This window comes from Saccopteryx leptura, chromosome 11 (assembly GCF_036850995.1).
Source record: "Saccopteryx leptura isolate mSacLep1 chromosome 11, mSacLep1_pri_phased_curated, whole genome shotgun sequence".
NCBI classification, from domain to species: Eukaryota; Metazoa; Chordata; class Mammalia; order Chiroptera; family Emballonuridae; genus Saccopteryx; species Saccopteryx leptura.
Genome location: NC_089513.1, coordinates 13,270,472 through 13,402,464, shown reverse-complemented (window position 1 = coordinate 13,402,464; position 131,993 = coordinate 13,270,472). Strand labels below are relative to the sequence as shown.

At 43.5% G+C, this 131,993-nt stretch overlaps 2 protein-coding genes and 1 pseudogene across 3 annotated transcripts; 1 reads left to right on the top strand and 2 right to left on the bottom strand.

Moving 5' to 3' along the window:
* The first annotated feature begins 29,141 nt into the window (after positions 1–29,141).
* Positions 29,142–85,798, top strand: MALT1 (MALT1 paracaspase). Of its 2 annotated transcripts, XM_066352230.1 has the most exons (17): positions 29,142–29,568; positions 36,844–37,010; positions 44,466–44,587; positions 52,542–52,701; positions 54,201–54,379; positions 54,935–55,031; positions 55,680–55,712; positions 59,289–59,315; positions 59,969–60,001; positions 65,293–65,496; positions 66,966–67,143; positions 68,480–68,554; positions 68,891–69,018; positions 71,493–71,642; positions 73,530–73,687; positions 74,847–74,972; positions 83,812–85,798. In XM_066352230.1, the coding sequence occupies exons 1-17, from the start codon at positions 29,294–29,296 to the stop codon at positions 84,250–84,252; spliced, it is 2,553 nt and encodes an 850-aa protein (XP_066208327.1). In that variant the 5' UTR covers positions 29,142–29,293; the 3' UTR covers positions 84,253–85,798. The 2 variants fall into 2 exon arrangements, with proteins under 2 accessions (XP_066208327.1, XP_066208328.1); XM_066352231.1 differs by lacking the exon at positions 55,680–55,712.
* A 64-nt stretch (positions 85,799–85,862) lies between these two features.
* On the bottom strand, positions 85,863–99,911 carry LOC136382874 (transcription initiation factor TFIID subunit 9-like; annotated as a pseudogene).
* Positions 99,912–109,973: 10,062 nt separating this feature from the next.
* On the bottom strand, positions 109,974–112,576 carry LOC136383163 (interleukin-17 receptor D-like). Its single transcript, XM_066352753.1, is given in 6 exon segments — positions 109,974–110,559; positions 110,561–110,693; positions 110,696–110,940; positions 110,942–110,996; positions 110,999–112,411; positions 112,450–112,576. Coding segments are annotated over 6 exon segments (2,169 nt in total). The 3' UTR covers positions 109,974–110,363.
* Between the last annotated feature and the right edge of the window lie 19,417 nt (positions 112,577–131,993).

Genomic DNA, 131,993 nt, shown 5'->3' with positions numbered 1-131,993 from the left:
CACATCTATGAAATGTAACGGCGCAGAAATGACCAAATCCTGGTGACTGTAGGTATCTGTTGGTTTTATTTAAAGCTGGAGGCTCTTCAGAGGATCTTTTTAGATAAGAAGAAATAACTTAAAGTTGAGAGTGAAGAAAGGAGGAAGGTGAGGTGATAAAAAAGAAACAAATATTAGAGCACAGCAGCAGGATAGGGCAGAGACAAAAGGGAACAATCCCAGGACAGTGATGAACACAAGGGGCTCTTAAACAGAGTTGCCTGGGAGTCCCTGAATCGAAACGTTGACAATCGTTATGAAACTTAATTTTGTTCTGCACAAACAGTTTGAAAGATGGACTCTTTCAACTCCTTGCTTACACCTCCGAGTGAACTAAAGTTAAGGAGAGAGGACTTTTTATATAATATGAAATGGACTTGCCTGTATTTGTGTCATGATTCACCTCATTTGCCTGCAGCCTAGAATTTCTGTTTTGATCTTAGGTTTAGGAGAGCGGGAACGGAAGAGAATTATTCCTGGGATCAAACTCAATTAGGCTGGGACGCTATTCTGAATTTTCTGTGATTATTCGAAGGAGAGGATAGAAGGAGATGGAAGGAGATGGAAGGAGATGGAAGGAGGGAAGTTGTGGAAAAGAGAAAAGAGGCATATATTTGTGCCCCTCTAGTTGTGCTAAAACATACACGAGTTTGTGATTTAAAGACCTAAAAATGGTTAGCATCATTCCCAGTAAGTAACATGAAATATAAGAAAGTTTGTTTTAAGCAATCTCTTTTTCTGAAGCTATAGGAGAAGAAAAACAAACCTAATTTGTGAAGAGCTGGAAATGTATGTTTGAATTAGATCTTTTTTTAACCCCTTCTCCTGAAAGGCTTTTGTTGGGCTCTGTTATTTTCTTGGCCTCTCGAATGAAAGGGTGCTGCGCAATTCACCGGCCACTCTAGGCTTGCAGAGGACTGGCACCTGACTCAGTTCCCAACTGATCTGAATATTTAAAGCAGATTTATTAGGTTCTTAAGCTGCTCTTTGCTCCCAAAACTTGGGCTTGGATCGGTATGTGAGGGGTTTATCTGCTCATTTTATTCCTCCTGGCACAGAAGGTCCCCAAACGTTCGTGTTTAGTGGTACACACAGTAAATGCCCTTCCCAGGAGAGCACATTCTTGGCTGAGGCTTGGTACCAATCACATGTCAGGTCAGATCAGATTTTCTGCCAGGGTCCTTGGGCCAAGCTGGAGCTGGGCAGGTCTCTCCTGCTTCAGGGAGCAGCCAACGTTGGAGGGGGGGTCCCCCAGCATCAACTCACTTTCCTTCTCTCAACAGTTCATCCCCATCCAGGGTCCTGGGGTTCTTGACTTTTGTGCACTGTGTTTGCTAAATGGACATGACCTGAATTAGGTATCTGTAACCTTCATGCAACTTCCCATATTTTAAAGGGCTGCCAGTCACTCAGGTAGGTCGACTCAACCGGCTATTTTTGGTCTCAAGTACAGTGGCAAAAAAAAAAAAAAAGTTATTAAAGTAATTAAGACTTTCATGGTGCTTTTCACCCCAGGTAACAGATTTTTATAAAATCCTTCATGAGAACGTGATATTTTTAAATATTTGCAAAATAACAATTTAAAAAGTCAGTTTTATGAAAGGAACTTGTCCAGACATATGAATGTTGTTTGGAATTTGGATTTCATTTTGCCCCAGAGTATCCACACTATAAATGGTATTTAGGCTCACACAACACCTTAGAGAAGTATTTAGTTCATCACGTTTCTGAAGGGCCGTATTTCAGCCACCTAAAACTACAACTATCGAAACCACATTAAAATTCCATTTAACTACATAGGATAGTCTAAGTATGTGGGGGGAGATTCAAACTTCCATGGAAAAATTCAACAGTTTATTTAGTTTCAGTTTTTAAAAATAGCCATAAAAACAGTATTACAACTTTCAGAACAGAAGCAAAATTCCAATTTTTCACAAATGTGTATGCTGAACCCCAGGCTCCATTTCCCAAATACCAAGTCAAATTAATAAGTTGAACAGTATGTGGAAATTTAAATTGTTAAAACGATTTGCAGTCCTGGCTGGCGGCATAGTAGACAGAGAGACATCCTAGAGCAGTGGTCCCCAATCTTTTTTGGGCCACGGACCGGTTTAATATCAGAAAATGTTTTTACGGACTGGCCTTTAGGGTGGGGTGGATAAATGCACAAAATAAAATTATGCGACCGGCGTAAAAACTGTGATATTTTTAAGGCCCTGGCTGGTTGGCTCAGTGGTAGAGCGTCGGCCTGGTGTGCAGAAGTCCCAGGTTCGATTCCCGGCCAGGGCACACAGGAGAGGCGCCCATCTGCTTCTCCACCCCCCCCCCCTTCCTCTCTGTCTCTCTCTTCCCCTCCCGCAGCCGAGGCTCCATTGGAGCAAAGATGGCCCGAGCGCTGGGGATGGCTCCTTGGCCTCTGCCCCAGGCGCTAGAGTGGTTCTGGTCGGGAGAGAGCGAGGCCCCGGATGGGCAGAGCATCGCCCCCTGGTGGGCAGAGCGTAGCCCCTGGTGGGTGTGCCAAGGTGGATCCCGGTCGGGCGCATGCGGGAGTCTGTCTGACTGTCTCTCCCCGTTTCTAGCTTCAGAAAAATACAAAAAAAAAACCCCAAAACTGTGATATTTTTAAATATAATTGTCAAACTTACAAGACAAGCATCAAGAATGAGTCTTAGACAGATGTAACAGAGGGAATCTGGTCATTTTTTTTAAAATAAAACATCATTCAGACTTAAAAATAAATAAAACGGATATAATGTAAGTTATTTATTCTTTCTCTGTGGACCGGTACCAAATGGCCCATGGACCAGTACCAGTTCGCGGCCCGGGAGTTGGGGACCACTGTCCTAGAGCACTGACATCTCTAGCTTGTTCTGAGGTCTCTCCCCAAGGCCACCAGTTCTGGCCCTGGTCAGGGCATGTATGAGAAACAGTCAATGGGTGTAGAACTAAATGGAATAACGAGTGGATGCTTCTCTCCCCCTCTCTCTTCCTCTCTCAAAAAAACATGTACAGTATTTTTATATGTTATATGTGTTAAGTATTTTATAAATTTTCCTTTTTCAAGGCTTTTCTTCTGGTTGTAAAAGCAATGCACACGTATTACTGAAAATTGCATACTCATTACAGAAAATGTTTACTATTTTGACTTTGAAAGTTTCAAATCTTCTACCATCCCTAGCTAGCCCCTATCTTGGTATATTTCTCCCTATTTTCCGTTTGCACATGCGCAGACATACAGTTTTCTTTTCTCCTCATTATTTTTCTTTTTTCACTTATCCTGAACCTCTCATTAAGAATCCTTCAAGAAAGTTTCCATACTATTCTGTCATTTGACTGTGTTATACTGTTTGTGGCCAGTGTGCTACTGTTAGATATTTTGATTGCTTTTGTATTTTGTTTTTATAAATAATGAGGTGAAACACATTCTTGTAAATAAGCCTTTGGGCACATCACTCTTGTCTAAGGACAAGATGTTAAAAGTGACAGTGGGTGAAAGGTTATGAATATTTTAGGGTTTTGAAATATACTGCCAGACAGAACTCCAGCAGCTGTACTGCCTGTGTGTCTACCAGCACATGTGAGCCCGCCCATCTTACGAGAGCTTTGGTGCTGAGCACTGTCACTGAAAATGTTTTTGCCAACTTGAGAAGCAAAATTGGTATTTTAATGCACATTTCTGTGATTAGTAATGAGGATAAATATACTGCTCACAAAAATTAGGGGCTATTTAAAAATGAAGATGAAGCAATAAAATATCCCCTAAGTTTTGTGAGCAGTATATTATTTTCTAGGTTTATTGGCTCTTTTGCTTTTATGAATTGTCTTTTCAATTTTTTTTTTTTTTGGCCAGTGTTGCTTTTGAGTGTTTTCCTTCTGCACGCGTGAAAGCACTTCATACGTAACATGCTGCAGGAAGGTTCTATCTTCCCATTGTGGTTTGCCCTTTTATATGTGAAGTTTTGAAATACAGAAATTATGAATTTTTACGTAACAGAAATTGTATCTGGGGAAAGGGGAGATGTTGTTTGATGGGTACAAAGCTTCAGTTTTGCAAGATGAAAGAGTTCTGGAGATCTATTCACAGCAATGTGTGTATACTTAACACGACTCAACTACACACTTAAGAATAGTGAACATGGCAAGTATTATGTTAATTTTATCACCATTAAAAAAAAAACCAACCTTTTTCTTTTGGGGTTTTCCTTTGTGAATAAAGCCCCCCCACCTGCACTTATTCACTGTGCATTCACGGCAGAGTAGAGAGTATAAAGCTGGGTTCAGATCAAGCCCGCTCCCTCTTTTTCATGGAACTTGGTCTGTGCTAATGAACTGAATCAATTTGTGCCTTTTCCTTAACCCAAGTATCTAAGAGTCTCAGGTTCCCGCCTGCTTTAGGGACTTCCACTCTTTGCAGGTAAGAAATTGCTACATGGCCCTGGCCAGTGGTACAGTGCATAGAGCTTCCTCATGAAGCACTGAGGTCGCTAGTTCCATCCTGAGGACACCAGCTTGACCCCAAGGTCGACAGTTTGAGCCCCAGTCGGGGTACATATGAGAAGCAATCAATGGCGGCACAACTAAGTGGAATAATGGGGTGATGCTTCTCTCTCTTTTCCTATCTATCTATCTATCTATCTATCTATCTATCTATCTATCATCTATCTATCTATCTATCATCTATCTATCTCCTCTTTAAAATGAATAAATAAAATTAAAGGGAGTTAAATTTTTTTTTAAATGGAATGAAATGTGAGTTAGGACCTTGGCCGTGATGAAATGAGGAAGCTGGAAAATCTCCCCCTGAAGCAACTATCAAGATGGACAGTACAGACCAGCAGCCGTTCTAGTGCTCTGGGAATCAATCTGAGAAGCATTCGTGACTGAAGAACTTCTCAACCTTGGGTACTAACAATGGGTCTTTATGGCCTTCCTGCCTAGAACTGCTCCCAAGTCCTGACCCAGCTCTGATGTCGCAGGGGTTCTGCCAGGGCAGGCTGTGAGCACTGCCATCTTCACTGTCATTGTCAGAGGCTCACTGGCATTTCAAACAGTGAACACCACCTCTGCCCAGCAGGGTTATCTATAGAAGTAACTCTTAGCTGATGAACAGAGAAGGCCAACAGCTCTTCTAGCCTGAGGATGGGATTGAGGTTAGGACAAGCATCTGACTGTCTGAGGCTGCACGCATGTGCAGTACAGACCAAGAGAGACTCAGCTACCCATCCACACATTCCCAGCAAGCACGGAGGAAACAGGAATGGCCCAGCAGAAAGTTAATATCAGAGCAGAGTTGAAAATGGCTATAACTTGAATGCGTTCCCCTACCCACACACAGATAACATAGGCAGAGGGTAAAAGTTTTACTGGTTCAACGTATTTGAGCATGACCTCTGTCCAATCATCACCTGACCATGAGGCTATGCAGACACAGGGGTGACCGCTAGGAAGCCAAACTTTAAACTTTTAAAAGAAAAATGAACAGGAATATGTGTCCACATACTTTGGGGGAGACATATTTCTCAGTCCAAGTTACAAAACAAACAGCAACAACAACCTGAGGGTGGGGGGATAATTGGAATTCAGAATAACCACAATATATTATCTAAAATGTCAGGTTTTCAACAAAAAAAATTATGAGACATATAAATAAATAGGAGAGTTTACAGTGTACTTTTATGCTGAAAAAAAAAAATCAGGCAGCAAACTCTCTGAATGTCCCCAATGTTACCCTGATACCAAAGCCAGACAATGACATCATAAGGAAATAAAACTAAAGATCAGAATCTTTCATGAATATAAATGCAAAAACTCTTAACAAAGTTTTACCAAACTGAAAATCAACAGTATATGAAAAAGGTCATATACCATGATCAACTGGGGTTTATTCTAGTAATGCAAGGATAGTTTAACATCTGAAACTCAATTAATGTAATACACTGTTACTAGGCAAAAACCACATGCTCATCCACTAGAGGCAGTACAAACATTTGACAAAATACAGCATCCATTCATGATAAATACTGTCAACAAATGAAGACTAGAAGGGAATTTCCTCAACTTGATAAAGAGCATACAGTATTATGAAACAAAACAAAAAACCCCAGTGAATATTCTACTCAAAGGCCAAATTCTTTTTTCCCTAATATTAGGAAAATAGCAAGGACATTGACTCTTTTCAAACATACAGGAGCTTCTAGGCAGGGCAATAAAGAAAAAGCATTAAAGCATCCAGATTGGAAAGGAAAAAGTAAAAGTATCTTCATTTGCAGATGTTTAGATCTATACATAGTCAATCCCCAGAAATCAACTATAAAAATGGTAGCACAGTCACAAGATGTAAATCAATATAAAAAATCAATTGTATTTCTACATAATAGTCTCAATAAGAATAAAGTACTTAGAAATAAATTTAAAAGAAGATGTACATGCTGAAAATATTGAAAAGAGAAATTAAAGATAATTAAGTAAATGGAGAGGCAGCCTATTGTTTATGGGTTGGAAGACTCAGTATTGTCAAATGGAAATTATCTCCAAATTGATCTACAGATGCAACACAACCCCTATCAAAATCCCAGCAGAGTTCTTATAAAAATGAAGCATATGGAAACGCAATGGAATTAGAATAGTCAAAACAATTTTGAAAAAGAACAACAAAGTTGAAATACTTATACTACCTGATTCAAAACTTAATAAAAAGCCACAATAATCAAGAAGTGAGATATTGGCACACTATCATACACAGGAATAGAATCTATATAAATAGCAGAATTGAGAATCCAGAAATAAACCCTTACATTTATATCAATTTTTCTATTGAGATATGTCAATATCTCAATATCTTTTTGGCAAAGATAATTCAGCAAAGGAAAGGATTGTCTTTGCAACAAACTGATGATTTTATTTGGGGGACAATTCGATATCCATATGCAAAAAACCCTGAACTTTGACACCTCATACCATACACAAAAATTAACACAAAAACAAGACATAAATACAAGTACTACAATGAAAAACTTCTCGAGGAAAACACAGTAGAAAATATTATTTAAATTTTCTTGAATATATATCCCGATGTGGGATTGCAGGATCATATGATAGTTTTATTTTTAATTTATTGAAGAATCTTCATACTGTTTTTCATAGTGGCTGCACCATTTTACATTCTCAACAATGGTGTACAAGGATTCCAATTTTCTACAACTTTGCCAACACTTGTTATCTTTTGTTTTACTGATAACAGCAGTCCTCAGAGGTATGCGGTGATATCTCACTGTGGTTTTGATTTGCATTTCCCTGATGATTAGTAATGTTGAGCATCTTTTTGTGTACCTGTTAACCATTTGGATATCCTTTTGGAGAAATGTCTCTTCAAGCCCTTTGCCCATTTTTTTAATTGGCTTGGTTTTGTGTGTATGGGGGGGGGTTGTTTTGGTTTTGCTATTGAGTTTTAGGAATTCCTTCTATATTTTTTATTTATTTTATTTTTTAGTGAGAGAGAAACAGTAAGACAGATGGGGACAGATAGGAAGGGAGAGAGATGAGAAGTATCAACTTGTAGTTGCTGTACTTGAGTTGTTCATTGATTGCTTTTTCCTATGTGCCTTGACCCAGGGCTCCTGCTGAGCCAGTGACCACTTGCTCAAGCCCGTGACTTTTGGGCTCAAGCCATTGACCATGGGGTCATGTCTATGATCCCATGCTTGAGTTGGCAACTTCAGGGTTTTGAACATAGGCCCTCAGCCTCTCAAGTCAACGCTCTATCCACTGTGCTACCACCTGGTCAGGCCCTTTTATATTTTTTAAATTAACCTCTTGTCAGACATATGGTTTACAAATATTCCCCCTCATTCTTAGGCTGTCTTTTCACTCTGTTGTTTCCTTTGCTGTGCAGAAGCTTTTTAGTTTCATGTCATCTCCCTTGTATATTTTTGCTTTTGTTGCCTGTGTTTTTGATGTCACATCCAAAAAATCATTGCCAAGATCAACATCAAGAATCTGCCTCTATTTTTCTTCTAGGAGCTTTACAGTTTCAGATCTTATGTTAAAATTTAATCCATTTGGAGTTACTTCTTGTGTATGGTGTAAGGTAAGGCTTTATCAGGCGTATGGATTTCATTCTTTTGCATGTAGATATCCAGTTTTTCTAACGCCATTTATTAAAGAGACTATCTTCTCTCCACTGAATGTCCTTGTAAAAGATTAGTTGACCATATGATGGGTCTCTTTCTGGGCTTTCTAGTCTGTTCCATTAGGCTCTCTATTCTGTTCTATATGTCTATTTTTATGCCAGTACCATAGTGTGTTGATAACTATAGCTTTGTAATATGGTTTGAAACCAGGAAGTGTGATGCCTACAACTTTGTTCTTTTTTCTCAAGATTGCTCTGGCTGTCTGGAGTCTTTTGCATATAAATTTTAGGATTGTTTTCCTGTTTCTGTAAAAAATTTCTTCAAGATTTTCATAAGGGTTGCATTGAATTTGCAGATTGCTTTGGGTAGCACGGACATTTTAACAATGTTAATTCTAATCCATGAACCCAGGATATCTTTCCATGTATTTGTGTCTGCCTTAATTTATTTCACCAGTACTTTGTAGTTTCAGTGTAAAGCCTTTCACCTCCTTAGATAAGTTTATTCCTGAGTATTTTATGCTCTTTGTTGCTTTTGTAAATAGCATTGTTTTCTGAATTTCCTTTTTGAATAGTTCATTGTTGGTATATAGAAACTCAACTTTGTGTGTTGATTTCCTGCAATTTTTTTTTTTTTTTGTATTTTTCTGAAGCTGGAAATGGGGAGAGACAGTCAGACAGACTCCCGCATGCGCCCGACCGGGATCCACCCGGCATGCCCACCAGGGGCTTCGCTCTGCCCACCAGGGGGCGATGCTCTGCCCCTCCGGGGCGTCGCTCTGCTGCGGCCAGAGCCACTCTAGCGCCTGGGGCAGAGGCCAAGGAGCCATCCCCAGCGCCCGGGCCATCTTTGCTCCAATGGAGCCTTGGCTGCGGGAGGGGAAGAGAGAGACAGAGAGGAAGGAGGGGGTGGGGGTGGAGAAGCAAATGGGCGCTTCTCCTATGTGCCCTGGCCGGGAATCAAACCAGGGTCCCCCACACACCAGGCCGACGCTCTACCGCTGAGCCAACCAGCCAGGGCCTGATTTCCTGCAATTTGACTAGACTTATTAATAAATTCATTAATTATTTGTGTGTGTGTGTGTCATCTTCAGGGTTTCTACGTGACATCTGCAAGCAGATAATTTTACCTCTTCCTCTGCAATCTGGATGCCTTTTATCTGATCTTTATCTTGAGTTAAAAAGGATAAGACCCACTTGATAAACTTGTGACTTTGAATAATTACTTTGGATTTCAATTCCCATGTGACCTAGTGAATAAATCCTGCTGAACATGATATTCCTCATGACAGATACCCTGAGAGCCAAAAGTCTAAGACAGAATTATCACCAGCCACCGCGTGTGACACTTGTTCCTTTGACAGTTGTTCTTATGCTGTTCCCTTATGTAACAAGACAGCATATGAGCCCGTCCTCCAACAAATGTAAAGGTGGCAGGGGAACTCTGTGAAGGTCAGGGGACAGGGCTCCTGGACTCCCTTATTACTTGTTACCTGCTAATCAGTGAGCCTTGAAGACTTTGATGCCCAAGATTCTGCATTAACAACATTAATTTCAAAACCATCGTTAAGGTTACCTGCTCTTAAATCAGAACTTTTGGCAAAATACTATTTCTTGTTTCTACCATTTACTTTTATAGGTCCTTGGTCAATTCAGAGACCAATCAATTCTGCCTGCTTGATAAATTATCAGGAAATGTGTGACTTCCTTGCTGGGGCAAAACTAACTCACCACTTTCCGAAGCACAGTCAACCCCCAGTTACCCTCTCTTCTTTTCTTGCATTCTGAAAACCTACTCAAGCTTCATGCCGCTTTTTTTTGGTGTAAAAGATTCATGTGTCTGAGTTCTGGGCTCAGTTTTGCTGGGCCCGCAAACTTCCATCTATGCTGTAGACCACCCCCAAGGGCCTGTGACAACACTGTTAGGACATGGCCTTCTTTCTCTTTATATTCCACATTCCTGGTTCTCAGAAGGTGTCCAAACCTGTCTTCCTGAGGACAAAAGCAGAGCTTTATTCCCGAGTGGAACACTATTGCCCAGACCTGCAAACATGGTTACACGTAATAGTAACAATAGAACAACCCATTAACATGTGGAAGGGTTCCACAGGCTCCTCTGTATCCAGTTACTGTACAAATGTTCAGTTATGACTCCATTTTCTCTGCCCCGGTCCCCCACCCCCCAGAAATGGGGACCCCAGGGACAGCCTAGTGACCTCCTCTTTCCGGATTCACCACCTTCGCCACCACTTCCCCCCACCGCAGGCACCATTGAGGCTGCACCATCAGACCAATCTCAGAGAAACACTTTTTCGTCTCTCCTTTGCTTCTACATCTTCTGCGATTCCCCCATCATTAATACAATAAAACTGAACCAGCTCAGCCTGACATTCCTAAGTCCTCCAAGGTCCTGTGATGAAAGCCAACCCAAAAGGCAATTCAGAGGGAAATGCTGATCTCATTTCTCTGTCACTATGCCCTCAGCCAACCCAGGTTCCTCAATCAGTCTCAGTTCTATTGTCACCTCGGTCCATGACGGATCAGACTTGAATCAATGACCACGAGTGTCGGCGGCATATCTCATCAGCACCTCAGAGACTTCCCAAAGGGAATATATCTTACTAGAAAGCCCGGCAATCATACGAATGACCGCTGTTCTAGATATTATAAATTGTAATTAAAATGATTTGTGCAAAGGTGTCTGCTAATTCAAACTGAATTACCCAGGGCAGGCGGCGAGGACGCCCCTTTGCTTACTGCCCCACGGGGTTTCCCCCTTCTACTTGCTTAATTGCTTAAAGTAGAGTGCAATGAAGGAAACCACTGGTGGTACATTTCTTAAGAGCCACCGCTAGCTCAATAAATAAAGGTGATTTAAATAATAAAATGTTAATTCACATGTCAAAGATCTCTTTGTACACAACATTTTTTGTGTAGATCTTTCCATCATTTTTAAGCTCGCCTTGCAGAGGACCATCAATTATTTTTAATTTTACATCCATTCTTTCACGAACTCTTGAACAGGCAACATAAAGTTGACCGTGTCCAAATGCAGGCTCAGGTAAAAAAAAAATGCCAACATGCTTAAGCGTTTGGCCCTGAGATTTATTGATGGTCATAGAGCAAAGGCAAGTTTTACAGGAAATTGTCTACGTCTCAATTGAAACAGCAACCCTGTTTGAGATGGAGCCAAATCAATTCTTGGAATGACATGTATTTCACCTTTAGAGGAGCCAGTCAAAGACTTAGCTATTATGACACTATTTTTCAGTTGGAGAACCTCTAGTCTTGTACCATTGCAAAGACCCCTTCTGGTGTTAAGATTTCTTAACAGCATAATAATTGCTCCAATCTTTAACCTCAATTTGTGAGGTGGCATGCCAGAAGGTGGGACTATTTGAATGCCGTGGCAACTTCACCCCATTGGCTAGTACAGTTACGCAAGCAACCAATAAGCTATCGGCGACAAACAGACACTTAAGCCGCATATAATAAAGATGCTGGGATTAGGCTGGACCATCTGAGAGCTCATTTCCAACACCACAGTACTCTGCCCCTCCCCGTAGGTGTTCAGTCTCTCCATCAGGCCCCTGTCTTGGTTCCCCACCCCTGGACACTCTCTGTGGACCTCTCCTGCTGTGTCTTTCCTGGTACCTGTCTTCCTTCCCCTTCAGGGCTCAGCTGAAGGGGCCCCTTTTCCTGGCAGCTGCTACATTCCCATACCCCCCTTCACTGAACACGTTTTGCTCATTTGTTGTGGCACTTTGAGTTCCCTGAATTCTTTATATCAGTGACGATCGTGGTGGTAGGGTTTTCAGAGACGACCAGGCAGGAAGACTGTGCCAGGGCTGTCCTCACCTCCTCCCAGGACATCCGCTCTAGTCAAGAGGAGGAGGAGAAGTCCGACGATTGTACTCGGTCACTGCCTCTGACTGCTCCGTCCCTACAGTTTTCTCAGCCACACTTATCATGTCCTCGGGGCTGGAAGCCTGTCTTTTCATTTATGACTTATTTACCAGAATAAGATGATACTCTATATATTCTGTAATTTGTTTTGTAATTTTTCATTTGGAATATTTCCATATAAATAAATATCTAGATCTAGGTCAATGGTATTTCATTGTATAAATATAATTTATTTCACCTATTTACCATTTCCCTGTTCCCCTACCCCTTAATCACATTGGTCATTTTCATCTTTTATTATTTTTATTATTATTGTTATTTTCATCATTGTCCCTGGCACTTAACACTCTCCTTCCCCTCTTGTCTGGACAATTCCCAAAGAATCCCTACCTTTATCAATACTATCTCTTATAGGTTGTTGTACACAGGATTTTTATACAAAGCAGATTAACTATTAAAAGTTATTTTATGACTTTGCTTGTTTTTAAATGAACTTCCTTCATTCACTAGCTGTCTTATAAGATTGTTGCAACAAAATGTTTTTAATATTTTAATTAAATAGGTGGAATTAGTATTACTTAACTACATTTCTGTAATTTAAAAAGAGGTCAAGTATCTTTTCATATATTCAAAAACAATTTGAATTATTTTTGTCTATGAACTGCCTATTCATGTTTTTTGCTCATCTTTTTTTGATAGTCTTTTTTAATTGACCTGTAAGAGTACTTTTATTTAAGAAAAATACTCTTTGTCCTTAATATACTTACCAGTTTGTCACTTGAATTTTTATTTTATCTATGATATTTTTCTATAGGGAAAATCTTAATTTATATGTAGACAAATTTACCAATATTTTATTTTCAGAAAGCCCTTAGTACTCTGAATGTGAAGTCATTTGCCTGAATTCTTTTCTTGTATTTTTAGTTTCACTTTATAAAATATTATCTAAATCTGAGGCTCTGGCTGCTCGGCTCAGTGGTAGAGCATCAGCCCAACTTGTGGAAGTCCCAGGTTCGATTCCCGGTCAGGGCACACAGGAGAAGCGCCCATCTGCTTCTCTCCCCTGCCCCTCTCTATTCTCTCTCTCTCTCTCTTCCCCTCCTGCAACCAAGGCTCCATTGGAGCAAAGTTGGCCCCGGGCACTGAGGATGGCTCCAAGGCCTCCACCTCAGGCACTAGAATGGCTCCGGTTGCAACAGAGAAATGGCCCTAATGGGCAGAGCATCGCCCCCTAGTGAGCATGCCAGGTGGATCTTGGTTGAGCGCATGTGGGAGTCTGTCTCTCTGCCTCCCTATTTCTCACTTCAAAAAGTACAAAAATAATAATAATAATAAATTTGCCCACTGAATCACAATGTCACCTTCATTAGAATTTAAATTCTCATTTCTTTTAGGTCTCTTTTATAATTCTGTATTCTTTTCCACTGATCTGCCTATTCATGAGCTGATGTAAAACTGTTTTAGTACTTATGGCTTTTAAATTTTATTTTGATAAGGCTGGTCTCTCCTCATTACTCTTAATTTTCAAGAACTTCTTAGTTGCTGTTTACTTTTCTATATGAACTTTATAATCATCTTGTCTGATCCCTGTCCAGCAAACTCCTGTTGGTGACATGGTCAGATCTGGATTTGAAGAAGAGCATTCAGGATACTGGGTAAAGCATAAGCATGCCTGAGGGAAGGCCAGTGAGAAATGCTTTGTCAGGAGTTCACAGAAGAGACGAGGGTAATTTGGACAAGGATGGCTGTAGTAGAAGCGTGAAAGAAGTAGGATCAAGTGAAATGAAAAATAAAAACTGCATGATGTGGTGATAAATGTGATTTGTCAATTTAGAAAGAGATGGTGGTTTTCTAGTCTTACCTGGAGCAATCCTGGAATATAGTCTAGTTCTAGAAAGGCTCCAATCTAGATCAATCCAAGCATGCTGAGTTACTCTGGGAGTTTCCCTAAAAAAATCAAAACAGACTTGGAAAGTGAGTTGGGACTCTTTTGTACCAAGATACCCCAAAGTGAATTACATCCCCGACCATGTTCTGTATCAGGAAAACCAAACCAGCTTTTAAAGCACTTCATAGGAGCCTGGCTGGGTAGTTTACTTGGTTAGAGCATTGGCCCAATATGGCAAATTCAATCCCTGGTCAGGTCACATACAATCAATCAGTGAGTGCATGGATAAATGGAACAACAAAACAATGTTTATTTCTCTCTCTCTTTCTCTTTCCTTTCCTCTTTCTCTCTAAAGCCAAGAAATAAACAAATTTAGAATAAAAACCAAAAAGCCACAAAGCACTTCATAGGCTGTGGGGATGTACCCATGACCTCAGACCTCAGGGTTCTAAAAGGCAATAATGTATTCTGAGACAATCTGTCACATGGCATTTGGGGCCTGCAGAGCCAATTTGTGATTAGTGACGAAAAATATGACAGTTCAGTTTTCTTTGGTCCTCAAAATGTCTCCAGTCCTCAAAATGTTCCTCCAACAGAATTGCCATAGGATCTACTTCTAGGTACATAAACCAAAAGAATTGAAAGTGGGAACTCAGCAGGATTCTTGTGTACCAGTGTTCATGGCAGCACTGTGCACAACAGCCTGATGGTGGAAACAGCCAGATGTCCACCATCAGGGGACTGGAGAAACAAAATGTGCTATGTGCACACATGGAATACTATTCAGCTTTAAAACAGAAGGAGATTCTGACACACGCTGCAGCATGGATGCACCTAGAAAGCATTATGCTAAATAAAATAAGTCAGTCACAAAAGGACAACTACTCTATGATTCCACTTATGTAAGTGGAACCATAAAGACAGAAAGTAGAATAGCAGTTAGCAGAGGCTGGGGGGGAGGGGAAAATGGGGAATTATTTAATGGCTGTAGGGTTTCTGTTTGGGAGTGATGAAAATCTCCTGGTAATAGGTCCTGGTGATGATTGCACAACATTGAGAACATGAAGCCACTGAATGATACACTTAAAATGGTTAAAATGGCCAATTTTATGTATATTTTACCAGATTTTAAAAGAATATATTTTTAACTTTTCTTACAAAAGAATGTGTCATGACAGAAGTACCTCCCCTCACTTCGATGACAGATTAGTATCATGTGGTTATGATTCTAACTCCTATTAGCTCTCTGAGATCCAGGTAATACAGAGTAGGCAATACTCTCTCACACCCCAAACAATGCAAAATATTTTGGGAAACAAACTATATAACCTGCATCTCCGGAAATCCCCTCCCAAGTGGCTAACCACAAAGAAAGGAAACATACCAGTGTGAAACCAAAAGTTTACAGTCAAAATGTAGAGTTCATTTTATTTCATTCTGTCCCAGATGAACGCAGTGGAAGCGTGCTCTCACATTGGGCACATTTGATACAATTGGGGCACACAAGCTTTCTTTGCCTCAGTATTTCTCTCCTCCTTTTTTATAGGGATATTCTTGTCTCCAAGTGTCATTTAAAGCAAATAGGTCAACCCTGGCAGGTTAGCTCGGTTGGTTAGACCACCGTCCCAAAGCTCAGAGGTTGCCGGTTCGGTCCCTGGTCAGAGCTCTCTCCTTTCCTCTTTCTAAAATCATAAAATAAACAAACATTAAAAAAGTATTTTTTTAAAAAAAGCAAATAGGTCTAAGGTATTCAATTAAACAGAAGCTATTTAAAACTCATTTGACGAATCACCTGAATATTAAGTCACCAGAATTAAGCAGTGTCCTTTAAGGAACTCTGAGGACAGCTAGAGATGAAACTGAGTTACTATTGGTGGAGCTGATGTTACAAATGACCACTGAGCTAAAGATGACCGAGCTGCCCCTTACTACATCCATGCCACCCAAAAAAAATATTGTTCCAGAGGACAGACACCCTTAAGTGGAATCTGTCATAAGACACAGGAACATCTAAATGAACAGATAATCCATAGAGCGAATAGTAACATGATATCCAGAAAAAAAATTATACTTTCTCAGAATTGATTAATATTGTGCAAGTCGGTAGATTTAAATTATAGTGATCAAATTCTTTGGCAAAATTCCACACAAAAGTGAGTTTTTCTAAATACAATCATCATGTGATTAAAGAATGTGCAAAGGTTCGGATGTTGTTCAGTGATAGTAAAGGAAAGGCACGAATAAAGGGAATGCTTCCCAAGTCAAGAGGGAATAGCCCTTCCAAGTCATTGCTGTCTATGGTGAAGATGTGGGAGCTTTGGGATCTGCAGGTTTGTGGATATCAATGAGCTTGGGGAAATGACAAGGAATATAAACAGGATTTTAAAATGAAATTTTTAGTGGAAGCACCTGAAATAGCCACCACATTCCATGGAGGTACAAGAATACTGACATGCAGGACTTACAAAGCAGATGGCATAATAAAAAAGAACAATAACCACTACACATCTATTAGAATGCCCAAAATTCTGAATACTGACAGTACCAGATGTTGGCCTGGTTGTGGAGCAGGACTCTTGTTTATTGCTGGTGGGAATGCAAAAGGGTACGGCCACTTTGGGAAACAGTTTGGCAGTTTCTTACAAACCTAAACACACTTTTACAATATAATCTAGCAATCCTCCTCCTTTATATTTACCCAAAGAAGTTGAAAACTTATGTCCACACAAAAACTTACACAGGGATATTATAGCAGCTTTATTCACAATTGCCAAAACTTGGGAGCAACCAAGATATTCTTCAGTGGGTGAATGGATAAATAAATGGTACATCTAGACAATGGAATATTCAGTGCTAAAAAGAAACAAGCTGTCAAGCCATGAAAAGAGGAGGAGGAATCTTAAATGCATATTACCATGTGAAAGAAGCCAGTGTGAAAAGGCCACATACTGTGTGATTCCAATTCTATGGCACTCTGGGAAAGGCAAAACCATGGAGACAATAAAAAGATCAGCAGTTGCCAGACAGTGAAAATACTGTGTATTATATTATAATGATGACCTGACAAGTCGGTGGCACAGTGGATAGAGCGTTGGACTGGGATGCGGAAGAACCCAGGTTCGAGACCCCGAGGTCACCAGCTTGAGCATGGGCTCATCTGGCTTGAGCAAAAAAAAGCTCACCAGCTTAGACCCAAGGTCGCTGGCTCAAGTAAGGGGTTACTCAGTCTGTTGAAGGCCGCAGTCAAGGCACATATGAAAAAGCAATCAATGAACAACTAAGGAGTCCCAACGAAAAACGGATGATTGATGCTTCTCATCTCTCTCCATTCCTGTCTGTCTGTCCCTATCTATCCCTCTCTCTGAGTCTCTCTCTGTCCCTGCAAAATAAATAAATAAATAAATAAATAAATAAAATATATATTATAATGATGGATGCATGCCATTAAGATTTGTTTTAAACCCATTAAGTGTCCAACACCAAGAGTGATTTTTTTTCTTTTTTAGTGATGGAGAGAGACAGACAGGAAGGGAGAGAGTTGAGAAGCATCAACTCATAGTTGCTTCACTTTAATTAGTTCATTGATTGCTTCTCATCTGTGCCTTGACAGGGTGGGGGGTGCAGGAGGGTACTCAAGCTGAGTCAGTGACCCTTGCTCAAGCCGGTGACTTTGGGCTTCAAGCTAGAGAACTTTGGGCTCAAGACAGCAACCATGGGATCATCTTGATGATCCCACACTTAGGCCAGCAACCCTGCACTCAAGCTGGTGAGCCCGCGCTCAAGCCAGTGACCTCGAGGTTTCGAACCCTGTCCTCTGCATCCCAGATAGATGCTCTATCACCTGTGCCACCACCAATCAGACCCAAGACTGAATGTTAAGGTTAATTATGGACTCTTGGTGATTATGGCGTGACAGTTCATCGACTGTAACAAGTGTATCATTCTGGTGAGTGACGTTTTAATGGGGGAAGCTGTACATGTATGTGTGAGGACAAGAGATATATAAGAAATCTACGTATCTTCCTCCCTATTTTGTTGTACACCCAAAACTGCTTTTTAAAAATAAAGTCTAAAAAAATAGTATAGCCCTGGCCGGTTGGCTCAGCGGTAGAGCGTCGGCCTAGCGTGCGGAGGACCCAGGTTCGATTCCTGGCCAGGGCACACAGGAGAAGCGCCCATTTGCTTCTCCACCCCTCCGCCGCGCTTTCCTCTCTGTCTCTCTCTTCCCCTCCCGCAGCCAAGGCTCCATTGGAGCAAAGATGGCCCGGGCACTGGGGATGGCTCTGTGGCCTCTGCCTCAGGCGCTAGAGTGGCTCTGGTCGCAACATGGCGACACCCAGGATGGGCAGAGCATTGCCCCCTGGTGGGCAGAGCGTCGCCCCATGGTGGGCGTGCCGGGTGGATCCCGGTCGGGCGCATGCAGGAGTCTGTCTGACTGTCTCTCCCTGTTTCCAGCTTCAGAAAAATGAAGAAAAAAAAATAGTATAAATTGATTGTTTATCCACTTGGAAAATAAAATAATTTTTTTTTAAACCCTACTGGGTGTTTTGCTAGTTAAAGCATGCACAGAAAGATGTTGTGAAGCTGGACCCAACACCTAGAGGCACAAATTGGCTTAAGCAATGAAGGGGTCAGAATACGCCATCCCAAAATATGTCACTTTGGCAAGATGATTATTTTAAGCTGAAGACATTTAAGATTCAACCTATGGGGGGGAGGGGGAGTCTTCTGGGAGTTTCCCTAATCTGATCAATAGCAGTAACTTCTGGGAAATACAGCTGCCATAAATTCCTCTTCAAGGTGGATCTACTCCCAAAAGGGAGAACATGAGTAAAATCTACCCCAAACCCCTTCTTCCCTGAAGAAGATTGAAGACCACTCGTATAACTGTATACCATAGACAAACATTATCACAAACATTCTTATCTCCCATCTGTTCTTTTTTTAAAAACAAACAAACAAAAACCATTTGCTATCATCTTTTTAATTGAATTTATTGGGTGACATTGGTTAATAAAATTATATACTATATCATCTGTTTATTGTACTGTGTGTTCACCACCCAAAGTCAAGTCTCCTTCCACCTCCAGTTACCCTCCCATTTGCCATCTTAAAGAAACCTCTTTGTCCTCCCCTTAAATTAATATATAATCCTTCAGCTCTAAATTTTAAGAAGCCACCTTTGATGGTTCCCACATGCATAAGAAATAAACAGTCTTCTGTTAATCTCCCTTTCGTTAGCATAATTCACAGGCCCCAGGTGCTGAACATAAAAGGGCAGAGGAAAAGTGTTTTTCCCCCTTCCCTAGAGCAAAAAGGGCGATTTGTGGCCACAGCCAATTGAACTGCAGGAAAGGTAGATGTCAGCCTCGGGACTGACCACAGCCAGAAACTGGAACACCCCCAGCCCTTTCTCCATCTTTCATTTCTGCTTCTCTCCGTGAACCAGTCACTTTTTCCTGCTACAGACTGGCTTCTTCTGCACAGCAGGTGGAGATGTGGCCACCCAACGGCTCAGGCTCCTACCTCTTGGCTTTGCCACCTGAGGTAACCTGAGACCCTCTGCACCTGGCTGAAGGTAAGAAACCTCCAGCACTGGCCAAGCATGGGGAACATGCCTACCTCCAGCCGATCACTGGGTTCCCGTAGCAGACTGGTAAGAAGCTGGGGGGTTCCCACTGAACCACACATCAAGAAGCAGGATTTCTGAGAAGACACTGCTACTCTAGGCAGACAAAACTGTTCCCGTCCACTGCCCCGTCCTTCCAAACAGCATTGTGTGTGTGTGTGGGGGGGGGGGGGGGGGGCTCAGAAACACAGTCGGGCCTGCCCACGGCTCCTGCATCCTTATCTCTTGGATGTCCTGCATCCCCGGATTTCTCTGCTAACACTGGGTTGGCAGGAGCGGGTGGGGAGCAGTAGCACCCCACCTGGAATCACAGCCGGTCCTCTGCAGCCGTTCTGGGGCTTGTCAGCGCTCAGCTCCCAGAGGGCTAGACCGCTTTCTATTCCACGTTGCTGTAGTCAGTTTCTGGAACAACGTGGGCCGGTGCTGAGGTTCCCACAGTCTCTACCGCAGAGCGGCTAAGGTTCTTTCCCCACTCTGTGCTCCTTGATTCAGGGTGATGTCTTAAAAACCCACACTTCTAACAAAACTGTGCCATGGCCTCTTTAGTGGGGCTCCTAGATTATCAAATAAATGATCAAATAATGGTTGTGGAGCGTAGCCGAAGATCAGCCCTTGCCACCTCTGTCTTCATTGGCCCCTTGGGCTGGTTTCCCTTCTGCTGAGACCTGGCCCACACTGTTACCCATAAAGGAGGTAAGAAAAGCGACTCTATACTGTGCAGTCTGTGTGTCACGCCCTTCAAAGTTTTAGGGAGATAAATTTAGACATAAAACAGGAAGTAATTCTCTATGTGGCTTTGAGTGATCTAAAAGTTACTGCCTCAAGATATTTGAAAGCTGAAGTGTGGAGAACAGTTCTCCAACATCAGCATGGATCAGAACCACCGGAGGGGCTTGTTAAGCCCCTATTGTTGGGCTCATCCCCAGAGCTTCTGATTCAGAAGCTTGGGGGTGGGCCTGAGAATCTGCATTTCAAAGAAAACCCCTGATGCTGTTGGTCCAAGATCCACATTTTGAAAGCTGCTATAGTAAAGGTTCCGGGAGAGAAAGAAACCCTCTCTGGGCCACAGGGCTCTCACGCAGCTGGAGGTGTTGGGCTAAGTCAGCTCAGCCACTCTCTTGGGCTGCCATGCCATGAGATGGTGTTAAAGAGCTGACTCCATGAGCACTTGTGTCGCACCAACCTTGTTATTATTATCAAATAATTATTGATTGCTCACCTTATAAAGACAACATAAAAGTTTCCAATAGCATCAGAACTCTGATCTTTTTTTTTTTTTTTTAGATTTTATTTATTCTTTTTTACAGAGAGAGGCAAGAAATAGAAGGTGGGGAAGAGTAGGAAGCATCAACTCCCATATGTGCCTTGACCGGGCAAGCCCAGGCAGGGTCTCGAACCAGCGATCTCAGTGTTCCAGGTAAACCCTTTATCCACTGCCCCACCACAGGCCAGGCCAGAACTCTGATCCATATACAGCAAAACCTCATGAAACAAAACTCATTAGGGTCACTTATTTAAAAACTTAAAATTGTATAATATTTTAAATAAATGTTCTCTAAAAAAATAAAAATAAATAAAAAATAAATTTTAAAAAAGCCTGACCTGTGATGGTGCAGTGGATAAAGCGTCAACCTGGAACACTGAGGTTGCCAGTTCGAATCCCTGGGCTTGCCTGGTCAAGGCACATAGGGGAGTTGATGCTTCCTGCTCCTCCCTCCTTCTCTCTCTCTCTCTCCTCTCTTTCTAGAAATGAATAAATAAAATCTAAAATAAATTAAATAAATAAATAAATAAATGTTCTTTTGCTCATAATTTCCACTAGCAGCCTACAAAAATGTTTCAAAGGAAAGTTTTCATGGAGGTTCCTTTACAAACAACTTTAATTAATAATTAGCATATAACTAAGGTGTTCAAAGGTTTTACGTGTAATTTAAACTGTTGAGTCAACACATGCACCTTACTTTTTCCTTTTTCCTTTCCCCTCAACAAATAAATCTTGCTTGCATTTTTACAGAATACTGGGCCCATCCTCCTGAAATAACTATGCTTGTTCTCAACATCTAATTTTAGCATATAATTACTGTGTTACGATTTTGAGTTGTTGGTCATTTAAATATTACACCTCTGCTCACACAAATAAATCTTATTTACATGTTAATTTGCTTAACTCAAATTACTCCACAACCCTGGAGCAGCAGACATCCTCGCGGCTGTCCTGATCATATGTTCTCTACCTTTTGGGACATAATGCCCTTCCAGTCAAACCTCAGAATGGAAGGAGAATTCGAAACCACCAAATGTGACCTCAGGGTACTACACCAAGGAATTCCCAAACTCTAAATGGACAGCCCAAGGAATGAATCAATTTTTGGCTCCCAAGACCTAGCAGAAGCATCTCCTAGGGCCTCTCCATCAGAAACCCCAGGAAATCAAGAACGCATCATCCTTGGAAGCATGGAGTAGAATCAGAGCTATTATATTTGACTATCTTTGCACCTGGATGTGCTCACTTGTAAAGGTTAATGTCATCGTTTACTGGGAATAGTCATAGTTGTCACATTTTTAAAAATATTAAATTATACCCTTATTACCCAGAAAATAACCATGCCTTCACTGGTTGGATTCCTTCCACCCTCTGAGTCCACCATTCCTGACCCTAGAAGGTTATTTCTCTTTGCTCCTAGCCCATCTGTAGGCCCTTTGATAAAAGTCACTAGAAAACTAGAGAACTACATACACCAATATTATAGAAATTCTAAGGTCCAACATTTTGCTTTGCCACTTTTTCCCATTTATATAATTCATCTCCTCTACAAGATCATAGGATCCTAGAAAACATGGGTCTTGTTTTATATTTTGTCCCCTGTCAGCTTTGTCTGAAGGGATAGCCAGAACCTGGAATCCTGAGTCCCCTGTCAATGTCTGCTTGGTTCCCAAGGGTGTGTCTGTGGAAGAGGGGCATGTTATGCAGGGGATATTGCAGACAAATGCACTCTCTTTACCACTGGGTAAGTCATTAGCCAAAATCCTATGATAGAATCCTACCTTGAAGAAAGGACACAGACTTAATAGGGTCCACAACTTTCACTCAAGGCCTAGAGCAGAGGTGGCCTCCTCTGCTCTCTCCATGTTTCCTGTCTCTCAAGTGCCACCTGCTCCCACATTGCCTTTCAGTTGCATGTCTAAATCCCCACCCCACCTCTGGTCTAGTTGGCCTTGGTCCCAAATACCTAGGGCTGGAATGCCAAACAAGATGGCAGGATGCAGCAGGATGGGATAAGCAGACTGAGTCAGCACTTATGCAAAAGAAGAGAAATACAAATACCAAGGAAGATAAAAGGGACAAGAGGTTGGCTGGAGGTATGTCGGGAGCAGTCAAAGGATGGTGTGTGCCCTTGATCTCGCTAATCTTATACAGGTAAACCGGCTCATCTTCAGGCACCAGCTCTGTGGTTCTTTGACTGGGATGCTCTGAATAGCTCTGGCTCTTCAGAATCCTGCCTGAGCAGGTCAGCTCTGAGCCCTCCCAGGAAGAGAGAGGAATCCAGTGGGGATGACAGATTGGGTGGGAAGCAGTGCCCACAGTAGAAGCTGGGAGCTGAATACCTAGAAGAATAAAGAACCTCTCTCCCTAAAGAGTGAGCCTGAGAGACAGATCTTTAGCCCTTTCTCCTGGGCCCTCTACTGGTCTTCTTTGCTTCACCCACTTTTAGCCTTATGACTCTGTAGAGAATCAAGTGGCCCTAGAGAATTTGGCCCTTTGAGTGTCATCAGACGTTCCCTTCCCGCTATGCCCTTGATTTCATCATTGACATCGAGGAGTTCTTGTTCTCCAAAGGTGGAACGCAAGGCAGAGATCCTAGGCTCTCCATAGAGCAGCGATTTTCAACCTTTTCTTTTTTTTCAGGACCACACATAAGGTAATTACTAAGGGACAAAAGGTTATGAGGGGAATAAGAGGTCGAAAACTCACTTCCCTAGAGCCGCAGTTGGAAAACGGTGGCTCGCGAGCCCCATGCGGCTCTTTGGCCCCTTAAGTGTGGCTCTTCTACAAAATACCACGTGCAGGTGCGTAGTTTAATAACAATGTACCTACCTATATAGTTTAAGTTTAAAAAATTTGGCTCCCAAAAAGAAATTTCAATCATTGTACTGTTGATATTTGGCTCTGTTGACTAATGAGTTTGCCGACCACTGGCCTAGAGTAATGGTTCTCACCTTGACTACATACTAGAATCAGACGGGGAATTGAAAAGAAAAAAAATTTCCCAGTAACCAGGCAGTAGCCCCAAGCCAATTAAATAAGAACCTTGGGTGTGAGACCCAGATATCAGTGTATTTTAAAACTTCCTAAATTTTCCCCTGTGCAGACAAGGCTGAGCAGCCTGCCCTCTGTAAGCCTGGCTGCACAGGAGAATCATTTGAAGGACTTGAAAACCTGCTGTTGCTTGTGGCCTACCCCAGGCCAGTTAACATCAGACTGCTAGGGATGTGGCCCAGGTATTAGTATGTTTATAAGGTTCCTTGAGTGATGTTTTTGTGTGTATGTGGCAAACTATAGATAACATAAAATTTACCATTTTAGCCATTTTTAAGTATATAATTCAGTGGCATTTAAGTACATTCACAATGTTGTGCAACTATTGCCATGATTCATTTCCAGAACTTTTTCATCACTCCAACCAGAAACTTCATATTCATGAAACACTAACCCCCTACTCCTCCTTTCTAACAGCTCCTGGTAACAACCTCAATTCTACTCTCTGTCTCCATGAATTTGACTCTTTTAGCTAATGCATGTAAGTAGAACCATACAGTGCTTGTCCTTTTGTGATTGGCATTTTTCAGTGATTTCTGGGTCTATCCACATGTTAGTATGTGTCTTTTCCTTTCTTTTCAAAACTGAGTAATGTTCCATTGTGTGTATATACCACCTTTTGCTTATTCGTTCAACTGTTAGTGGATATTTGGGCTGTTTCCACTTTGAGCTATTATGAATAATGCTGTTAATGAATATTGGTGTACAAGGATTTGTTTGAGTCCCTGCTTCCAGTTCTTTTGGGTATATACCCAAGGCAGATTGCTGGATTATACAGTCATTCTATGTTTAACTTTTTAAGGAACTGTCATACCCTCATGTGATTTTTATGCATAGCCAAAGATAAGGAACACTGGCGTGGCCAGCATCCTGTGACATTCTAAAAGAGGACTACTGATTGGTAGCTGCCAAATATTATTGAGTGAATTTCTTCATCAATTGCATCGTAGCCCAATGCAATTGATATTGTCACAAAGTCAAAAGACGATTGGGTGGATTAGTGTCATTAGTGCCCTTTTGAAAATCCCAACAAAGTGTCTCATGGCAATGAGAAATATCACCTCAACTCGAGTGCCTCCCTTCCATTGACACGTGTCCCCTGTGATTTGTTAGCACTGATCATGTCAGTATCAGAGTTTCTGAATGATTTGCTTTGTAGATAATTAGACCTGGTTCAAGACTCTTTCTATCCCAATGCCATATCCATCACAATACACCTCGTATTATTCTATTGTACACTAGTGCTCAACTATATCACCTTGAATAGCAAAGAGAGTATGTTAAGCATATGAAAGTCTTCCATCGCAGAAGGCTAAACTGTCTGCTGAAAGTCCCCTGGGAGCTCCTTTGTGAAGAATATTTTCTCCTGCTGTTCCACCAGTACTTTCTCCTCAGTATTTTCACACTTTATTCTTGCTGCCAATGGATTACTCGCCACTCCCTCCCCTTGTCAGAAGCAAAAAGTGGATTTAGTCAACTTTGTACTCAAAGCACTGTAAAGAAAACTGACAAAGACTGAAATGTAGTCGGGTATCTTAACTAGCTCGTCTATCTGGGTTAACCCATGCCTTTCATTGTCTGTGACTTGGCTAGTTTTGCAACCCTGAGATACAGAAGGTGTGAAAAACAGATACTAATATAAATAATACTTAGTTATAAGTAAATTCTTTCAGTAGAAGTTTAACTGCTAGCCATCTCTCATTGCAGAAGAAGCCAGTTTTACATCTATCAAGCTAATCATTTCAGCATCCTCTTGGGCTTACATATTTATCTTGTTTTAGATTCTCCTTTGAAGTGGTTGTAACACCTTTCTGGTTCCCTTGTTCACTAATGTGTTAAATAAAATCTTTGACACATGTTCATAGTACATTTGTTGTGAGTCATGATTTTAACTTTCTTTAAAAAAACAAAAAAAACAAAACCATCCTATCTAAAATCTGGAACACCAACATCATCAAATGCTGGCCAGGTTGTGAAGCAACAGGAATTTTCCTTCATTTATGGTGGGAATACAAAATGGTACAGCCACCTTGAAAGACAGTTTGACACTTTCTTACAAAGCTAAACATACTTTTACCATACAATCCAGCAATTTTGCTCCTTAGTATTTATTCAAAGGAGTTAAAACTTATGTCCATACAAAATCCTGCACACACAAATGTTTACAGTAGCTTTATTCATAATTGGCAAAACTTGGAAGCAACCAAGATGTCCTTCAGTGGGTGAATGGATAAACTGTGATACATCCAGACAATGAAATATTATTCAATGCTAAAAATAAATGCACTGTCAAGCCATGAAAAGAGCCGGAGGAACCTTAAATACATATTAGTGAAAGAAGCGAATCACAAAAGGCTGTATGATTCCAAAGATAAGACGTTCTGAAAAAGGCAAAAATATGGAGACAATAAAAAGACTGGGGTTTGCAAAGGGTTGGGAGAGAGGAGGGATGAACAGACAGGGACAGAGGATTTTTAGGGCAGTAAAGACACTCTGCATGATCCCATAATGATACATGTCACCATCCTTTCGTCTAAACCAGCAATTTTCAACCAGTGTGCTGCAAGAATTTTTAAAGCATGCAACACCTGATTATTTAGTCAGGGACATTGACCTCTTTTCCCTTATATTGTAAAAAATATTTTTTGTTAATTACAACAGCCAACATAACAATAGCAGTTCAATATGAATCAAAATTATAGCTATTTTTTTTGTTAGATCGGTAAAAAATGTGTACTTTTGGTGCGCTGGAGAATTTTAATAATTAGTTTATGTGTGCCTTGAGATGAAAAAGGTTGAAAATCATTAGTCTAAATTCATAGGACGTGCACCACCACAAGTGATCCCTGATGTAAATATGAACGTAGGGCATTAAGATGGATCAGTGTAGCTTCATCAGCTGTAACAAATACGCCATATCTCTCTAGAGGGGGATGCTGATGACTGTGTGTATGTGAGTGCAGAGGGTGTAGGGGAAATCGCTGTACCTTCCCCCAAATTCTGCTGTTAACCTAAAACTCTTAAAAAAAATAAAGCCTAATAAAAATAAAACAAAATTAAAACCATCATTTAACAGTATTTGGCACATAGCCTGGCACAAGGTAGGCATCCAATAAATCTTTTTTAATGACTGACTGACTGAATAAAAGAATAAATTTAGACAGGTAAATGTATTCCTTGCCATGCATGATTTATTGTGAAGGAAAAGTATGAAATGCTAGTGATATGCTTAGGTACTATTAAAAGTTGGAATCCAAATGGGAAAATTGCCTTGATCCTTTGAGGAATGCCAGCAAAAAAGGGGCTGTACAGAATGTGGGCATTTTAGTGGCTGACAATGGGCTCAGTGGCCTCCACGCAAAGGCTGAGTCAGAAGTCATGAAGTGTGTGGGACATGGAATAGGGTGGTAGACAAGGAAATGCCATTTAATTCACAAGACTCCTGTTTCCTTTCCCTCTGTGTACAGATCCTAAGACCTGCAGGCTTTCTTCTGAGCTGAGTCATTGAAAACCTATCCAGATATGCGCTAATACATTGTTTTGGCTTTTTTTATTTAGTGTACTATCTAGGGACAAATTGCATAAAGGAAAAATAAATCTGTATGTCAGTTTCCAGATTTGTGAGTGTTTTGAAGATGACATCAATGGATTTCCATAGAATGAAACCACAAGCTTCCTGCCAATTGTCTGGATTTATAAAGATCTATGTCACTTTCAAATAAATAATGAGGAAGAACTCCCAAGTCTATAGATGTGCATGAACTTTTAAGGGACATAAGAAAGCCAGATATCCAGTCTGTTTTTCTCCTGTCTTTATACATACATAATGGCTGGTATATAGAAAAGGAAGCTGAATTACCATTTATTATGTTGTTCCCAAAATTAACGTGTCAATTTTGAGAGTACTAATACACACTGCATTACTTCTCCCAGACCAAGGCAAACTTGTGCATTCACGACGATAATAGCTATCATTTATTATCTACTCTGTGCCAAGCAGAATTATGTCTTTACATACACCAACTCTTTTAATTCTGGTAACAACTCTCTATATATTATATTTTCAGTCCCATTTTAACAGAGGAGGAAGAGAATTACAGTAACTTATTCAAGGTCTTAAAACTAGAAGCAAGCAGATCTTTATGGATCCAAAGGTCGTGCACTTAGCCATTATACTGCATTCTGAACTTTGAATTTACAGTGATGAAAAAGTGTAGCAATTACTTGTGCTAAAATTTGGTGGATACTGTATATAAAGCAACTACCTTGCCAACAGGTAGTGAGAATTTGGGTGTACAAATTATTGCTACAGAAAGTCCTGCTGTCCTGTGATGAAAAAGCTAATGCACCAGAAATTGGGCCAGGAAGCCTTGTGTCTGGGAGCTACCTGATCACACTTTGTAAGTTGCTGCTTTTGTCCAAAACGACCCTGAAGTTTTCCGTGACGACCGTGAATGCTGCCGTCATTGGGAGAGCGAGTTTAGGTGCGGTCAGCGTTTGTTTATTTTACCTATGCTGGACGGTTCCAGAATAGCGCAATCTCTATAATGTTGCCTGCTTTGATTTATGAAAATTATGGGTGGCAGTCTGGCTTGGAAGGAAACCAGGCGATTCCTCGTAAAACAAACAAACAAAACAAAAAGAAAAAAAAAAACACAAAAAACAGTAATTTCCAAGATCTTTTAAATACACTATAGCTGTTTTTCTTCGTGTGAATTTTTTTTCTTTTGTCTAGGCACAGATTTAATGGCAATTTCCATTAAGTATCCAGACGTCCAGCACCACTTCTCTTAACAATGCCACACACATCAATCCCGAAAAGAAGGAAGCCTCCGCTGAGGTTGCCCAATGCGGGTGCTGGTGGCGTCGCCGGGCACACGCAAGTCACTGAGTCAGCGGAGCGCAGCCCCTGCAGGACGCGGCCGGGGCCGGCGATGGAGAGCCGAACACTCCCTTCCTTGACGTGAAGCAATCCTCCTCCCACGGTATCGGGAAGCCCCGACGCCGCAGGCTGCCTCGTCGCAGCGGAGCCGCCCGGGCGTAGTTCCTCCACCGCTTCCTCCTCCAGCGGCAGCCACCAGACCCTTCCTGCTCCGCCAGAACTCCACCTCCCTGGGTTTGAAGCGCGCGCCTCTGCAGGGCAGGGCGAAGGAGGCGCGCGATGGCGCGCACGCGCAGGGGCGGCCCCGCCCCCGCCTACGCCCCGCCCCCTCGGCAGGGCTGGCGCGGCCGGTCCACCCGGCTCCCCCCAGCAAACCTGTCTCCGCGGGGCGGGGAGCGGAGCTTCCTCCTGCGGGTGCGGAGCCGCGCAGCCCGATTCGTCCTTCCGCCCCTGCCTCCGCGGCGCCGGGGCGAGCGGAAGGTGCTGTGGGGCCGACGCCCGCGATGCGGCCGGCAGGAGCGGCGGCGGTCGCGGCGTCGCCGGCACGGGACATGCCGCTGTGTGGGGACCCGCAGCAGGCCCTGTCGCCCCCGGCCTCGCAGCTGCCTCTGGTTGCGCCGTCGGGGCAGCCGCTCCCGGCTCCGGGCAGCGCGACCCTCAACCGTCTTCCGGAGCCGCTGCTGCGGAGGCTCAGCGGGAGCTTGGACCGAGCTCCCGAGGGCCGCGGCTGGAGGAGGCTGGCGGAGGTGGCGGGGAGCCGGGGGCGCCTGCGGCTCAGGTGAGGCTGCACGGGGCGCCGGGCTGGGGGCGCCGGCTGGTGCTGGGGAGCGACGTGGCCGCGCGGGACTGTGCGGGGTCGGCCGGCGTGGATGGAGCGCCCAGGGAAGGACGTGGGGAGGATTCGGTAACCTTCCAGAGAGTTTTAACCCAGAAAAGTGCTGGGAATGCGAGAGATTGGAGATTGGACCCCGGGAGATTGTTCCCTGCGCTGAAAGAGAGAAATGGGGGGATGTTGAAAGAAGGGAGGCTCTCCAGAGACCATTCTGATAGGGCAGTAATTCCAAAGGTCTCTAAATGCAAACTAATGGCATATGAACACAGACCTGGGAGACCTAAGAAGAAAGTGCAGTAAAGAAATGAGAGGGAAGGGTTCGGGGTGCAGGAGTTCATCATGAAGGTTGTTATGTAGGGAGAGAAGGGTGGTGGGAAAGACTGAAACTGAACTCACCTTCTTCCTCCATCAAAGCAGCTCGCTTTTTGTCTTCACCAGGAACATTAAACTATAAGTGAAACTGTCTTCTTATTACCAGGCTTGGAACTGCTGTCCTAGCGGTTCTTGAACTTTTGGTCTCAGGACTCCTTTTAAACTCTTAAGAATTATTAAGGACCCCAGAGTTTTTCATGTGAGTTCTATATATTACATACATATGTATTGATATTTGCCATGTTAGAAAGCAAAACTAAGACATCTCTAAAGTATTAACTTATTTTAAAAAAACAAACCCATTCCTTGTTAACAGAAATAACACGTTTCTGTAGAAAAAGAAACTTTTCCAAAACAAAAAAAATGAGTCAAGTGGCATGGTTTCACATTTTGCAGATCTCTTCATGTCTTGCCTCGACTGCAGAGTGGGTGCTTTTATGAGCTTCTGCATTCAGCCTGTTGCACTATCGCAGGTCATGTGGCAGCGTGTGCTCCAATGAACACTCCTCGAGACAGTAAATGAAAAAGATAAATAACATCTTAGTGGTATTTTGAAAAATCATTTTGACCTTGTGGATCCTGTGGAAAGGTCTCAGGACCTGCACAGAGGGTTCCCAGACCACACTCAGAACCACTGCTCTAAGCCATTGTTATGATTTTCTTCTGCCTTTGAGCCTCTTAGCAGTTTTTTTTTTTTTAACTTCTCATATGACTAAACTTTGTCTTGTAATTATTTGTGTGCTGCTTTAGAAACTACTTGAGAACAGGAATCATTACTTAAGATCCTATAGATCAGGGATCCCCAAACTATAGCCCCGGAGGGCCATTTATCCAGCCCCCGCTGCACTTCCGGAAGGGGCACCTCTTTCATTGATGGTCAGTGAGAGGAGCACATTGACCATCTCATTAGCCAAAAGCAGGCCTATAGTTCCCATTGAAATACTGGTCAGTTTGTTGATTTAAATTTACTTGTTCTTTATTTTAAATATTGTATATGTTCCCATTTTGGTTTTTTACTTTAAAATAAGGTATGTGCAGTGTGCATAGGGATTTGTTCATAGTTTTTTTTTATAGTCTGGCTCTCCAACAGTCTGAGGGACAGTGAACTGACCCCCTGTGTAAAAAGTTTGGGGACCCCTGCACTAGATCATGCAGAGAACCTATCTTGGACATTTTAGAAATACTATTTGAACTGAGAGAGGAGATGATTTATTGAAAATTACAGTTACTAAGTGCCTATTATTTGCTAAAAGTTCCAGAAAATGAAAAGATGACAACTAATTAGGTCCTATTCATCAGAGCTTAGTAATGGACTGTCATTCTAGAACATTCACAGATAACATACTAAATGCTATGTTGGGTGAGGATAACAACAAATTTTTATCATTTATTAAGCACTTAGTAGACACCAAATGTACTAAGTGTTTGCATGCATTTTCTACTTTAACACTCACAACAGCTTTGAGTTTCAGACATTTGAGGTTAAACCAGAGTAGTGAGGATTTGGGATTATTCGGCCATATAGAAGAGTAACAGTAAGAAATGAAATCAAGAAGTGCTAAGCTGGTAAAGTTGAACAGACAGATGGCATATTTTTTTTTCTGTTCTGGGAAAATGCATTGTGTTTTTGGCTATGCAAAGAAAATTCAAAATGGTCCATAGATTTCTGAGTTTCTAGACTTAACACTAAGGGAGAAAGTTGTCTTCTTTGGGGGTCAGATCACCAGGTCTGTGATTGGTTCATTTGTGATACTATCTAGTACTCTGGTTGGGGGGGGGCAGCTCTGGCTTTTCTTGAAAAGGGCTCCTATTCTGTGATGAAGGAGAGGAGAAGGCTCCCTGAAGGAGCGTGGCTGAGGGAATCTAAAAGTAGTGTACATCTGACGTCAGCTGTTCGGTTTTCGTCCCCACGCCGTCAGTCAGGTTTTGTTAAAGGCTACAGAATGATGTTAGCTTTCTTTGGGAAAAGTAACAGAAAACTTTGAGGTCCCATGTCTGGTGAAGGTAGTATAGAGGAAAAGACAGTTGGGCCTGATCAGGCTGTGACGCAGTGGATAGAGCGTCAGACTGGGACGTGGAGGACTCAGGTTCGAAACCTGCTGGCTTGAGCACAGGCTCATCCAGCTTGAGTGTGTGTGGGCTTACCAGCTTGAGCGTGGGGTTGCTGGCTTGAGCATGGGATCATAGACATGATCCCATGGTCGCTGGCTTGAGCCCAAAGGTCGCTAGCTTGAAGCCCAAGGTCGCTGGCTTGAGCAAGGGGTCGCTCGCTCTGCTGTAGCCCCCCAATTAAGGCACATATGAGAAAGCAGTCAATGGACAACTAAGGTACCACAATGAAGAATTGATGTTTCTCATCTCTCTCCCTTCCTGTCTGTCTGTCCCTATTTGTCCCTCTCTCTGACTCTCAATGTCTCTGTCAAAACAAAACAAAACACAGTTGACTAGCAAAGGGGTGAGAGGCAGCAAAGGGCATGCATTTATGCAATCTGGAAATTAAGGGTGGAAAGTCTGACAAGAGACAGATGGAGTTTCACCAGACTTCCAGGATGCTGAAGGATAGTTCAGAGTAGGTTAGTTGTGGTGAGGAGAGTCGGGCAGCTTGAAGGTTGGAGAATTGGGAAACTATTGAAGTCAGAATTAAACTGATCTAACAAAAGGTTAGCACTGGGAATTCTGGGGCTAGAGACTGACAACTGAGGGGGCAAGGTAAGCTGATGATGCTTACTCTCTTTAAGAAAAAAAAAAAAGATGCTTACTCTCTTTTTTTTTACAATACATTTTTAAATAAAATATGTATTTCCGATGGCATTAGGCGACCCCTGTGTTTTGGTCGTTCGACCCCCCCGGGGTCATGACCCAAGGTTGAGAACCGCTGCAGTAGAGGGTCCTAAATGTGTTCTCCAGAGTCAAACCTAGGAACACTATCTAGTGTGAGACTCCACATGGGTAACAGTTCCCAGGAAAGTGTGAAGTGCTTTCATCCGAGTCACTGCATTCACTTCCCTAAAATCTCAAGTTGCCTTTTCTGTTTCTTTTCACTTTTTCTTTCTTTCTGATTTTATATATTCTTCCTCAAACTGAGTGAGAGTAAATAAACCTCAAGAGTCTATTCTGAATTGTCCATCAGGTATTAGGAATCATCATAAATGTTTTCAGATGGTTATTGATGACTCAGAAGAAATCCTTGCATATAATAATTTCCCACAACCATGCACCTATGGGGAGGCCCTAAATACAAACTCAGCCCTAATTCCATTCCAGGCTGAACTACTGTTGAACACTTTTTGCTGTCCGTGTAGATAGACATAGGTTCCGAGTGTCTTGCCTAAGCGACATAAATTGTGGTGGCATAGAACATGGGAGGCCCACAGATGACAGAGGTTTCTGGAGGCTCTAAGGGCTGCCTGAAATCCTTGAAGAAGGGGGCTTAGCAACCGGGCTATGGAAATGGACCAAGGAAGACAGTCAGGCCCTGCACACCTGCTGTGAAGAAGGTGCAGCCCTCAGTGCAGCCAGTCCTGCCGTGGGGGGCTCTGTGATAGGAACCAGAGTGTGTGAAAGGCTGAACAACAGCCTTCCTCCTGTCCCTATCTCCTCAGTGTCTCTCTGCCAGGATTGCCCCAGGGATCAGGGCTCTGGCTTTCTACCTCTGTCCACAAGTCACCCAGTCCCCTTTTGACTTTGCATATGTTTAGGTTGATTACTCTCAATTCATATCTTAAGTCCCTATCTTTGCTTTGCACTCCCCAGTCATACGTGTAGAAGCCTATTTGCCATCTCTTCTTGAATGACTAGTAGATGTTTTAAACACAGCATGTCCACAACATAACATAAGCCTCTTTCTCTTGCAGTTTTTTTGCATCTCAGTAAATGGCAACTACATCTCTTCAGTTCCTGGTGCCCTAGACTTCTGAGTCTTTCCTGACTCTACTTTGACACACCACATCCCTTTTCTCAGCACATACTGTCCGCTGTTGATCCCCTGCAGTGTAGACCCAGGGTCCAACCTCTGTGGCTACGACAGTAGGGGAGACACCGTTGTCTCTCATCCAGGTCATTCCTGTGGTTGCCTCACTTCTGCTTTGCCCCCACCCCCAGTCCATTCCCGATAGATCAGGAAGAATGATTCTTTTACAGCATTAAATCAGGTCTTATCCTTCCTTTATCACAACTTAGAGTTAAAACACCATTTAGCTACCACTAAACTCTTGGACCTGATATTCTACCCTGTCTCCTTTCTCTGCTCAATTTAAACCTGCTTTCTTGCTTCTCCGTGAACACGGTAGGGTCTTTGTGCTGCTGTCTACCCAGTCTAGGGTTGCTCTCACAGATGAACCAGGTGACTTGCTCCTTCACCCCTTCAAATGTGTGCTTACAAGTCACCCTCACAGGGAGTTCTTCTCTGATCACATTATTTAAAATTATCCCTGCCATCTGCCCTCTGCTCCAGCATTGTCTGTCCCTCTGCTTTGCTTTGTTTTTTTTTTTCTCCAAAGCACCTAAGACCATGGAGTAGATAAGAGAGAAAGAGAAATTGTTTGTGTGTGTGTGTGTGAGAGAGAGAGAGACACACACACACACACAACTTTTCTGGTAGACAAATACGGGAGGGTAGAGAATTTTGTTTGCTGCTATATCCTCAATAGGAAAAAAGGCTGGCTTATTTTAGGTGATTAGTAAATAGTTGTTGACTTAAGGAATAAAGACTCCAAAGACTAAATGTACCAAGAGAAGCACATGAACCTAAAAGCAGTGCCACGGTTTGTACCCTAAAGAGTGACTCATATGCTTTATTTGATTATATGTTTTTAAAAGATAAATGTAGATATATTTTTAAAAAGCAAAGTCCATTTTGTTCAAAGTCTTTTAAATTAAATCAGAAATTCCAACTTAGGGCTGGTAGAAACCACTTCAAAGCACAGTCTTACAGGAATGTAACTAAAAACGGAAAGAAAGAAAAGTTGGGTGTGTGTAAGCATCATCTTAGCTGAAAGCCAGCGCTCGTGAGGAAAATTAGTAAAAGGAAAGGAGATAGAGAAATTTGTTTTACCGCTCTGCCTCTTGTTTTGGAAGAGAAATCATTGTCTGCTTCAATTTGATCTTTATTTTGGGAGAAAAAAGGCAATTTGTTTTTTAGTTTCTCTGTATCAGTATAAGCATTAATTAAAGTATCACTTGGTTGCATTTGACACAATGGTTTAATTTCTTGTATCAAATCCTGATAACCTTTCTGAATTATAAAAATTATATTTAGCACCTTTGTTTTTATAAATCTCATATTCTTATTATTTGAAAAATTGGTAATCCTTACATTGTCTCTAATACTGATTCCTTGGCCTGACCATTATGAGGACTAGTCAAAGAAATTTTTACAAAATAAAGGACCAACAGGCATCTTCAGTTTTTGTTTTTCCTACCACTGTAGTCACCATCATTTCATAAAAGGAAGAGCACTTTAACACTTTAAAATATAGGAAAGACCATCTTTAGGTAAAAAACACTCTTGTCCTTATTTTTATCAGTTTACCATGGCTTCAGATTGTGCTGCCTCTGGGCTAATGTGCAGAATTTTGGAATGAATCTATATTATGAAGATTCACATTTAACAAGAATATCAAATATGTAAATTTAACTAGGATGCTTAGTAAAGAATACCTAGTTAATACAGTGATAGGAAGCCTTGGAGGACAAAATCAGGGTAACAAAATAGTAGCTATTCAAAACCCTTTTTAAGGTAAAGCTAAAATAGTTTCAGAAATAAACACAATTAAGAAATTAACCTTAATATTCTTTTGATATTCCTATGTTTTTATTGTATAGTTTTTATTGAGTGCTTATTATTTGCCAAGCATTGTGCTAAATTCTTTTTACATGGATTACCTAATTTAATTTTAACAATCCTATGAGCTAGATGATATTACTATTGAAATTATTTTGGTTGAATACATTTTTTATGAGATAACCAACTTTATCACAGAATTATCAATATATACCTCTTGGGTGACCATTATATAACTGCTGTGGCAGCCTTTTAATAAAACTGATCAAAATGAATGTGGATTGAAATAATTTTAAGTCACATGAAAGCTTGCTAACCTTAACTCTGCCATAGCTGTTTGACCTTCCACCAGGCATCTAGGTTTTTCATTATGATTGGAATTCACTCAGTAATCATTCAGCTTTTAATAATTAATATGGACAAGACAAATTTAGGTATTGAGGGATTAAATATATATATTTAATATATATATGATGGGGTTTCTGTTTTCAAGGAGTACTGTAATCTCGTTAAGGCATCTTATGAAAGAAAAGCTCATGGTTTTTAGGCAAAATCATGTCGAATAAAACATATAGATCAGGGGTCTGCAAACAGTGGCCCATGGGACAGATTCAGGCCACTACCTGGTTTTCTGCAATTTATGAGCTAAGAATGGTTTTTATATTTTAAATTTTTTCTTACTTTTCAATATGTGTCAAAGATGTATGCCTCTTTGGGTCATCTTCTATTTTATGTGTGTGTGTGTGTGTGTGTGTGTACAAGAAAGAGTAGAGAAATATGTGGTCTTCCTATTCCCTAGTCCCAAGGACAGATTTCTCTCATATCAAGTCTCTAGATTTCTCTCATTCCCCTGTAGTCATGGGAGCTGAGTTGGCCATGACATTAGAGAGGAATCCCCTGTGGTGGCGGAAGGAGGAAGAAAAAACAGGGGCATTCTTGATGTCATCGGTTTTCACCACTCCACACATGGAGATTTATTTCCTGCAACACCTATGGTGCCAAACACAGAGCGGGCATATATTGTATTGAAGGACATTTTTGACTTGAACTCCGTCTGTTGTTTTCAGTTGTCTGGACTTGGAGCAGTGCTCCCTGCAGGTCTTGGAGCCCGAAGGAAGCCCGAGCCTGTGCCTGCTGAGGCTGATGGGGGAGAAGGGCTGCACTGTCACGGAGCTGAGCGACTTCCTGCAGACTCTGGAGCACACCGAGGTGCTGCAGCTTCTCAGCCCCCCAGGTGGGTTTCCCCAGCCATCTGCCCCACGAGTTCCTGGACACAAACTGGGAGCAAGCTGGCTTAGCCAACCAGGTGAATTGTGTTCAATATTTTTGGAAAGGTAAATTATGGAGCCACATTTTCCCCCAATTTGACACATAGTAAAGAACATATAAAAAGCAAATATAATGCATGAACACTGATTGGATTGTGGTTTTGAAAAATCTGCTATTTAAGACATTTTGGGCAAGTAGAACAATTTGAATATAACCTGCATGTTAGATATTGGGAAATTATGTGATAATGTTGTCATACTTTCATAGAGTAATAATGTCTTTATTCCAAGGAGTTGCATGCTAAAGTATTTAGGGGTAAAATTTCTGTGATTTCTGTTGAAATAGTATAGCCAAACAACTAAACATACACATATTTCTTTATATGTATGTATGTATATGAATGAGCTAAAGCAAGTATGACAAATATTTATTGTGGGTTTTGTGGTGTGGTTTTTTTTTGCCAACATGATGCTTTTAAATGTTGATGGACTCAACCGTATGATTTTTTTGTGTGAATATGTCAATATTGAGTGAAGTGTCTCACTTCCAAAGTGAGATGTAAGGAATAGGAAAGTGTCCCAGCCGTCCAGGTGGTGTGGGCAGGGGTCCGGGTCCTCTCAGCCCTCTGTCGGCAGCAGCACCGCAGTCCTCCTTTCCCGAGTGTCCGCTCTGCCTTCGCAGGTCCCCTGGGCGCAGGGAAGTCAGTCGCGACCTGGAGGGCTGTGGACTCAGGACTGGGTGCTCTCTATTTCACATGGTTTTGATGTATGCAATTTTTATTACAAAACAAACTTGTCTGTGATATATTTTTAAGTTCATGTAATTCAGAACTTAGTTTTCACTTTGTCAGTTCTGGAGTTGGGGGGCCAGGGGCACATGGTAGTGCTCTCGGTAACACATACCAGGAATCCCCCACTCAGACTGGCATAGGAGAGGGAGTATGTTGGTTCTTCTAAGTGAAAGCCCTTAAAGCAGGCTGGGCTTCAGGAGAGGAGGCGGGGCGCCACCCTGTTGCCTAGGCGCTGGTTTCTCTTCGTCTTTGCTGTCCCTTGCTTGTCACTGGCCGCCCTCTAAGTCTGACTTTCCGCATGGGCACAAGATCTCTACTAGCTGTGCCTGCATTCATCTTTGTCCCAGCAAAAATCATAAGATGCACCCTCGTTAACTAACTTTGGTCACACGCTGTCCCTGCACCTGTCGCTGTGGCCAGGGAGATGGAACATGCTGAGTTGCCTGGCTTAGAGCCAGGAGGAGAGTTTGGTTGAGTCAACTTTCCAGAAACCACACTAAACAGAACCTATGCATGGGTGACCAAACCAAAGTGGGCCCTCTGGGAGGAGAAAAGGGGTAACAGGTGCAGGAAGGTAGCAGAAAAGTCTGTAAATGGGAAGGACTCTGGATTGTGGGTCTGGAAACTTAGACTTTCAGAGTGTCTTCTGCTTTACAAGGCCTAATGTAGATGACAAAACAGGGCTCCTATAAATGCCTCCTCTGTGTTGTGCACTGTATTGGATGCTTGATGTGTGTTTCTCATTGCAAAACTATGGGGTAGGAATGACTAGTTGCTAGTGCAGACCCGTCTATGTAGCAGTGTCGCCTGGCCGAGTTCCTGTGACGTGTCGGTTTCGGGAGTCCCCACGGAGCTGGGGCAATGCTCCCCCATCTCCTCCCTTGATGAGGAGCTAACGTCAGTAGTCCCTCCCTGGCAGGAGGCCTGAGCAGAGGGGAGCTCTCCCAGGGGTCTTGCTCTCTGTGGCGCTGACACCTGAGGTGTTTCTGCAGGAGCACCATGGTTTGCTTCTGTTTTCTCCCTGCGTGGGCTTTTCTGCAGCTCGGGGCGGGCCAGCTTGCCCTCAGTCTGGTCTTCCTGCACTTTGTTAGAGAAATGGCTCAAGTTTTCTGCTTGGATGGTGTCCATTCCCATTCCCATTTTCCAGCACTCGTTGTTTGGTCATTTCAGTGGGAATTAAAGGGGGGGGGGGGATTAAATGAATGTGCTGAAATGATTTGAGCCAAAAGTCCATCATGGTTTTTTAGACCCCTCCCTTTTTTTCCATTAAAGGATCAAAAACCCTGATCCCAAAGTAATCAATATTGGCATCTGTATCTTTGGCAAATGTAGATAAACTTAGATGTGCTGTTCAAGAAGTTTCTGTTTCGCTTGACTAGGCGGCGGCACAATGGATATAGAGCATCAGCCTGGGACGCAGAGGACACAGGATCGAAATCCCGAGGTCTCCGGCTTGAGCACGGGCTCACTGGCTTGAGCATGAGATCATAGACATGACCTCCATGTTCGCTGGCTTGAGCCCAAAGGTCACTAACTTGAGCAAGGGGTGACTGGCTCAGCTGTTGCCTCCCCCTAACGCCCTGTCAAGGCACATATGATAAAGCAATCAGTGAAGAACTAAGGTGTTGCAGTAAAGAATTGATGCTTCTCATCTCTCTCTTCCTGTCTCTCTGTCCCTGCCTCTCTCTCTCTCTCTCTCTCTCTCTCTCTTTTTCTTTCTCTCTAAAAAAAAAAATAAGATGTAAGATGTTTTTGTTTGTTTTGTTTTTAAGTGAAAGCATTTTGAGTGCGTATTATAGGCTTGATCAGTTAGAGTTATATAGATCACGAAATGGTCGCCAAGGAAGTAATACCCTGACCTGGAAGTGGTTTAGGAGAGGCTAGACAATGAGGGGCATTTAGAGAAAATTAACATTTCACATGTAGGTTTCATTAGGTTAAATCTAAGGTTCTTTCCAACTCCAGTTTTGTGATATTGCCCTTTTATCTCATTCTTTATGTACAAGGTGCTTCACTCTCTGCACGTAGCAGATGTCACGTGGGACTCTTCAGTGGCGTCTCTCCATTTACCCCACCTCTTTTTCTTTCATTGCACTTCACTTTTCTTTTTACTTCCCCAGTGAGCACACCCATTGTTATGGTTCTAATATTAATTTTATTTTTTATTACATTTTTGTCTCTAATACAAGAGCAAAGATTGTTGAATATTATTGTTTAGTATCCAAAATGACTTTTTTTTTAAAAAAATTTTATATTTTAAGTGAGAGGAGGGGAGATAGTGAGACAGACTCACACATGCGCCCCAACCGGAATCCATTTGGCAACCCCTGTCTGGGGCCGATGCTCGAATCATTTGAGCTATTTTTAGTGCATGAGCTGATGTGCTTGGACCAACTGAGCCATCCTCGGTGCCTGGGACCAGTGCTCAAACCAGTCGCGCCAGTGGCTTCGGGAGGGGAGAGGGAGAGAAGGGGAAGAGCAAGGGGGAAGCAAGGCAGATGATTACTTCTCTTGTGTTCCCTAATTGGAAATTGAACCTGGGATGCCCATACACTGGGCCGACGCTCTATCCACTGAGCAAACTGACCAGAGCCCAAAATGCCTTTACTTCACATTTTATCTTCACGGTTCTGTAAAGGCACAGAAGAGTACTTTCGTGAACATTTAAATTTTAAATGTGAGCAAGCATTTCTGTGGAACATGAGATTTTCTAAGTTAATGTTTGTCTAGAGTCGCAGTTACAAATATAGGTTAGAACCCAGCTCCGCTAATACTGACCTGAACTCATGGTCATCTCCATAATGCTGGGAAATCTCTGGATTGTTTGGGAAACTCAGTTGCCTCTTTGACCTATGGACTTCAATTTTTTTTCCTTCTTGCCAAAATGATAAGTACTCAAATGCTAGATTTTATATATAAGGGACTTTTTTCTTGTTTCATGAGTGACAGAAATTTTCAAAAGGAGGAAAATATCAAGAAGTGAATAGAGGCAGAAGTGGAATGGGTACTAGTAAAGATCAGGAAGAAACAGAGAGTTGGGAAGGGAGCGGCGACTGGGGTCTGGAAGACAGTGTCTTCACCAGGGTGTCAGCTCGCGGGCCACGTAGAACAGGAATGTGACGAGGAGCCGGGTTCAGCCACAGGAGATGCAGACGTAAGTCGGCTTGTAACAGGGACATACCTGGACATACTTTGGGTGTGTGCCAAAGGGAGATTGTTAGAGGAAGACAAGTGGTATTTATTTATTCTGGAACATTGGAGTGGTCTTCAATGATAGCTTAGAAATTTCTGGAATACCTTTGAGGAAAAGTTTTAGATGGAAACTGATGGGAAGATTTTTGTTGTTGTTGTTCATGGCCTCTGAAAATACACTGCTTTCAAAAATTAGGGGATATTTTATCGCTTCATATTCATTTTTGAAATATCCCCTAATTTTTGTGAGCAGTATAGATGCCCGGTCGTGGATCCTGCTGATCTATTCCTGGAAGAGCTGTTGATAAATTGCATGGGTATTTAAGTGCATGGTGAGAGAGAAACTTAAAGGCAGATTCTGATGAATCTTTGTCAGATCAGGAATCCCTCCCATCCATCTGTTTCGGTGAGTGTTGAAGGCACAATCCCCGTGTTCTGTCATACCCGAGCACAGTCTCCGGGGCCTACAGGAAATCCAGTTACCTCTTTGACTTGTTCGCAGATGTTATCTGAAAACAGGCTGGTTTGTCAGGAAGCGCTGCATTCGACTTTGAAAATGAGACTTCCATTTGTGTGCCCTGGGGCACCCTCCCATAGCGCGGTGCTGTCTTCTCTCTTTACCTCTGCTCGGCACTGCTGACTGGTGGGCACTGTGTGGTGGTTACGGGCTGACCAAGTCCCTGTCGCACGGTGCTGTGTGGGCGGGAGGAAATATGTGTGGTTACAGCATGGGAGGTATTGTGACTTCTCTTCTTTACTACTCGCTAGGGGCGGTTTCCAAATCACATTTTTCCTTTCAGTTCTCAGACTTTGAAGCAGTAAGTAATAAATACCTGTATTTGCTAGCTTTTTGAAAATCGTTGGGACAGGACAGACATATAAACTTTGAGTTTGAGTGAACATTAAAAAATCATTGAGTCTTGTCTCCCACACAAAGGAAGGGTCCCTTTTAGAACATTCTGGCCATGTGGGTCCTTTCCAAGTCCTTCGTTCCTTTGCAAGGCACTCTCGGGAGAAAGTGTGTGTGTGTGTGTGTGTGTGTGTGTGTGTGTGTGTGTGTGTGTGTGTGTGTGTGTGTGTGTCAGAGACAGAGAGAGAGGGACAGATAGGGACAGACAGACAGGAAGGGAGAGAGATGAGAAGCATCAATTCTTCGTTGCGGCACCTTAGTTCATTGATTGCTTTCTTATATGTGCCTTGCCAGGGGTGGGCGGTGGGGCTACAGCAGACCGAGTATCCCCTTGCTCGAGCCAGCGACCGTGGGCTCAAGCTGGTGAGCTTTGCTCAAACCAGATGAGCCTGTGCTCAATTTGGTGACCTCAGGGTTTTGAACCTGGGTCCTCTGCATCCCAGTCCTACGCTCTATCCGCTGTGCTACCACCTGGTCAGGCGGGAGAAAGCCTTTTAATTTCCATCGTTCTCATCCCTTTTCTCTTTGTACAGTAGCAGAGATCATGTGCCATGTGTAAGCATGTAAGCACTGTCATGACGCGAGACTGTTTGCTGCTGGGCGCAGCCCTGTTGGTGAGAGAAGCTCACTGTGGCAGAAGGTGGGATTAGCATGGGAGACCCGTTCAGAGTCACTGGAAAATGGCATGTGTATGAAGTGGTCACACTAAGTATATTCAGTTTTTGTATTTAGCCTCAAAAATTAGAGAAATAGGAGTTTGGGATGACAAAGGTATGAGGGTTGTAAAGCCCAAGAAAACTGTGTTCCTGGTTCTGCCGTCTTTACAGTGAAAAACAATTTTGTCTCAGAGAGGTTAAATAATTTACCCAAGAGAATGTGGGTGGCCTGCAACTTACCATCATTTTCTTCACTGTAACATAGATCTAATTAATATCTAACTCAGGTAATTTTGAAGGTGAGAGATCAAAATACCTGGCAATGTGGGGCAGTCAGGAAATTGCTGCTACAGCAATTATTATTATGCATTCATTCAACAAATGTGCACTGACCACCGACTGTACTACCCTATGCCAGGCACAGTTCTCGGTGTCAGGAAGACTGGTGACTAAGAAAGAAAGACAAGGTCGCTGCTTTCGCAAAGCTTCTGTTCTAGTCGAGGAGGCAGACAGTCAGAAACCGGTTTCAGGTAATAAATGCGATGAAGACCACAAAGCAGGCGAATGTGACGGAGAACAGGGTGGGGGAGCAGCTCACTTAGAGAAGCTTCCCGAAGGAGGAGCTGGAGGCTCTGCCCTGGAACAGAGGGGCTGGAGGGACTGCCTGCCGTGGAGGGCGAGGGAGGGGACAGGCAGCAGGTAGCTTGCCCTCCGAAGGAAAGAGCACCGGGGTGTCTGGAGCCTGGCAAGCAAAGGGGAGAATGGCAGGGGACGAGGACAGAGCAGTCAGGGCACGGAGGCCCTCGCCGGCCTCGGGAAGGAGTTCCGGTCTTTCTGAGTAACAGGAGGTCAGTGGAGGGTGGGGATCACAGGAGTGGTTGGGCTGCCAGTTGGAAACGAGGAAACAGGTAAGCAGGCTGCAGGGATAGATCAGTCAAGAGCTGGTGGTGGCGTGGCTGAAGATTGTGATGAGACGTAGAAGAGCTTAACAGACGGGACTTGAAGGTAAATCCCTAGTGGAGAGCACGGGAGTGAGCAGAAGGGATTCTGGGACAGCTGCTCAGGGTTGTCCTCAGTAACCGGACACATGGGGCTAGGCTGGAAACCCGTGCACTTCCCTGAGAGAGGGACGGCCGCAGGGTCTCGTGGACGGTGGCCTTTGTTCAGGAGGCATTTGCGGCATGTTAGGTTCGAGATAGTTATAAGACATTCACATTTGAAATCCAATTGCCAGGATTCCTGTATTTTTCAGATTCACACCTGTTCCCTTCTATTGCTACTTTATTTTCCTCTTGTCACACCTAAACGTTGAATACTTATGGTTGTGTGCCTTTCTGCTTACGGAATAATTTTTCATTTTAATACTAGGTCACAGCATTGAGATTCAGATGTCTTTGCAGACATTTTTAGTGGCATTTCAACTCAACACTGTGTTACTAACAGCGTACTAACTCCATTGACTTGCCAGCCATGTGAGCATTTATGAGCAGATATTCAAAGAGTTGGCGCTGAAAACCACCTTGTGAGCCCTGCCTGGCAGACAGCTTTTATAAGTGCATCCTGATTTCAGACATGTTAGAATGTGGAAAAAATATTTCTAAGAATTGAACAAGTATGACAAACAACACTCCCCATGGTTATGGGAAGTACAACAGATGAAAGTCTTGTTTCTTTCCTCCCGGTTTTACAAAGCCTGGAACTTCACAAGCTCATAACCTGGTGTGGAGGAAATGCGAATTGGGTGATTTATAACAAGGATGAATATGAAGGTTATTTCCAAAATACTTCTTTTTTTGGTTTCAGAAATATAAACAAGGAAAGCCCCTTTCCTGTGATTTTATTTACTTAATTTTTTTTTTTTTTCTTTTTAAGGCATAAAGATCACTGTAAACCCAGAATCAAAGGCAGTCTTGGCTGGCCAGTTTGTGAAACTCTGTTGCCGGGCAACTGGACATCCTTTTGTACAATATCAATGGTTCAAAATGAACAAAGAGGTAATTTTTTTAATGTCTTTTAATTCCTTTGTCATAAGATAGAATGATAGAAAATGAATTATTGTTAGTAGCCTCAGTATGTTTTTAAGAATTTCGATCTGATAGACATTGCTGTATTCAATAATAATTATTTTACAAAAAAATTGTAAGAAATAAGAAAACCAATGATCTCTAAAATTGTGGAAAGTAGGGATTACTTGGAGCAACAGTGTTAACAAAGAGGAAACATCATCAGTATATTCTAAGCTATCTATAAAAAATCTTTAAAGATTTTGCAGGTGACATGGAAGGCTAATGCATTATTATTTTAAGTGTTTCATGTACTCTAAAGATTTGAGCTGTTGTGAGATTCTGAAGTAGAACTCAGGTGGGTGGGTAGGCGGGCCATTTTTTTCTTCTTGTGGAAGTATTGTATTCCTGCACCACCCAAGAAACAATTTAAAAATCACATATTGGAATTCTCTTTTCTTAAAACTTCTTCGAGCCATGGCTGGATAGTTCAGTAGGTTGGAACATCGTCCCAAAGCACAGAGGTTACTGGTTCGATCCCCAGTCAAGGCACATACAGGAACAGGTTGATGTTCCTGTCTCTCTCCTGCTCTCTTCCTTTCTCTCTCTAAAATCAATAAAATAAACATTAAAAATTTTATTTTCTTTTTTTTTTTTTCTCGTTAAATTTATTCCTAGGTACTTTATTTTTTTGGTTGCAATGGTAAAGGGGATTGATTCCTTAATTTCTCTTTCTGACATTTCATTGTTAGTGTGTAAAAATAACTCTGATTTCTGAGTATTGATTTTATATCCTGCCACCTTGCTGAATTCATTTATCAGGTCCAGTAGTTTTTGACTGAGACTTTAGGGTTTTCTATATACAATATCATATCATCTGCAAATAATGATAGTTTTACTTCTTCTTTTCCAATTTGGATGCCTTTTATTTCTTTTTCTTGTCTGATTGCTGTGGCTAGGACTTCCAGAACTATGTTGAATAAGAGTGGTGAAAGGGGGCACCCCTGCCTTGTTCCTGATCTTAAGGGGATTGCTTTTAATTTTTGCCCATTGAATATGATATTGGCTGTGGGTTTGTCATAGATGGCGTTTATCATGTTGAGGTATGTTCCCTGTATTCCCACTTTGCTGAGAGTTTTGATCATGAATGGGTGCTGGATTTTATCAAATGCTTTTTCTGCATCTATTGAAATTATCATGTGGTTTTTCTCCTTCCTTTTGTTTATGTGATGAATCACATTGATTGATTTGCAAATATTGTACCAGCCTTGCCTCCCCAGAATAAATCCCATTTGATCATGGTGTATGATTTTTTTCATATATTGCTGGATCCGGTTTTTGCATCTAAATTCATCAGGGATACTGGCCTATAATTTTCTTTCTTTGTGTTGTCTTTGCCTGGTTTTGGAATCAGAATTATGCTCGCCTCATAAAAGGAGCTTGGAAGTCTTCCTTCCTCTTGAATTTTTTGAAATAGCTTGAGAAGGGTAGGAGTTAGTTCTTCTTTGAATATTTGGTAGAATTCACTTGTAAGCCATCAGGCCCAGGACTTTTCTTTTTTGGGAGATTTTTTATAGCTGTTTCAATCGCATTTGTTGTAATTGATCTGTTTAGGTTTTCGGATTCTTCCAGATTGATTTTTGGAAGATTATATGTTTCAAGGAATTTGTCCATTTCATCTAGGTTGTCTAGTTTTTTGGCGTACAGTTAGTTCTTCATAGTATTTTACAATATTTTGTATTTCTGTTGTGTCAGTTATTTCTCCACTCTCGTTTCTAATTTTATTTATTTGAGTCCTCTCTCTTTTTTTCTTGATGAGTCTGGTTAAAGGTTCATCGATCTTGTTTACCTTTTCAAAGAACCAGCTCCTGGTTTCATTGATCCTCTATATTGTTTCTTTAGCCTCTATGTCATTTATTTCTGCTCTGATCTTATTATTACCTTCCTTCTACTAGCTCTGGGCTTTACTTGCTGTTCTTTATCTAGTTCTTTTAGATGAAGGGTCAAGTTGTTTATTTGAACTTTTTCTAGCTTCTTGAGGTATGCCTTGTAATGCTATAAACTTCCCTCAGGATTGCTTTTGCTGTGTCCCATAAATTTTGAGTTGATGTATGCTCATTATCGTTTGTTTCTAGGAATTTTTTAATTTCTTCTTTGATCTCATTGTTAACCCATTCGTTATTTGATAACATGCTATTTAGTTTCCAAGTGTTTGAATGTTTTTCAGTTTTTCTGTTGTGGTTGATTTCTAGTTTAATGCCATTGTGATCAGAGAAAGTGCTCAATATGATTTCAATCTTCTTAAATTTGTTGAGACTGCTTTTGTGCCCTAACATGTGGTCTATTCTAGAGAATGTACCATGAGCACTTGAAAAGAATGTATATTCTGCTGTTTTAGGGTGAAAGGTTCTGAAGATATCTATTAAATCGAGTTGATCTAATATGTCCTTTAAGTCTGCTGTTTCTTTGTTAATTTTCTTTCTTGAGGATCTATCTAATGATGTTAATGGGGTATTGAAATCCCCTACTATTATAGTATTGCTGTTGATCTCGCCCTTTAAGTCCATCAAAGTCTGCTTTGTATATTTAGGTGCTCCTATATTAGGTGCATAGATATTTATAACAGTTATGTCTTCCTTTTGGATTGCTCTCTTTATCATTATGTAGTGACCTTCTTTATCTCTAACTATGGTCTTTGTTTTAAAGTCCATTTTGTCTGATATAAGTATTGCTACCCCAGCTTTTTTTTCATTTCTATTTGCGTGAAATATTTTTCCATCCTTTTATCTTCAGTCTGTGTGCATCTTTTGATTTAAGGTATGTCTCTTGTAGACAGCATATGTATGGGTCCTGTTTTCTTATCCACGCAGCTACCCTATGTCATTTGATTGGATCATTTAATCCATTTACATTTAAGGTTATTATTGATATGTAATTGTTTATTGCCATTTTATTCTTTAAAACTGGATTCCTCTTTTGCTATATTCTTTTTCTCCTTTGATCTGTTTACAACAGGTCCCTTAGCATTTCTTACAGCGTTGGTTTGGTTGCAGTGAATTCCTTGAGGTTTTTTTTGTCTATAAAACTTTTTATTTCTCCTTCAATTTTAAATGATAGCCTTGCTGGATAAAGTAGTCTTGGTTGTAGGCTCTTGTTCTGCATTACTTTGAATATTTCTTGCCATTCCCTTTTGGCCTCAAGTGTTTCTGTTGAGAAGTCAGAAGTCATCCTTATGGGGGCTCCTTTGTAGGTGATAGTCTTTTTTTCTCTAGCAGCTTTTAATATTTTCTCTTTATCACTTAGCTTTGGTATTTTAATTATGATGTCCCTTGGTGTTGATTTCTTTGGGTTTCTCCTTAATGGAGTTCTCTGTGCTTCCTGAACATGTGAGATGTTTTCCTGCCTTAATTGAGGGAAGTTTTCAGCTATGATGTTTGAACAAAGTCTCTATCCCTTGTTCTTTCTCTTCTTCTTCAGGAACCCCTATGATGCAGAAGTTATTTCTCTTCATGTTGTCACAGAGCTCTCAGAGTTTCCTCAGACTTTTTGAGTCTCTTTTTTTTTCTGCTCTGCTTCCATGCCTTTATTTATCGTGTCCTCTAACTCGCTGATTCGATTCTCCGCTTCATCCATCGTTTTTATTCCTTCCATTGTGTTATTTCAGATATTGTATTTGTTATTTCTGACTGATTCTTTTTTATTATTTCAATGTCCTTTTTAATATTTGCTATCTCTTTATTTAGGTGTTCGTAATGACCATCTATTGTTGTTCTAATATCTTTGAGCATCCTAACAATCGTTATTTTAAACTCTGCATCTGGTAATTTGGTTATATCTGATTCATTTAGGAACTTTTCTGGGGATTTCTCTCGGTTCATTTGTGTTGCATTTCTCTGCCTCATTTTCTCTTCACGGGAGTGGCTGTGATCACGTGCTCAGGTGCACAAGCCTTGGTGGCCTTGGCCTTTGCCCCGCCCCTGTGGGTGGCGTTATGCTCGGCCCTGAGGTCAGTGGCGAGCACCTTTGCTCAGCTGCGGGTCTTCGCCTGTTTCCGGGCTTTCGCCCTGCCCTTGGAGGGGGAGCCCTCTTGTGGAACGGCTGCTAGCCTTGGCTCTACCGGCGGGGCAGGACTGCGTGCCCACGCTCAGCTCAGTAGCGGAACTCTGCCTGTTCTGGGCTTTTCACTCCACCCCTGCGGGAGGAGCCAGCTCCCAAGTCAGACCACAACCCTGGGTTGCACGAGCAGGGCAAGGCTGTGCTCCTGTGCCCTTGCTCAGGGGCTGGTCTCCACCCTTTCTGGGGTTCCTGCCCTTCTCCGCAGGCTGGATTACAGGCTGTCGGCAGCTGGGCTTGACCGCTTTTTCACGCCCCCTCCTCCCCAGCTGGGCAAGACTGAGCTCACACCTGAGCCCAGTGGTGGCCAGCCGGCTTCTGCCCCTGCCAACAGAACCATGCTTCCGTCTCCCGCTGCCGCCTGCCATCCGGCAAGCCCTCAGCCGTGTGGGTGGGGGCGCTGCAGCTCAGACCCTAACACTCACTACTGTAGTCCCGAAAGCTCCCTCCTTCTAAGTGACTCTGCTCTGAGTGCCGTGGGAGCGCTTGTTTGGCTGGTGTCCTGCTTCCCTTTGCTGGTATTGCTGTTTCCAGGGAAAATATTCACTTCAGATTTGGGGAGTTACTCGTCCCAGGGGTTAGGGTGGCTATCTCCCAAAATGTTTTCTCCCTGTGCCTCCTAGATTACACTCTCTTCCTGCTACTCTCGTATTCTCCTCTCTCCCCGTCCCCCAGAGCCCCGGGTGAGTGGTTGTGAGTGAGGTGTTCTGCACGGTCCCTTTAAGAAGAATCCTGGATCTGAGAAATCAGACTCTTTCTCACAAACAGTATCCTGACTTGTTTCCAGCTAAATACTGTCCTTACGCCTCTTCTGGGCTCTGAGGCTGTAGGCTGGAGCTTCGTTCCTGGGACTCAGGACCCTCCCCTTTCTGCTAAACTCACTTCCCACCATGCGAGTCTCTCCAGCTGCCGTTCGCTCCGGGGAGCTGGGCAGCCCACTCCGGGTTTCCACTTTTCCTACCAGTCTCGGTGCGGCTTCTTCAGTGTTCCTTGGTTGAAGAGTCCTCTTAGTTTAGTCCAAAGTTGGTTTTTCCAGATGATAGTTCTTAAAATTATTCTGTAATCCACTTTGGTTCTGGGAGGTAGATATTGGTACGTCCACCTACTCCAGCGCCATCTTGTCTTCCTATCTAAAAAATTTTTTGAGCCATGTTGCCCCTGGGGAGTTCTCACTGTCTGGCCTGTGTTGTGTCCCATGTGGTGGACTTCCCTCCCTCATCCCTCCATCTCCCCGCACCCCTCCCCTCCTAGGTCAGATCTTGAAACTCCGCATTCTGTTCCACCTGTTAGATCACTAAGCTGTCTTCCAAACTCAACTGTACATCTACATTTCCAAACTTCAAACTAAGTTAAAGAGTCATTCTAAGATTAGGGTCTTTCCTTTAATGGGGGTCACCCTATGCCGTAGAAGAAACGCATGTGTTTGTTTTTTTTTACAGTTCTTTTCTTTCCATCCCTCACATACAGGGAAGGCAGAGTAGCTGTGGACTGTAGTGAAAAGGTTGCGTGTAGGCTTCGGAGCTAAACAGGCCTGTGTTGCAACCCTGGTGGTCATTATTAGCGACATGAGTGCCTGTCATTGGGGGTGGGAGGGTGAGAATCTGAGCACTAGGGTGTTCTGTGTGCTGAGGCTCTCAAGAGATGGTAACTAAAGTTATTTTTACCATATTGTCTCCATTGCTAAGTTGTTTCATTTTAACACATGCCTTTTGAGGAAGAAGTAACAGGTAAAACTTACTCTATTGAGTGTGTCATTTGTCAGTTGTCCGGATTTGAGAAAGGCAGAGGCGTAGGGGGCGGGCATGCGTCTTAGACGTAATGAGCTGCAGTGGACGGGAGAGTGCTAACAGGTCACACTTTGTCAGATGGCTCTGATGTGTTCGGTCCCGTGTAGGAGATGGAGATGCTCACTTAGCAAGTGCCGGAGGAACAGCTGACCCGTGCCAGGCTGTGTTCTGAGGCTGGTGGGAGTGCCCTGCCACCCCCAGGGAGAGAGAGGCCACAAAGAAGATAATCCCTAAAGCACTACGAGGAAAATAAACAGGGTGATATAAAGTGAGAAGCCACTGACGTGTTAACAGGGAGAAATAACATGATAGAATTTTTTTTATGAGAGAGAGAAGGACAGACAGGGACAGACAGGCAAGAAGGGAGAGAGATGAAAAGCATCAACACATAATTACAGCACCTTAGTTATTCAGTGATTACGTTCTCATATGTGTCTTAATGGGGGGCTTCAGCTGAGCCAGTGACCCCTTGCTCAAGCCAGTGACCTTGGGCTCAAGCCAGCAAGCATGGGGTCATGTCTATGAGCCCACGCTCAAGCCAGCAACCTCGAGGTTACAAACCTGGGTCCTCTGCATCCCAGTCCGCCACTCTATCCATTGCACCGCCACCTGGTCAGGCAGGATTTATGTTTTTAAAACACAGACCTGCTGCTTGAAGGAAGCAAGAAGACTAGTTGTCGAACGCGTGTGCCCGACCAGAAACAGTGGCGGTGTGGGCCAGTGCATGGCCTGGGGATGGAGGGAAGTCCATAGTCAGCTTAGTTTAGGGCCAGAGTTAGCCAGACCTCGTAGATTGGAAACAGAGCATGAGGGGAACGGAAGAGAGTTCAAGGATGACCCCGAGGCTTCTTGCTTAAGCATCTTGGGACATCTGTACTGAGGTGTTGAAGATTAGGAGAGGAATAGATTTAGGGAGAAAAACAAGACTTTAGTTTTAGACATGTTAAGTTTGAAATGCCTATTAGACATTCTGATGAGTCAGCTAGTCAGTTTGGATATCAGGGGAGGCAACACTGGAAGTCTCTGCGGTGGAGGAGGGACCAGCAAGGAGACCGAAGGAGAATCCGCAGGAGAGAGGGGAGGAAACCAGCGGAGTGTGGTATGAAGCCTGGAAGGGAACGTAGTTCACAAAGAGGGTGGTCACCATCCTCAGTGCTCCTGAGAGGCTGTGTGGGTCAAGGGAGGTATATTTGAGTATATTTGTTTATTTAAGGTATAAGGCACTACAGTATGTTTTTGAGAATGATACAGTAAAAGAAAAATAGACACTAAAGCAGAGAGCAAATTACAAGGAGCAAGAGAGGTTGGGACTGCCAGAAAGGAAACATCTTCTTCACCCTCTTATGTTCAGTCCCTGCGGACCTGTGAATTAACTGCCAAAACCCAGATTAACAAGAGAAAAAGTTTATTCATGTAGAAACTTAGCACAGAAGTAGCTCCTTGACTAGTTAGAGGAAGAAGCTTATATCCCTAATTTAGGGAAAAGGCCTCTCTGAGAAGAACAGCCGGCTTCTTTAGGAAATGCAAAGGGGTTTCTAGAAGAATAAGTGGGGACAAGAAAGTTTGTGATACTGGTTATTCACATAGATGCGGGTGGTCAGGTGGTCTTTCCATCTTCATGGCCCTAAAACTCCCTGGCGTAGGGATCTGTATGTAGGTTTATTCTCCGTCTCCTTCCTGGGAGCAAAAGCTGCCCTGAAGAGGGACTTTATGGTCGCCTCATTTCCCAGAAGTTTCTGCTTTTAGTGAGATAAGGGAAGTTCTGAGAAGACTTCTTTATGCATCTGTGAATCTCAGATGTCTTCTGGGGTTCTGAGTAGATCCCTACAGATCCTAAGCCCAAGTAGCCTTTGTTCGGAAGACACCGTTTCCTATTTCTGCAGGAAGGAAGGAAGCAGTTACAACTTATGAGTAACAGATATTTTTGAACTTGGAAAAAAGATAACTTTTCAAAACTCCAAAGAAATCATACATTTTGTACAGCACATTTTATGAGGCATAGTTGGATGAGTCATTCACTGATTCTCTCTTACTGATTATTTCAGATTCCAAACGGAAATGCATCAGAACTCATCTTTAGCGCAGTGCATGTAAAAGATGCAGGCTTTTACGTCTGCCGCGTTAATAATAATTGCACCTTTGAGTTCAGCCAGTGGTCACAGCTGGATGTTTGTGATGTCATGGAATTAGCAGAAAGCTTCCAGGGTAAGTAATTAAGTTGAATGTTAGGAAGGGAGTTACCTTATTTTAACTTATTTTCAATGTTTACTTTTACATAATTTCTAAATATCCAAAAGTTTTCTCCCAAACTACTGTATTACTCCTCAAAGCTCACATATGCACTACACCCAGTATAAGGTTACCAGTTAAGATTTTATCCCATGTGCTTTAATTCTGTTCTCTACACACACACACACACACACACACACGCCTTTGGATGACCCAGAACCCTTCTCAGTCTGTACCTGCTGCTAACCCCTTCTGGCTGCCTTCTTTCATGGATTTGAATGTTGCCATCTCTGGTTTTGGAAGAGAAAAAAATATCTAATACCTACAATCTTGCTCACTTTTCGGTTTCTTTCTTTCTTCAATGTACATTTTTCTCCCAAATTACTGTATTACTCCTAAAAAATTGTATTGCAGAATAAAACTCTAGAGTAAGGTCGACATGGAAGTGTATCATTTGCTGCAGTAAAGCATCTCATCAAGCTACGTTTCTGCTCCCTGTCATCTGTCTTTTTAGTCCAATAACTAGTATTGATCAAGGAAAAATACCCATCTATTCTAAACAGTAGCCATCAGATGCTATTATATTTATTCACATGCCCAAGTCAAGATTATATTCTTTATCATTTTTGCCAGACAAAAAGAGTAAGAAGGAAATGGGCTTTTGTTACTGGCCTATCTTTTATTCTTCCCTCTCAATTCAGCTTTCCTACACCTAAATGAATGAAGCATCTCTACAGCTAGTCATGATTAATGAGAGGTATTTATAACTTCCTGGAATATTTCTGTACATGTGATGAAATTTAATGTTTCTAAATGGAATTGTGTTGTTGACCCCCGAGACTCGTGAGGCATTTCACGATGGAGGGCCTGGTCCGGCATAAGTGCTGACCAGCCCCGGTACTGGGGGCTCTCAGAGTAACAACGAGTGTTCAGTGAATGGCGCTTTCTGATGTCTGCCTTGGGAAGCAATGCCAGTGATGACCCATCCATATGTACTCAGTGCTAATAACAGAACTCCTAATTCAATAGTCAGGTTAAAGAGGAGAATGTAGAGCTTTCTGTGTGGAACGTAGATATCCCTCGATATTTTAATAGGTAGTTTGCCCCCACCAGAAAGATTCTGTGGCCACACGCATTTGGAAACCCCTTGAACTATTTTTCCCTCTGACATACACAAACATACTAATACTGTGAAAGCTCTGAGAAGTCCTGCAATTAAAAAACACCTGTTTAACTTTGTTTAACCCAGTGTTCTCTAGACTTATTTGTCTACAGTCTTCTTTTATCCACAGAACATTTCTTAATATTTCTAGAAACACTACAGTTTTATTAAACATAGTTTGGGAGGTGCCATTAAAGATTGTAAGAAAGGAAGGATGGACTTAAAAGCACACTTTTTTAAATTACGGGAAGGGGGATTTATTTTGAACTGAGAGATTCTATTTATGTTTGTGATATTTTTCTCTTAATTTAAGGAAGTTTGGATGGCGTCTCTGAACCCAAGTTGCAGATCTGCATTGAGCCGAGGTCCCAGAAGCTGCTGCTGGGCAGCACACTGGTCTTACAGTGCGTGGCGGTCGGCAGCCCGCTTCCCCTCTACCAGTGGTTCAGGGATGAGTCACCGTTAGCGCACGAGACAAAAAAGACATACATGGTAGGAAGCTGGTGTTCGGGTGTTCCTTTTGTGTGTGCTAATATGTAAAATAAATAGTATGATTGAAAATTAAGGTGGACATTAAAATTCATATTTGTTAGGGAGTGTTTTCAATATTATTGTTTCAAGTCCTTATTATTTAATATTCATTGATTTGTATATTTGCAAAAGTGCTAGAAAACACCAGCCCATATCTAAGGTCTTATACTGAAATGTCTAATTCAATATTGCACCTATTATTGGATTCATTGTATCATTTGCTTAAACTAGTACTGAGCCTAATGAATGGAAATAACAATTTAAGACTGTTTAAAGCAGCGGTTCTCAACCTGTGGGTCGCGACCCCAACGGGGGTCGAAGGACCAAAACACAGGGGTCGCCTAAAGCCATATGGTCCTTCGCCGGGGTCGCGACCCACAGGTTGAGAACTGCTGGTTTAAAGCCTTATGAAATTTTGTTTTGTAGGATTTTTTTAAATACAAAATAACTTTTTCTCCAAGTTGATTTAAGTTAAAATTGACTAGGAAATCTGTGTGTGTTCTGATACCGATATAGGTGCCTTATGTGGATTTGGAACATCAAGGAACCTATTGGTGTCGTGTATATAATGATCGAGACAGTCAAGACAGCAAGAAGGCAGAAGTCATCGTAGGTAAGCACTGTTCCCCAGTGTTCTGACACATGGAGTGTGATGGAAGCGATAGAAAGTAACACATTTAAGCAAGGGAAATTCTGCTACTTACTACTCCCTTCTATTTAATGGTGTGTTAATTATCAGGAGTTACATTGTCTATATAGAAATTTGAGAGAATACATGCTAAATTCATAATCTAGGTTCCTATATCATGACCAGAAAGAACCAGAAAAATAGTTTTTTTTAATTTAGATCTTTTTGGTTATTTTTGAAAATTTTATATAAAGTTTATTTTAAACACTTCTTGCAAAAATGTATCAAAATTTAATTATAAAGAACTTGATTTCATGGAAAAACATTTTTAAGAAAACATTTTATTTTTTTATCTTTACTTTTTAGAAAACATTTTTAAAAATCAAACATCACAGATATATGAAGGAAAGAATGATGATTAATCAACAATCCCCGTTATGAAGTGCATAATTTGGGAGTTTGTTTTTTGTAAGCTTAATGAATTCAAATTATGTTGTTAATAGTAGGCGATGGTGATGCATATGTTCGTTTGCCAGCATAGTTCTGTGATATTAATCTCTCTGCTTGGTTGATGGCTGCCCTTCCTAAGATCATGAATTACAATATACTCACATTTGTTTTCTCTGGAACAAGGAAGGACAAATGAGGCAGTGGAGTGCACTGAAGGTAGTGTAATCCTTTGGTTTGGTACCAAATATCCTGCATGCTGGTTCCGCTTGGGATTGGTGGATGGAGTGCTCTGGCCTATTGAGTGCAGTGATGGAAAAAATACTCGCTGTAAGAAATAAGTTCACTCGAAGGACATTGTATCTCAGTCTTTGAGGGTTTGTTAATTGCCACAAACACTGTTATACCAACACAGGATTAAAATAACTAGTTTTCAATTGGTTTTTTACTGTATATAAGAATAAAGTTTCTGCATAACATCTTATGAATAGTGAACACTTATAATTAATTCTTTTTTTTCCCTTTTCAGAAACAGAGAGAGTCAGAGAGAGGGATAGATAGGGACAGACAGACAAGAATGAGAAGCATCAATCATTAGTTTTTTGTTGTGACACCTTAGTTGTTCATTGATTGCTTTCTCATATGTGCCTTGACCGTGGGGCTACAGCAGACCGAGTAACCCCTTGCTCGAGCCAGCGACCTTGGGTCCAAGCTGGTGAGCTTTGCTCAAACCAGATGAGCCCGCACTCAAGCTGGCAACCTTGGGGTCTCGAACCTGGGTCCTCCGCATCCTAGTCCTAATGCTCTGTCCACTGCGCCACTGCCTGGTCAGGCATAATTAATTCTTAATGCTAATTTTTACTTTATAAAATCTGTTTAAAAGAAAGGAAGAGAGAGAAAGAAAGAGAGAGAGAGGAAGGAAGGGAGGGAGGGAGGAAGAGAAGGGAAAGGAAGGAAAGGGAAGGGAAGGGGGGAAGAGAAGGGAAGGGAAGGGAAGGGAAGAAGGAGGGAGGGAGGGAAGAAAAGAAAGAAAGATAGATTGCTAGATTGTCATGGAAACTTGTTCAGATTATTTTATCTGTCCTTCAGCCATGATAGTATGACCCTCAAATGCAAATATAGTTTCTGTAAAAATTTCAGGACAGATTTATTGTTTAACACGTATTTTAACAAATATTAAATATTCAGCTTGAATATAAAATTGACACTATCCATTTTTGAAGCTATAAGGCTGTAGATTAATCTATTGTGTCAACTTTACCATAATATACAAAGAGAATTGAAAACGTGTTTCAACATAAGTTTCTGATTTGGTTTATTTAACCAAAGCATTATATATAAATTGTAATGAGTCAGTTTTAAAACTTAAGTTCCCTTAGTATGCTATAACATTGTTTTGCAAAATTAAGTTTAGGGATTGCAAAGTATTTTTTCAATTTCTGCCTCTTTAAACTATAATATAACCTTAGGCTCTATTTGGATAAAGTAAGAAAATAATGTTAAATCTTATGTTTCCTGGTTTTCTTGTCCTTTTTATCACTATGGTATCCCTTTGAAATACTCTAATTTCTGTTTTCATCCCAATACGTAATTGTAGACGGGAGTCCTCTAGCGCAAGGGGCTTTAGTCCCGTGGTCTTTGGGCCCTCTGTGCAGGAAGCTGCGGGAGAAGTCCTGACCACCTCCTGTTTCTTCTCATAGTCCTTATTTGCCTAATTGCATGATTTTTAAAACTTCCTAACACTGGAGACCTCTAAGAATAAACACTAGCACTGCTGTTCTATTTGCTTCTGAGTGATGCCTGTAAATTATCACCTTGCTTTGATGCTTCCTTATCTGCAAGATTCTCCCTATAATATTTGTATAACAAACACGCTATTTAATAGTAATTTTCAAATAAATCTGTTCAGAACACTTAGAGATGAAAATCTGACTATGAAATGACTCCTAAAATTTCAGATGGAAAAGTCAATTAGATTCAATTTTTTTTCTTAAAAATCTGCAAAGTTGAGGCCCTGGCCGGTTGGCTCAGCGGTAGAGCGTCGGCCTGGCGTGCGGGGGACCCGGGTTTGATTCCCGGCCAGGGCACATAGGAGAAGCGCCCATTTGCTTCTCCACCCCCTCCCCTCCTTCCTCTCTGTCTCTCTCTTCCCCTCCCGCAGCCAAGGCTCCATTGGAGCAAAGATGGCCCGGGCACTGGGGATGGCTCCCTGGCCTCTGCCCCAGGCGCTAGAGTGGCTCTGGTCGCGACAGAGTGACGCCCCGGAGGGGCAGAGCATCGCCCCCTGGTGGACAGAGCGTCGCCCCTGGTGGGCGTGCCGGGTGGATCCCGGTCGGGCACATGCGGGAGTCTGTCTGACTGTCTCTCCCCATTTCCAGCTTCAAAAAAAAAAGGAAAAAAAAAAAGTTTAAAAATCTGCAAAGTTGAGACCTTTTATAATTGGTGGGTTGACATATAATCGTGAACAGTGTCCTAATATATCTTTTATGATGTTACATATTTCATGTTAGGTATTTGATCAGGATAAGGGGTAGGGATTAAACCGGTGATGTCAGAGGGTATGTTAGGGCAGGGAAACTGTTCTATATGACTGCTGTACTGGTGAATGCACATCTGCAGGTTTTTAAAAACATCATTGAGTAGGAGGTCAAAGGAGGGTAGATCCCAGGCTGGAATGCTGAATATGACAAAAGAATCTAAACTTACTACAAATGAATGCAGAATATGACAAAAGAATCTAAACTTACTACAAATATATAAAGCAGACTCACTAAAAAGGAGAAGGAAGAAAAAGGTGCTGACCTAAGTAATCAGAAATAGGAAAAATCTGTAAGGTAAAAGGCAAAAGCAATTGTACATAGCCCTGTGCTCTAGCTCATGCTAGAGCACACCTATATCACATATAAGAATATGTTCTCTTAACATCTTTTGACTAGCATAACATTAGTAACTTATTAATATTAATTTTTATCATAAAATTTTTAAAGAAAAATAGATGGCTATAATGTTGTGATATTTGCTTAGATGTCCTTTAACCAGAGAGTGCAAGTTAACAATTCTGAAACCACTGTGCCTCCAAAAAACATTACACCAGTCTAACCGTGAGAAGGACATCAACAAATCCCACTTGAGAGACATTCTACACAATGCCTCACTAGTAATTCTCAAAACTGTCAAGGTCATCTAAAGCAAGGGAAGTCTGAGAACCTGTCACAACAAAGGAGAGCCCAAGGTGACGTAAGCAGTTGTAATGTGTTGTCCTGAATGGGGTCTTAAAACGAAAAAGAACATCAGTGGTTGTGACAAATATACCTTCCTAACATAAGATGGTAAAGGTAGGGCACCTGGGTTTGGGTGTTTACATGAACTCTGCACCATCTTCACATGAGTTCTATACATCTTAAACTGTTCCAGAATTAAAGATCATTGGAGATTGTTTATTAGTTTCAAGAAGTTTATGATTGAGACCATACACACACCTATCTCTTAACTGCATTTCTCTCATTAACTGGCCGGAATACCTAAAACTTTGAACAAATTATGAATGAGTCTCTTAGCTTTGTTACGTAATGAAAGTAATAATAGCTTAGAAGCCCTGAATGGTACCCACAACAGCATTCTTTCCTACTTAGTCTTGCATGGCTTCTCATTTAACGTATTTGAAAAGGTTTAAACTGATGAAACATTTTAACATGATTTAATAGCTCAAAGCCTTCACTGATTAGTCTTACTATTTGTGCTAAATTGGCAGTTTAATAATTTAAAGCTAATCTATTTTATTTTATTTCATTTCAGATGAATTACATTATCTTGGGTATCCTGGTGAGTAATATAAATGTAAAATATTAGTCTTAGATTTTTAAGTTATTGAATATAATAATTTAAAGGTACTGCAGATATTCTTTTGCTATAGTAGTACTGGTAACTTTTTTCTTTATTAAAATAATATTGCAATTTAGGGTTGAAATTAGTACTTACCTGAAGTACAATTTCATGCAAGTGAAAATATTTAAAATACTCAACATTATAAGACTATAGAAGGGTAGAAAAATATACTGAGGCAACACAAAATATGAGTTGTCTTTTTTTATCATTGTGAATGACTCTGCATCATAAAAAGGCAGTTAATGGGGGAAGTAAGTGAATGATTTTTAATTTGAAAGAGAAGAAGCAGTCTTTAAAAGAATAGCAGGGTAACAATTCTGAACTTGCCAGACCCCTGGGACCTTGTTCAGAGTTGCTCATTCATAGAATATATCTGAACCAGTTGAGTGGGGGGTCTTTTATCTGAAGTAGAATGTGTATTAGTGGAAATACCTTACATAATATAGATAAGTAGTTGGTCAATAACCATTAAGAAACTGTTGGCAGGAGTATTCATCATTCTTCAGCCATTGTTTTCATATATCTCTAACCCTGAAAATACCTGAATCATGGATAACACCTTATTTCTTTGCATTTTCATTTTCTTATAGATAATAAAGAGCAAATGAATGACCAACCTTTGGGTGAGTAGAACTTTAAAATGTGTGATCAAAATATAATTTTATATATATATATATATATATATATATATATATATATATATATCTTTTATGGTGATCATAAAGGGATTTGAGACCTTTTAATTTGACAGCTTTTATAAATACTTGAATGACTTTGGGAATGGTTTATCTTGGATATTTTTAAAAGAAATTATAGAACGAAGGCTTACAAAGATTATGGATTCAGTTTCTGGGACCAGGTCTGCGTCTGTGGAGTGAACTCTTCGTTTTGGCAATGTGCGGACAAATAAGCATGTATGTTACATGGAGGGAGTAATCCTCTCTCTTGGGGGGGTTAGATTGGAAAAGCCCCAGAGAGCATTCAATAGCAGCTCTCCATTTTGAGGTATGAATAGGAGAAGGGCCTTCCAGACAGGAAGCCTGAAATCCTAAGCACAATGTGGTAGGGAAGTGAGTCAGTGTGTTGAATTTGGGGAATGGCAGGTAACAGCCCGGGATCTGGGGCCTCAAGAGGAGGGGAGAGAAGGCTGAGACCACATCCTCAGGAGCCCCGGTCCTCATTTCAGCCATTGGAACAAACGTTCTGCTGGAAAGCTGAATGAGCTGTGTCTCTCTGGAAGGCCAGGCTCGTGTCAGTGTAGAATGTAAACTAGATAGAGAAGTTTCAATTAGGAGAAAAATGAAGAGACTGTGACAGTCGTCTCGAGAAGAAATGGGAATCTAAATTAGGGTTATCAATAAGGATGCAGAAGACAAGAACAAATTCAGAAGATCTTTAGGTGGTGAAATCAGTAAGCTGTTTTTGTCATCTTGCTTATAGGGTATAAAAAATAGAGAGGAGTCACCCTGCCTGCTAGCATTCCTGCTGGGACCTCTAGGGGGTAGTGACATGCCCACTGAGTTGGGGAATACAGAATCAAAAGCAAGCTTCAGAGCACAGATTGGCCGTCAGTTTGGAACCTAACCAGTTTGAGGTATTTGTGTCCCATGTAGGTGAAAAGTATATAGCAGGTGGTTGTGTGTGTATCTGGAGCCCTGTGGTGATGCCAGGAGTAGAGATAGTTTTATGATAGATGGTGGAAGTTAAAACCACGAGACAGCCAACATGAGATTGCTACAGGCTACAAAGGGTACAAAATTAGCTAACCTTTTTTTTTTTTTTTTTGGTGGAGAAGAGGCATACAGTGTTTTTTAACAATTATAATCAGTTGTCACTGGTCTGATATCATATAAAAATTTAGATTTCTAGGTTCTTCTGAAAAGTGGTAGCTGTCGGTTGTGGCTAATTAGTGGCTGCCCCATTAGAGTTGTATGCTCCCTCGCGTTCCTGTTGTGAGCTTTCCTTCTGCTTCCCTCCCTCCCTCTTTCCCCTCCCCTCCCCTCCCCTCTTTCCCCATGTGTCTCACCATGGAGCTAAATTTCTTTACATGGTGTCTGGATCCGCCGTCTGGCTGCCATCAGACTTCTTCAGGTTCAGACTCAGAGTTGGCAGAGTGTCACACCCCATTATGTTGGTCAGAGAGAATCACGGGCAGACCAGATTCAGGGCTAGAGGCTGGGGGCCGGGTTGAGGGTGACTACACTATATGAGAGCAGGGACACCGTGGTTCATTGGGGGCCGTCTTTTACCACAGCTGGAAAGGTGGGCATGGACAACTATGAATGGCTTTGCTTGCCCAACTAAGGATTTGGACTTTATTTTGTAGGACACAGAGATTAAAAGATTCTAGGCATGAGACCAACAAGGACTGTATATTCAGCCAATCTGATATGATGCTAATACTCAATATTTGATAGATGGTCAGATTTTATTTAACAAATACTTGCATCGCACTAAATATGGGCCAGACCCTTTTCCAGCTGCTTATGAATATTAATTCATTTTAGAGAAGTAACACACTGTTAGATCATTAGACATAGACCTGATATGACACTGTACCAATTTTTAAAGAATACATTGCACTGAGCTTTGGAAAATGTCTAGGATCATGAGGTTAAATACTTCTCTGAAGTGGTTTTATTGTATTGTTTAATCAACTTGCATTGGTTTCTTTTTTCCAATAAATGGTTTATATTCAAGAAATTGTGGGTGGCTCTTACAGTAAATGTTTTTCTGCAGAAAGTTTTTTCCATTTATATTATCACCTAAAAACCGTTGTAAATTGCTTAGATAGTTGCTTTTTAAAGTTTTTTTTTCATTCCTCACTCTTATCATCTCTACTTCAAATTTCACTGTTTCGTCCTCTCTCGAATCTCTAAAACCTGGCTCTTCCTTTCCCTCCTACAACCACTTTCCTGGAATGAGTCTATGTCGCCTCTTATTTCGACCACTGCTGTCTGCTTCTCAGTTCTCAATCTTCCCCGTTCGCCTGTCACTCAGGAACTGTTTCGCTAGTAGGTTGGACAAGGTAAGGTTTACTTGTTCATCATTTTTATTACCATCTATTTCAAAAAATGCTCTAAGACATTTTAGAAACTATTAAAAATTAGCGTTAGGGAAAATGTTTTGAAGATTTATGGTCAATTATTAATACATACATTTTTAACACACATAGTTCTCAGGTTGTTGAATTCTTCTTGCATTCTATGAACTATGCCAAGTGTTCTTTCCAATCAGATAATAAAACCATGAATAAAGAATTGATGTTAGCAGAAGCAGCCTATCTTGTGTAGTTTGACAACTTGTTTTTTCCCCAAGGACCCCAGTGGGTTTTTTCTATTACATACCTTCTCATTGTTTTCTGCCAATAAAGCTTAATTTAGGATACATTTTAGAATTAAATTATAATATTCCACCAAAACACCATGATTTACAAACACTTGATTACCTGAATAACTTTGAAAACCCCATGATTTGTGCTATAATGGTGTAAGCAAAAGACAGCACCTTTTTTTAATTGATATTTTTAAGAGAGAGAGAAACATTGATTTGTTGTTCCACTTATTTATGCAGTCATTGGTCGATTCTTGTATGTTCCTTGACCAGGAAGGGACGATACTTTAGCCAACTGAGCTACCTGACCAGGGCCTCATGACAACACCCTCTCGTGTCACTTAGAAGCAGACTGCCTGAGTCCTGCACTGAATGGAGGTTGGGTCTGAATTCTCTCAAAAAAACACACTGAAAATTTTCTTACTGTGGATTAGCCAGCTAATATAGTCTTGCAGTGTAATGATGCTCTAATTTACTTAAGAAGGAACTTTAAAAAAGGGAGAAATATAATGACTTTAAGTTTTATGCTGCCTCCTATTGAAATCCACCCTGAGTATTGGCAACCCCTTCACTGAGTTTTAAAATAAAAGGTACTTTAATAGAAGCTATATGTCTGAATCCTTGTATATTAAATAGTCTTAATAATCAGCCTTTTCTTTTGGATAAAAGAAGAGATTGTCATTTGTATAGGACTTGGGGTGACTTACTGAATTAGAAATGTAGCTTAAGTATCACTTTATTTTTTTCTAAAATGTGCATACTCATAAAGTGGGCAATTTGCAAAAAATCTCTAGAAATATAAATATAGAATAAAGATACCACACCATGCAGGCAGTAAAGCTTTTCACAAGGCAGGGCTTCGGCCGCCTGGAGGGCATCCCCTTCCTTGGCACCAGTTCTTATCCAGGCCTTGTTTAACACTAGACTCAGGTGTTCTGGGGAAGAGAAGGCATTTCACCAGAGAATTTTGGTGAAATTGAATCAACTTAATGATTTGAAACATCGGAAATTTTGTTAAATATTGCAGACACCGAGTCAGCAGTGTGATTATTTGTGCCTATTACCATTTTGTAAGATGGTATTCATAGTCACTTCTAAATAAACTACTGAGCAGCACTCTGTGGCAGAGGTCAGGCACCTAGTCCTGGCTGGTGTCAGAGGAGGTGGCCTGCAGTCCTGCCCAGAGTGGCTCTTCAGCCAGTTGGGGATGCTGCTGGTGACACCCTTGTCACGCCATTTCCACTGCTCCCTGGTGTCTCCTTCGCAGATTCATGCCACACTATGCTCAGGAAAAGCATCACAACGGGTTCCTGTGGGCACGGCATGGTCTCAAGTCTCTTAACCCCACCCCAGGTTAGCAAAGTACAATTCTGAAGACATCTTAAGCACTAAGCTATGTCCAGCCTTCCACAGGTGTTTTTGTTGTTGTTGTTGTTTTGTTTTTTGTTTTTTTACAGAGACAGAGAGTCAGAGAGAGGGATAGATAGGTACAGACAGACAGGAATGGAGAGAGATGAGAAGCATCAATCATCAGTTTTGCGTTGCAAAACCTTAGTTGTTCATTGATTACTTTCTTATATGTGCCTTGACCGTGGGGCTACAGCAGACCGGAGTAACCCCCTTGCTCGAGCCAGCGACCTTGGGCTCAAGCTGGTGAGCTTTGCTCAAACCAGATGAGCCCGTGCTCAAGCTGGTGAGCTTTGCTCAAACCAGATGAGCCCGTGCTCAAGCTGGCAACCTCAGGGTCTTGAACCTGGGTCCTCCACATCCCAGTCCGACACTCTTTTCACTGCGCCACCGCCTAGTCAGGCCCACAGGCATTTTTGGACAAGCTATACACCCGATTAAGCGAGCTGGCACTTTTTAAGGCACTGGTGTGGATCTTTTTGTCCCTTAAAAACAAAAATATTCTTTGTATGAGAATACAGCTTTGAGCAAAGTCTCAGTGCACTAAGGTCAGAAAACAAATTGTTAAGATATTTATACGGAAGTCTTCACATATCTCTCAAGTAGCCACATCTCACCCAAATGGAATTTTTTTTTTCCAAAAAAGCTAAGAGAGGACAGTATATCAACTGAAAAGATACAGATACGATGCTTGTTAAGTGGCTGCTGCTCTGTCCTCGTTGGCATTTTCCCTTGTTTACTTGCTTTTCCCTTGTTAGCCTCTTCCATTGTTAGCAAAACAAAACCTAATTTGATGGGAACCCAATTTCTAACATTTCTTGTTTAAATTTTCTCTACACATTCAGTTGACTACAATAATATTCTTTAATTTTGTTGTAATTTGATAAAAGTGTCTTTAATATTGGCTACCATCATGCTTCACAGACAGCTAATAAATATCCTTTGCCTGGTTCTCAACAGTATCAATAAGTTTAATTTCAGCTGTTAGATTTGTTAGCCTCTGTGATCCTCAGTATATTGGTCTGCTGCATAAAGTGATTGTTCTAAGAGGAAATTAAGTAATAGTGAAATCTTATTTGTAAAGCATACTTTTTATTATAATGATACCATTTGTATAGATTTTATTATCATTTTTATATCCTCTAAATCCTTCCCTCCGCTTTCTTTCTAACAGCAAAAGACAAGGTGGCCCTCCTGCTGGGAAACATGAACTACTGGGCGCACCCCAAGCTGAAGGCCCCTCTGGTGGACGTGTATGAGCTGACCAACCTGCTAAGACAGCTCGACTTCAAAGTCGTCTCCCTGCTGGACCTGACTGAGTATGAGATGCGGAATGCTGTCGATGAGTTTCTGCTACTTTTAGATAAAGGCGTCTATGGTAAGATATTTACCATCTTCGTTCTAATAGTCACCCACTATTATTTCATTGAACAAATTAGGTTAAGAGTGAAAAATCAGAGAAAGGTGCGGTAAGCACATTGTTGGATTGAGTTTTATTTTTAAAAACAATTGATTTGGTCTTCATGCTGTAGTTGTTATGAATAACTAATCAGCTTTTAGTTAATTAGCTTTATTTTCATGTCTCTTATGTTGTTTGGTGCAGTTTTCATAGCATTGTTTCACAGTAAAGAAATAATGGCTCATCTGTTGATTACTGACACTGACCCAAATTTTAGATTATTAATTTAAGAGACTCTAGATGAAAAACGAGTGATAGTTATATCTCATAAGAAGTAATCCATGAGGTCAGATTTCCCTTCTCTGCTGAGAGAAAGCTATGTTTATAGTATCGTAACCCTCACTGACTGTTCTGAAACGCCTGTGCTGTTTCTTACACTTGATATTGGAGTTCCTTTTCATCTAAATTGTGTTCATTTGTTCACCTATCTTGTAAATCCTTCCCGAGCTCCTGCTGTGCGCCAGGAGTACACGGATAAATGTAGGCTGCCCTGCTCTGAGGGGCCCCTGGTCTCATGGAGGAGACAGGGAGTCAGCAAGGCAGGCCTCAGTCTTGTTCGTCTTACCATTGATTATACAAATATTGATCTACTTACGACCTATGCAACTTACGACCATTCAACTTTACGACCACAATTGCTAGCCACGACTGCTCCATGTCTGGCAGTGCAAGCGTTGCCCAGCTGGCATCTGACAGTGTGGACCAGCTTCCGGCAGCACTACCATCTCCACATGCACCATTTCAACTGTTATCCCAGACTCGGTACAGCAATTTGTGTTTTGTGTCTTGGATATTTTTCATCAAACCCCTCCCAAGATGTCTACCAAGAGGAAATTGTCTTTGCAAATATTAAACCAGTTGTACTGGTAATGCAGTGTTTTACTTAAACCTGACGAATGTAAAAATAAGAAACAAAATGGTGTAGAGATGATACAAACGGCATAAAATGAACAAAGAAAATTATGACATATAACAATAATGAAAGAAAATTATGATAAAATATGACTTAAAGATTTTTATAACATCATTTCACAGTACTGTACATATAGCCTACTCAACTTACGACCAAATCGTGTTATGACCGGTCTGTTGGAACCAATCGTGGTCATAAGTCGAGCACTAGCTATAATGTGTTACATCTATGAAGTAAAATACACTTCAGGACAGCGTCTTGACGTTGGTTTAAAATACGGTCCTGAAATGAAGACGGCACCAAAATAACTTTCTTTCCACGCACATTTAGTCGACATCAACTGTGTTTATAACTGGGGACCCCGTACATAAGTTTGCATTAACTTTGAAGAAAATAAAAGTCATTTTTTAAGAGTGCTACATATGTATTCAGAGTACTGTTTAGATGAACTCTTGCCCCCCTTTTCCTTTTTTAGGGTTATTATATTATGCGGGACATGGTTATGAAAACTTTGGGAACAGCTTTATGGTTCCTGTCGATGCTCCAAATCCATACAGGTCTGAAAATTGTCTCTGTGTGCAGAATATCCTGAAACTGATGCAGGAGAAAGAGACGGGGCTCAACGTGTTCTTGCTGGACATGTGCAGGAAAAGGTAACGCGCCTCAGCAGGTCGGAGACAAAGGTCAGCCTGGCGAGTTCCAGCTGAGGCAAACCTTCAAATGTCAGGAACCCCTTCAGTTTGTGAATTGGATAGAGTGAAGCTGATGAGGAAGAAAACTGGAGGAACCCTTGTTTTCTCTGTGTATTTTTAATTAGTTTAACTCTTCCCGGTTTGCTGTGGAACAGAAGTGAACTAAAAGGCCTAGGTATTTACTCATACTGCAATAGGTACAGCTCCCCCAACAACCGCTGCAGTTATTTCTCCAGGAATTCGCAATACCAGCACCCAGAGTCAGGCCTCGGGTCCCTCTAGTCCAGGGGTCCCCAAACTTTTTACACAGGGGGCCAGTTCACTGTCCCTCAGACCATTGGAGAGCCGGACTATAAAAAAAACTATGAACAAATCCCTATGCACACTGCACATATCTTATTTTAAAGTAAAAAAACAAAATGGGAACAAATACAATATTTAAAATAAAGAACAAGTAAATTTAAATTAACAAACTGACCAGTATTTCAATGGGAACTTTGCTCTCACTGACCACCAATGAAAGAGGTGCCCCTTCCAGAAGTGCGGCGGGGGCCGGACAAATGGCCTCAGGGGGCCGCATGCAGCCTGCAGGCCGTAGTTTGGGGATCCCTGCTCTAGTCAGTCAGTCCCGACCTGCAGATACAGGAGGTTTAGTGGAACCAGATCCTGTTGTCCACCCCTGTGTTACTAAGGAATGCAACTGCTGATGAGCCATCTCAGATGCACAACTTTTTGCTTGCTCAGCATTTACCAACCAGAACCCAGCACCGGAATTCAAATGTCACTCCACTTTCAACATTAACAAGAGAATAGATCATATTTTTTGTGACATTATTACTTGTGCGCTTTTTTTTTTTTTTTTTTGGTATTTTTCTGAAGTTGGAAACGAGGAGGCAGTCAGACTCCCGCATGCGCCCGACCAGGATCCACCCAGCATGCCCACCAGGGGGCGATGCTCTGCCCATCTGGGGCGTCGCTTTGCCGCAACCAGAGCCATTCTAGTGCCTGAGGCAGAGGCCAAGGAGCCATCCTTAGCGCCCGGGCCAACTTTGCTCCAATGGAGCCTCGGCTGCAGGAGGGGAAGAGAGAGACAGAGAGGAAGGAGAGGGGGAAGGGTGGAGAAGCAGATGGGCGCTTCTCCTGTGTGCCCTGGCCAGGAATCAAACCCGGGACTCCTGCACGCCAGGCCGACGCTCTACCACTGAGCCAACTGGCCAGGGCCTACTTGTGCTCTTTTTTAAAAATGCTGTTTGTTTGTATTTGTATCTGTCCTTCTCCCCTCCTCCCTTTTCAATAGAAACGATTACGATGACACCATTCCGATCTTGGATGCACTGAAAGTCACTGCCAACATTGTGTTTGGATACGCCACGTAAGAAACTTTTATGTTTATGTTCAAGATTCCTTTATGCTGCATTCATTTCTTTTTATTGTAGGTTAGAGGCCTAGAATATCTATAGACAAGTAGCTGTTAATTTGCCTCTTTGATATTCTTGATAGCAAATTTTAAATCATTGACTTTGGCATTTCACATCTTTTCATCTTCTTTTTAACGAGCACCAGTGTGTCTAGTTCCTACTAAAGATGAGCTCTTTAATTAGGATGTCCTGCAAGAGGCGGGAAGCAACAGAGGCTCGTCAGTGTTTAGGAAAGCCCCACGGGGCAAGTGTTGGCCTTTTTGAGTTTGTTTCTTTTTGCTGTTTTGAAGGTGTCAAGGAGCAGAAGCTTTTGAAATCCAGCATTCTGGATTAGCAAATGGAATCTTCATGAAGTTTTTAAAAGATAGGTTATTAGAAGACAAGAAAATTACTGTGTTACTGGACGAAGTTGCAGAAGGTAAAATAAAAAATAAAGAGAAAGCTATGCAGGGTTCTCTGTGTGGTAACTATTTTATTTCTACTACCATCGTGCAGGTTTGGAATTAATATTTGCTTTATAAAATAACTATTAATATAATGTCCAGCAACACTCCCATGTAATTCCTGTGCAGCGTTGCGGGAACTGCAGGGCTGACCCCAGACTTCATGAGGAATCAGTCAAGTTTGGTGCTCTGAGCTCCTTCCCACGTTCCTGTGCCTCGTGTCCAGTCTCCTTGTGTGCAAAAACATTATTCACCTAGCCTTCTCTCTCAGGATCGGACAGATGAAACTTGACAGAACTTTTGAGGCTGTGGTGGAAAACACTGGGTTTTTGTTTTGGGGGGGGTTGTGACAAAGAGAGAGACAGAAAGAGGGGCAGATAGGGACAGACAGACAGAAAGGGAGAGAGATGAGAAGCATCAGTTCTTCATTGCGGCACCTCAGTTGTTCATTGATTGCTTTCCCATATGTGCCATGACCGGGGGGCTACAGCAGAGTAAGTGACCCCTTGCTCAAACCAGCGACCTTGGGCTCAAGCCAGCAACCTCGGGGTTTCAAACCTGGATCCTCTGCATCCCAGTCCAACGCTCTATCCACTGTGCCACCGCCTGGTCAGGCTGGGGTTTTTTTCTTGATAAACTTACTGGTTTTAAATTTTTGCTATAAGGACACGATGCTAGATATCTAACACGTGTCTTCCGTCCCCTTCCGTCTCTGCCGGCCTGGTACACAGCTGTGGCAGGTACTGCATTAGTAGTACTACAGCCGCGGATTGACATGTCCTTTCTGAAATGCCATTGTATCAGCCATATCAAACAGAAGGCAGCTCTTTTGCAGATGAGTTACTGGAGTTTCATGAATGTTCCAAAGATGGCAGTTTGTGTATAGAGTATCTGAATGTTTCACCAACAGCTGTCAGTCACATTTGTTTATTTTCAAGTTTTTTTCAGTGTAGATCTCTTAGCTGGATCACATGACTTAACCACTTTCCCATTTAACGTGGACAGCTGGGGCTGTGGGCCTCCTTCAACCAGAGAACTTCTGCTTTTACCTGTTTTACATATTAGGCTTCTATTTGAGCTCTTATTTGAAGAAAAGTTTCTTCTGCTTAAAAAACTAATGAATGCCTTTGGAGTATATCAGTTATTTCCAAGCTACGATCTGTAAAGGTGCTTCAGAGACTAAAATGTTTTATTCTAATTTTATATTTTAAATATTCAACTATGTTAAAAACTTAATAAAAAGCACCAGTTCATCTATATATATACCAAGAATATATATATACCAAGCATGTATATAGCATAACATTTGTGTCAAGTTCAAAACCTAAAACTTGGGCACTCACAATATCCCAATGCCTATATATGAGTAGAAATTAGACTGTGCATGGGAGTGTACACAGTACATCGGGTAATGGTGAGGGGAGGGCAGTGTGCTGCTTTAACTGTGCTGGTGGTTTTAGCACATAATTTCCTTTTTAAAAAAAAATAAGTCTGGGCCCAGGTTGCTCAGGAAATAGAGCGTTTTACCCGCGCACCACGGTCGTGGGTTCAGTCCCTGGTCAGGGCACATATGAGGAGCAACCATTGTGTGCACAACTAAATGGAACAATTAAGTAGAACGAGTTGATGCTTCTCTAGCTCTCTCGCTCTCTCTGTCTCCCTCTTTCTACCTCCCTTTTCCTCTCTCTCTCATATCAATGGAAACAACTGTTTTCCTGACCAGGTGGTGGCGCAGTGGATAGAGTGTTCAACTGGGACACAAAGGACCAGGTTTGAAACCCCGAGGTCGCTGGCTTGAGTGTGGGCTCATCTGGTTTGAGAGTGGGTTCACCAGCTTGAGCCCAAGGTTGCTGGCTTGAGCAAGGGGTTACTGGTTTGGCTGGAGCCCCCAGTCAAGGCGCATATGAGAAAGCAATCAATGAACAATTAAAGTGCTACAATGAAGAATTGATGCTTCTCATCTCTCCCCCGTCTGTCCCTGTCTGTCTGTCTCTCTTTCACTAAAAGAAAAAATTTAAAAGACAAATCTGTGGTAAATACAGGATATATTAACTCTCTCAAAAATGTGATCATATGATTACTAACCGAATCTATCTCTCAACAGTAGAAATAAAGTTGTCATGCCTACCCTTTCTGTGAAGAAATATACTTTTCACTCTCTGTGAATGTCTAGGCTTAGACTATTAAGGGTCCATTGTTAGAACCACAGAGGAGAAGGCTGGGGAGGTTGCCTTTAGAAGTGAGCTGGTGCGGTATGTTTACCGTTTGCTCCCTGGTATCCGCCAGGCACTGTGAGCCATGACCAGCACGGTCAGGTGCTTAGTAAATATTTGATGAGTGAATAAGCAATAGTGAGACTATAGCCTGGCTTGTAGGAGAGTTCTCGGCCTATTTAAAATGTAATGAAAGGGTTATGGTCTTTAAATAATATTTACTTCTTACCTTTTAGATATGGGTAAATGTCATCTTACGAAAGGCAAACAGGCGCTAGAGATCCGAAGTAGTTTGTCTGAGAAGAGAGCACTTACTGACCCGATCCAGAGGACCGCCCACTCAGCAGAGTCTCTGGTGCGGAACCTGCAGTGGGCCAAGGCACACGGTACGGGCGCCTCTCTTGGTTGGGAGCTCTTTCTATTATTTGCTTATATTAAGTCGGGAAGTGTTTTTCCTCCTGAGGGTACAGTTTTCCTCCTGTTCTGCAGTGAAAATATTTTAGCTTAGTGGGCAAACACAAGACTAAACAAATGTTTCAGTTACAGGTGTTACACTGATTTATTTGGTGTTGGAAATACTGTTATTTAACTCATTATTTTCACCATTGGTAAAATTAAAATATGATCATTTGAACAAAGAATTTTCAGTGTATCTAATATGCAGTCTCTTATATTAAATTGTCCTGTAGGCTCTTGAAGTGTTCTGTTTCAAAAATCGCACAGGCCTGGATTCTGATCCTGTCTCGACCACTTGATAAACGTGTTATCTATAAAATGGGGAGGAGAAATACTACTCACTGAATAGGGTTGTCAATAATGAATAAGATCACACATGTAAAGAGACAAGCATGGTGGTCAGCAAATACTGGCTGCCTATAGACATTACTGGGCTTTTTTGTCTTTGACACTTGAATCCGTGGGTTGATAACGAAGAGAAGAGGTGAGGTGGGATTTCTATTTGTAACTTACTTACCTTTGGTAATTCTACATGATTTTGTGAAAAAGTGTGTTTAAATTATTGACTACAGGTAAGATTTTGGATTCTGAGTCCCAAATACCAATGCTATTGGTTCCCTCATTATGGATAATTGAAAATAATTGTATATTATTATATAGTAAGTATATAAGTAATTGAAATGGATTCTTTTCCTTTAGAAAACCTCTAATCAACAGCCCTGGCTGAATAGCTGGGTTGGTTACAGCATCTTCATGAAGCGCAGAGGTTGCCGGTTCGCTCCTGTATTGGGGCACATGCAGGAACAGCTTGATGTTCCTGTCTCTCTCCAGCTCCCCCTTTCTCTCTCGCTGAAATCAATTAAAAAACAATTTTTTTAAAGAGTCTCTAATCAGCTATAACAAAAATTACAGTGATCAAGAGTAAGCCAAACCATTTTATAAAATAAAACTGAAAAGTCAGATAGAAAGTATTTGTAACAAATTTGATAAATTGATAATTTTTTATAATAAAGAGTTCATGCAAAATAGTGAAACAAAAACATTAAGACCCCCCTTAATTAATACTTAAGGATGCAAATTCAACTGCACAGAGAATATACATATTAATAATTAAGAAACAAATACAGAAAATAGAAAACTAATAAAGTCATTATAGAAAAGAAAATTAAATCTATGATGGCATAGTTCTTTTTTTTAACCCCATCAAATAGGTCAACTTTTTGAAAATTAATATTACCTTGTAGAAATGTTATGGAGAAAATAGTATAGTAATATCGATGTAAATGGAAACTCACAATTGTGAGGAATCATCAAATACCTATATCTAACAATCTTAAAGCATTAAGTATATATAAGAAATATTGACTATAATAAAAAAGTAAAACCCTGAAATATTATATTCAGCAGTAGCAGAATTGTTAAAGATAACAAACCATTGAGTGACATTATACTTTATTAAAAACTATTTCCATGAAAATGGCAGCAACAGGAAAAATATATTTGTAATTATATGTATACTTTTGATTGCCATTATAAAAATTATATATGGTAAAAGACAAGAACTGTAAGAAAACAGTAAATTAAAAGATTTTTATTTGTTAGACCAACAAAATATTGGGCTTTTGTTTTTATTTTTGAGGGGTGTGTGTGTGTGTCTTTAAACAATGTTAGTTATATAACTATTTAAGCAAAAGACAGTGTTCTAGCTGTATTTGGCCCTATAAAAAATATTTGTTTGCTGTTTACCATCAGAAAACTTACCAAGCACTCTTTAAATAATTATTTATTTCAAGTTATTCTTAATTTTTCTTTTCCAGAACTTCCAGAAAGTATGTGCCTTAAATTTCAATGTGGTGTTCAGATTCAGTTAGGATTTGCAGCTGAGTTTTCCAACGTCATGATAATCTACACAAGCATAGTCCACAAACCACCCGATATAATAATGTGCGATGCCTATGTTACTGATTTTCCGCTTGTAAGTCTCTCCTGGTTTTTAATTTAAAATATAATGACATGTCCTCACTTATTAAAGACTAAATTTTGGAAAACTTAAAGTTAATGGTAAATATGAAAGAAATATGTATACATATGTATAACATATAAATATTTGTATTTTATTAACAGTGGTCATATTATTTGAAAACTGCCAACATATACCTTAAATTTGTCAAATTTAGACATGTCTCAAGTTCGCCAAGGAAGGAAGCCTTTATTAAAAAGTACTTTAATTTCCCATACCATAAATAAGATACCAAATGTGAAGGAATAAAATATACTCGTGTGTCAAGAATAATTTCCATTTAAAAACTGTTCCAATATAAGTTACTACAACAGTGTAAGTCAAGTTAGGGTAGTATATTGGAAGAATAGAAATCTAGTTGTGTTCTTTCCAAACATTTAGATATGATATTTATTTTGTGTTGGCCAAAAGAAGTCAATAAACAGTACTCCTCTTTCCTATGTAGGTATAATAAATTGAGAAGCAAGCAAGGAGTAAGACAAACAAATCTGAAACATCACCTTTGCTACTGATAAAGGCTTCCCAGAGGACATGACAGTGTGAGAGCCAGTGGTACAGCCCTGAGCCCAGAGCTAGACAGGTCGGCCCACCAGGCACGGCCCCACTGGACCAGGACGGAGCTCCCTGGACGCAGACAGGGCAGAGCCTAAGGGCTTCTCTCTGAAAGAGCAAAGCAGATCTGCTCTTGGCCAGTGATTAGCTCTAAAAGAAGGAAAAGGAAGGGGCTTCCTTGGGCATGTCCATTTATTCTTCTTAAATATATGAATCATATAAATCCTTCTTCACCTTCCCAAAGTCATGAATGAGGAAGGGGAGAATCCAGGAGTCACGATGTGACTTGAACGGCTTGAACAGAAAAGGAATTTTGAGTAAGCTAAGAGGTGTTTCTAGGGATCATTTGAAAGTATCCTTTGTAAATGTACCAGCACAGAATCTAAAATTCCTATTATTGCTAGATGATTGTTTTTATTATTTCTTTAGTCCTAGATAAATGATCACCTACCTGCTTAGGCCAATATTCATGAGCAAGCATGACCGGTTAAGATGTTTTATCATCATAGAGAATGTTGTGACTGCCATTGTTTTCATGAATACTGTTCATTGATTTTCACAGGACCTAGATATTGATCCAAAAGATGCAAATAAAGGGACGCCTGAAGAGACGGGCAGCTACTTAGTATCAAAGGACCTTCCCAAGCACTGCCTCTATACCAGACTCAGTTCACTGCAAAAATTAAAGGTTACTGCTTTTCCTGTTCATAACTAATGGAACACTTGATGAAAGCAATAATAATGTATTTGGGCATGTGAAGCCTGTATTAGGATGCGCTGCTGCGTTGGGTATGAAATGGAAGTAGATCCTTGAGCTACCGTGAGTCTTAGCGACCGTTTTCCCATTCTGTCCTGTACCCGAGGATGGCCGGAGGGTCTTTGTGAGAGAGTGTGTGTGATCACCCTCTGGCCAAAATGCTAGAGACGGAAAGCCTAGTGTGCTTTGAAAGTTTCGTTTCTTAGCTCTGTGACTTTCTACAAAACAAATAGCAAATTAGAATTGGGATTTATTTTGATAATTCTTTTCATTTCTTGTTATCTTGTTAGTTAGAAACTAGCTCTATATGGTTGAGCCTTCTTCTCATAAAAGCATATCCTTGCAAACCTATGTTTTTAATTTATTTATAGCTGCATAACCATAAAATGTATTAGCCAGAACTTGGGGAGTGGAGGGGGCACTATTGACAGTCGCAGAAGGACAATAGACATAAACCTATTGTCACCCTGTTCATAGCTAATACATTCCCTTTTATCTTTGGAAAGCGGCCTAACGTCTGATTCAGCTATACCCCCTTTGAATGGATTATTATTGCACAATATTTTTTAAACAGCCAGTCTTTTGACTTGGGTATGAAGTCAGATACTTGGTTCATCAAAGGGTCATTCCCCGTCTCCCATAGTCAAGAGGGAAGGTTTCCGAAGCTGCGCTCCTTGGGAAGTAACTTTACTCCTCATCAAGGATATGATACAAGGTCTCTGTCATTCTGACTACTTTCAGTAGAAAAAACTAGAATTATACTAATTCAGAGTTATCGATTGAGGGAAAAGGAATGTGAGAGAGCCTTTGTTAGTGGAAGGGCAATGTGAAGAATGCCTTGAGGATTTGGAACATGAAGAAGAGGAGTGCTGGTGGATTTTCATTGTTTGGTTCTTCTATACTTGTGTGAATATTATATATATAGTTTTATATATATCATATATATATCATATATATATATATGATATATATATGATATATATGTAATATATATCATATATATATAGTTTTGGGGGAGGTTTCTGTAGGGTAATTTTTCTGACTGATTTTTTTTTCCTTTTTTTAAAATTAATTTTAATGGGGTGACATTGATAATTCAGGGTACATATGTTCAGAGCAAACATCTTCAGATTATTTTGACATTTGATTATGCTGCATTCCCATCACCCAAAGTCCAATTGTCTTCCGTCACCTTCTAACTGGTTTTCTTTGTGCCCCTTCCCTCCCCCAGCCCCCTCCCTGTCCTCCCCCCCCCACCCTGTAACCACCACACTCTTGTCCATGTCTCTGAGTCTCATTTTTTTTTTTTTTTTGTATTTTTCTGAAGCTAGAAACGGGGAGAGACAATCAGACAGACTCCCGCATGCGCCCGACCGGGATCCACCCGGCACGCCCACCAGGGGCGACGCTCTGCCCACCAGAGGGCGATGCTCTGCCCCTCCGGGGCATCGCCCTGCTGCGACCAGAGCCACTCCAGCACCTGGGGTAGAGGCCAAGGAGCCATCCCCAGCGCCCGGGCCATCTCTGCTCCAATGGAGCCTCGGCTGTGGGAGGGGAAGAGAGAGACAGAGAGGAAGGAGAGGGGGAGCGGTGGAGAAGCAGATGGGCGCTTCTCCTGTGTGCCCTGGCCGGGAATCGAACCCCGGACTTCTGCACGCCAGGCCGACGCTCTACCACTGAGCCAACTGGCCAGGGCCTGAGTCTCATTTTTATGTCCCACCTATGTATGGAATCAAATAGTTCTTAGTTTTTTCTGATTTACTTATTTCACTCAGTATAATGTTATCAACGTCCATCCATGTTGTTGTAAATGATCCGATGTCATCATTTCTTATGGTTGAGTAGTATTCCATAGTATATATGTACCAAAGCTTTTTAATCCCCTCGTCCACTGACAGACACTTGGGCTGTTTCCAGATCTTCGCTATTTTGAACAAGGCTACCATAAACATGGGGGTGCATTTCTTCTTTTCAAACAGTGCTATGGTGGTCTTGGGGTATATTCCTAAAAGTGGGATAGCTGGGTCAAAAGGCAGTTCGATTTTTAATTTTTTGAGGAATCTCCATACTGTTTTCCACAGTGGCTGCACCAGTCTGCATTCCCACCAGCAGTGCAGGAGGGTTCCCTTTTCTCCACATCCTTGCCAGCACTTATTCTGTGTTGTTTTGTTGATGAGCACCATTCTGACCGGTGTGAGGTGATATCTCATTGTGGTTTTAATTTGCATTTCTCTAATGATTAGTGGTGATGAGTATTTTTTCATATGCCTATTGGCCATCTGTATGTCCTCTTTGGAGAAGTGTCGATTCATTTCTTTCACCCATTTTTTGATTGGATTGTTTGTCTTCCTAGTATTGAGTTTTACAAGTTCTTTATAAATTTTGGTTATTAACCCCTTATCAGACGTATTGTTAAATATGTTCTCTCATTGTATAGTTTGTCTTTTTATTCTATTCTTAATGTCTTTAGCTGCGCAAAAGGTTTTTAGTTTGATGTAGTCCCATTTGTTTATCCTGTCTTTTATTTCACTTGCCTGTGGAGATAAATCAGCAGATATATTGCTGCGAGAGATGTCAGAGAGCTTAGTGCCTATGTTTTCTTCTAAAATGCTTATGGTTTTACAGCTTACATTTAAGTTTTTTATCCATTTTGAATTTATTTTTGTGAATGGTGTAAGTTGGTGGTCTAGTTTCATTTTTTTGCAGGTAGCTGTCCAATTTTCCCAACATCATTTGTTGAAGAGGCTGTCTTTACTCCATTGTATGCTCTTACCTCCTTTGTCAAATATCAGTTGTCCATAAAGGTGTGGGTTTATTTCTGGGTTCTCTGTTCTGTTCCATTGATCTATATGCCTGTTCTTATGCCAGTACCAGCCTGTTTTGAGTACAGTGGCCCTGTAGTATAACTTGATATCTGGAAGTGTGATACCTCCCACTTTATTCTTCCTTTTCAAGATTGCTGAGGCTATTCGTGTTCTCTTTTGGTTCCATATAAATTTTTAGAATATGTGTTCTATATCTTTGAAGTAAGTCATTGGTATTTTAATCAGTATTGCATTGAATTTATAAATTGCTTTGGGTAGGCCCTGGCCTGTTGGCTCAGTGGTAGAGCGTCGGCCTGGCATGCAGGAGTCCTGGGTTCGATTCCCGGCCAGGGCACACAGGAGAGGCACCCATCTGCTTCTCCACCCCTCCCCCTCTCCTTCCTCTCTGTCTCTCTCTTCCCCTCCCGCAGCCAAGGCTCCATTGGAGCAAAGTTGGCCCGGGCGCTGAGGATGGCTCTGTGGCCTCTGCCTCAGGCACTAGAATGGCTCTGGTTGCAACAGAGTCAATGCCCCAGATGGGCAGAGCATCGCCCCCTGGTGGGCATGCCAGGTGGATCCCGGTCGGGCGCATGCGGGAGTCTGTTGGACTGCCTCCTCATTTCCAACTTCAGAAAATACAAAAAAAAAATTGCTTTGGGTAATATAGACATTTTAATGATGTTTATTCTTCCTAACCATGAGCACAGTATATGCTTCCACTTATTTGTATCTTCCCTGATTTCTTTTATCAATGTTTTATAATTTTCTGAGTACAAGTCTTTAATCTCCCTGGTTAAATTTATTTCTAGGTACTTTATTTTTATGGTTGCAGTGATGAAGGGGATTGCTTCCTTAATTTCTCTTTCTGACATTTCATTGTTAGTGTATAAAAATGCCTCTGAAAAAATAAATTTAAAAAATACCTCTGATTTCTGAGTATTGATTTTATATCCTGCCACCTTGCTGAATTCATTTATCAGGTCCAGTAGTTTTTTGACTGAGACTTTAGGATTTTCTATATACAATATCATATCATCTGCAAATAATGATAGTTTTACTTCTTCTTTTTCAATTTAGATGCCTTTTATTTCTTTTCCTTGTGTGATTGCTGTGGCTAGGACTTCCAGAACTATGTTGAATAAGAGTGGTAAAAGGGGGTACCCCTGCCTTGTTCCTGATCTTAAGGGGATTGCTTTTAATTTTTGTCCATTAAATATGATGTTGGCTGTGGGTTTGTCATAAATGGCATTTATCATGTTGAGGTGTGTTCCCTGTATTCCCACTTTGCTTAGAGTTTTGATCATGAATGGGTGCTGGATTTTATCAAATGCTTTTTCTGCATCTATTGAAATTATCATGTGGTTTTTCTCCTTCCTTTTGTTTATGTGATGAATCACATTGATTGATTTGCAAATATTGTACCAGCCTTGCCTCCCCAGAATAAATCCCACTTGATCATGGTGTATGATTTTTTTCATATATTGCTGGATCCAGTTTGCTAATATATTGTTGAGGATTTTTGCATCTAAATTCATCAGGGATACTGGCCTATAATTTTCTTTCTTTGTGTTGTCTTTGCCTGGTTTTGGAATCAGAATTATGCTCACCTCATAAAAGGAGCTTGGAAGTCTTCCTTCCTCTTAAATTTTTTGAAATAGCTTGAGAAGGATAGGAGTTAGTTCTTCTTTGAATATTTGATAGAATTTACTTGTGAAGCCATCAGGCCCAGGACTTTTCTTTTTTGGGAGTTTTTTGATAACTGTTTCGATCTCATTTGGTGTAATCGGTCTGTTTAGGTTTTCTGATTCTTCCAGATTAATTTTTGGAAGATTATATGTTTCAAGGAATTTGTCCATTTCATCTAGGTTGTCTAGTTTTATGGCATACAGTTCTTCATAGTATTTTACAATATTTTGTATTTCTGTTGTGTCAGTTGTTATTTCTCCACTCTCATTTCTGATTTTGAGTCCTCTTTTTTTCTTGGTGAGTCTGGTTAAAGGTTCATTGATCTTGTTTACCTTTTCAAAGAACCTGTTCCTGGTTTAATTGATCCTCTGTATTGTTTCTTTAGCCTCTATGTCATTTATTTCCACTCTGATCTTTATTATTTCCTTCCTTCTACTAGCTCTGGGCTTTACTTGCTGTTCTTTTTCTAGTTCTTTTAGATGTAGGTTCAAGTTGTTTATTTGAGCTTTTCCTAGCTTCTTAAGGTATGCCTGTAATGCTATGAACTTCCCTTTCAGGACTGCTTTTGCTGTGTCCCATAAATTTTGAGTTGATGTATGCTCATTATTGTTCGTTTCTAGGAATTTTTTAATTTCTTCTTTGATCTCATTGTTAACCCATTCATTATTTAATAACATGCTATTTAGTTTCCAAGTGTTTGAGTATTTTTCAGTTTTTCTGTTGTGGTTGATTTCTAGTTTCATGCTATTGCAATCAGAGAAAGTGCTTGATATGATTTCAATCTTCTTAAATTTGTTGAGACCGCTTTTGTGCCCTAACGTGTGGTCTGTCCTAGAGAATGTATCATGAGCACTTGAAAAGAATGTATATTCTGCTGCTTTAGGGTGAAAGGTTCTGAAGATATCTATTAAATCGAGTTGATCTAATATGTCCTTTAAGTCTGCTGTTTCTTTGTTAATTTTCTTTCTTGAGGATCTATCTAGTGATGTTAGTGGGGTATTGAAATCCCCTACTATTATAGTATTGCTGTTGATCTCGCCCTCTAAATCCATCAAAGTCTGCTTTATGTATTTAGGTGCTCCTATATTAGGTGCGTAGATATTTATAACAGTTATATCTTCCTGTTGGATTGCTCCCTTTATCGTTATGTAGTGACCTTCTCTATAGCCTTTGTTTTAAAGTCCATTTTGTCTGATATAAGTATTGCTACCCTAGCTTTTTTTTCATTTCCATTTGCGTGAAATACTTTTTCCATCCTTTTATCTTTAGTCTTTGTGCATCTTTTGTTTTAAGGTATGTCTCTTATAGACAGCATATATATGGTTCCTGTTTTCTTATCCATGCAGCTACCCTATGTCTTTTGATCAGATCATTTAATCCATTTACATTTAAGGTTATTATTGATATGTAATTATTTATTGCCATTTTATTCTTTAAAAATGTATTTCTCTTTGATCTGTTTACAACAGGCCCCTTAGCATTTCTTGCAGCATTGGTTTGGCTGTAGTGAATTTCTTGAGTTTTTTTGTGTGTGTGGAAAGCTTTTTATTTCACCTTCAATTTTAAATTGCTGGATGATAGTCTTGGTTGTAGGCTCTTGTTCTGCATTACTTTGAATATTTCTTGCCATTCCCTTCTGGCCTCAAGTGTTTCTGTTGAGAAGTCGGAAGTCATCCTTATGGGGGCTCCTTTGTGGGTGATAACCTTTTTTTCTCTAGCAGCTTTTAATATTTTCTCTTTATCATTTAGCTTTGGTATTTTAATTATGATGTGTCTTGGTGTAGATTTCTTTGGGTTTCTCTTTAATGGAGTTCTCTGTGCTTCTTGAACTTGTGAGATGTTTTCCTCCCTTAATTTAGGGAAGTTTTCAGCTATGATATATTTGAACAAAGTCTCTATCCCTTGTTCTTTTTCTTCTTCTTCAGGAACCCCTATGATGCGGATGTTATTTCTTTTCATGTTGTTACAGAGCTCTCTTAGAGTTTCTTCAGACTTTTTGAGTCTCTTTTCTTTTTTCTGCTCTGCTTCCGTGCCTTCATTTATCTTGTCCTTTAACTCACTGATTCAGTTCTCAGCTTCATCCATCCTGCTTTTAATTCCTTCCATTGTGTTCTTCATTTGTGATATTGTATTTGTCATTTCTGACTGATTCTTTTTTATTATTTCAATATCCTTTTTTATATTTGCTATCTCTTTATTTAGGTGTTCGTAATGACCATCTATTGTTCTAAGATCTTTAAGCATCCTAACAATCATTATTTTAAACTCTGCATCAAGTAATTTGGTTATATCTGACTCAGTCAGGTCCTTTTCTGGGGATTTCTCTTGATTCATTTGTGTTGCATTTCTCTGCCTTCTCATTTTGTTTTAGCCACTGGAGTCCACTGGGTGTGGCCTCTGAGTTCCCTAGGTGTGGTCTGTCTGTAGGCCCGCCACCCCTCTGCTGCTGCTGCCTAGGGCGTTCGGGTATAGGTGTTGCCGGTGTCAGCCCACTGGGGCTGTTGCTGTGGTTTCTGCCTCTCCTTCACGGAAGTGGCTGTGATCACGTGCTCAGGTGTACAAGCCTGGGTGGCCTCGGCCTTCGCCCAACCCCCGCAGGTGGAGTTATGCACCGCACCCAGCTACAAGCTTCGGCCCTGAAGGTAAGGGTGAGCACCTTTGTTCTACTGAGGGTGTCTGCCTGATTCCGGGCTTTCACCCCACCCCTCCAGGAGGAGCCCGCTCACGGGATGGCTGCAAGCCTTGGCTCCACTGGTGGTGCGGGGCTGCATGCCCACGCTCAGTCTCGGGACTCCGCCTGTTCTGGACTTTCGAGCTGGCTCCTCCCGCATCAGGCCACAAGCCTCGGTTCTGCGGGCAGGTCGAGGCTGCGCTCCTGCGCCCTTGCTCAAGGGCGGGTCTCCACTCCTTCCAGGGCTCCTGACCTTCCCCCACAGACTGGATTGCAGGCCCCCGGCAGCTGGGCTTGACCACTTTCACGCGTCCCCTCCTCCTCAGCCTGGTAAGACTGAGCTCACACCTGGGCCTCAGTTGTGGCTAGCAGGCTTCCGCCCCTGCCAAAAGAATCGCGCTCTCGCGTCCCACTGCCGCCCGCCCTCGGGCAAGCCTTCAGCCATGTGGGTGGGGGCACTGCAGCTCAGACCCTAAGACTTACTACTGTAATCCCGAAAGCTCCCTCCTTCTAAGCGACTCTGCTCTGAGTGCCACAGGAAAGCTTGTTTGGCTGGTGTCCTGCTTCCCTTTGCTGGTATTGCTGTTTCCAGAGGAAATATTCACTTCATATTTGGGGAGTGACTCGTCCCAGGGGTTAGGGTGGCTGTCTCTCAAAGTGTTTCTCCCTGTGCCTCCAAGATTACACTCTCTTCTCGCTGCTCTGGTCCTCTCCTCTCTCCCCGTCCCCCGGAGCCCTGGGTGAGTGGTTGTGAGAGAGGTGTTCTGCGCGGTCCCTTTAAGAAGAATCCTGGGTCTGAGAAACCAGTCTCTTTCTCACAAACAGTATCTTGACTTGTTTCCAGCTAAATACTGTCCTTACGCCTCTTCTGGGTTCTGGGGCTGCAGGCTGGGGCTTTGTTCCTGAGATTCAGGACACTCCCCTCTCTGCTAAACTCACTTCCCGCCACGCGGGTCTCTCCCGGCTGCCGTTTGCTCCGCTCCAGGGAGCTGGGCAGCCCTCTCCACATTTCCGCTTTTCCTACCAGTCTCAGTGTGGTTTCTTCAGTGTTCCTTGGTTGAAGAGTCCTCTTAGTTTAGTCCAAAGTTGGTTTTTCCAGATGATGGTTCTTAAAATTAAATTGTAATCCACTTTGGTTCTGGGAGGTGGAAGTTGGTACATCAGCCTACTCCATCGCCATCTTCTGTTTTGTTTTTTATTTAAGTGAGAGGCAGAGAGGCAGGGACAGACTCCTGCATGCACCCCAACTGGGATCCACCAGCAAGTTCCCTACCAAGCAATGCTCTGTCTGTCTGAGCTGCTGCTCCGTTGCTCAGCAACCAAGCTATTTTAGTGCTTATCGCGAGGCCATGGAGTTATCCTCAGCTCTGGAGGCCAAGTTTGCTCAAAGCATTTGAGCCATGGCTGTGGGAGGAGAAGAGAGGAGTGTGGAGAAGCAGATAGTTGTTTCTCCTGTGTGCTCTGAGCGGGAACTGAACCCGGGACTTCCACACACTGGGCTGACACTCTACCACTGAGCCAACTGGCCAGGGCCATGTGAATGATATTTTAAGTTTGATATACTTTTCACGGTGATAAAAATAACAGACCCTTACTTCTTCCTTTTCAGGAACATCTAATCTTCACAGTATGTTTATCGTATCAATACTCGGGACTGGAAGACACCATCGAGGAAAAGCAGGAAGTGAATGTGGGGAAACCTCTCATTGCTAAACTGGACATCCATCGAGGGCTGGGAAGGAAGACTTGCCTTCAAACCTGTGTCATGTGCAATGGCCCTTCCCAGGGCTCACCCTCCACCTCAGCAGGAGCCGGGCATTATCCTTCTTCTCAAGACTCCTTCCTTGGTGTTTACCATTCACACCTCGGTAGTTCGGGGAGCGTCATGCCACCCGATAGTTGTCGGTGCAGCCGGATGGCAGGTGCATTCATTTCCAGTCCTCATACGCACCGTTACTCGTGTCAGTTGGGCAGAAGCAACGTGCCAGTGGAGACAACTGACGAAATGCCATTCAGCTTTTCTGACAGGCTCAGGATTTCTGAAAAGTGACCGTCTTGTGTTTGAAAGTCATCGTAATTACTAGATGCCTCCTATGCAACAGTCCTTACGTGAAGTGAGGTGCTGTGAAAAGGCACACGTGTGTGTGTGTGTGTGCGCGCGCGCGCGCGTGTGTGTGTGTGTGTGTGTGTGTGTGTGTGTGTGTAGAGAGAGAGAGAGAATTAATAGCAGCTGTTTCACGGCAAGCTTGGGACTGTGAAATACTGGAATTATATTATTTAACCACAGCCTTCCTCGTCCTCTTTGCTCTTTTGAGGTTTTTGAATTGGCTGATTTGTTTTGTAAGAGCGAGGTATGGATGTATCTGTTTATTTGTAAATACCGAAAATATTTTCATTTTGACCACTCTGGATTAAGAACAGTGGGAATGGCATTATTGTAGAATAAGTCATCGTATTTTTTTAATTTATTTATTCATTTTAGAGAGGACGGGGAGAGAGAGAAAAGAGGTGAGGGGAGGAGCAGGAAGCATCAACTCCCATATGTGCCTTGACCAGGCGAGCCCGAGGTTTTGAACCGGCAACCTCAGTGTTCCAAGTTGACATTTATCTACTGCGCCATCACAAGTCATGCCAGTCCTTGTATTTTTAGAACCAGAAAAAGAACCTTGGTGCTCATCAGGCTTAACCTGGTTTTCTCAGCAGGAGAAACAGCTGGAAGCACATTGTGTAAGGTAGAGTCGGCCCTGGGCCTCCTGGTTCCTGGCCCGCTTTGATTCTGATACGCGGCCTTCCTCACGGGCTCCGAGATGGGTGTTGTTTGTGTAGATAGATTTAAAGATAGACATGTAAATTTATACATCTATACACAACCTAGAAATGTACAAACTTTCGTTTGTGATTATAGGACTTTGCTACAAATGTCAGTTAAGAGCTTTGTATATGATTTTTATGTAAAAGAAGCTGAAATTTTCTGGTCTAAGGTCATGAAAGCACATGAGAGGTGACAAAATGTATGTCTGTGTTGAAGCTGGGCAGCAGGACGGGCTGGCTGCTGGATCACCTTGGTAGCTGCCCGTCTGAATCGTACAAGCATTGGACGTGTCTTCCTCAACCTGTATTTTCTTTTTTCAGAGAAAGGAGGGGGTGGGGAGCAAGAAGCATCAACTCATGGTTGCTTCACTTTAGTTGTTCATTGGTTGCTTCTTGTATGTGCCTTGAACCAGTGACCTCGGGATTCCAGGTCGACACTTTGTCCACTAAGCCACCACAGGTCAGGTGCATGTGTTTTCTTATTGAATTTTACTCCCCTTAGGAGGTATCTTATCACCTTTGGTTCTGCCCAAGAGCAAGTTAAAGAGGCAGCTGTCGGTAAGGAAGAAAAAAATTGAGTTAGTAATTTTAAAATCCCAGGCCCAGGTTGCTTCACTGCTGTATTCCACCAGACATTTACAGATTAACACCAATCTTTACAAACTCTCCCCAAAAGCAGAAGACAAGAGAACACTTCCCAACTCATCTTTTGAGGCCAGTCTTACCCTGATATAAAACTAGACAAAGACATCACAAGAAAACTACATACCAATATCGGTTATGAATATAGATTTTAATATAACAAAATAAAAACAAACTGAATCCAGCAATATATAAAAAAGATTATACACCGTGACCAAATGAGATTTGTCTCAGGAATGCAACGTTAGTTTAACATTCAAAAAATCAATGTCATATGCAAATCTCATTCACAGTATTTACAGCCTATAAAGTCACCAACAATACTGATTTAGTGGACATAGAGCCATAGCTCCTGGGGGAAGTGTGTGTCTATTTACACACATGCATGTCAAATATATCATGATCTTAAGTCCTAAAAACAATTTTTCCTCGTATATTTCTTTATTGTACAAAAGAGTGATGTTCAGAGGTTTTAGGTGACATGCCTAAGGCTGCCCCACGAGCAGGAGCCAAGTTGGAATTCAGACCTGCTCAGCTGGCCCCAGGGCCCGAGCTTCTTGCGCTCCACTGCCTGCCCCTACCTTCTCCATCCTCTGCTGGTCTCTGTAGGAGAGTGGGAACCAGAAGGCATTACTGTCCGTGTTCAAACTCAGCTGAGAGCATGCACATCCGGGAACTCCAGATCCTCACAGGTCTGCATGTGATCATACACGTGCTGCAAGGATTGATTTGGGGATAACAGATACAGTAGCAAAGTCACAAATTGGGAATCCTGACTACTGTGGATCATATTCATAAAGGATAAAATTACCACACAGTTGTCTTGATCGATGCAAAAAAAGCACTTGGTAAAACTCAGCACCCTTTCATGATAAGAATAGTCACGTCCTCAACATGGGAAAGGGCTTCTATGAAAAGCCCACACCTAACATCACAGTTCACGGCAGCAGACTGGAAGCTGAATGCTTTCCTCCTAAGATCAGGAAGAAAACTAGGGTGTTCTTTCTCACCACTTCTATTCCACATCGTACTCGAGCTTCCAACCGTGGCAATTGGGCAAGAGAAAGAAAAAAGTAAAACTAGATGTATTTACAGGTGACATCTCATTACACAGAAAGTCCTAGGTAATTCATATAAAATCAAATGAGTTCAGCAGATTACAAGATAGATAGATACAAAAATCAGGGAGGGGTTTTTTTTTGGGGGGGGTTGGATGAATGACAGCTTTACTTTTTACACTTAAAGGCTAATGAAAAACTATAATGAATTCTGTTAAAGAAAATGCATCTCAGTTACAAACTCTGGTAATTATATTTACTCATTAAATACTATTAAGGTTTTCTAAAACACAACTTGAAAACTTCCAGCATGAACATTTCATTCTCAGTACAAAGGATTCAAGACCTTTGAATATGTGTTACATATATATGTGTTACATATATCAGGGCTAGATTACAGATGATCATAGTCATCATCTGCCCATTTTCTTCTCAATGCATGTGATGGTGCATTGGCAGTCTTTTATGTTGACACCATATTGATGACAATAAGAATGTTTTTAGACCTAGTTAATGATCATTCAGAACATTCTGAACTGCTGATGTTGCAGAAATTGATGTTTGTACAGCTGGGGTCTGCGAAGTGAGCATCTGGACTGTAAACCTTTGCCTTGTGAGGGACATTGAGTCCCTACTTCAGTTGAAACTGACATCGTTTGTGGGGTTGGTGTGCCACATGTGGGAGTCTTTGGTCTCCCTGCAGCTGAGTTGACACTAACTGTGGAACTGTTGTCCTTTCCACAGAAGTAGATATTTTTCTTTATAAAGACTTAAGTCTATAGTTTGGAACAGTTCAGAAGTATCGATCAGGTGGCAGTCTAGGGCTTGGATGTGGCTTGGTCAATGGCAAGGGCATTTGATTTCTTTGCCTTGCAACATTTAATAAACACTCATTGGGGGAGGAGAGGTAGAGGATTGATCAGCACGATGCTGGACTGTAGTCGCATGTCATCGGTGTCCATAGCTTTCCCCGCAATGCTTGACTGAATTTCTGCATTATCTAGAATTGTAGTCACATATCAGAAGGCTAAGTCCAGTATCTGATTTCTAAATCTTGGCTAATTCTATAATCCTCATAGCCTTCAGGATTCGTGCCATCATCTCTGCATCTTTCAGCATGTTCTGGGGAGAAGCTATCCTGCCAGATTCCACAATATCAAACTTCTCGAGCTAAATCACCCACATTAGTGCGTTTCAGTCCCGATCTGGATGCAAGCTCTTTGTCTGGCATGGTTTTTCCAACCCCTGGTGGACAGATAAGCAGGATATTCGGAAGCAACATGGTCCTCAACACGATGGCTCTTCAGTTTTATCTCTATACTAGCAGTGAACATTCTGAAATTGATTTCTTTTCATTCTGTTTGCTTTTTCCCCCTTTTTATTGAATTTGTTGGGGCGACACTGCTTAACAAAATCATACCGGTTTCAGGTGCACAGTCCTACATCTGCACATCATCTGTACACTGTACTATTGCGTGTTGACCATCCCACAGCAGCAGCAAGATGAATAAAACTATAAAATATGTTTGAAAGAAATAAAAGACCTGAATACATGGAAAGACATCTTTGTTCATGGACTGAAAGACTTAACATTGCCAAAATGGAATGTTGCCCACATTGGTTTCCAGATTCAATGCCGTTCCCATCAAAATCCCAGGGGACGTTTTTGCAGAAATTGACAGGCTGAGGATAAAATTCATATGGAAGTGTAAGGGACTCACAGCCAAAACAACTGAAAAAGAATATAGTTGAAAGACTTAAAGACTTCACATTTTAACAATTTCAAAACTCAACTACAAAGCTTCAGTCCTCAGTGTGGTACTGGCATAAAGATAGAGGTATAGATCAAGGGAATGTAATTTTAGAGTTTAGAAATAAACCCATATGTTTATGAATTGATTTTTTCTTCCATTCTCTGCCTAGAAAAAGATTCTGTGTGGACTGAAGGGAGTGAGAGTGATGAGGAAGCAATGAGAACAGACAGAATGATGGGTCGAGGGGGCAAGTTGTCCTAGTGCCCAAAGAGGAGGTGGCTTCAAGCAGAGTCTAGACACAATTATCTGTTACCTCTTACCAGTCTCCCTGCCCATAAGTAATGAAGCCAAACAATTGTGTGAGCCATGCTGTGGTCCAAATGCTGTCTCAGGATAGCTCAAAATGAACAGATGGCTCAGAACCAGAAGGCTCCTAACTCCCCCAGTGAATTGATGTTTTGACAAGGTTACCAATACCATTCAGTGAAGGAGTTGTCAACAGAAAGTCCTAGGAAAACCACAAAGCCACATGCTTATACCATATACAAATTTTAATTCAAAATGGATCATAAACCTCAATATATGAGCTAAAACTATAAAACACTTTTAAAAAGAAAACGTAAATCTTTGTGATCTTGGGCTAACCAATAGTTTCTTAGATACAACACCAAAAACACAAGCAACAAAGGGGGGAAACATTGGACATCTTCAAAATTAACTTCTATGCTTGAAAGAATGCTATCAAGAAAGTGAGAGGACAAGCCACAGAATGGGAAAACATTTTTGAGAAGTCATATCTGGTAAGGGACTTGTATCTGTAATATATAAAGAACTCTTATAATAGGACATATACATATATATATAAATGCTAGTGCTTAATTATGGTTATTATAGAGCAGTAACCAGTGAACGGTCCAGTGGACTGTCTGTGATATGGGTATGTCTTGTCTGCATATTTTTTATGGTAGCCTCTAACACCATGTGGTCACTCAGTGGTCAAAATACAGCTAGTGCATGGAACTGAATTTTTTTATTTTAGTTTTAATTTAAATAGCCACATCTAGCTAATAGCTTCCATATTTGATTAAGCTGTGGTAGGAAGTAGGGCTAAAAGTTGGGTAAGGTAACAGGACTTTCACTTTATACTCTTGTATAGTTGAAAAAAAATTTTTTGTATTTTTCTGAAGTGAGAAGCAGAGAAGCTGAGAGACAGACTCCCACATGCGCCCAACTGGGATCCACCCAGCATGCCCACCAGGGGGTGATGCTCTGCCCATCTGAGGTGTTGCTCTGCTGCAACCAGAGCCATTCTAGCACCTGAGGTGGAGGCCATGGAGCCATCCTCAGTGCCCGGGCCAACTTTGCTCCAATGGAGCCTTGGCTGCGGGAGGGGAAGAAAGAGAGAGAAAGGAGGTGGAAGGGTGGAGAAGCAGATAGGTGCTTCTCCTATGTACCCTAGCAGGGAATCGAACCTGGGACTTCCACACGCCAGGCCAACACTCTACTGCTGAGCCAACTGGCCAGGGCATATATTTGAATTTTTAAACTAAACATATTTATCATTTTGAAACTTTTCAATAACTGAAAAAATGTTATATTTTTTGTCTTTTCTGTCAGCCATTGCCTTTATTTTACTTGAATCTCTTATACCATTTGCTCTGTAATATTAGCATAGGATTTATATACTCCAGTGGAATTTAGTCCATGCAACCTTTCAATGCTAATTCTAAATTGAGGACTTGATTAGGATAGTAAAGTTTCATTCAAATCCAAAGTTAGTATTTGATTCTGGGGAAGGGGTATTCCCTGTACAGTAACTAAAAATTTTAAAGTAGTAGTTATAAGTTAGATGTTTCCTAATTTAAGAAAAATCAACTATCAATAGATGTGATCATATGCATACAAATCATCAAAGTGTTATCTGTCTAGAGATGAATGGGTTAAATGAATAGAGGGGCAGCACACCCTTAGGAAAGGCAGTCTGTAGAGAAGACTGATGGAAAAGCCCCTCCGACTTCCCACATCTTCAGTCTCCAGTGTTTATTTTCATGTGTCTGACTCGCACGTGAAGCAACAATGTGGTGGTCTCATCACAAACCAGTCTTTTGACTTGTCAGACTCATTAAAGGTCAATCATGTAGCCACAGCTCAGATATTGATATATTGACACAAAATCGACACAAGTTTAAATATTACTTTGGGCCTGACCAGGCCATGGCGCAGTGGATAGGGCATCGGACTGGGATGCAGAGGACCCGGGTTCGAAACCCTGATGTCGTCAGCCTGAGTGTGGGCTCATCTGGTTTGAGCAAGGCTCACCAACTTGAGCCCAAGGTCACTGGCTTGAGCAAGGGGTCACTGGCTCTGCTGTAGCCCCCCAGTCAAGGCACATATGAGAAAGCAGTCAGTGAACAACTAAGGAGCCCCAATGAAGAATTGATGCTTCTCATCTCTCTCCCTGTCTGTCTCTCTCTATCTGCCCCTCTCTCTGTCTCTTTCTCTGTCAAAAAAAAATATATCACTATGACATCTGATTTTCTTTTTTTACTTTTAAGGGTGTTGGTTGGTTTTTTTTAAACAAAAGGCCTGTTAATTTTGTGGTTTCCTGTTATTTGAATTTTCCCCTGGTATTTATATACTATCATTGCTTTTAATTGTCAACAGATGCCAAATACCTGGAAATTACACATTACTTTTGTGCGTTTATCCATGTTGACCTTGTTTGACTTTGTGAATCTTATCCAGGTCTAACTAACATATATTTTTCTATATTTTCTCCTGAATTATGTGACAGAGTTCTCAGAATAATATATAAAATTAGTAAAGAAAATATGCCCAGAACATGAGGATATTTGTATAAATGTACATTATTTTAGTTTCCAATTTCACAACATGAAAAATATTTCAGCAACAGACACAAAATTTGGCTTCCCTAAAGAGGAGTCTGAGTCCTGGTCACTATTCCACCCAAACTCACTTGGTGAAAGACAGCTTGTGTCTACTATTTTAGTAAAATGAGTGGTTCACCAATATTATGGGAGCTTAAGGCATAAATGTTTGTGCAAAAGAAGGGAGGCAAATAGGCCTTTGAGGTAGGGCGTGTCACTTTCTATAAGCTACAAACTAATGTTTTATACACAGGGTCTCATTTAACTCTGCCTTGCAGTCAGAGATGAATAAACTAATTGTTAGGCTAATCCAAGATGTCAACTGACCCTGGTAGCCCAAGTGGCAAGTGGCAGGAAGGCTCAAACCCAGAACAGAACCCCGTTATGTTTTCCACCATGCTGCTGCTTCGTATCCAATAATGAAGAGGTACACAGTCATTGTTGAGTAATAAATGCTGAGTAGATGCAAAAGTGATGACATTAAATGCTCATATTTGGTGGGGTTTTAAATATCGTGTCTAAGGACCTGGCTGGTAGCTCAGTGGATAGAGCATCAGCCTGGTGTATGGACATCCCGGGTTCGATTCCCAGTCAGGACACACAAGAGAAGCTACCATCTGCTTCTCTTCCCCTTCCTTTCCCCCTTTTCTCTTTCTTCCCCTCCTGCCAGTGGCTCAATTTGTTTGAACATTGGCCCCAGGCACTGAGGATAGTTCGACTGGTCTGAGAGCATCAGGCTTAGTCACTAAAAATAGCTCAATTGATTCAAGCATCGGCCCTAGAGGGGTTTTGCCAAGTGGATCCTAGTTGGGGCACATGTGGAAGTCTGCCTATTTTCCCTCCTCTCACTTAGGAAAAGAAAAAAAATCATGTCTAAGAGATACAAATATTTGAAGTTTGCAAGCAACCATCTTCCACTGAAAACAGAAGGAATGGCATCTTGAATTGAATAACTTGATTTTGGTGTTTTTCCACCAAGCGGAAAAAGAGCCAACAGTGGTGATGGCATATGAATGTGAACAGTGTGGCTTAATATTTCATTCTAAGTATATGAAAAATATTTTTAAATATTTAAACATTATTTTTAAAAGAGAAAGTAATTTACCACCTCTATGAAAGACACAGGTCGTATTCCAAGAATTTTCAAAGTAGTTAACGTAAAATTAGTAATATTGTATTATGCTCAAGAGTTCTGACGGAACGCTGTCTAAAATATTTTTAATTTTTTTTTTTTTTTTTTTTTTTTTTTGCATTTTTCCGAAGCTGGAAACAAGGAGGCAGTCAGACAGACTCCCGCATGCGCCCGACCGGGATCCACCCGGCATGCCCACCAGGGGGCGATTTTCTGCCCATCTGGGGCGTCGCTCTGTTGAATCCAGAGCCATTCTAGCGCCTGGGGCAGACGCCACAGAGCCATCCTCAGCGCCCGGGCCATCTTTGCTCCAATGGAGCCTTGGCTGCGGGAGGGGAAGAGAGAGACAGAGAGGAAGGAGAAGGGAAGGGGTGGAGAAGCAGATGGGCGCTTCTCCTGTATGCCCTGGCCAGGAATCGAACCCGGGACTCCTGCATGCCAGGCTGATGCTCTACCACTGAGCTAACCGGCCAGGGCCTTTTAAAAATATTTTTGCGTGCGGAGGACCCGGGTTCGATTCCCGGCCAGGGCACACAGGAGAAGCGCCCATTTGCTTCTCCACCCCTCTGCCACGCTTTCCTCTCTGTCTCTCTCTTCCCCTCCCGCAGCCAAGGCTCCATTGGAGCAAAGATGGCCCGGGCACTGGGGATGGCTCTGTGGCCTCTGCCTCAGGCGCTAGAGTGGCTCTGGTCGCAACATGGCGACGCCCAGGATGGGCAGAGCATCGCCCCCTGGTGGGCAGAGCTTCGCCCCTGGTGGGCGTGCCGGGTGGATCCCGGTCGGGCGCATGCGGGAGTCTGTCTGACTGTCTCTCCCTGTTTCCAGCTTCAGAAAAATGAAAAAAGACATCTTCCCTAAGGGCTGTGGTCATTTTTATTATACACTATCTTCCATGTGTCTCTGTCTCCCCCTTCTGGCAGACTCGGGTGCTGACGCTGTCATCTGACCTCACTGTCCCCTACTCTGTGCCCAGTTTGGGTAACTGGCTTTGTCTCCCTTTCCAATTTCCTGTTCTAACAGTTGACCTCCTACCGGAGTCTGGTGGGTTTTATTTTTTTATTTTATTTATTCATTTTTTACAGAGTCAGAGAGAGGGATAGATAGGAACAGACAGACAGAAACAGGGAGAGATGAGAAGCATCAATCATTAGTTTTTCGTTGGGACACCTTAGTTGTTCATTGATTGCTTTCTCATATGTGCCTTGACCTCAGGCCTTCAGCAGACCGAGTAACCCCTTGCTCGAGCCAGCAACCTTGAGTCCAAGCTGGTGAGCTTTGCTCAAACCAGATGAGCCTGCGCTCAAGCTGGCGACCTTAAGAGTCTCAAACCTGGGTCCTCCACATCCCAGTCCAACGCTCTATCCATTGTGCCACTGCCTGGTCAGGCTGGAGTCTGGTGGTTTTTAAACTATCCAGAGCAGCTTCTCTCTGAAAGGCTGAAAGTAGGGCTCCTCACCTCTATTTCACCTGGAATGACTCTGCTTTTGTCTGTTTGTAGACAACCCTCCCAGGTTGGCTTTGGTTTGCGCGTAAAATGTTTCCCAGCCAGAAACCACAGGTCTCCACTCACCAGATGTCACCGTTGCTTGGAGGGTCTGCCCTCACTCACACAGCCATTCTGCATACCAGCTGGGTGACTGAGCAGCCTACAACCCTGACAAAAAGGGGAGGGGAAAATCCCTACTGAGCTGTAAGGGCCTCTAGCCTCCCTGTTAAAGGAAGAGTTAACAGGCCAGTCTGTCTGAGCTGCCAATGACAAAGTCCGTATGAGCGAGTACTGACCAGCAGTGTTGGTCAATGGCCCAAAACCTTGCCCTCAGATCGACTGTGTCACTCAAGATGAGGCTTGCTGGTAGGCACTAATAACAAGGCCAGGCGCCATTTGATACCCCCGTTTGAATGCGTTATTGTTAACTAGGTATTCTAGGTATTAAGTTTCTTTTTTTTTTTTTCTACTTTTATTAATTTTTAGAGAGGAGAGAGAGAGAGAGAGAGAGAGAGAAGGGGGAGGGAGGAGCAGGAAGCATCAACTCTCATATGTGCCTTGACCAGGGAAACCAGGGTTTTGAACCGGTGACCTCAGCATTCCAGGTCAATGCTTTATCCACTGCGCCACCACAGGTCAGGCCGGTATTAAGTTTCTTAAACCCAGATTTTACACTTTGGTGTCACCTGTCCTGGTTGTGGCCCTGGGAGGGATATGGTTTCAAGGCACGTGGTGGCATGGCCACCAGCGGGCAAGCAAAGCCTGTTTGTCAGGAAAGGCCAGGTGGGCAGCACACTGGGTCAGCTGGCCCACCCTTGCCCTCTGCAGAAGCCCAGCTGGGTAGACGGCCAACTCACACCAAAGGCAGTTTAGTGAGCACGGTAGGGACGAGGGAAGACCAGCTGAATACAGTGGTAAGAGCCAGACCATGCCGGGCTCTGCATTGCATGCTAAGTTTTGTAATCGCCCTCTTGGCAATTGGCAGGCTTTGATGGAGGTCAGACGGGCACGACACACCGCGTTCATGTTCCGGAAGTCGGGTCAGCTGGGAGTGGCCAGGAGACAGGGAGCTCTTGAGAGAGACCCTTGCAGAGATGGGGACTGAAAGTGGCCAGGACACCTAGAACTCCATGTTAGAAAGGAATTTGGGGCGTGTGGCAATGGCGGAAAGACAGGCCAATGACAGGGTGCACCCCGGAGGAACAAGCAGGGGAAGGCCACACCCCCAGGGAGGCTAGGGGCCAGAGCCCACCTCGGGGACAGTTGAAGCTCACCTTGCCCAAAAGGGGAGAGAGCACAGTCCAGGTAATCTGAAAATGGCTTGCTATTAACAGTGCCAGCCTGCACCATCCCAGAGGAGGGGGCAAACCAGTGAGAAACGCTCGGGCCCCAGCAGGGAGGGACCAGCAGAGCACCTGTGTGGGGACCTGCGGAGATTCAAGGTACCCCTTTCAGGACTGCTGGCTCTCCTGCAGGCCTCCTAGGCCTGCTCCTGCTCCTTCCTGCCAGGCCTGGCGGACCTTGGATTTTCCCTCTGGCTGAGGCCTGGGGAGGCTATGAGCTGAGACTACCAGCAGAGGGCAGCACAGGCTAGAGTTTGTCTTTGGCTCTCAGGTCTGGGGAGCCAATTTGCACATTGCCAAGTCTGTGTGGGTAGAATGCACCATGGAGCAATTTTGTGTTTTTACAACCTGGAGCTTACACACACTCAGGGCCCACTCATCCAGCCTGTGATTTACCGCCATGACAAGGGAGGCACGGGGAGCCGCAGGAGGGCCAGGGGACCTGAGGAACGCGTAAGGAAAGGCTGCCGGGGCCTTTGGTTGGCAGTCAGGCGCAGCCAAGCTGTGAGCCAGTCCCTGCAGTGGCTGCTCCTGTCTCGCCTCCTGTCCTCTCTCCCCCGCGACCCTGGTCCAGACAGCATAGAGACACCATGAGAAGCACCCACAGTCCTGAGCATGGGCTTGGCCACGTGTCACTGAACCATCTGAGGGAGGCTCCTGCCTCCTGCCCACCTGGGGTCCCTCTTGGGAGGGGTCAGGGCACAGGAGCAAAAGAGCCTACAGTTCCAGCTGAACTTTGAAACTTCCACATCCAGCCAGAAATACAGAAGGAATGCAGAAGGCTTCCCAGAAGATGGGACCCTAAGTAAAAATTAATTAAGAAGAGGAAGGAGATGTGACCCAGGATTTACTCCTCTTAAAATTGAGTGTCGCCTGACCTGTGGTGGCGCAGTGGATAAAGCATCAACCTGGAAATGCTGAGGTCGCTGGTTCGAAACCCTGGGCTTGCCTGGTCAAGGCACATATGGGATTTGAGGCTTCCAGCTCTTCCCCCCCTTCTCTCTCTCTGTCTCTCTCTCCTCTCTAAAAATGAATAAATAAAATTAAAAATTAAAAAAATTAAAAAAATTTTTAAATTGAGTGTCAATCATGGTTGAAGGTCTTAGGTCCTGCCCACTCTACTTTTATTTTTTATGATTTTTTTTAATTGTGGTAAAATATACATAAGACTGTACCATCTTTTCCATTTGAAGTGTATAGTTCAATAATGTTAAGTGTATTCACATTGTTCCCACGCTACATTTTTATCGTGATTTCTCCTGTACAGCACCTGCGGCAGAGGGCGATGCCTCAAGTGAGCCTCCAAGAAAAGGCAGAGGCCCCGAGAATAATTTCCCCGAGAAGAACGTGGTGGGTTTGAGAGGTTTTTCAAGCCACTGGGCACCTGTGAATATCCGGAACAACTCTGCCCTGGGAGCTAGGGGCAGGGGAGCGGTGGGAGACGTTATATCCTACACATTTCAACCCTATCTGCCCCCACACCTTCCCCGTGCATTGGCCAGACAGAAGCTACAATGCAAGCAAGACCCTGAACCCCAATACTAACAGTGGGTACACCTTTGGTGAGCCTGGCGTCATACTAACTGCTTTGCTTATCGGGCCTTTGAGAGGGAAGTGCTGTCCTGTGCCTGTCACAGGAGGAAGCTGAAGCTGGCCGCTGGCCTGAGGCCACAGAGGAAGCTGTCCGTGAAGCCTGGATGTGGCCCCCCGCAGCCTGGCTCCAGCGCGTGGCTTTCATGACCTCACCTTGGCCGGCCCTGCGCTGGCGTGTGCAGCGATGAGAGAAACCAGGCGTTCCTGTGCTGGGGGTGGCGGTGGGGGTGGGGTCGGGAGTGGTAGAAAGGTGAGCTTCCCGTCTGGGACACTGTCACAGTCACCGGTCCTGATGGGCTAGAATTGCCCCTGATCTGCCCATTGTGATGGGTAAATTGATTTCCACATGACAACTTTCACGAGGGGTGTCGGCGCAACCACAGGAGTACTCACATCACACTCGCTCACCAACCATCCCACCTCTACTGCATGCTTTGGGGGGGGGGGGATGTCACCCAAGGAGCTAAGAAAATCCAGAATGGTTTTTTTTATTTTAGATTTTATTCATTTTTAGAGAGGAGAGAGAAAAGAGGGGGAGGAGCAGGAAGCATCAACTCTAACCAACTGAGCTACCCTGCCAGGGCTACTCTTAGTTCTTTAAAATGCAGTTTGGAAAAAAAAATGCAAGATAGTGGACAGTGAGGCCCCAGCCAGGTAGCTCAGTTGGTAAGAGCGTCGTCCCCATACACCAAGGTTGTGGGTTCGATCCCTAGTCAGGGTACATGTGGAAAACAGCCAACAAATGGACAGCTAAGTGGAACAACAAACGATCCCTCCCCTTTCACTCCCTCTCTTTTTCTCTCCCTTCCTTTCTGTCTCTCTAAAATCAATCAATAATTTTTTTAAAAAAACATAGTGGATGGTGAAAAAAGTTTGAAAACAACATTATTCCCGGTGTACCACGCAGCTGAGCGCTCAGTGATTTGATGAACTTCTCCAGTCTTTAGCTTTTGATGTATCTGACCTTCCCCCCCAACCGGTACCCACCCATTGTTGTGGGGAGAGGATGGGGGGAGGGCCCCGAGCTCCTCTAATTGGTGACAGCCCACATCTGCTTGTTTCTCACCAGCTAACTGTACTTACCAAACAAAATGTCCAGCCATTAGTGCCCAGCGGCCGCCCGCTGGCAGCGGATTCGTGCCTAAACGCACACACTCTCCTTTATTCCCTCTCTTTGTTCTTTGTTTTTCATAATCGAGGCCTGCTTTTACTCAAATGTATGAGTGGATGATACTTCGAATGTCCTTTCAGATAAGAGTGTTTCACAGATGTTGAGCACTAAAAAATAAAAAGAACATAGAATCTCAAACAGCAAATGATGCCGCGTGTAGAGACAACCCCGCCCACTGCCCCGGGTGGGTGGGCCAAGTCCGCACCCCTTTTCAGCGTCTGTTTTGTTTGTTTCCGGCCTTGACACCAGCGTTCACGTTGCCAGATGCAGCCGCATTGCGTGGCTGTGGGTATTTGCAGATCCTTTGCCCAGTCGGTGGTTTCCGCGTGTGTTATCTGCCTCCCGTGCTTCCTGGCCATCCTTAGAACCATGCGTGTGCCCTCTCTCCAGCCCCATGCCCCCTCTGGGTCCTTTGCCAGGAAGTACCTCCAATGAGCTGGCTCATCCAGGACTTATCAGTTAAAACAAACTATTTCTGGCTTGATCGGCATGGAGCCAGGGTTTGCAGAGACAATAGCATATGCATTCTGTACTTGGGGGATGTCACTCTCCTCCCGTCCTGTTGGATCAACTTCAACGTCCAGTTGGATTTCTTTCAACCACGGTTTCTCAACCTCCAGCTACTGAAATTGGGGAGCGGGTCATTCTTTTTTTTTTTTTTTTTTTCTTTTTTAGAGAGGAGAGAGAGAGACAGAGAAGAGAGAAGGGGGGAGGAGCTGGAAGCATCAACTCCCATACATATGGGAGTTGATGTGCCTTGACCAGGGAAGCCCAGAGTTTCGAACCGGCGACCTCAGCATTTCCAGGTCGACGCTTTATCCACTGCGCCACCACAGGTCAGGCCAGGGAGTGGGTCATTCTTGGTAGTGGGAAGCTGTCCTGGGAACTGGGGGGTATTTTAGCAGCAGGGTACCCCTGGCCTCCGCCTACTCCATGCCAGTAGCATCACCCTAAATTTTGACGTCCAAAAACGTCTCCAGACATGGCCAAACGTCTTCCGAGGAGTATTGCCCCGCGTTGAGAATTGCTGATGTGGGAGTTAGAAGCCAGGGGTGTCGCAAAACATCCTGCAATGCACAGGACAGCCCCACCACCAAGCATTATCTGGCCCCAAATGTCAACAGTGCAGAGAGGGAGACTCCCCAGACAGTTTAGCCTAGCATTAGTCCCATCTCGTATGTTACGGGCAGCCTAACAGACTTGTCTGATACACCCCTGGCTACTGTTTTCTCCCCATACAATCAAAGGGTTGAAAGAGTCTAAAGTTGCAAAATCCAAGCTTTGTAGAGGGAAAGCATGCTTGTCCTAAACTTGGGGCTGTCCCAAACATTGCCTAGACGGAGCCAGTCACCCTTCGAAGGGAAAAGAGAGCGGGGAATCAGGGTTCCAGGGACAGTGAGCGACAGGATGCTGAGAGTGTTGTAGGAAAATGCCTGAGAGATTAAATTACAGCCTTGAGACAAGTCTTGGGTGTGGACTTGGGAACGCCAAGTCCTGTGGGGGCAGAACGCAGGCAAGCCCTACTAAGATTGTTTATAGGAAGCAGCTGATCCCTACAGCCATTTTCCTACATGCCTGGGGGGCATTGGTTGGTCTTCTTTCTCTGCACCTGAATCCATTGTAGACTAATTTCACCCAGGCTCTGCAAATTTGCTTGATGAGCAAAGACTCGAATAAATACAATGAGGCTGCAGAGATCTGGGCTCTCAGTCCTAGAGGCTGGGAATCCCCGTACCCATTGTGTCTTGTGTGTGATTTTTCTTAAGTCCTGCAGCGCCTTCTTTTTGTGCACACCCATGGCTGAGCTGGTGTCGGCAGGTGTGATGGTCATTGTAACCTCAGTGCTGACCCAAGGGACCATGGTTTCTGTGGACTCTTCCACTGGGGACCTCAAAGCCACAATACCGGTTGGACAGTGAGAAATCTGGTGTGCTCGGGGGCTGTGTGGGCAACAGTTCATGCTGTGACGCAGAGACAGTGACGGGCCAGGTCCAGTCCTGGAAACCCACTACCAGATCTGACAACAGGACAGATTTGGGACTAGGATCATCTGGGAGGTTCTGGGTACCATCTGCTTGTCTTACCTTTCTGAGGGAGGTGAGGCACCCTCCTTTAGAGTGGTGCTGATTCGGGGGTTTTGTATTGCTTGAAGGTGTTCAGAACCAGCTATAGCTACTGAGAACTCTTTTCCCCAAATCTGGTTCTCTGAGCTCGCAGGGAAGCTCCTTGGAGATGGGGGGAGGGGCCAAGAAACACGGGTAGCCAATCAAGCTGGAAAGGCAGGAAGTAGATCCCCCCCCAGCCCACCTGGTGTTCCTTTCAGCTCTCCTATCTGCCTCCTTCCTCTGAAGACTCTCTTGAGGCTTAGGTCCACCTGAATCCAGCCTTCCTCAAACGCTGGGGAGGAGGAGAGGGGGTGATGCGAGCCTCCCAACTCTTTCCCCTGTTGTCCTGCTCACTGACTAATCCAGAACTATTTCTCAGAACTTTATTCCTTCTCCATCTTGGGGCAAATAAGCAGTCTCCCTGACCTAGAATGTACGGTGCAAAGCCAGGTTGTTTATGGGGGAGTTTTAACTGCAGACTCGGAGAGGGGGCGCTTCAAAGAACTGCTTGTTCCTTGTCCTGGCTCTAATGCCACATTACTCAGATTAATGGCCAGCCAGTCATTTCCCGGTGATTTTGTGATGCTTCACGAGTTAGCGTTTGGAAAGAACTCCTTGAACTTATCCATAAATTAAAAAAAAAAAATCTCACAGTTGGAAACTGATGTCTTGTAATGAGTGTTTTTTAAATCCCAAAAACACCTAAAAATGTGTCACCCCCCAATCATAGCTTCTAGATGTTTACATGCATGTCGTTCCATACATGGTAAGTTACCCAGCTGCTATCACAAAACACGTATGATACATCAGGCATGTAGAGTTATGTCAGTTACAGACCGGATCTCGTTGATTTAGGGAGATAATGATCACCTGTGACCTGGGCTCCGTGGATTCCCGGGAGGCACAGAAAGCCCCATGCATGTGTTTTCTTTGACCCCAACGTCACCAACAATGGAAAGAGCTCCTTGTACAGGCCTGGGGACTCCGTGATGGGAATGGATGGCATTTCTTTGCATTGCAGCAAAGTGAGATGGGCTGTTACTGGGGAGACCAAGCTTGGGTCAGAGGAGCAGAAACTGATGATTAATGATGCTAGGCAGTTCTCTGCTATTCTGGGAATTTGCAGGAAAAAAAGGCACAGGGCCTGGAATCTGTTCCTAAAACCAAGATGTTTCTTCACTGTCCTCTGCTTACTGGTTCTTTCCCAAATAAGCATGGTCCAAGGTAGGTAGGAAGACAGCAGGGACTTGTCTGGAAGCTGTGTTCTGAGTAGTTTCTCTCCCAAGTGCCACCGGGAATGCCGTCGGGCTCTTCTCAGAAAGTACATTTATGGTTTTGCTCAATTTCTCGGAAAAGAACCGGAGGGAGAAGAGGGACTGAGTAAGTGCAGAATAGCACAACTTGTGTTCATTTTGTTAAGATTGAGGGGTTGTCTTTGCACAAAGTAGCCACAAGGTGGCACTGTTACTCTAAAAGTGCTTTGGGGGTATGGAGGGTGGGGGGAAGTGTGTGGTGACGTGTGGGGTGTGCGCATTGTGGTGCAGTGTATGTGTTGGGGTGTGTGTGTGTGTTTGATGAGGCATAGATGTGCACACGGGTTGGAGGTAAATACAATTTCCCTCTTATCTACCCACTACCCCCCCCCCCCCTTCTCCATCGTCCCTCTTTTCCATTCTTTGTCAAAAATTAACCGAGAGGAGCAGGAAGAGATCATAAAACAAATACCAAATCAAAGCTATTTCCCAAGATGCCTTGGGAAGACATGAGGTCCTCTTTCCTTTGTTACCTCATTCTCTCCCTCACTGTGTTTTCTAGCAGTCCCCACAACCACCACCACCAATTCCTCTCCAGCCCTAAACTTTAGACCAGTGGTCCCCATCCTTTTTTGGGCCACGGACCAGTTTAATGTCAGAAAATATTTTCACGGACCGGCCTTTAGGGTGGGACGGATAAATGTATCACGTGACCGAGACAAGCGTCAAGAGTGAGTCAGACGGATGGAACAGAGGGAATCTGGTAATTTTTTAAAAATAAAACATCGTTCAGACTTAAATATAAATAAAATGGAAATAATGTAAGTTATTTATTCTTTCTCTGCAGACCAGTACCAAATGGCCCACAGACCTGTACTGGTCCGCGGCCCTGGGGGTGGGGGACCACTGCTTTAGACAATGCTTTAATTGCTTTCCAGGAAAATGGCCCCATCATTCTGGTAAGCATATTCATTTGAAAGGCAGTTCTAGATGAGTAAAGACTTCAGAGAATGATTCTTTAACCCTTTGAGTAGTACGAACGTTCATGTATGTCCTTGTACCTCCTGACCATCCAGAGTACAACTGATTTGTTTTTAAAATGTGTAAGGCAACATTAAAAAAAGGCAAATGTACATTCTTCTTGTTTCTGTAAATTGATTATCAAACAAACATGATTTTAAGTTAATAGAACTGGAACTAATTTCATTTTTTGAAAAATTCACTCCTGGGGTCAACAAGCATGAAAAAAACTCACTGCTTAAACCAGGGGTCTCAAACTCACGGCCCGCAGGCCGCATGCGGCCCACCAAACAATTTTGTGCGGCCCACAGACTAATCCACAAAGTTCAAAATATTTTGGATAAAATTAAGTAAGCCTAGGGGCCTACTTGTATTTTTCATTTCTCTAGCATCCTAGCTAGATATTAGCTTAGTTAACAGCAGTTGTGATGCGAACTACAGTTTCTGGTCGTTTTGTGACACTGAGTAAACTGCATGTACGATTGTGCTTGTTGTACTGATTTTTTTTTGTTTTCAACTGCAGTGAGAAAAGTGTTGCGTAACAGTTGCCTTTTGTAGACCTAGTGCGGCCAGCTGAACGGCTGTGATCTTGCTCTGCAGCCCACATGCTGAGTTGAGTTTGAGACCCCTGGCTTAAAGGGTTAATGTTGGCTCTTCAGGCACATTTTATTTTATTTTAGTGATAGAGACAGAGAGAGGGACAGATGGGGACAGACAGGAAGGGAGAGAGATGAGAAGCATCAGTTCTTCGTTGCGGCACCTTAGTTGTTCATTGATTGCTTTCTCATATTTGCCTTGACCATGGGGCTCCAGCAGACCAAGTAACCCCTTGATCGAGCCAGTGACCTGGGCTAAAGCTGATGAGCCTTGCTCAAACCCGATGAGCCCACGCTCAAGCTGGCAACCTTGGGGTTTTGAACCTGGGTCCTCCGCGTCCCAGTCCAATGTTCTATCCACTGTGCCACCACCTGGTTTCAGGCTCTTCAGGCATATTTTATATTAGACCTTCTGGGTCTGGAGGATACACACAGGAAGGAACCCCTCCCCCTAAAATCACACCAGCACACAGTCCCACCTCCTCCGTCTTTGTGTGAAGTTGTCTTCAAAGGCCTTTCAACTCCAGCCTTGTCTGGAACCTGAGCCGTATGGTCAGACGGCAAGACCTACACAAGAACAACAGCATCACTATTCATTGATCTTCTTCTTTCCCCACCTGCTTAATAGGCATTAAAAGCCATCCACTGAAGGACGCCTCCAGCAGTTTTGAAATGCACTCACATAATGGACTTGTCTCCATAGTACAAACCTCCAGGGACCCAGGTTAGGCAAAGCAATTATAATACTGTCAGGAGGCAGCAGAGGCAGTCCATGCTTTGGAAAGGGCGTGTGTGTTGCTGAGCGCTTGAGTTCAAATCCAGATGGTGCCATCCAACTGGCTAAGTGATCCTGGGCAAACTATGGAAACTGCCTGAGCTCCCATGTCTATATCTGTAAATCAAGGTTAATAATCCTTGTGCACTAATTTATTGTGAGCCATGGTAATTACACAGGCACATTCCCAAGACAACTAGGTCAAAGTATTATTTTTATTACTGTGCACCTGGTGTGTGCTAAACACTGAACACGGATGAATCCTCTTAACCCACACAACGCTACTTTTCAGAAGTTGAAAGTGAAGCCTGGGGAAGCTAGTGCTTCATGGGCATCTGGGTGGTCTGAGGACAGCTTTGCTGTTGTAAGAAAGACACTGGTCCAGCGTCCCATTCCTCCCTGCAACGAGTGAACTGGAGAGACTGGTCCAGCGTCCCATTCCTCCCTGCAACGAGTGAACTGGAGACACTGGTCCAGCGTCCCATTCCTCCCTGCAACGAGTGAACTGGAGACACTGGTCCAGCGTCCCATTCCTCCCTGCAACGAGTGAACTGGAGACACTGGTCCAGCGTCCCATTCCTCCCTGCAACGAGTGAACTGGAGACACTGGTCCAGGGTCCCATTCCTCCCTGCAACGAGTGAACTGGAGACACTGGTCCAGGGTCCCATTCCTCCCTGCAGCGAGTGAACTGGAGAGACTGGTCCAGCGTCCCATTCCTCCCTGCAACGAGTGAACTGGAGAGACTGGTCCAGCGTCCCATTCCTCCCTGCAACGAGTGAACTGGAGAGACTGGTCCAGCGTCCCATTCCTCCCTGCAGCGAGTGAACTGGAGAGTTGCTATTTATGCGGGGGGAAGGGAGCAGGTCTGAGGAGTGGGGACACATGGGTGTCCATGCTCTCTTCTACATGACCCTGGGTATGTTCCTCCCTGTTTGGTGATGCAGGCCACAAGAATGAGGCACCACCTGAAATGGGTGACCGAGTCTCTTCAGTGTGACACTCAGTGCCATGACGTTTACCAGGCTGGATCAATGATGCCTACAGAAATGGCATTATGAGAATTACTGAAAACAGCAAGTTATCCCTCCAGAAGATATTTATTTTATTTTTAGGGACTTAATTAAATCACATGATTACTCCTTGGGGAGTAGGGTTGGGAAAAGTGGTCACTATAAAATCTAGATCTGGAAGCTCTCACAACTTTAAATACCAAGGGTTCTATTTTTTTTATTTTTTATTCATTTTAGAAAGGAGAGAGAGTGAGAGTGAGAGAGAGAAAGGAGGGAGAAGCAGAAAGCATCAACTCCCTAATGTGCCTTGACCAGACAAGTGCAGGGTTTTGAACCGGCGATCTCAGCGTTCCAGTCGATGCTTTATCCACTGCGCCACCACGGGTCAGGCCAAGGGATTTTTTTTTTTTTTAATTTTTATTGGGGTGATAAAATTACACAGATTTCTGGTATACCATTTTATAATATATACATCATCTGTATCTTGTGTTGTGTGTTCACCACCCCGAGTAGGACCAGGAGATCTAAGAGTGACTGGTGATGGAACCTTTCTAGTTCCTGTGTCTCCTTCACAAAGTTCGCTGATGTCTTTAACCTGGGTGCTTTTACGGGCCCCTGCAAGGCCATCTGAACTCCCATTATCCTGGTAGAAAAGAGGATCAGAAACTTCCCTGTGTTTTTGCTCTGTGTGTGTGTGTGTGTGTGTGAGAGAGAGAGAGAGAGAGAGAGAGAGAGAGAGAGAGAGAGAAAGACAGAGAGAGGGAGAGAGAGAGAGGAGAGGGGAAAGCTAAGTGGGAAGAAGAAAGGCCCTGGGGACAGATGCAGTACAAGGCCTGAACGAAGCAGGAGGAGCACACACCAAGGCCAAATAGGGACATAAGACAGAGCGGTCGCGGATGACAGTCCTGCAGAGGAGGGGACTTTGGAGGGAGAAGACTTTGAGAATCCCAGGAAACAGAAATGCTAACAAGAGCCCCTCGCTGTTTTGACAGGCCGGTCAGAAAGTGCCAAGCGTGAGGACTTGGGCAGAGAGCCAGGCCGGGCAGCCAAGCAGGAGTGTCCAGGGCTGGTCTCCTCCTCCGTCAAAGGGACAGTCACCGTCCTCTTTCTAACACCTCCTCCCCTTGCAGCCCGTGAACAATGAGCTCCCTTGTGTCCACAGGCCCCTCTCTGGCCTCGTCCTCCTTTCAGGGAGGGGCTGAGGACCTTCAGAGCTCCTCCTCCCTCTGGAACCCGGGGCTCTGGGGTGCCCGGTGCCCACCACCTCTGAGGAGGGCAGGCCCTGGAGAGGCGGCCCCTCCCTCCCCCACTGCTGCTCCCCGCTGGGGCCTTCCTCCGGTGGAGCCTGGCCAGGCCCGTTGCTGAGGGAACCAGCCGCGGCCCAACCCCCTCCCACAGAAACAGCCAGAGCAGAGGAGCAAAGGATTCAATTGCCCTGATCTCCAGGCTTCTGTGGAGGCTGGGAGCCCGCCAGGGTGAGGTGGCAGCTTCCCGCTGGCCCAGGGGCAGGCCTCAGCCTCCTCTCTCCTGCCCCACATCCACGCCCCTCTCCTCAACCACAGACTCCCAGAAAGGGGACCACCGGTTTTGCTGCCCCAACACGGGAAGGGCGGGCCAGAGCCAGCCACTGCTGCCGGGGTCACCATCCTGCTGTCTCAGCGTGGAATCGCGGAGGAAGTGGCTGCCCAGTGAGAGGCAGGCTCCCGTTTGGCTCTGACTCACTGTAGACGTTGGGGGATGTGAATCAGATCACCTTCTGCCTGCGGCTAGGGGGCCGCATACACGGATAGGTGTTCCTCCTGCTCCCTCCCGCCCCAGAGCACCGCAGCTCCCCTCCACCCTGGGGTAAAGTCTGCAGCGTGGCATTCAGTGCCTCTGGCGGGCAGATAAACTATATTTTGCTCATTCTGTTAAAGATGAACACTGCTCTCACGTGGTGATGCTGTCCCGTGACACAGCTAAATGCCCTTCTTGCTTGGGAAGGGGCTTGGTTATACTAATGTGTGTTGAGGGAGGGCTTTCACACCAAAAGTTTTTAAAAGGAGGAGCTAGGAGGCCATTTTAGGGAGAGTGGCCACGTTCTTGAAGAAAGCAGGGCCCATGAGGCAGCAGGAGAGAGAGAGGCCACGTGGAGGGGAGGAGGCAGCCAAAATGGCAGAATGGGGGAAGGAGAAGCCAGTTTCTGGAGGAGAAGGAGATGGGGAACAGGTGAATAAGACTGGTGAGGTGGAAGCCTTTGATTCTAGGAAACTCGAATGACCAGTGGCTTTGGGAGCCTTGAATAGAAAGGGAAGTGTTTTCCTGCTGTGTGTATTTTCTCGCCCGCCGGATGCGAGCTAGGATTAAAGGAAAATGGCCCACCAGTTCTTGGTTCCATTGATTTCTTACCAACTGTCTGAATCCAATGCGAACCTGCACAGGCCAGGCGGCTGAGATGGTGGTCCTGACTACTGGCCCTACCGCCTCCCTTAGGTCCTTTGGTTCAGGGGCTCATCCAAACTGCACCTTAGGGCACACGGGTCACTTTTTAAAACACTCGTTTCCAGGCTCCATCCATGCCTCCCAATGCGAATTCCATTAGTGTAGAGTGGGACTGGGGGGGGGGGGGTATGTTTTAAAGTCCCTGGTAATTGTAATGAGCTCGGGCACTGAGAAGCAGCTGCAGTTCCCAGGTGAGCGAGCTGAGGCCCAGCAGGGCGTGGGGCGAGTCCGGGATGAGTGTCCATCACAGACCTGGAACAACAGCACAGTTTAACTTGAGCAAAGCACTTCTCCTGCCATATTTTCCTGCTCAAAGAATTTTTTTTTAAGTAATACACATAGCTTGGCCTATGGTGGCGCAGTGGATAAACCTTTGACGTGGAACGCTGAGGTCACTGGTTCGAAACCCCAGGCTGGCCCAGTCAAGGTGTACACAAGAAACAACTCTTGAGTTGATGCTTCCCACTCCTCGCCCCTCCCGCCTTCTCTCTCTCTCTGTGTCTCCTCTCTCTAAAATCAATAAATCTGGGCCTGACCTGTGGTGGCGCAGTGGATAAACCGTCAACCTGGAATGCTGAGGTCGCTGGTTCAAAACCCTGGGCTTTCTTGGTCAAGGCACATATGGGAGTTGATGCTTCCTGCTCCTTCCCTACTTCTCTCTCTCTCTTCTCTAAAAATTAATAAATAAAATCTTTTAAAAAAAAAAAATAAATAAAATAAAATAAATAAATCTTTTTTTTTTTAATTTGAAAAGTAATACACATACTATTTAGGACAGGAGTCCCCAAACTACAGCCCGCGGGCCGCATGCGGCCCCCTGAGGCCATTTATCCGGCCCCCACCGCACTTCCGGAAGGGGCACCTCTTTCATTGGTGGTGAGAGGAGCATAGTTCCCATTGAAATACTGGTCAGTTTGTTGATTTAAATTTACTTGTTCTTTATTTTAAATATTGTATTTGTTCCTGTTTTGTTTTTTTACTTTAAAATAAAATATGTGCAGTGTGCATAGGGATTTGTTCATAGTTTTTTTATAGTCCGGCCCTCCAGTGGTCTGAGGGACAGTGAACTGGCCCCCTGTGTAAAAAGGTTGGGGACCCCTGATTTAGGAAATGTATAAAATATACAAAAGTATAAAGAAGACAATGAGATCACCCGTAACCCTCAAACACCCAGTTAGGGCACTATGTTAACATATTGGGTTATGTTCTCATCTATTTTCACATAATTTACAAAGAAGTTCTACAGCATATGCAGCTTTTTGTCCACTTTTCACCCGTTGTAACAAGTGGGATGGGCCCCTTTACTGCTGGACGAAGCATGAATTGGCAGTTGTTTGGTTTTTTTTTTCCATAAAAACAGAACATTTACTTTTTCTTTTTAAAGAAATTCTTTCCTCCTAAACTCTAAATAACTGTTTTTGGTAGGATGGGGCACAAGAGACAAATCTTTCACTGGGTAAGTACAACAGAAACACAGAGTGAAAGGTGACGCACAGACTGGGCTGTGAGGAGGGATACATGAAGATTCAAGAATTTCATGATTTCAGGTCCCATGTCTTCTTTAGACAGTATTTGAAGAGCACATTCATCTTTGGGACATTTCCCTCCTTTTCACCTTCTTAAAAAGAGGTTTGTCATTAGTCAAAATCAGTTCAGTAGATTGGCCACCACCTCCACACACTGCCATATTACAATGGATTCTGCCCCCAAATATTCTAGACAAAACTTTAGACCAGAGGCCAAATGACACATGAACTGCAACTTCCAGTACTACAGCCCAGTTGTGTACCAGTCTCTTAAAAATAAAATTCCAGGCAGCAACATCTGAGATATGGCACAGTAAATGTAGCCCAGGAAAGTTTGGCGGGCAGATCTGGCCTGTGCATGATGTCTATTCAGACCAAGAGGTGGTCCTGGGTGTTGAGCTCTGTTGTCTTTGCATGCTGACCAACCTACCTCCAAAAGAATAGTTTAGGTGGTCATCCTGGCCCTGCTACCCCCACCTCAGCGGGCCATGCTACCTACTAATACACGAAGACTAGTTTTTTTTTGTTTGGTTTTTTTTTTTTTTTTTTTTCATTTTTCTGAAGCTGGAAACAGGGAGAGACAGTCAGACAGACTCCCGCATGTGCCCAACCGGGATCCACCCGGCACGCCCACCAGGGGCGACGCTCTGCCCACCAGGGGACGATGCTCTGCCCATCCTGGGCGTCGCCATGTTGAGACCAGAGCCACTCTAGCGCCTGAGGCAGAGGCCAAGGAGCCATCCCCAGCGCCCGGGCCATCCTTGCTCCAATGGAGCCTTGGCTGCGGGAGGGGAAGAGAGAGGCAGAGAGGAAAGCGCGGCGGAGGGGTGGAGAAGCAAATGGGCGCTTCTCCTGTGTGCCCTGGCCGGGAATCGAACCCGGGTCCTCCGCACGCTAGGCCGACGCTCTACCGCTGAGCCAACCGGCCAGGGCACGAAGACTAGTTTTATGACAGGTGATTATATATAGTCACCTTCTTGACCTTTTTAATACCCATGGCATCGTAAGTTCCCCACCAAAAAAGGACAGAAATATCATCTGTAATGGCATGGATTCCAGATAGACTGATACTTGATTTCTGTGGTTGTAACAGCATTAGAAGTGCTTTTTCTACACTGCATTTCAAATCAAAGTAGCCAACAACAGTGAATAGGCAAAGTTTGCAGAGTTAAATTAAGTCTGAACGACCAGTGCAGGTATTTTCCTGTTTCTCTTTACATGTTGCCTCCCTACCCCCCAGTACTGGCTCTAATCCAAGGGCTGACCTAACATGGCAAGCTGCTGTCAGATCTTATGGACATGCCTTTCAGAGCTCCATATGGTTTTAGAAAATTGGCGTCTTTAACAGGATATTTTAGAGGTTAGGGGCTAGGAGAACAAGTACTGGCACGAATTTCACTCCAAACATCTTCGTAGGAGATCTCAGCTGCCAGTGGGCTACACACCCAGAGAGATGAGCTGGGGAACCAGAGAGAGGCAGCAGCTCAAGTGGCAATGCTTAGACTCTTCCATTTCGCTACAAAGGGGCGACCGCGTGGAGTTCACCAGTGTAGCTGCAGCAACCAGGTTCTGCTTTATACACCCCAGAGGTGAGGAGCGTGGATGGAAGCGCAGGAGGATCCTGCTCACCCAGGCCTGAGGAGGATGACACGCTGCCGCTCAGCGAGGCCGTTTCTGTCTGGTCTGCCGAGAGCGCGTCCATCAGGGGCAGACAGCTCGGAGGAGGGCACGGAGGAGTCGTAGATGCCCGAGTCCCGCGGCATGCCCGAGGTGCTGCCAGCTTTCACCGCATGCCGCAGGGGCTGCAGGGCAGCGGCCCTGGGCCCGGACTCCGCGTCCTCGTCGGGGCTGAGCGGTGCTCCCTCCGAGGGCAAGCGGCCGGCGGTCCTGCGGCCTCGGCCTTGAGGCAGAAGTCACTCTCAGGCCCTGGCTTGCCCAGGACGTCATTGAGAACCAAGCCGGAGCCAAACTTCTCCAGGACTGGCTCCCGGCGGGGTGGGGGAGGGCAGAAGGGGACGAACTGCCTCTCAACCCAGTCCGGCTCCTCGTGGATAAACTGGTGCATGTTGCAAATGGCGACGTACAGGGAGCGCCGACTTGCTCCGGAAGTAGTTCCTCCGGCCGCCGTGTCCGGGGGGCGGCCCTGGGGGCTGTGGTCTTGCGAGTGCAGGTGGGAGCAGAGCTGGGGCAGGTTGTCCATGAGCTTGTACTTGGTGCTCAGGTCCAGGACACGGGGAACGTCTCCCTCGCGGGAGTAATCAAAGTCGACAGCAATGAACTTGCTGAGCGACGCCGACGAGCTCTGCTTGGCCTGGCGGAGCTTTTCGGCGATGGCCGACACGGCCACCAGAAAGAGCTCCCCTTTCCCTGAGCCTCGGCCTCCTTTGTGTTTGTAGTTCTTCTTGTCCACAAAATACTTCATGCCTTTGGAACAGACCACAGTGATGAACTGGGACTCATGGATCTTCTGGATGACCCATTCTCTCTGCCCTTCTCTGCAGAGGCTGAAGTCTTCCCACAGGTCCAGAGCCACCTCACAGCCACAGAAGTCCTGGAGAAAGTAGGCAAAACACTGGACGACGTTCATGTGATTCTGGCCATCTTTACTGGAATAGCAAAGGAAGACCTTAGGCCGGAGCCTCTCTCTGGGGAGTGTTGTGGTGTAGGTAGAGGACTCAGAACTCTCTTCATCTAAATGTGAATATATATTTTCGTGTTGCTTCTTGCAGCACATCACGGTGAAGAGGGTTGCAAATGCCGATATGACGACCAGTGGCACCGTGATGGCCACAGCTCTGATGGGCCCAGCCCACGGGGAATGCACTGGCTTTAAGGCATAATGCACCACTTTTCTGGTCATATTAGTGTCATCCACCAACTCAATTATATAATCCCCTGGAGATACATTTTGAAGGAGGCAGCTGGTTGTTTCTGTATTTTGCTCCTGTTTACAGGTCTTTCTCTTGAAGGGTCCCTCATGCTTGAGCTTGCAATGAAGATAGAAGAAACGGAAGCCAAAGGTGTGTGGTGCGTGGTCAAAGGACACCTGCATATCTGAACCCTGCTGGGTGATATTCAGGTTCCGAGGCTTCCAGAAGGGTTTACAGGCCAGGTTGTCCAGCTGTAACAACAGGTCACAGGCTCGGGTTCTGAAAAAGAAAGGGTGATAATTGCTTTCATTTTTAATGGAAGGAAAAGGGACAATCTTTACAAAGTAATCTGTCTCAAACTTCAGGAAAGGTTGAGATTCCATTCCAGTTCTTTTGAAGCTACTGTTGAGCTGCTTTGGGTCCTTTAGAATCAGTTGCTGGCACTGTCTTCCCTCTGACTTCAGCTCCCCCAGTATTACCCGAAATCCTTTTAGGAATTCGATGCCGAGGGTCCCTGGGGACCAAAGAACAATGACTGCCACTTGGTCATGGCAAGCGTACTGGCTGATGGTGATGTTCTGGGCATCAGCAATCACGTGCTTCCCCACGGGGTTCAAGTATGTGGTACAGTTGTCATATCTGAAGGTGATGTTGTGCAGCCCACTATTTCTGCTAGCTGGCCCCACTCCCCCCCCTTCGCAGTTCCTTCTCTGCTGAGGATTCCTGAAAAACACCTCCAGCCACAGGTGTCAGCGCCCCGCGCTCTGCTGGAGCCACCCACGGCCACCGCCAGCTGCGAGCCGTTTAGACAGGCGTTGACAGTGAAGAAGACAGAGCAGAGCTGCAGCCACGGGGCCATCGCCGTGCGCTACGTACTGTGCGCCCCAGCCGCCGCCAGCGCCACCGCCCACTCGGGGCTGGCTTGTGGAATTGGCAGTTTTTTTAATAGGCTCTTTGGCCACAAGTATCAGGAATATTTTTAAATCATCACCCTTCGGCCCACTAATTCCATTTCTAGGAATGTATCTTCAAAGAACAATCACATGCATGCAAAAGAATTTATGTACAGAGGCTTTCCTTTGAGCGTTCTTTAGTATAGCCAAGACTGTCAACCTCATAAACGTGCAAAGCTTACAGGGGCTGTTGAATAAATTGTGGCTACTCATGAGATGAACTACCATGGGGTCAGTGAAAACTGAATTTTCACAAAGAATGTGTACTGGCTATGATAATCTTTGTTTTTTTCCCACAGTCCCTCCACGCCTTGGGACATTTGTCCTCAAGTGTGTCTTACTGAGGGTCCTTCCTCTGGTTCTCCTGTAACTCCTTTGGGTGCTCTGGGGCCATGTAGCATTTGTTCTCAGAACCAGATGCTTTGTCAGTTAATTCTCCTTGTTATTTTGTTATGATTTATTATTTTATTGTGATTTACTATGTACTACTTTTACTTGCTCACTAGCATATATGTATGGTTGAGTGTGTCTCATGGGTACACATGTGTATGTACATGTCATTGTATATATAAGTGTGAGAGAGAGAGAGAGAGAGGGAGAATGCGGATGATGAATGGCTCAAGGTCAGGGCCATGATTTCCACATCTTCGTTCTTTGTCAGCTCTTTAGTTTCAGCATATCTAAAACTAAAATCATCTTCCTCAATTCTGTTCCATTTCCACAAGTCACTATACGAGTGTAAAAAATGTACTTCTCTCCCCAAGGGAACGTCTTTCTGCCTCACCAATCTCTTCGGGGGTTACCCTAAAGCGTTCTTCTTTAGGACACTCAGATTAGAATGTTTTGGAACCACTGGCTACAATGGGGTTTTTAAAGGTCCGGACGTCTCTCTGTTCCCATTGCGGGCACCTTGGCAGCCACCCTCCACCCCGTCACTCCTCCAGAACAACTCGGTCTCTTGGCTGGACCATCTGCTTACAGCCTCTTGCCCCTTCAAACTATCCTACAATCAACCATCTGTTATTTTTATCTTGTCACTTCTATGCAAAACTTTTCAATGGTCACTATTATTTTTTTAATGTATTTAGTTCTTATTTTAGAGAGAGAAGAAGGGAGAGAGAGAGAGAGAGAGAGACAGAACTGACCCCCATGGGGTCAGTTTTCAATGACCCCATGGTATTTCACTGGGGATTGAACCCACAACCTTTGCACATCGGGATGATGCTCTAACCAACCAAGCTATCCAGCTAGGGCTTAAATGGCCATTATTAAATAAAGTGTCAACTTCATATCTTGGCACGCAGGTCCCTCCTTATTTCGACCCCAACCCATCTGTCTTCCTATTTTAATATTACACAACTTCCTAATTAATGTCCCTGATTCCTGCCAAATTGGGATCTACACCAATGCCAGGACATACCCTGTGCTCTCATGACCTCTCCACTCCCTAGCTGTGTGGTCCTCCATGGTTTGGTTAACCTCTTCCATCTCTTCCCCTTGTCTACACAGTGGGCATAGTACTAATCGTATCTTCTTTACAGGACTGTGCAAGAAGAAAGAAGCTGCAGGAGGCCCTGGCCAGTTGGCTCAGTGGTAGGGTTTCAGCCCAGCGTGTAGTTGTCCCAGGTTTGATTCCCGGCCAGGGCACACAAGAGAAGCGCCCATCTGTTTCTCCACCCTTCCCCTTTTCCTCTCTCTATCTCTCTCTTTCTCTCTCTCTCTCCCTCTCTCTCCTCTCTCTATCTCTCTCTTCCCCTCCCACAGCCAAGGCTCCATTGGAGCAAAGTTGGCCTGGGTGCTGAGGATGGCTCCATGGCCTCTGCCTCAGGTGCTAGAATGGCTCCGGTTGCAATGGGGCAACACCCCAGACGGGCAGAGACAGAGAATCGTCTCCTGGTGGGCATGCCGGGTGGATCCCTGTCGGGTGGATCCCTGTCCCCTGCATGTGGGAGTCTGTCTCGCTGTCACCCGTTTCTCACTTCAGAAAAATGCAAAAAAAAAAAAAAAAGCTGCAGGAACGCAACAGCTAAGCGCGGGCCCAGCAGCTCTTATCTGCTCCAAGCAGCGGCTGCCGCAGACCAGTGATCCAAGGCTCTATAGCAGAGAGGCCTCCGCAAGCAGCTGGCGGCGCTGGCGGCTGGTGCTCAGCTGCGGCGGTGGTCCTGGGGCCTCGGTTGTCTTCCGTTTGGACTTTGCATGTGGCTTCTCGGACTTCCTTGCAGCACGCCCGCTGGGACAAAAGGGAGAAGAAAGAGAAACTGCCTGTCTTCTTGGAAGCTAGCTGGGCTCGAGGAGGAAAAGAAGCACACTCGGCCTCTCCACTGAGGGAGGGGAGCGTGCAAAGGAGGAGGGAAGAGTCCACGGCAGCCATCTTCTGAGACAAGGGACCACCATAGGGGTGTGGCGGTCTCCTATCTTGTCAAAGGAAGGAGACACTGAACAGTTCACATCTGAGCTCTGAAGGCCTGTCATCCTCATTTGCAAAATGACTGGATAGCTGTCTTGAATTAAGTCGATACCACCACTGTGCGGGGATGAGCTTTGACATTGCTGAGGGACAGTAGCGCTCTGAGGGCCAGGCCTGCTACCTTCCTCGTTCCTGCTCCTTCCCCCCACAGACACATGCAGACACACGCAGACACACACGGACATGTATGCACAGTAAACGCCAGAAATAGGCAGCCTTTGATTTACTTTCTCTGACAGCCTTCAAGTGGGCCAGGGAACATGAGAGTCGCTTTTATTGAGTTTTTGTACCAGGGAGACTGGCTGGGCTCCGGGGAAAGCTCAGAAAAACGGCCCCTTTGTTCTGAAGCTCCTGCCAGGCCAGCGCTGGGCCCGGGCCGTCACTGGGAGGGGGGGGGCGGGGGGCAGCGAGAAGGGCGTGTTGAGGAAATTCCATTCTAGACCCTCATTTCCGAAACTGCTCTGTTATTACCGAGGCTTTGTGCCGCCCTGGTCCTGACACAGAGAGAGGCCAGCCTGCGGGTCATAAAGAGCATCAGGAAAATACAAACGCAGGCCCCCTCTACAGCCCCAAATGGGAGGTTAAAGGGCTCGCTTTGTTGTTTGTTTATTTCTCAGACTGAAACCAATTATCCCAATTACTTCTTTTTGGAAAGTTTACTTGTGATTGTATTTTAAATTTATTTCTTCTCAGAAACAGGCCTTACAACAACATTTTTGTTTCCCCCTCTTTGGCTCCAAGGACTCAAGCCCAGATTCTGGGGCAGAGAGGGAGGCCTTGGGGGTCACAAGTCAGAGGTCAGAGGCCCCTGATTGTTCCCAAATGCACTTCCAAGTAGCCATAGATTTGAACTTTGCAGTTGTCTAGGGGCCTGGAGCCTGCAGGGCTGGGAGAGCCTGAGGGAGGCCATGCTGTTCACAGGCTGCTGCTGCGATGTCACTTGTCTTGTGGTTTCAATCCTTGAGACAGCTGGGAGCCCAGTCCCCACAGGGCTCCCGTGGGTGGAAGGTGGGGGTGGGACTCAGGGTGGACACTCAGTGTAATGAAAAGCTGCAACTTGCAGATTCAGTGGCCTTGGCAGCCAGAAACCTTCAGTACTGGCGTCAGCAGCTGGAAGTTCCCTTGCCTGCTTTCAGATGATCGGGGAGGATGCTCCCTGCCCAGAACCAGCCGAGAGCTCCTCACACCCCTGCCCAGTGAGGATTCTGTAGCGTGAAGCTGAATGCAAGACATCGGGGTTCTGAAAGGAGCCCCAAGTTCTGGCCTTACCCAAGGGGAGAGTGGGTGTCTGCAAGACAGAGCAGGTTGAAGAAGAGGTAAAAGGTCCCAGACCATTGCCCAAAGCAAGTAGTATATCCACTGATACCTGAAATCTGCCATAAATACGATGTAAACTTATATTTATTGACATGGAAGGGTGTGTTAAGACATATTGTTAAATACAAAAAGCAAGTTACAGAGTAATATATGGTACATGTCCCCATCTATATACAGGATGCACACAACACACAGGACAAATGTGGAAGAGTATCATCAAAAGGGTGGTCATAGCATCCCTGACTGCTAGGATTTCCAGGGATTGTTTTTCCTTTCACTCTTCTGCATTTTAGAATTTACTTTAACTACACATATTCCTCAAGCAATTCTTTTTTCCAAAGAGATCATCTTGACATTTGTGAATCAGCTTTTCAGTTCAATGTTTTTCAGAACGTGATTTAAAAACACCAACATCAGACTAGAAAGCTTGCTGAAAAGGAAGCGCCCTGGGTGCAGCTGAGACCTACTGAGTCAGCATGGGGGGGTGCTAAAAACCAGCATGTCAAACCCCTCCCGGGCAATTTGAAGGGAATAGAATCCACCTGCGGGTGTTGGTTTTCTTCCACTCCATTGTGAGACATTTCAGTGGCCACACAAACCCTCATCCCAGGGCCTGCTACCCTGGCTGACCCTTCCCCTTCCCTACCCCCTTGACTGCAGGAACCTGTCCGCCCTGGCCCCACCCCTTGCCTTGACTGACAGCCCAGAGGCAGAGTTTCCCAGTACCGGTACTGTCCTCTTCTCCTTTCCCCTTGCTCTGTTCTTCTCTTTTGCTTCACACTTTTTTTCCCCTTTTTTTGGCTAGAAGGACTGACTACACAGGTCGATTTGCATAATGATATGTTAAGGAAAACCAAATTAAGTAGGCCAGCAGGCAACAAGCCTAGTGGAAGAATCACAGGGTAAGTCTGCCCTGCTCCTTGATAGATTTGTGATCCTAGGTTAGCTATTTAACCTCTCCAAGCCTCGGTTTCCTCAACTGTAAAATGGGGATAGCCATTCCTACCTGAGTGGCTGTTGTTACAAGGTTCAAAAGTAAGACCATGTTCCTGCGCAAAGCCTCTCGTGCGCGGTGCGTGCCCCACAAAGCTGCGATCACCAACCCAAAATGAAGACCTGTGAGAAGTCTAAGACAGTGGTTCTCAAACTCCCCAGGGGGTTTAGTGATCATGCCCAGTATTGTCTTCCCCCAGATATTCCAAATTAGTCCCTCTGTGGGGGTTCAGAGCTCATCACCCCACGATGTGTCTCTGTGATATAAGGATTGTCTTGAGCCAAAGGCAACTATAGTCTAAGGCTTAAGAGAAACTTCTCCTAACTTAAGTACCTAGATGACCTTGAAAATGGGGCCTTGCCCACAATAACAGATTTTCAGAGATAACCTCTTTTTTTTTTTTTTTTTTTGTATTTTTCTGAAGCTGAAAACGGGGAGAGACAGTCAGACAGACTCCCGCATGCGCCCGGCCGGGATCCACCCGGCACGCCCACCAGGGGCGACGCTCTGCCCACCAGGGGGCGATGCTCTGCCCCTCTGGGGCGTCGCTTTTGCAGCGACCAGAGCCACTCTAGAGCCTGGGGCAAAGGCCAAGGAGCCATCCCCAGCGCCCGGGCCATCTTTGCTCCAATGGAGCCTTGGCTGCGGGAGGGGAAGAGAGAGACAGAGAGAAGGAGAGGGGGGGGGGTGGAGAAGCAAATGGGCGCTTCTCCTATGTGCCCTGGCCGGGAATCGAACCCGGGTCCCCCGCACGCCAGGCCGACGATCTACCGCTGAACCAACCAGCCAGGGCCCAGAAATAACCTCTTTTGACCTATTTTTGGGCAGGACAAACTTCTATTGACCAAGTGCCTGCTCTTATTATTATCCTGCAATGATCCTCTGAAGCCCCAAGGCACCTGACCTCATCCCTGGCTCAGAACCTCTTGTGTATGTGGCATTCCCATACTTATGTCATATTAAATTTGGTTATTTTCTCTTGCTAACCTGTCTCGTGTCTATTTCATCATTAAGCCAACCAGAAGAACCTTGAAGGCAGAGAAAAGTCTGTTCCTTCCCGACACCTCCAGTCAAGGCCCCAGGAAACTGATATATATAAGTACCCCAGGTGATACAGATCAGACTTTGCAGGTGGCCCCTGTCACACTTTCAGGAACACCAGTAAGACTTTCACCAGAAAACAGAAGTAACTACAATTACCAAAGTCCCCTACTACGCAGGCAGTTTCCACTTAAGTGGTCAATCATCCACATTGCGATGCGTCACAGGTCGGCTGAGGTCCGGCTGATCTGGACCTTGTTACCACGCTGGCTCTGGGTCCAGTCTGCTCCTTCTTGTCTTTCATCTTTGTCGAGCCAGCAGGTACCCAAGGTAAATTCTTCTCATGCCACATTTGCTAATATTCCATCAACTAAGCAATCCCATGGCCACACCCAATATCCGTGGGGAGGGGTGAATATTATACTCTGCCTCAGAGACAGAAGTGAAAAACAAATAAATGCTGTTTCTCTAAACCAAATCCGCCTACTGCCTCTTTTTGGACTGCCCACAAGTTAAGAACTGCTTTTATATTTTTAGGAGCTGTAAAGAAGAAACAAAGTGCATAAAAACAGAACCACATGTAGCCCACAAAGCCTAAAATATTCACTACCTGGCCCTTTAAGGAAAAGGTCTGCTGCTCCCTGCCATAAGCCATCAAAATGCCAAGGTTTTTATGTTACTTAGCATTACTGCACAAGGAGAGGTGAGCGATTTCATGTTTTTTGTTTGCCTGTTTGTTTGTTTTTAAGTTAAGAGGGATTGAAGATGTTTCTAAGCTGTGCAGCTGTGGAGGCAGAGGGGAATCATTGAAGAAATAAGAGAAGGAAGTTAATTAAAGGAGAATGGTCTGGAAGAGAAGGGTCCTTGAAGAGGAAGGGGCAGCTTTCTCCGCTTCCGTTGGTGGAAATAGGTGGGGATCTGGACCAGCAGAGAAGAGGGTGGAGCGGATCGAGGTGTGGCGTGATTGCCAAGGACAAAGGACAAGATATAATACAATGGCTTGTGGGCAGAAACACCCAGCTATTGGGTGTCAGGAGAAACTGTCCGACTTGGAAATGGACAAAAGAGAATTCTGGTGTCCTTGCGTAGAATGCTGGGGGTTCTCTAGTGGATGGACCTTCTGGAGTTATCTGTGCCTCTAGGGGTGTGCCTCTTGAATTGTTTTTGGTTGACTAAGCTACTGAACAACTCTGTGGGGATGGAAATGAAGTAGGGAATTGAACACATGAATGTGCCCTGCCCGTAGGAATTCACAGGTTCCTGTTCATGGCAATGCTGGGGGATGCGGTTCTCATTTCAACCAGTGCTGTATCTTACTGATTCCGCATTAACCAACGTGCTAAAGAAAACCTGCGACACTTGTGTTCGTGTTATCTTCGCCCAGGTGTCATGATTTCACCTTTTTGAAAATCAGAATTTAACCCAGTTTAAAATAAATAAATAAATAAATATAATAAAAAATAGCCTTGAAGATTAACAAGAAAACATGAAAATTAAAATAAGTTTTAAACCCTGGCTGGATAGCTCAGTTGGTCAGGGCCTTGTCCCAAAGCACAGAGGTTGCTGGTTTGGCCCCCAATCAGGGCCCATAGAGGAACAGATCGATGTTCCTCTCTCTCTCTCTCTCTCTCTCTCTCTCTCTCTCTATTCCTCTTCCCTCTTGCTAAAATCAATCAATAACAAATTAATAAATGTTAAGGTGTAAAGCCTGACATCCTTCGCACAGTGCTCACTGCGCATCGTTAGGGCACTGCGGAGAGGGAACTTCTATCTGCACACTGTGTCACCAGCTCTAAGAGCCATTTTTACAACTTTGTAAGTTTAGAAAACTAATAGGAATGCAGTAATTCTCGTCCGGAGAGATGCATGAACGTTGTCTGGTTGAGGTACAGCCCATCCCCCACAAGCGCCTCCCGTGTGGACACCAGTGGTGCATTTCCGAGCGCGTTCACTCGGCGTCGTGGACTGACTGTACGTGTCCGCTCTTCACGTTCTCCTCAGAACCAGTTTTGGACGCTCTACTGGTTCCTTCGTTAATTAATGAGTTAAATAAAATCCTGGACATGTGTTTATTTCATAGTTGTATAAAAGTGCTAATTTTGCTACTTTTTAAATATTATCTTTTAAGGGATCTCATTTGGTAGTCGCTACAGCCCCGTGAGGCCAGGACTTGCTGTCACTGACAGGCTCTCATTTTGAGGATGACATCATTGAAGGGCGATGAGGGACAAGAGCTGAAGGTCACCCTAGCAGAGAGGGGCAGAGTCCAGGCTGGGACTTTGGGAGGCTTCTGTCTCCAAATCTCCTGTTCTTTCTCCTGCTGAGTTAAAAGGAAAAGGGACACCCGTCACATTCTTTGTCATTCACGAGCATAAGAGCCATGACCTAGTAAGCAAATGGGTCTGATATTCCTGGATATGTGATGGCCCACGTGCAGGGGCTGAGAGGGGAACTACTAGGACATAACTGCTTGCCTTGCTGAGAGCAGACAGCACTTGGACTCAAAATGAGTGAGGATGAATGCCAAGGCCAATGGGAAATGGGTGTCCACTTAATTTTTTCTTCTCTAATAGACCCTCAAGCCAAAATTCTTAACAGCTGAATGTCTCACAAGTGCATTGAGTCATTGCTTAGCGCCGCAGATAGGTTCTGCGATTTTAAGTGACATGTAACAAAAGCAATCTTACCATAGGCCAACTGATCCAAACAACAGCTAAGCTCCTACAGTGTCTCATCGACGTTATAAAGAAAGAACACGGGACAAAGCCTGTTGTCTATTTTTGAGGACCTGCTGTACTTTTCAGTCTTGTTCGGCTTCTCTCACAAATACACCTCCCCCCGCCACCTCAGGAATGTGAGCATTGCAGGTGGTTCCGCTCTAAAGGGCTCTGCCTTTTCCACAAAAAGAAAAGGCCCAGCCTTGAATGAACACCTGTAGTAGATGAACCAAGTATGGTTCAGGGCACATTACCAACGTCACCGGGGCAACAGTCAGTATCTCTCTCGTCCTGTAATCAACAAATATTTATTATGGAAGAATAATAGTGTTAGTGGCACAAATAAGAAAAGAAACTAAATGAAACATCAGGGTCTCTGCTTCAAGTAGTTGAGTCAAAGGAAGATCCTTACTAGCAAACAGACGATTACGACACAAGCATGCCAATCAAAGGTGGCCGGGAACACAGAGAAACCAGTGGCTGAGTGTTTGCGAGAATCATGGAAAGCTTAGCTGAGATAGAGGTCCTGTGGAGACATGAAGAACAAGTAGGGGTTGGCCTAAAAGAGAGAGGAGGAGGTTCCCAGAAGCTTCTAGACCAGTGGTAGTCAACCTGGTCCCTACTGCCCACTAGTGGGCATTCCAGCTTTCATGGTGGGCACTAGCGGAGCAACCAAAGTATAAATAAAAAGATAGATTTAACCATAGTAAGTTGTTTTATAAAGAGTTATTCTGCCAAACTTAGCAAAAATTCGACATAAAGTTCTTGGCAAGTAATTATTATTATATGCTTTAACTTGCTGTAACTCTGCTTTATAAATTTTATAAAGTAAAGTTACTTCCCTACTTTATAAATCACTATTACTGTGGAACCGGTGGGTGGTTAGAAAATTTTACTACTAACAGAGATACAGAAGTGGGCGGTAGGTATAAAAAGGTTGACTACCCCTGTTCTAGACAGAGCACAGTGCTGTAACAGGGGAAGAGAGAGTACCAGGTCTCCAGGAGGCAGAAAGCAGCCCTGAGTGGCTGCAGCAGTCAGTATTTAGGGAAGAATTTCAAATACAAAACCAGAGGGGTGGTCAGGCACAATTCATGACAGGCAATCACGTGGAAACTTCCCATGGGCAACAATGGAGAGTCGCTGCAGCAAGGGCTGAGAATACGTCCTGCCCAGAAGGACCCACAGGACACCTTAAAAGGAAAGCAAGGGTCCCTTCAAGGAGGTAATCATGCCTGATGATTGATGGTCGAATCAACACCAGGTCCCCCACAGCCTTCCACCTATATCCAAACCCCAAAATAGCTTCCATGGTATTTGTATCAGCGTGTTCAAGCTGCTGTAACAAAACACCACGTACTGAGTAGCTTCTAAACATTAGACATTTATTTCTCACAGTTCTGGAGGCTGGGAAGTCCAAGATCCAGCCACCGGCAGAGCCAGTGTCTGGTGAGGGCCTGCTTGCTCATAGACAGCCATCTTTCCTCTCTGTCCTTTCATGGTAGAAGGGACACGGGAGCTCTTCAGAGCTCCTGTAGAAGGGCACTAATCCCATTCATAGGGCTCCACCTTCATGACCTAACCACCTCCCAAAGGTTGCTCCTCCTATTACTATCATTTTGGGGATTAGGATTTGAACATATGAATTTGGGGGGGGGGACACAAACATTCAGACCGCAATGATACTCAAGATAGAGACCAAGTGAATGGAAGCTGAGAAACTGATTTGTGTAGTCTTCAATATTTTGCACTGGGTTATTTCTTCATGGTCTGAGGTCTGAGATCCTTTGCTGCGATAGTTTAGGTTGGGAAGCAAGAGGGCAAATGTTCATTGAATTGGAAGGAGATATACTCTGTCCTGGCAAAGCAAACTATTACTATGGCAACATTACATGGCAAAAGCCCATGGATGTCTCTCTCTTCCATTTATCAGGGTCTTTGGAGATGCTAACTGGCAGGAGACGAATGACCCCCTTGGACAGAGGTCTGGAGACCTCTCAGGCCATATTGCAGTAAGCACTAGTTCCCTTCCTCTCCCCATCTGCTCCTGCCCACCCTCCCCCACCACCCCTCACCATCTCTCACCCTCAGAGAAGAGACAAGTCTGCAGGAGGTGTGTTTTCTGCGTGGACATCCTCATCCAGGGGGGTCTTGAGGAAGAGTTGGCAGAGATAAAAAGAGAAGGAATTAATCTGTTCCCAACAGAGGGCCTGCCTCAGCTGGCTGACAGCTTAATCTCCCCTGGGGTCCTGAACATTCCTTTATTTTAATGTGCTGTCTTTTTATTAAGTACTGTTGAAAAGAAACAGAATTTGGAATAATTGGGCGGCGGCGGCATTTTTTACAGCAGAACAGTCATCAAACGCATCTGCCATAAACGCCATAGGGGGCAACCGTTAATTTTTAGCAACAAGGGGCATTTTAGCCCAAGAGTCCTCTCCTTGACTAAATTCTCACTTCTAGATTTCTTTTCCCCGTTGATTTTGATGTCCAAAAAAGAGAGAATCGCTGTCATGTGCATACTTATTCCTTCATAGAGCATCTTTGGGGCCCCAGGATCCCCTAGATTTGGGGGTTTGTGTTATACTTAGAACCCCCACCTCATTCCTGACATCAAGTCTCATCACCACTGCCCATAGCTCCCTCCCTTCTCAGAACATTTCAATGGCCATTTTTCGGAGATTTCCCATGCCCTGGTCACGTGGCAATTAATCCTGCATTTCTCTGCACCAGCCTGCACTTTGTTGTCCCCACAAATTAAAGGATTTTGAAGGCAGCAACTATGTTTCTATTGATATGTTATCCAGCCCGATCCAGAAGGTTGCATTAGTTTCCATTGCTGCATAACAAATGCCACAAACTTCGCCACTTAAAGTAGCACCCACTTATTAACTTACTGTTCCGTAGGTTGGGTTCAGCTGGGTTCTCTGAGCTGGGCATCCCAGGGTTGAAAGGGAGATGTTGGCTGGACTGGGCTGGGCTGGGCTCTGGAGAAGAAGCCATTTCATTCTGATTTTTGTCAAAATTCAGCTCCACTCAGCAGTAAGACTCAGTGCCCATGACCTTGCTGGCCGTCAGCTGGTAGTCACTCTCAGCTCCTAGAGGTTGCTCTTTGGTGTGTGGACATGACCCCTTCTATCTCCAATCAAGGGTACATTAAATCTTTATTATGCTTCCTGGAAGTCTCTCTGGCTTTCCCTTTGCTATCAGCTGGATAAAACTCTCTGTTTCTAATGGACTCGTGTGTTTCGATTAAGCCCACCCAGATCATGTCTCAAAGTAAACTGTTAGTGACCTAATGACATTTACAAAATCCCTTTTTGCCACGTAATGTAATGCAATTAGGGCATGGTGTGATATAGTCACAGACCCTGAGATTAGAACAGAAAGTTGCAGGTTGTGGGGGGCGTTTTATGATTCTTCTTAGCACAAGGGTCTCAGACTAGATGCAAAAGCAAGAACTGTTGGATATCTCTAATTGTAGTTTCTGTCCACTGTCCTGGGCATGGCAAATGCTGACAACCTAAGTGAGCACCATGATGATCCCATATGGGCACCTCACGTACATAGTAGAAGGGGCTAAATATCTCCAACACACACAGCTGGTCACTTCTAGCAAGTCCAGAACTTAACCTACTCGACAAGCCCATCAGCCACACTCTGCAACTTTGCTACATTGGAACAGAGATGGTCCATGGTCTTTCAGCTTTAAAACATGTCCACTTCTCCCTCAGCTTCATCCTCTAGCTTAGACTTGCACTGGATTGGGGTCCTTATTTTTCCATTCATTTCTCAAAAACTTTTTCCATTCATTTCTCAATCTTTAGTTTCTTAGGTGCCCCCCCCCCCAGGTATTCCTGCTCCCTGATCTGATATCCTTTAACCCACTGTTACTTCATCCCATGCAAGGGCTTCATCTCTCCTCTCTTCTGCAGTTCCTGAGTCTCCCACTCCCAACCCTAGAAGCCACGATTTCTATTTCTCACCACAGGTCTCTCCGACCCTGTATCTCAGGTGCCTAGACCATGGTGGCAATCAGTACATGTCTGTTAGTTAAATGATTGAGTGAGTGATTGAATGAACAAATCGGGGGATTTGAGTTATCCATGCCATCCTAAAAATGTGTTATGCTCTAGTATCAGTACCATGGGGTGTCTTTCTGGTGATAGGATCATTCATTCATTTATTCACTTATTTCTAGGAATGCAAAGATAAGTATAAATAAACATTTTCTCCTATACTGTGCAAGACCTTGCACTTAGTTGAGGATCTGGGACATTTCCCCCTTGGGATAAGCTTTGCCAGCCCAGAGGGGTCTATAAAATTCAACATCTAGGAGGACAAGCTACTGTCAAATTTTATCAGTAAGACTCCAGGTCTGCCAACCCAAGAGTGATAGGATTCCTTTCTTCTGTGAAATACAGCATTCTCATTGTTTTTCCCTAAAAGAGACACTTAAATTTGCTTCCCACCAGGTTTGAAGCTGGTGCCTAATGTGGCTGAAAATGTTATTGAGCCCAGCAAGGAAACCCAATGCCCTGGGCTGTGGGCTGAATGGGGCCTTGTTTCCAAGGGCATTGTCCTTTGTCTGCTGGGCTCTCAAATGACATGTTTGGACACAAAGCCTCTTAGGTAGAAATTACTACATTTGCAGGCGTTCCTAATTTGGACCTTGGTTTATTATTTCAAAGTCTTTTTTCAGGATTTAGACTTCAGTGCAGTTTTACAGCTAAGTCACAATCCTTATTTGAACATGTTTTATTACGATGGTTATTAGTATTCCTGTTATTTATTTATTTTAAGTTTCCTCTTTGAAAGAGAGCCATCCTGCCCTGAAATTTTCCAGCAAAGATTTCACTTTCTTCCCACTGAGGTCATTTCCTTAACCTCTTGGAGATGTTTATCTTTAGGAGTTTGAGGCTTTTCTGTATAGAAAGCATTGAGAAGACAGCTGATAGGAGCTAAGAAAGCCAGAATCCTTGGGGAATTGGAGGAAAGAGAGGCTGTTTTTCTAATGATTATTTTTCTTGGGTAGTAAACTGTGTGGTTCCTTAGCCATAGGGGCAGGTTTGGGCCAATGGTCCTGGGAGCATAGGTATCACGACCTTTGTATTTGAGAGCCAGTCTGTGTTCCCCTACTCATCAACTCTACTGTGTTATGTCATTGTCCCTCGGTTTCCACAGAGGATTGGTTCCACAACCCTGGGAAATACCAAAATCTGCCTATGCTCAAATCTCAGGTAAAATGATATAGTATATGCACATAACCTATGTTTGCATACAGGCTATATATTTCGTATAGGGTATGCCTATATATCACTGTGTTCATATAGATTCAGTATATAGTACTCAGCGTGTGGTAAGTTCAAGTTTTGCTTATGGGAACTTTCTGGGGTATTTTTTAAACATACTTTTGATTCATAGATATGGAAAAACCACAATAAAGGCTCTCATTCCCCCTTTCCCCTGGACCTCTCTGCCTCCTGACCAGCCCAATGCTGCCGTGTGGCCCTGCACGGCATGGCGCGCCTCCCGCCTCCGGGGAACTTTGAGTAACAAACTGTCTCTTTGATGGCAGACCTCTCCTCATCTTTTGGCCTCATCATCCCTAAATAATAACAAAATCTACATTTTGAAAACACCAACACTGCTCGCAGACACACTTCCCAGGAAGTAAGAAAGAAAGAGAAAGAATACTAAAACCTGTGTCTACCACTTAAATCCAGAGACCAACACACAGAGGAGAATCCGTGACCAACATCTCCTGACATTATCCAACTCAGCTTCATCAAGACCTTGGAAAGTGATAGTATGTCGACCTCATTTTGCTGATGGGCAACTAAGGCTCCAAGTAGTTAAATAATTTGTCCAAGGCCACAAAGCCACAGTAGGAGGCAATAAGACCAAAACTAACACTCAGTTTTCTTTCAGTACTACTCACTGCCAATGTCAACCCAATCCCAATCTTTTTGTCTCAACCCGTACAATGTACATCTCCCACCTCATGTGCAAGCTTCTCCTGGGTTCTATTCCAAAATAGCATTGCTGCCCATAAAATCCCCTACAATACCAAACACAAAGGTTTAGGACAGCCTGACCTGCGGTGGAGCCGCAGACAAAGCATCGGCCTGCAATGCTGAGGTCTCCGGTTTGAGACCCTGGGCTTGCCTAGTTAAGGCACATATGGGAGTTGATGCTTCCTGCTCCTCCCCTCTTCTCTTTTTTTTTTTCTCTCTCTCTCCTCTCTAAAATGAATAAATAAAATCTTTTAAAAAAAAAGAGGGCATTGCGCTTCCTTCGAAAGGTACTTCAAAAAGTCAATCAATGGTTGTTCCTAAGCACCCGCCGTAATCTCTTCTCTGGGCTACATGCAGTAAAAAGGACAGTGCTGAGCATGACATGGCCTCCACCTGGGGAATTTACAATCTTATCTGTGATATACAACTAACACAAGGGGAGCAAGACTAGATAACACAGGGCACTATGTACTCAGGGGCCAGATTGTATGGTACAGAATACACAAGTAGAAAGAGTGGAGGAGACCATTACGGACTTCCTGGAACAGATAGAACTTGATTAGAACCATGAAGGATGGGGGGCATTTGAGTAAAGAAAAAGATAGCCTGACCAGGCAGTGGCACAGTGGATAGAGTGTCGGACTGGGATGCGGAGGACCCAGGTTTGAGACCCCGAGGTTGCCAGCTTGAGCATGGGCTCATCTGGTTTGAGCAAAGCTCACCAGCTTGGATACAAGGTCACTGGCTCAAGCAAGGGGTTACTCGGTCTGCTGAAGGCCCACGGTCAAAGCACATATGAGAAAGCAATCAATGAACAACTAAGAAACCGCAACAAAGAATTGATGTTTCTCATCTCTCTCCCTTTCTGTCTGTCTCTCTCTCTGACTCTCTCTGTCTCTGTCACACATACAAAAAAAGATAAAGATAAAATGATTCATTTTAAACAGTTGGCAATTCCTCAAAAAATTAAAAATAGAATTATTATATATCTAGCAATTCCTCTTCTGCCCTCCCCAATGAAAGCAGATTCTTAGAGATATCTGTACAATCATGCTCATAACATTATTCACAATAGCCAAAAGGTAAAAGCAGCCCAGTGTCCACTGATGGATGAAGGTGATATATATGTATACATATTGATTATTCAGGAAGGAAATTCTAATATATCTCACACATTCCACAATATGGATGAACCTTGAAGGCATTATGCTAAGTAAAATAGCCAGTCACAAAAAGGCTGTATTGTATGACTCCATTTATATGAACTGCCTAGAGTAGTCTAATTCATAATAACAGATAGTGGAATGGTGGTTTATAGGAGCTAAGAAGAGAGGAGAATAGAAAATTGTTGTTTAGCCTGGCCAGTTGGCTCAGTGGTAGAGCATTGGCCCAGCATATGGAAGTCCTGGGTTTAATTCCTGGCCAGGGCACACAGGAGAAGCACCCATCTGCTTCTCCACCCTTCCCCCTCTCCTTTTTCTCAATCTATCTCTTCTCCTCCCACAGCCAAGACTCCATTCGAGCAAAGTTGGCTCAGGCGCTGAGGACGGCTCCATGGCCTCTGCCTCAGGCGCTAGAATGGCTCTGATTGCAATGGGGCAATGCCCCAGAGGGGCCGAGCATCGCCCCCTGGTGGGCTTGCTGGGTGGATCCCTGTAGGCGCATGTGGGAGTCTGTCTGACTGCCTCCCCGCTTCTAACTTCGAAAAATAAAAAACAGAACAAAATGAAAATTGTTGTTTAATAGGTACTGTGCTTTTCGTTTGGGATGAAGAAAAATTCTGTAAATAGTGGTGATGCTCATACCACATTGTAAATGTCTTAATACCAGTGAATTGTACCCTTAAAATGGGAAAAATGATAAATTTTATGTTATATGTATTTTACCACAATAAAATAATTAATTAAAATAGATATATTTGCTTTCTCTCTTTAAGTGCCAAACCTTGACACTACTTGTTTTTAATGGAAATGTTCTCAAATCTATGAAGCATGCCCCTGCCTTCTTAAGTAGAGCATACCCACCTGAACATCTCCTGAGGGTCAGCGTCGTCAGCTAGAAAACAATGCCTCCAGAGCTCTGAGGTTCCTGGCACATATTGGTTCAGTAAGTTACCAAACATTCTCATACTGCTTGGTACTCTGCTGCTTTGGTCTGTTTTCCAGTTTTCCCTACTTTCCTGCATCCAATGGGTCAGCATGTGTGTTCAAATGGCTGCTTTATTTTTGAAATCTAGCTTTGGCTGGTTGGCTCAGTGGTAGAGCATTGGCCTGGCATGTGGATACCCTGGGTTTGATTTGTGGCCAGGGCACACAAGAGAAGTGGCCATCTGCTTCTCCACCCCTCCCCCTCCCCCTTCTCTCTATTTCTCTCTTTCTCTCTCTCTCTTCCCCCAGCCATGGCTTGATTAGTTTAAGCACATTGGCCCTGGGCACTAAGGATGGCTCCATGGACCCTCCACCTCAGGCATAAAAATAGCTCAGTTGTGAGAATGGCCCCAGATGGGAAGAGCATCGGCCCTAGATGGGGATTGCTGGGTAGATTCTGGTCAGGGTGCAAGCAGGAGTCTATCTATCTCCTCTCCTCTCACTTGGAAAAGAAAGGGGAAAAAAAACTACTGTGAGCAGAGAAAGCAGAGAAGCAAATATGTTCAAATCAGGTGCAGTGTAAGAATTACCAAGATGCCTGGGGGTGGGGTGGTCTTCCACACAGGCTGTGTATCAAATATGTAGTTTCTTATTGTCCTCTCTTTTGGGGGCTTTCATGAACATTTGAGACTCAACACAATCAGAAACAAAATAATTACATTTCCCCTCAAGCTTGCTTCTTGTCTAGTGTTCCCTGGCTCCATTGTCTGTGTGGTCAGCACAACGCCACATGCTGAAGTGAACGCTTCCCTCTCACAGTTCTGCTATGTCCAGTTATGGTCTTCTCATTTCCACAACTCTGGTCAGGCCCTTACCACTGCTTTTCAAAACTGTTGCGATAGCTCAATTGCTTCTCCAGATTTGAATCTTGCTTCCTTGCACCTCATAGCTGCAGACAGTAGACTTTTCTTTGAAAAATGTATCTGTCGTGTCAGCCCCATGCCTGCAAAGCATTGATGACTCCATATTGCAATGGAATAAGCCCAAATTAACTTCATAATCTGACCCCCAGCTATTTTTCCAGTTTACTTCATCTCCAACCCCTTTCCCCCAAACCTTTATGTGAGAGTCACAGGCATTTTCATGACCAGCATATCTTCAAATCCTCACAAATATTTCTTTGTAGTATGTTTTTATGATTGCACATTTCTCGAGTCCAAATTCAAATATCACCTTGGTGGATCCCATACTCACCTCTGCTCAAAGTCTCTCCCTACCCTAAATCACTCCCTCCCTCCTTAGGACATCCGACATGGTTGTTCACACCTTGGACAAGCTTTGCATTAGGAGCTGGCTGCTTGCTTAGAAGTGGACTTGAGAGAATGGGCACTGAGAAGGTCGTGTTCAGCACACTGAATTCTTGTTAATTGTCTGACTCTCTTTCCTGCTATGAAACAATGTCTTAATTAGTTTTGATTCCAGTGCCTAGCACAGTGCCTTAAACAGGGAGACAGTAACTGTTTGTTAAGTTGAAATGAATTATTGAGCCCTGGTAGGGTAGCTCAGTTGCTTAGAGCATCACACCCAGGTTGTCAGTTTCATCTGCAGCCAGGGCACAAACAAGAATCAACCAATGAATGTAAATAAGTTGAAAAACAAATAGACATTTCACTCTTTCTTTCTCTCTCTCCCTCCATTTCTCTCTCTCTCTCTCTCTCTTTAAAACTGTAGTATTCTGTGCCCATCTGTATGGTAGCCTTCATCTCTTTGGATTATTATTGTTATTGGTTAAAATTTCTTCCCCCCCAGCTTGACTGAGCTCTCTGGGAGCAGGCACACCATGTCTACCACATATTAAGTGCTTGATATATATTTTAGTGATGTACTGCGTGTGTGGGTAGATAAAATATTTTACTTTTAGCAGTTGATATGCTTACTTCCCCCCACAGCCAGAATGACACAGCTCCATTTCCAGGCTAAACAGAAGGATGGGCCAGCCTGGAAACAGATGTTTCTCTTCTTCTTCATGCTTACTTTCCTTATGCATCTTTCTCTTAAACTAGCATTAGCCTTTGAGGACAGAAGATAAAGGAGAGACCATTTTGCTCACTAGTTTTCAAACCTGTTCTTTTTAAACTAGCACTTAGTCAGAAGATTTCTAAAGTTTTATGTCATTTATATGTTTTTTGTTTTGTTTTGTTTTTGTGACAGAGAGAGGGACAGACCGAAAGGGAGATGAGAAGCATCAGTTCTTCATTGTGGCACCTTAGTTGTTCATTGATTGCTTTCTCATATGTGCCTTGACAGTGGGGGGGAGGGCTACAGCAGAGCAAGTGACCCCTTGCTCAAGCCAACAACCTTGGGCTTCAAGCCAGCAACCTTTGGGCTCAAGCCAGCCACCCCACACTCAAGCCGGATAAGTCCACACTCAAGGTGCAACCTCAGGGTTTCTAACCTGGGTCCTCTGAGTCCCAGTCCGACGCTCTACCCACTGTGCCACCGCCTGATCAGGTTCATTTATATACAGTGTGTCCGTAAAGTCATGGTGCACTTTTGACCGGTCACAGGAAAGCAACAAAAGATGATAGAAATGTGAAATATGCACCTAATAAAAGGAAAACTCTCCCAGTTTCATACCTATTCAGTGCAGTTCGATGTGGGCTCATGCACAGATTTTTTAGGG

Excerpts from the sequence above, each read along its gene's own strand:
- MALT1 (XM_066352230.1), top strand. The coding sequence starts at position 29,294 with ATGCGGCCGGCAGGAGCGGCGGCGGTCGCGGCGTCGCCGGCACGGGAC. Across the intron at positions 37,011-44,465 it reads GCAGCTTCTCAGCCCCCCAG|GCATAAAGATCACTGTAAAC; the intron begins GTGGGTTTCCCC and ends TTTCTTTTTAAG. Across the intron at positions 55,713-59,288 it reads GGCAGTGGAGTGCACTGAAG|ATGAATTACATTATCTTGGG; the intron begins GTAGTGTAATCC and ends ATTTCATTTCAG.